Genomic DNA, 130,623 nt, shown 5'->3' with positions numbered 1-130,623 from the left:
TTTTATGTGTGTAGGTGTTTTGCCTGAATCTAGGCATGTGCACTGTGCCCACAGAGGCCAGAAGAGGAGGTTGGATTTCCTGAGACTTGCGTTACATATAGATGGTTTTGAGTTGCCACATGGGTGCTAGGAATCGAACCCAGGTCCTTGGGAAGGGCAGCAAGCCCTCTTAACTTCGGAGCCATCTCTCCCGCCCCCTGTCTTAGTTTCCTAAGGAGCCTCCATGTTGATTTCCATAGTGAGCACAAGGGTTACACTTCTACCCAAAGTGCAGAACAGTTTTTCTTTCTCCATAGCCCCACCAGCGTTTATTGTTATTTCCTCTCCCTCTCTCTCTTTTTCTTTTTTAAAACTTTATTTTTTATTTTATACATATAAGTGTTCTGCTTACATGAATATATGCACGCCACACGGGTACAGTGTTGAAGAAGGTCAGAGAGGGATTTAGATTCCGGGGAAACTGGAAATATAGAAGGTAATTAAGTAGGCCCCATGTGATGCTGGGAATCCAACCCAGGTCCTCTAAAGGTGCAATAAATAAGTGCCCTTAACCACTGAGCTATCTCTTCAGACCCCATTGCTATTTTCTTTTTATTTATTTATTTAATATGTGTGAGTACACGGTCAGAGCCCGTTACAGATGGTGGTTGTGAGCCACCATGTGGTTGCTGGGAATTGAACTCAGGACCTCTGCAAGAGCAGTCAGTGCTCTTAACCACCGAGCCATCTCTCCATCCCCACTCCTCCCAATTGCTATTTTTTGATGGTAGCCATTCTAGGTGAGATGGAATCTCAGGGTATTGTGTGGCTGTGTGAGGACGTCACCCTCAATGATTCACACCGCTTTATGTAGACCATAGACCTCCCAGGATTAGGAGACTGTAATACTCAAGCCAGAGCCTGAGACAGAAGGCATCCCACCTTTCCTTTTGAAGCAGGGTCTCAGTGAACTTGAAGATCAGTAACTTGACTGGCTGAAGGGTTTGGCCTGTCTCTCCAGGCCCTGTAGTGCTGTGTTTACCTGATCTGGGATCTGAACTCAGGGGCCATACTTGGTAATTGCCTCTACTCACCGAGCCTCCTCTAAGTTTTCATCCCCAGCCCCCACTCGGTGGATCACGAACCCTCAGAACTCCAGTCCCAACAGATGAGAGGCCCCTCTGTGGACAGCAGGCACACATGAAGTGCACAGACACACATTTAGGCAAAATACTCATACCTGTTCGATCTAAAAAAGAATATATTAAAAGTAAGTGCACGGGTGAATGGTTGAACGAGCCCTCTAGCAAATCAGTTGAGTTTCCTATTGTTTGCAGTTGCCAATTGAAGCAGATCTCTTGCTGGACTCGAACCCGGTGAGCACAGGGTTCTTGTGGGTCCCTCTATCAAAACCATGACCCCGTTGCATTGTGCGGGCAACTAACATTTAATGAAAAGGAATGGGGTCAAAGGGCTGGAGTTCCTCAAGTCTGGACGCAGCAGAACTGGCCTGAGGATGTTGCCCAGGGGCAGGACTTCCAGCTGTGTGTGCGTGTGGGGGGAGGGCCCCTAGCGACGTAGCTGTTTGCTTTTTAAGGTGGACCGAGGGGTTTCCCCGACGCCAGCTTCAGATGTGTGGAGAAAGAAGGCAGCTAAGTAAACCCACCCACACTTTCCAGCCCACCCACTAGGGCACAGGGGAACAAATGGTTATTTTTCTTTCTTTTTATGTCATCGAGGGGGGCCAGGACCCCAAAACTTTAAAAAAATTCAGAACCTCCAGAGACCCAGCACAGAGGTAACTTTAGGCAAGACCGTCACCACCCTTTCACTGATCATGAAACTTAGACCTTATTATAATGGACTCGTGCTTAGAAAACCTGAGAACCTGGGACGAGGAGAAAATGTCTATGGAACTGTGCGGTCTCTTCCAGAAGGGCCTCGGTCCTGTCTCCAGCTGTCCTGCCTATCCTTAACCAGAGTTCTGTGGGGCTGGGTCTCAGGGTTACGCTAGTGAAATGGAGTTCCAGGAGCTGATCTGCCCACAGCTCAGCCCAAGCCAAACTCTAAGGTACGTGGCACCACCTGCTGCAGTCCCCAGGTCCCGCAGTCGAATTCGAATCAGTGGCTGCCATTGTTGCTGGTGTTGACTCTTTCCAGCGAGAAACGGTGGCACGCCCCAAATTGAGACCCGGGAGAAGTCCGGGTGAAGGGACTGCGCGGTCGGAGATGACGCCCTCCTACACAGTCGGATGTGTGCGGCTCGATCAGTCCATCTGCGGTATCTCAGGTGACTCGGGCACCACCACTCCACGCTGTAAGAAGCCGGGCACCCAGAAGTGGAAGACTTGCTGGGTCTCCGGTTGTATCCGGGCGTCCAGAGGGCGCTCTTGAGCCGCGGATGCTAGCCCATGTGTATTTAAGGCAGGGTATTTGCTGCTGTTGTTTGGTTGATTTTTTGTTTGGTTTTTTAATAAAAGGGATATTGTGGAAAGTGCTCTCTGTGTACATAGTATGGTTCTAGGGCATAACCAAGAAGGAAGGCTTGGGGGTTGGTGCTTGAGATTCACGGAGTAGCAGGAACGGAGAAGAGAGGGTGACAGAGACCATAGCGAGTCTATCCTCAGGCGCTGTCCTTGGAATCAGCCACTATTTCTATTCTTCTAAGGTCCCAAAAGCTTGAGATCCGACACTTCTACGCGCCACGCTGGAAAGCTGCGACAAGGGAGAGAAGCTCGCTAGGTGGGAGTGGTCTTAGGGGCCTCTCAGGAGGGAGCTCAGAAGAACAGAAATACATACATACGAAGTCTGATCCCTCCGTACGGTTCGTACCCCTAGACCTGGCTTTTGCCTCTCAGAATGCATTTCGACACAGCCGGTTAAATATATCGGTGTGGCTCTCGTGTTACAGATACCCGAGCTCTTCCCAGGCGGCTTCCGAGCCCTCAGACACCACCAAACTCCCAGCACACCGCTCACCAGTCTCGGGTCCCTAGACATTTATTATTGGCCCATTTTAACCACTGCCTGGACACTTCCTGCCTGATCATGACCCCGCCCCATCTCTGGTTCTAGGTGTCCCATTCCTCCGTCCACCTACCACCACCCACCCCCATCACCACCCCCACTTGAAATTTTGTCCCTTTGTGAACCCAGGGCAGATACACAGTCTACTCTCGTCGTCCTTTTCCATTCCCACCACAACCCTCCCATACTCATACCCTTCCTGTCCGTGCCTGCTGGCTTTTCTTTTTTATTTTTATTTTTTTACTGAACCCTGGGCCTTGCGGTTGCTAGGCAAGCGCTCTACCACTGAGCTAAATCTCCAACCCCATTCTTTTCTCTTTCTTTTTATTCCTTTTCTTTTTCTTTTCTTTTTGGAGACAGGGTTTCATCCTGTAGTCCTGGCTGTCCTGGAACTCATTCTGTAGACCAGGCTGGCCTTGAATTCGGAGGTCTACCTGCCTCTGCCTCCCAAGTGCTGGGATTAAAAGTGCACCACCTCCTAACGCTCGACTGAAACTGACCTCCTGTCTCACGCCCTCTCTGGTTGTGAGGCCTGCACAGATGTGTGCTTGTTCCCTGCCTTCAGGTCATGTTAGTGCCAAGAAAAAGTCCCGAGGGAGTTTGTGTCCTTTGGAGAGAGAAGACTGCTTCCCTGTAAGCACACAGAACTCTCATTATTTGCTTATTTATCTGCCATGGAGCACAGAAGCTGCCCTGTGGACAGCCCAGTATGACAGAGGCTGAGGAGGTGAAGCACAAGGCGCCTCCTTGTAGTCAGCCAAGGGTTTCTCGGAATGGATGGTTTCTGTTTGTTTGCTTGTTTGTTGGTTTATTGAGGAGGGTGGTTGTGAGGAGGGGGAGGGTAGCTCCGAGACAAAGTTTCTCTGTATAGTAAGTAACCCTGGCTGGAAATGTCTGTGTAGACCAGGCTGGCCACCCACCTGGCCTGCCTCTGCCTCCTGATCGCTGGGATTAAAAGCTTGTGCCACCACACCTCTCTGAGAATGGGGTGATTTCTAAGGACCCCTCCCGCTCCCCCGTGAAGGAAAAGGAGATAGATAGAAGGAGGGTGAAGCATGTCATCAGGGGGAACAGCCAGGGCCCTGGTCTTCTGTCCTGTTTGTAGATTTGTATATGGTTCTGGGTAGCGGGGGCGAGGTGGGGCTGTTGCAGTAAAATTAAATAGGAGGTTTCTTTTACCCAAACTGGTGCTGGAACCGTGGGGCCTCATGACATCTGTTGGATATTTTCATCTCAGTCAGCAAAGCCTCTCACCAGCTTAGTTCCATCCCATATCACACTGCCGATGGCTACTCTCTGAGCCTGGCAACAATCTCTCTAGTTCCCAAGGCAGGTTGTCACCATGCCAAACATACACATCCCAATTCCGTGGCAGCCCAGTGTGTCCGTCTTGAATTCAATTAAATTGCCACATGAAAGAACATACAACACAATAACCTCTGATCCAATTGATAAGATATAATTTGCTCATCCAGACATACAAAATCCTCTACACATCCATCCCTTAAGAATATTCATGGGGGGGGGGTGTTGGGGATTTAGCTCAGTGGTAGAGCGCTTGCCTAGCAAGCGCAAGACCCTGGGTTCGGTCCCCAGCTCCGGAAAAAAAAAAAAAAAAAAAAAAAAAAAAAAAAAACAAAAAAAACCCCAAAAAAACAAAAACAAAAACAAACAAAAAAAGGCTGGAGAGTTGGCTCAGCGGTTAAGAGCACCGGCTGCTCTTCCAGAGGTCCTGAGTTCAATTCCCAGCAACCACATGGTGGCTCACAACCATCTGTAATGGGATTCCATGCCCCTCTTCTGGTGTGTCTGAAGACAGCTACTATGTATCCTATGCCTAAAATAAATAAATAATTCTTTAAAAAAAAAAAAAGAACATTCATAACAACCTGTAAATGTGCAGAGAGGAATCTTAACATCTGCCTCTATATTCTCTCCACTCCTCTCCCCTCCTCTTGCTCCAGTCTCCTCCTCCTCTAAAACTTTTCTCCCACCCATCCTTCCTTCTCGTCCAATGACAGGCCTCGTTCTATCCTGTACCTGCCTTCATCTGCATAATGACATCATCCTACAGGGGCCATGAGGTTAAAGGGAGGGTGAGGACAGAGCGAAGGTGTTGAAAGATGTTCACTGTAAGCTTAAGATTTTTCCTAGACAGGCTGAGGTCACTGAGGGTGTCAAAAAGGCTTGAAAAAAAATCTCTCTTAAAGGACCTGGGAGGAAGTCACTGGTGATCTTGAGTGGAGCAGTTCCTGGAAGGTAGGAACAAATACAGATACAAAGATTATTGTTGGGGTTCGGGATTTGGCTCAGTGGTAGAGCACTTGCCTAGCGAGCGCAAGGCCCTGGGTTCGGTCCCCAGCTCCGGAAAAAAAAAAAAAAAAAAAAAAAGATTATTGTTTCTCTTATGAGATGGGGAGGGGGTTATAGGGCATTCCATATCCTGTGAGAGCAATGTACCCCTTTCTAACAAGGCAGATCACCCCAAGGTCTGTAGGTGTTCCTCATTAGAATAGGAGGAGTTCTCAAGGAAATAGAATCTTCCGTGATGCGGTGGTTTGAATAGGTTTGGCCCCTGAATGCTTGGCCCATAGGCAGTTGCACGATTAGGGCGTGTGGCCTTGTTGGAGGAAGTGTGTCACTGTGGGGGGCAGGCTTTAAGGTCTCCTATGCTCAAGCCATGCCCAGTGTGGCTCACAGCCTCTGTCTGCTGCCTGCGGATCAGCATGTGTAACTCTTGGCTCTTCCAGCACCATGTCTGCCTGCACAATGCTGTGCTTCCTGCCGTGATGATCATGGACTGAATCTCTGAAAGTGTAAGCCAGCTCCAATTAAATGTTGCCCTTTATAAGAGTTGCCTTGGTCATGGTGTCTGTTCATGGCACTAGAACCTAAGTAAGACAAGTGGGTTCCATGTTCAATAGATTGGGATCCCCAAAGGGTGCTTTTTTCTTTCTTTCTTTCTTTCTTTTTTTAATCACATGGGCTTCTGGGAAGGTCGTGTCTCCCTCCTCAGGATGGAATTCCTGCTCTGCTCACAGGCTGGGCTCACCAAGAACCTGAGCCGGGTAAGAGGAGGCCGTTAGTTCTCATTTGACTAGGAGAGCTTTGTATGCTGTGGAGGCCAGATTAGCACACAGAGTTGTCTTCTTTGACTAGAATGCGTGTAGGAGGCACGGTGTGCCATCTGCCTGGCAGCCCAGGGTAGAGATTAAATTCCTACCTCATGAGACTGAGGTTGGGCATAGCTTTCAACCCTGGCACAAAACTATGACTCAGTACAAAACACACAGAGATTATTTATTTATAAATGCATAATCTAGAACCTGGTGTATTTTATTTTTGACCTGGTCACCCAGGCAGAGAAGACTCCAGTGGCCACTGTTGATAAGCCCTGGACCCACAGGGGAGGAGCCTGTATCCTAGGAAACAAAGCCGAAGGTACAGACAGCATCCTGCTTGTGATTGTGCTGTCTGAACTCATCCTGGGCCCTAGGAACCAGATTATGACTGGGTTCTAAGAATTGGGAGGGTGAGAGGATCCAGGTCAGTGGTCAACCTATTCCTTCTATCCAGAAACCCTGCTTCCTGGTGCCCACTCCTTCTCCCTGGCCCCAGATTTGACAACCCTTCCAGTTGTATTATCCTTCTTGGCTTCCTCCTGTGCCTGTCCCAACATGAGGCAACCGGCTTCCTCCTTTTCCCGCACTGCAGGAGGCAGTTAGGTTACTACTTCCTGAGGTTGGTACAGTTTAGGGAGGGGCTGCTGTTGGCCCTGCTGGGACATACCTTCCTTGGCACTTCCTTCTGCAAGAGTGAAGAGAGGTCAGCCTGCAGAAGGGGGACCAGGGCATGTAGAAAATGGCAGATGCCTGTTGTGTCAGCAGCTCACTTGTCCTTCAAATTTCTCTTTTAGGAAAAATGAGCGCCCTTCCCTCAGGAATTGCACTTCTCTTTAACTTCTGCAAACCCAGGAAGATGGTCCAGGATACACTGTACTCACAGCCAAGAACAAGTCCACTCCTGCTTCAGTAGTGATGGGTACGGAGATGGAGCTGTGGTGGTTTGAATCAGAATGGCCCCCATAGGCTCACAGATTTCACAAGGAACTGACACTACCTAAAAGGACTAAGAGGTGTAGCCTTGTTAGAGGAAGTGTGTTGCAGGATATATGATCATACTGTGAAACCCAAGATTTTATTGTTTACTGAAAAGACCTGTTTCTAGGTATGGTGTGGCCCAGCCTTAGCACACACCTTTTACCCGTCTGGTTGGAAAAGAGACTCCCTTAAATCCCAAACAATGAAGGTAAACTTTGTAGAAGGAAACACCATGTTTGAAAGTGACGTCTAATTGAATGGCAGACAAAGTGACAAACCAAAGATTTGGCAGAAGAGGATATGCCCGACTCTCAAGAAAAGAGAAGAGGAAAAAGGCTACTTAGGAGAGAGGGAACAGTTTTACTGGGACAGTCGTACAGAGTCAGGCCTCAGAGAGAGAACAAGGTAAGCCCGAGAATGAGGAACCAGAAGATTGGAACAGATTGTCAAAGTCAGTTTGAGGCCCAGGAGAGCATCAGTTAGAAGCCAGTTTGTGTCCACTTGGAGAGGAGATTCAGCCAGAACAGCTTTGTTGAACCGGCCAGCCATACTTCCGAGTAAGAAAGGGTGAGCTTATTCAGCATCAAGTCTCAGAGGCTGAAAATACCCTAGGCCTAGGTTACATTGTACAGAGGCTTAGAGGCTTCCAGGGCGAGGCCTAGGTCATCAGACAGAGGCAGTAAGATGGAGATGACAATACATGAGAAATCAGTAACATTTACAGAATTGTCGCTGTGGGTGGGCTTTGAACTTTCAAAAAGCCTCCTCCAAGCCCAGTGGCTCTTTTCCTGCTGCCTGTTTCAACTACTTCTGTCTTTGTGCCACCATCATGCTGACAATGGACTGAATCTCTGAAACCGTAAGCCCCAATCAGACGCTGCATCTGTTCATGGTGAATCGCTGTGTTCATGGTGTCTCTTTACAGCAGTGGGACACTAAGAGGTAGAGGACTGGCTTGGCACACACGAGACTCAGGCTCAATCCCTCGTACCACAGTAAAATCATTTTTAGCCACGTTGCCATGCACACTCCTCCCACTTAGGACACGGAGGCAGGCAGAGCGTAGTGAGTTCTAGGACAGCAAGAGCTACCTAGAGACACTGTCTCAAAACAAACACCCACCACCCAAAGAAATACATTTAGGGGCTGTGGAGTCCAGTGGTTGGGTACTTATTGTTCTTGCAGAAGACCTGGGTCTGGTTTCCATCACCCACGTGGCAGCCCACGACTGTGTGTAACTCCTTCCAGGGGACATCCTCTTCTGGCCTTCATGGGCACCAGGCAAAAATATAACACATATGACACAGCGTGTTGCATGTGTATTATGTATGTGCTATGATACACAGGGGGGGTCAGGTAGACAGCTTTCAAGTGTTGACTCTCTTTCAACATTTGGACCGGAGGGTTAAACCAGGTTACCAGGCTTGTGGGGTTACAGGCCGTTGTGAGCTGCCCAACATAGGTGCTGGGAATGGAAACCAAGAGCCACCCACTCTACACCCTGGATTCCTTGGCCATGGCTTTCTGTGGAGCCCCAGAACCTGTGTCTTCAGTGAGGTAATCCCCAGTTCCCCTAGAGATTTCCCTCCCTGCTGGGTTTCCTCACCTCTCTTCCTCCTCAGGCCCTTTCCTGTGCTGGTCAGGCCCAGCTGAGCCATCAATTAGGGATAAGAGGGTAGGGGGAAGGTTCTTAGCCCACAGCCTGGCTTCTTGTGGTGCAGTGGTTCTAAGCCTCTTGGGTAAAGGTGTCTACCACACAGGTGAGCCCGGAGCATGCAGAGTCTGGGTGCGAGAGAAGACTCCAATAATAAAAGTATTCCTTATGATCAGCCACTCGAGGCTCAGTGAAGAGGGAAAAATGGTCAGGCTGCACAAAACGTCTGACAAGGAACTATTTTTAACAAACTAATTTATTCTTCAGAGTCTAAAACCTTCTGTGAGCAGCTTCCCTGTTGTGGAGAGAGATCCAGCCCCTCAGGCCTCAAACTCGAACTCGAAGTACTGAGGGTCAAAGTAGTGGATGCGGACATAGCCGTCTTCGCCACCGCTGCTGTAGCTGGAAAGAGACGGACAGGGACGGTCAGCTGCTGCTGTGGGAGGGGAAGCCTGCGCAGCCACAGAGCGAATGGGCAGACCCCCGGCCACTGGGCAGCTTCTTCAGTGGGGCCATACCTCTTGCCATCAGGATGGAAGGCGACGCTGTTGATAGGTCCAAAGTGGCCCTTGACTCTTCCAAACTCTTCCTCAAAAGCCAAATGGAAGAACCTGGGGGGGTGGGGGTAGAGGAGACCCAGTTATTCCAAAATGCACCTGAGGCAGCATTCTACAAAATGAAGACTGAGGTAGTACTTTATGTAACAAAATTAATAAAGTAGAGGAATTAGGATAAAGGAGACATAAGACGAAGCAAACTACGAAGGAAAACTACGCAAACATCTGCCTCAATACACAGCTGGCAGTGCTCTAAAGCTCTCATAATATTAATTCATTTACTTAACATGCACAAATTTCTGAGGTGAGTAATGTCCCACTAAACAGTCGAGAATCCTGGATATAGAGACAGACAATGTCATCTAGGCCCCCAGGGTTCACGATCCCTGCTGTTGTTTACAAACAGGGTCCCCTGTAGCCCAGCTGAGCAAGGAGCTGAGCTAAAGCCAAGGATGACCTTGAAGCTGGTGTGAGGCGAGCGCCTTAGCCAGCTGTATGTGCCGCTGATTTCATGACCCCACTGCTGCACTGGACATCTGTCACGTTCCCTTTGATCCTCAGTGGTCAGGAGTCTGCTTCCTTCCCCTTACCTGGCCTCAAACTTGCCAATCCTGGTGGAGGTTGTGGTCACATCCATGGCTTCCTGACCACCTCCCAGCACCACCTAAAGGGAAGAAAGATCAGGGCAGCCAGGACTTAGGTACAGGCCTGTCCTCTGCTTTTCTGCTTATAACTTCTCTCCACACAGTGGGAGGACCCTCAGGGAGGGGGTGAACGGCCACTTCAAGGACCTTCTGCCCCAAATCAGTCAGCACTGTAACCATGGTAGGAGTCCCTTTCTACCTGACACCATTTTCCCCATCTCTTACAGCCTAATTGTTGGGCAAACATCCAGACCCTGGACGCTTTAGCAGGAGGCCTGGACAGGGTCTTCTTACATGGTCATAGTTGGGAGAGAGAGCAGCCGAGTTGACGGGACGTTCTGTTCGGAAAGTCTTCTGATGTTCAAGACTTGTGGAATCGAAGAGCTGGAGGGAGGAGGGAGGGGAGAACCTGTGATGGGCACCTTTCCGGGCAGGTCGAACCGGTTGAATATGCATCAGGAGGGCAAGTGACTAGACCCCTACCCAGCTCACCTTAGCTGTGTTGTCCTTGGATGCGGTGACAAACATGGTCATGTCTCTAGACAACTGGATGTCATTGATCTGCCGGGAGTGCTCCTTAACGTTCACCAACACCTCTCCAGACTGGAGGGGGAGGACCAGTTAGACTCACGTGCCCGAGTCCAAGCCGCCATTCCCCAGAAGCCCAAGGCCAGCTGAACTTGACTTGACACCTTCCTTACCCTCAACCTAATCTCTGACCCCTAGTCCCTCCCCCAAGCCTTACTTTTGGTACTGAGCTTGACTGACTCCACGTACTCTGTCACTGAGCTCAACCCCCGGCTCTTTTTAATTAAAACAATTCTGTGGATGGGTGTGTGCCTGCATGTGTATATACATGTGTCTGTGCCCACAGCTGAGAGGAGAGCCTTGAATCCCCTGGAACTGGAGTCACAGATAGCTGTGAACTGCCGGATGGGTGCTGGGAACAGAACTCAGGTCCTCTGCCAGAGCAGCAAGGATTCTTAACCATCAAGTCACCTCTCCAGGCCCAGATCGCTTGCATTTTTTCAATGTGAGGCACAGCCCCACCAAGCTGTCTAAGGTCGGTCCACGCGCAGCTGCAATTTCCTTTCTTTTTTTTTTTTTTTGTTTTGGAGCAGAGGACTGAACCCAGGGCCTTGCTGCAAGGCTCTGCTAACCCTCTCCTTTCTTTTTTTTTTTGAGACAAGGGCTCTACCCTGGCTGGCCTGGAACTGGCTCTGTAGCCCAGGCTGATCTCAACCTCAGATCTACCTGCCATGGCCTCCCAACTGCTGGGATTAAAGGTGTCAGGGCCTTAGCTGGGTAAGTGTTCTTCCACTGGGCTACGTCCCCAAATCTTTGCTTCTATTTCTGTTGCCTATGGAAGATCTTCCTGCTGGAAGCTAAAGATTTATTCACTTTTATTTTATGTATTATATGTATTGTGCCTTTGTGTGTGTGCACATGGGCACAGGTACACATACAATGTGTCTTCCACATGCACGCCTGGTGCTAAGGGGCCAGAGGGTTTGAGAACCCCTGAACTGGATTAAGGACGGATTGGGCTGCCCTGGGGGTGCTGGAATCTCTGTGAGAGTGGCCAATGCTACTCTGACTCAGCTGAAATCTCTATTGTGATGTCAACTTATCCTGACTTGTGTCCATACTGTTTTTAAGCTGGCGTCTAATTCTGTTTCCTAGAGCCTCCCATAGGACATAGCACTCTCCAGAGGCAGGAAGATGCTTGTCTGTGCTCACTATTATATGTCCTCAGTGTCCAGTGACACACTCCCAATACCTAATGTCTGATAACACCCGGCCTTACCTTGGCGCTGTACTGGTTGAGCTCTCCGCTCTCGTGGCCTGCGATGATGCACTCCCCCAGGGGACCCCAAACAGCACTGGTGATCTTGGAATCATTACAGGGGATCTTCATGTAGGGCTCGTTGCTGTCTGTGCAGAGCAGCAGGGGTGAGGCCCGGGGATCTGAAACCACACCCCCACCTCAGCCCTCCAATCCTATCCTCACCAATCTGGCTTGGATCCCGCAGATCAAAGAAGCTCACAAAACACTGATACCCCATCTGCTTGTCTGTGGAGAACATGATGATGTTGCCCCCAAAGTCAAAGCCACAGGTCCGCACGGCTGAGTTGGTCTTGAGTAGGGCCAGCTGCTTCCCTGGAGAGGCACAGTCTGTGTCACTCTGGTCTAATGCACAGGGTGGACCTGCCACTCCGCCACCAGTCTCAGCATCCTTCCCTGACAACTGCAGGTCATCGCTCCTGCCCGCTGCTGCTCTTTACCTTCCTTCTATCCTCTCAGTAGTGCTTCCCATGAATCCTGCTAATGTGGCTCTAGGCACAGTGGGTTCCATGCTAAGTCTCCCCCTCAGACTCCACTCCTCCCCAGCATCCCCACAGAAGCAGACACACAGCAGTCCCTCAGCAGCCAGAATGATACAGCGCCATGCCGTGCACGCCCATGCGAGCCCCTCCCCTCCTTTAGCCTCCTCTACCCTCCTGTCTGCTCTTCTGCTTGCTCAAACCCACCATCGCGCTGCTTTTCCCTGCTCATCAAACTCCTCACTGTACCAAGTTTAACTAAACAAGTTCTTTCTTAATAACCGAATCCTAGATGGGCAGTGGTGGCCCACACCTTTAATCCTAGCACTCTGGAGGGAGAGGCAGGTAGATCTCTGAGTTTAAGGCTAGCCTGGTCTACAGAGTGAGTTCTAGGACAGCCAGGGCTTCATAAAGAAATCCTATTTCTAAAAAGTCAATCATTCAATCAATCAATCAATCAACCAACCAATCAGTAATTTAAAAACAAAGCAAAAAAACTCTTAAGCCTTGACTAGAGAGATGGTTCAGTGATTAGGAGCACAGCCTGTTCTTACAGAGGCTGCGGGTTTAATTCTCTGCACCCACAGGTGGCTCACAGCTTTCTCTAACTCCAGTCAGATCTGATGCCTTCCTTTGGATGCCATGGGTACTGTACATACACAGTACACAAGATCTACATGTAGGCTAAACACACACATACATGTAAAGCTAAAAATAGAGAAGTTGTGCTGGAAAGACGGTGTAGCAGTTCAAAGTGCTGGCTGCTCTTCCAGAGGTCCTGCACTCGATTCCCAGCACCCACGTGGCAGCTCGCAGCTGTCTGTAACTGTGGTCCTATGGGATGCAAAGCCATCTCCTGGTGTGCTAATGTACACGCAGACAAAACATCCATAAACATAAAATACATAAATCTTCAATTAATTCTACTTAATAAAACATTCCTGCTCATGAAGGCTCCAGCTCAGTGAACAGTGACCCTGAGGAGCCCATCAGGGTCACTCATCTCCACCCTAGGAGGCGCGCTGTCCCTTTCTGGCCTTCCGTGAACATGGCTTTTTATCTTGATGTAAGCCTCTTTTCCCAGCTACGTTCCTTGCTGTTCTGTCTGTTGTCTCTTACTCTCTAGACTAGAAACCACCTATGAACTTGTCTCTAGTTTTCCTGAACATATTGTATTTGCTTAGACAGGTACACTGTCGTTGGCCACTTTTGCTAAAAAGTGAATAACCCAGGTTTACCTGTTTCACAGTCCCAGAGACGACAGCTGTTGTCAGCTGAGCCAGTAAGGACATGCTTGGTGTCCCCTGAGGAAGATGTTAAGAAACATGACTTGGGCTGGAGAGATGCTGAGTGGTTAGAGCACTGGCTGCTCTTCCAGAGGGTCCAGGTTAGAATCCCAGAAGCTACACGGTGGCTCCCAACTCCAGTTCCAGGGGGATCTAATGCCTGAGTGTGGCTTTCAAGGGCACCAGGCACACATACATACAAACACCAGGCAAATCACTTCTAGACACAGAAAAAAAGAATGACTAGGGCTGGGAGACATTCAACAGGTAAAATGCTCTGTGCAAACCTGAGAACCTCAGTTCAGATCCCCAGCACCCACAGAGAGACTTTGGTGTGGCTGCAATTCCAGTGTTGAGACGAAGACAGGAAGTTCAGTGCAGTCAAGCACTAGCTAATCAGGGAGCTATAGACTCAATGAAAAGTTGTTTTTGTCTCAAAACACAAGTTGGAGTCAGACAGTGGTGGCACATGTCTTTAATCCTTCCTTGAGAAGCAGGTACAGGTGGATCTCTGAGGCCAGCCTGGTCTACAGGGATTTCTAGGACAGTCAACACTATCATAGTGAGACCCTGTCTTGAAAACAGACCAACCAAAACCAAAACAAACAAACAAAAAAACAAAAACCAACCCAACAAACAAAGCTGGGATAGGTGGCTCATTGATTAGAGCATTGGCTGCTCTTCCGGAAGACCCAGGTTAGGTTTCCAGCACCCACACGGTGGCTCCCAACCATCTGTAACTCTTGTTCTAAGGGATCTGATGCCCTCTGTCATTTTAAAGAAAATGGCTGGCACTGCACACACATGGTGCACAGACACATATGCAGGCAAAACTCACGTAGATAAAACTAATCTTTAGGGAAAAGAAAAAAAGGTAAAAAAGGTTGCAGAATGACTTAAGACAAGACCGGATGCTGACTTCTGGCCTTCATTTGTCCCTGCACTTGTGCACACAGATTCACCACACACACACATATACATACATACAAAAGAAAATGACAACAGTTCACCTAGCCCCCATCTCTTGGAAGCCAAAAAGCATCTCCCAGTTCCGTCCCAAAGAGCCTTTCTCACTTTTACCCCAGAGCGACTTGACCTTTGAATTCCAAAACCTGAACGTGTCCTAGTTTCCCACAGGATGAAGCACCCCGGAGTAGGGAGTGTTATTCTCTAGACCACCATAGCATGCCAAAGCCACAACCTCAAAGCCAGCATCTCCAATGCTGGCTGATCCATGGCAGGCAAAAAGGATACAGTCAGCATCCACACACCACACAGCTCCAGTGTGGCCCATGTAGGTGCCTAGCCTCTCGCCATTGACAGAGTACCACACATTGACGATCTGGAAAGAGTAAAATGACAGGACGGGTCACATCCCGGAAAGATCAATAGCTTACCTTGCACTCAAACCTTCTATAGGCTCGAGCCAAGCCAGCCTTCTACTCATTTATTAGAGAGCTGATAAAAGACCAGCTCCTGGGTTCTCCTCCGTCCTAACATAAGCGGCAGAAGAGCCAGGCCTACCACAGCACCCTCATACGCTTTTGTCTGGATTCAGAGGAGTCCAAGACAAGATTGAGTCCCAGCCTAAAAAAATCTTTCAGGTCCTGTTCAGCTGACTACAGATGACAGTAAGGATGCATGGGCTCTGGTGCTTTGTCACTAGCTCACCCTGTCATCTTAAATACAGGGTTTCTTTCCTTTAAATGGCTATGAGAGCTGGAGAGCTGGCTCAGAGCTTAAAGAATACTGGCTGCTCTTCCAGACGACATGGGTTCGATTCCCAACACCCACACGATACCAACAATCTGTAGCTGCAGTTTCAGGGGATCTGATACCCTCTTCTGGCCTTCTCAGGTACCAGACGCACACATGCAGGAAAGCACCCATACACATAAAATAAAATCATTACACACACACACACACAATATATATATATATATAATTTTTTTAGAGCACTGGGAGGAGCTGTATGTGGTAGCACACATTTGTATTCCTAAGACCAGGAGGCTGAGGCAGGAGGATGGAGAGGTTCAGGCCAGCGTGGATAGATACCCCACCCCTGTTAACAGCTTTCTTCAAAGGGCAGCTGTGACGCTCCAATAAAACCATGTCTATGAACCTTAAAATATAAGCAACTAACATACATGAGGTGCGGTGCAAAACTATTTACAAGAATGACCTCACTTTGCTGAGGGAGCTACTAAAAGCCTCCATGTTTTACTAAAAGGGAAAACTAGTTTAGAAAGGTTAAATGTCAATCTCTTAATTTTCTTCTTCCTGGGTACTCTTTCCTTTCATCCACCAACTTCTTCCAGATTTTCCTGGCGGAATGCTGTCGCTACCCTACTCCGGTTATGGGTGGTTTTCCCTGCTTTTCAGAGAAATTTCCCTCCAGCAGCAAACCTTGTTCACCCCCTGTCCCGGCGGCGCGAACTCGCTCCCCCCGGTGCCCCGCCCGGCCCTCCCGCCCTCGCGCAGTCGCTCACAGGGTCTTTGGCCACAGTGAAGAGGAGGTCTCCTTCGCGGTTGTACTTGATTTGCGTGATGGACCGCTCATGGCCCTGAAGCAGGATGGGCTTCTGTGAGGACAGAACCGGAGTGTCAGTGCCTGGAACCCTGTCCCAAGTCTACTGAGACCCCCCGACAGCAGCACAGCGTGCCTGGAACTCACCATCCTGGCGGTGACGCGAGGAGAGAGGCAATGTGAGTAGGACCGGAAGAAGACTGGGGCGACTTCCGGATGTGGGGACTCCGCCCTCTCGCTCCCGGAAGTAGAAGGGCCCAGCGTTTCCATGGCGGCATCCTTGGGTGGGTAGCTGGCCCCGCCCCTCTCCGGGCTCCGACTCTAACTCGGAGAATCTCTTCTCACTCCCCTGGCATCCCTGAATCGCAGGAATGCTAAACCACGCACCCTGGTCTCCCGGACTCACTTCCGCCGTTTTGCCGGCCCGTCCTCCCGACCTATCGCTGCCCGGCGCGGAGAGCGCGGGAGGGAGATGGAGCCGGTCAGCCGGGCTGGAGGAAGCAGGAGAGGGCCGGGGTGACTTTCTGACCCTTTGCTTTCAGGGCAGGTGCTTGCTCTGGTGCTGGTGGCTGCACTATGGGGTGGCACGCAGCCACTGCTGAAGCGGGCCTCCTCCGGCTTGCAGCAGGTGCATGAGCGGACGTGGGCCCGGCAGCTGGTGGGGGAGATGAAGGCTCTCTTCTTGAATACTGAGGTGCGTACGCTCGGGAGGAGCCGCTGAGTGTTTGGTCGCTGGTCGGCCAGATTCTCAGCCCACCTCCTACTCACTAGAAGCTCCTGGAAGCTCATTTATCCCCTGTGAGTCTCAGTTTCATCATCCGTAAAATGGAAATTTTAATGATAACCCATGTATAGGGCAGATAGAAGAATTGAGGTAAGACGCAAAACACTTAGCATTGGGTCTAGTACAGCGTACATGTTCAATCTATGACTTTTTTTTTTTTTTTTTGAGACTGTGTTTCTCAGTGTAGCCCTGACTGTCCTGAACAGTCTAGCCTCGAACTCAGGGATCAGCCTATCTCTGACTCCCGAGTGCTGGGATTAAAGGCGCTGCCACGACCAGGCTCTTAATGTCATTGTCACCCTATCAATTATATAATGATTTGGAGCATTTCCAGGAGCTTTCTTTGCCCTGGAGTTGTACGAAAGGAAGGCTATAATGAACTGTCTACAAGCCATAGCTGCCGATGTAAGCTAGCTAGATATGCAGTACTCTGAGGGGTACAGATAAAGTACTGTGTGAACTCTGAGAGAGATGGAGCTGGAGGACGGGGTGTGGACTTCCTGGAAGGGGTGACACTGTCACTCAAGGGAAGATGGGAACTGGCCAGGACGAGGGAGAGAGTATTTAAGGCAATAGAGTACATTGACTGTGTTTCTCTCTTTGCTCTAAAGAGTCCTCAAACACATGAGTGTGGGGTTAGGGATTTAGCTCAGTGGTAGAGCGCTTGCTTAGCAAGCGCAAGGCCCTGGGTTCGGTCCCCAGCTCCGAAAAAAAAAGAAAAAAGAAGAAAACAAACAAACAAAAACAACACATGAGTGTTCCCTGAGCATTTGTAGCCATCCCTCCCCCTGGGGGAATGGCATAAGCTAGAACCTGGGTTCTCAAACTGGGTAGTAACTGGAAAGGGGCCTAATATCAGATATCCCACATGTCAGATATTTATATCGCCGTTCATAAGTGTAGCAAAGTTACAGTTGTGAAATAACAATGAAAACAATTTTATGGTTTGGGGTCACCACAACATGAGGAACTGAGTTAAAGGGTTGCAGCATTAGGAAGGTTGAGAACCGCTGCTCTGGAGAACCGAGAAGACTGTTGCCCATGCAGGCAATCACTGACAGGTTTCTCCTCTTCCTAGTACCTGATGCCCTTTCTCCTCAATCAGAGTGGTTCCCTTCTCTACTACTTGACGTTGGCATCAACAGGTGGGTCTCTAGCTTGGGTCTTCTCTGGGGTGGAGGCCATATTTTTACAGGGAAACCTGAAACCCCTTGCACCTATCAGTGAGGGAGAGCACCTGTTTCTAGTCCTTCTGTGAATCACAGGGGCAGTGAGGGGGATCAGTGAGAGACAGTCACTAAAGCTGGCCTGACAGTCTTGTGTAGCAGCAGAAGGGAAGTTCATTGTGGTCTCATAAGTGCTGACCTCTTGTTTGGGAGGAGGGGGTTTTCTTGATACTTTTTCTGCTTGTTTGATGATTGTTTTAATTTTTTTTAAATATTTTATTTATTTATTATATATGAGTACACTGTAGCTGTCTTCAGACACACCAGAAGAGGGCATCAGATCTCATTACAGATGGTTGCGAGCCACCATGTGGTTGCTGGGATTTGAACTCAGGACTTCTGGAAGGGCAGTCAGTGCTCTTAACCACTGAGCCATCTCTCCAGTCCCTGTTTTAATTTTTTTAATTAGATTTATTTTGTGTGTGTATGTGTGTGTGCACATGTGTTATAATGTGTGTTTGGTCAGAGGACAAGTTTTAGGAGTAGGTTCTCCTTTTATCTTGGAGATTCTAGTAATGAGCTGGGCTCATCAGTCTTGATGGCAAGAACCTTTACCACTGAGTGACCACACCGGCCCCTTCCAAATCGTGATCTTTGTGCCTGTCTTCTAAATGCTGGGATTATAGGTGTTTACCAAACGCCCATGTAAGTGATACTCTGACTGCCCTCTACACTACCTGCCTGGCCTACAGTAAGTCCTTTATTTGAATCTTGGCTTTATATAGTGGGGTTCAGAGCACTGTGACGCCTCTAACCAACTCTGGCAATCTGTTCTAATCTTCTGCTACTTCTCATTCTCTGGCTTGTTCTGTCTTCACCTGTCACCTGTCTCTGTAAAACTGTCCCAGTAAAGGGGCTGGAGAGATGGCTCAGCGGTTAAGAGCACTGACTGCTCTTCCAGAGGTCCTGAGTTCAATTCCCAGCAACCACATGGTGGCTGACAACCATCTGTAATGGGATCTGATGTGCTATCCTGTTATGAAGACAGAATGCTCATACATAAATAAGTTTAAAAAAAACCTCACCCCCTCCCATGCTCTCCCCTGCCCTGTCTGTTCTTGTGAGAGTTGGACATATCCTGTCTCTGACTCATTCTGTCATATTTTTCTCTGGTTAGTCACTTTGCCTGTCAATTAGACATCACTTTCATGGCTTTTGTCTACAAACTAACCTTACCTACATTGGTCAAAGGTGCGTACTAAGGGCGTCTGCATTTCAGCCGGATCATTCTTTGAAGGTCTTAGGTTGTGATCCCTTAACAAAGCAGCCATGTTGCTGGATTAAAATTTCTCTGCATACCTTAAGCCCAACAGCATGCTAGTGCAAAGGGATTTAAAGCTGCATATTAACAGTTATAAACTGGCCTGGTGCCTCACGCCCGTAAGCCCAGCACTCAGAGGCTAAGGCAGGAAGAGAGCCACAAGTTCATGGACATTCTGGAATACGTAGCATGTCCTGGGATGCTTAGTGAGTTCTAGGCCACGCTGTCTCAAAAAACTAACAAGAAACTCTACCCACCCCTTAGATTTTTGCTCTTGAAAAACAAAAAGAGTCTCCTTGCGGTGTTTTTGCCTACCCTAGAGACAAGAGCCTCAGGAGGAGGAAAAAACCTGGTAAGGCGGCCTCTAGAGCGGATACTTGAGATTCAGCTGGAGAGAGTCAGTATCCATCAGACTTTCATTGCTAGGCTGGGATGCAGCTCATGTGACAGAGTGCTCACCCAGCATGCACAAAGATCTGGGTGCCATCCCAACGCCCAGAAAACCCTCATGGTGGTTAACAGCTGTCATCCTAGTCCTTAGGAGGCAGAGGCTGGAGGGTCAGAATTTAGGGCCACCCTCAGCTAATAACAAGTTTATAGGAACATCCTGGGATACTTGAGCCTGTCTTACAAAAGCAAAGGCAGGGGCTCCACAGGTAACCACACCCACCAGCAAGCCTGATGGCCAGACTTTGATCCCTAGAACCTACAGGGTCAAGAGAGAAGCTCTTCTCGATAGTCGTCCTCTGTCCTCCACATATTGTTGGTTTTCTGAGTTTCAAGCCTCTGCCCTAATGCAGTTCCTGCTGAGGAAGACTGTGGAACTTACTAATAAGCAAGTGGTAGCATTGCTATTTATAAAGTTGTCCTGTAGAGGTTGGGGATTTAGCTCAGTGGTAGAGCGCTTGCCTAGCAAGCACAAGGCCCTGGGTTCGGTCCCCAGCTCCAAAAAAAAAGAAAAGAAAAAAAAAAAAAAAACAAGCAAATAAAGTTGTCCTGTTTTAAACTTATTTATTGATTGATTGGTTGTATTTTGAGGCAGTTCCTCTGCGTAACCCTGGCTGCCCTGGAACTCATTTTATAGACCAGGCTGACCTCGAACTTAGAGATCCGCCTGCCTCTGCTTCCCAAGATCTGGGACCCAAAGCTCGGGCCACCACTGCCCAGCTTGTTATGAAGCTTTTTTTTTTAAGATTTATTTATTTATTATGTATAAGTACACTGTAGCTGTCTTCAGACACACTAGAAGAGGGCATCAGATCTCTTTACAGATGGTTGTGAGCCACCATGTGGTTGCTGGGAATTGAACTCATGACCTCTGGAAGAGCAGTTGGGTGCTCTTTTTTTTTTTCTTTTTCTTTTTCTTTTTCTTTTTTTCGCTCTACCACTGAGCTAAATCCCCAACCCCCAGTCAGGTGCTCTTTTTTTTTTTTTTTTTTTTTTTTTCCGGTGCTCTTAACCGCTGATCCATCTCTCCAGCCCGTTTATGAAGCTTTTGTCTCAGTGTTAGGGATCAAATTTAGGGTGTTGATTAAAATTGGAGCCCCAGGCATTGTGGTGCACGCCTGCAATCCCAGGGCACAGGAAGTGAAAACGTGAGGCCCTGGAGCTCAGGGTCGGCCTCAGCCACACAGAGTTTGAAGTTACCTTGGGCTACCTCAAGAGAAGAAGAGGTTTGAGCAAATTGCATTTTAACAACCTTTTTAGATTATTTTGTGTGTGAGTACTTTGCCTACATGTGCACCAGGTACGTGTTTGGTTCCCACAGAGGTGAGAAAAGGGTTTCAGATCTCAGAGAGAGTTATGAGAGTTGTGGCTCGACATGTGGGTGTGAGAAACAAACTCAGCAAGGGCTGTTACTCTCTGCGCCATCGCTCTGGATCCTTACGATGTTTAAATATTTCTTACGTGTGTACGTGTGTGCGTGCAGTAGTATACCTGTGCACATGTTGAGGTCATAAACAACTTTTGTCATTTGGCCCTTCGTGAGGCTCCCATAGATTAAAGTCAGGTTGGCAGAAGGTATTCTTACCTGCTGAGCCATCTTACCGTCCCTTGACCAGCCTCTCTCAAAACAGAAAGAAACCCTAAGCTTTTGAGCTATGACTTTTTTTTTTTTTTCTTTCTTTTTTTCAGAGCTGGGGACCGAACCCAGGGCCTTGCGCTTGCTAGGCAAGCACTCTACCACTGAGCTAAATCCCCAACCCCGTTGAGCTATGACTTTAAAGAGTCTCTGTTTCCCTTATGGTAATGGTGAGTGCTGTGGAAATGTATCGCAGTGCACAGAGCACCCAGTGAGTGCAACAGTGGGAGCTGAGCATTAGCTCCTGTGCTCCTTCTGCCATACCCTGTAGTGACCTTGAAATCCCCATTCTCTTTGAGGGGGAAGACCTCATTCTTGTATAGGTTTGTTTGTTTTGTTTTGTTTTGTTTAGAGGTGAGTTCTCTCTATGCAGTCTTGGCTGTCCTGGAACTGGTATATAGATCAGGCTGGTCTCAAAATCACAAAGATAGGGGTTGGGGATTTAGCTCAGTGGTAGAGCGCTTGCCTAGGAAGCGCAAGGCCCTGGGTTCGGTCCCCAGCTCCAAAAAAAAGAACCAAAAAAAAAAAAAAATCACAAAGATGTGCATTCTCTGCCTCCTGAGTTCTTGGACTATAGCTGTGTGCCAGCATGCCTGACAGTTGTTTTTGAAATGATCTGTAGCCTAGGCTAGAATTCAGAAATAGCCCAGGATGGCCTTGAACTCCTGGCTGTCTTCCTCTCTTAGCCTCCTAAGTGCTGGGAATACAAGTGTGAACCACCAAACTTCTCAAGAACTTATTTTATTATCTAACCAGGATGGGGAGGTGCCTCAGTGGTTAAGAGAACTTATTCTTATAGAGGACCCCAGTTCAATTCCCAGCACCACATGATGGCTCATACTGTTCCAGAAGGTTCTGACACTCTCTTCTGACCTCCATATGTACAACACATGCAGAAAAGCAACATACTCATATACACATAAATCTTTAAAGAAAGAAAGGAAGGGGCCCCTCAACAATGGGAGTGGGGGCTGGGGGGGCACTGTCCCTAAAGCTCTTGCCTGGCTGTGGATCCCATTCCTCTAACTGGGCTGCCTTGTCTGGCCTCAGTGGGAGAGGATGCACCCAGCCCTATAGAGACTTGATGTGTCGGCAGGGAGGGATACCCAGGGGGGCCTCCTCCCTCTTAAAGGAGAAGGGAAAGGGGGAGGGGGCAGCAATAGGGATGTAAAGTGAATAAAAAACTAGTGGGGAAAAATAGAAAGGAGGAAAACAGCTAAGCTGGTCTTAGACCTTGGACATCAGGTGTTCATGCTAGAGTCCAGATAACCTGGACCCAGCCCTGAGCCTCCAATCACTTCTGTGGAAGGAAATGAGCTCATTCTCTGTGTGGCTCAGCCATGCCCACTGGAAGCTGCAAAAGTCATGAAGCCAGCACAGCTGGCCCAAACGCTGAGCCCAACACTGCCATCGCTGTCCTTCTGTCTCTCATTTTTGGGTTTTGGTATCTGTGTGTTGCCTTCTTAGGGACTTTCTGCATTAGAATTCATTTTATGTCTGAGCCTTTCTAGGAAATCATATTCCCCACCCCACCCCACCCCCTACCCCCCCGGAGCTGGGGACCGAACCCAGGGCCTTGCGATTCCTAGGCAAGTGCTCTACCACTGAGCTAAATCCCCAACCCCCTTTCTAGGAAATCTTATAAACTTCTGCTTTTAACTTTATCTGGCCCTATTTGGAAGTCTTCCGTAACCCTGGAGATTGTTAAGCACGAAGATGAGATTCCCAAACAAGCTGGGAATCCCAGGTGAGGCCACCGCTCCAGGAGTCTGCTTGGGTGTCCGCCCCTGAGCTAGCTCATCCGTGTGATTGGTGTGGGGTAAACAGACACAACAGACTGACTGGAGAGGAGAACAGATTACAGATCAAGGCCTCCCTTTGCAGTATGCTTAGAGCTCTCTGAAAATGTAGTTTAAAAATAGGGAGTCACACAGGTCTCCCCCCCAGAGGAATAGAATTCTGTAAATAAGATAAATAAGAGTGGGGGTTGGGGATTTAGCTCAGTGGTAGAGCGCTTGCCTAGCAAGCGCAAGGCCCTGGGTTCGGTCCCCAGCTCCGAAAAAAAGAAAAGAAAAAAAAAAGATAAATAAGAGTGACTAAAATAAACATTTTCTACTTTATATTGTAGATGATGAAATGATACAATAAAGGAAATTAGGTATTAGAATTTGCTATTCGTAAAAAGACCGGTTCAGACATTTTCTGTTTGGCTGGAGTGCTTTCAGACAGCAAACACTTCCAGCCTAAAGCAGGCTGTCGTATAAGAAACATGTTTGCTTTGAGGAGACAGTCTTTAGATTCTTTACATTGGAGTTATAGGGCTAAGAATAAAAATCAAATCTGTTCTATTTATATTTTCTAATTGTGGCTGAACTTGTTACTCTGGGCATGTAATGAAACATCAAACACATAATCTGCACTCCTTGGATAGTCAGTGGTGGATCTCTGTTCTGTGAGACCTGTGTAAGTAAAGACCTCACTCAGCTGCACGATTCCCAAGCACCTTCTCCACCTGACTCACTCTCTCCTCTGCAGGCCACCGTGCGGCCTTTCCCAACTTTCACACAAGTGCTGAGGTGACCCGGACTCAGATCTCTATGCTTCCATAGCAGGCACTCTACTGACCGAGTATGTCCCCAGTATCTGTTCCCTCCTTTTTTAATAGTCTTGCTATGTAGCCCAGGCTGACCTCAAACTTGAGATCTTCCTGCCTCAGCCTCCTGATGGCTGGGATTGCAGCTATGTTCCCCAACATCTGCTTCATGATTATTTTTTCCAAGACAAAATGTTACTATGTAGCCCCAGCTGTCCTGGAACTCCTGAGGTAGACCAGGCTAGCCCTGAACTCAGAGTTCTGCCTGTTTCTGCTTCCAGAGTGACTGAGTTAGAAATGTGTGTCACTGTGACTATCTTGTGTGTGTCAGTGTGACTGTCTTGTGCTACTTTTGTACAGGTGGTGACAGTGATGAAGGGAAGAGGGAAGGGGACAGGTTGCAAATGTTTTATCCTGAGAAAGGCATTCTTTGCATCCAGGGGTTTTTTTTGTTGTTGTTGTTCTGATTGCTCAGATCTGACTTTAGCTGTGCCTATCTGTAACTCTCTGGCCATCGTCTTCACACACTGATTGTTGGGAAGGTCCTTGGAGAAGACGTTGGTGGAAAAGGTAAGTTGAGCTGCTGCAGGTCAGGGGAGGGTGCTTGGGCCTTGGCATGTGTGAGCATTTCCTGCGATTCTGTCTCCCATGGGCGGGAGAGGGAAGGTCTTCCCTTATCTTGCCCTTCATTCTCCAACAGCTCTCTGGCTTGCTTGTGGCCATGTTTCCTTCCCCTGGGCAATCTGGGGGCAGAGGCTGGGATGTAACCAGGACCTGGGGTCACCATCTGGTCTTCTTCCTCGGCCCCGCTGACCTGGCCCCTTGACGTTGTCTTTACCTCAGGAGCCGTGGCTGGCATGGTGCTCACCATCACGGGGATCACACTATGCGTCTCAAGCTCGGTGATCAAGACCCAGGGCCAGCCCTGACCTTCAGCTCCACTGCGCTCAGCCGACGATGCTAGACACTGAGGTGCAGGCCGAGCGATAGGCCAGCTTGCCTCTCTCACCTCAGATCACATCTACCTCGGGTGACAATAAGAAATGCACTGTCCAGAGTGCCTTTCCAGAATAGCCAAGGCGCCACAGAAACCGTGTCTCAAAAAGCCAAAAGGACAGCACTGGGGCCAGGCATGGTGGAGCACTCCTTTAATCCCCGCACTCAGGAGGCAGAGGCAGGTGGGCTAGCCTGTTCACAGAGTGAGTTCCAGGACAGCTAGGGTTACGCAGAGAAACCCTGTCTTGAAAACCAAAAAGAAAAAAACATTCAAAGTATTTAGCACTGGAGACTTTACAGCTGCCTCTGCCCCAGCAGCCATCTTGTCTTCCTGCTGCCACCTCAGGCAGCTGTTACCCAGCCTGCATTACCTGACCTGCTCTAGACTGTCCGCATCCACACAGCGCCTCCTACATGGGAAGGGCTGCTGCAGTCTCAACCAGGAATGTCTGGGAGCCTCCAAGCTCCCTTACAGTGCTTTGGCTGACTGAAGGTGGGATTCGGGGAGAGGGGCTACGTCAGAATGTCAGCTGGAAGAAAACCAAGCTGGCCCTGGGTCAAATGCTCAACTGCCAGCCCCTCAAGGAAGTAGACCGCTGTGGCCAAGCAGCACTTAGCTGCAGCAAACATCTGGCCAGTAGCAGCTCTCAATAAACCTACAGCAAACAAAGCTTAGCAAATATTTTATTGTAATGAGCCTGCTCCTGAGCAGGGGTCACATAAGGAAGTAGCCTCCATAGAACTTGCTCGCCTGTGACTGAGGCGGGGTGAGGAGGCCACACCTACTGTGAGCTCAGGAGGTATGGCTTCTCCAGAACACACTGCTGAGGGCTGGGGACTAGAGGTGACTGGGAATGGTTGTCCGCAGTTTCTGTCTGAAGCTCCCAGCACTTAAGATGGTGGAGTATGGGCGGAGGTTGGGGCTACAGCTTCAGGCCCAGGCTGGTGTCGCGCAGACAAAGCCTCGTCTACTGTCTCTGCTGCCCTCTGGTGGATGTGTGGAGACATTCAGAGCTATGTGTATGCCCAGTTTTCATCAACTGCCAGAGGTTCCCAACCCACGAAAGGAGCCTACTGGGAATTAGGACGTCCCACAAGGGAAACAGGGAGCCAAGCCGGGCTTTCAGATTTAGATCCCAGTCATCAGGAAGATGTGCCCTGGAGCCTAGACGTTAGCTCAGACCTCTGCCCATCTGAAGACTTTCTGGTGACAATGTGATGGGCTTACCTGATCCACAGGCTCCTCTCTGCAGGTGTTTTCATCCTCATCCACTTCCTGAGCCCCAGCTGTCTCCTTCCTCGGGTACGGAGCCCCATAGACTCCCTTAACTCCTACAAAGAGGCAGCACTGGCTGATGCCCAGGCTGTAGGGCCCTCAGCCTTCTGTGCCTTCCCCTGCTACACCAGTTGGTTCCCCTGAGCCATGTCCACATTCTCCAGTGCCTCAGAGGAGGACAGAACTGACTCCACAGAGTCGTCCTCTGACCTCTACTGGGCCATGGCCTGCATATGCCCATGCGCACACAACAGTGAATACGGGACATCAGTAAAAGAAGCAAGGGACATTCAGGTAGAGGGGTGGCACATAACTGCTGAAGCACCCCGCTGCAGACAACCCCCAGCAGCAGCAAGGGCCACCATCCTGTCACATCAGAGGGGACTGATCTGGGTGCTTCCTAGCATGTGTAAGCACAGGTGTAGTGCGGCAAAGGGCCAGCCCCAGAGCCCCCTAACCTGATGCAAATGAGAGAGGCGGGAGCTTGCTCCATGGCTGAAGGGACTGCTGGGATCTGGCATAGAAAACCGATGGCTTAGTTTCTCTCGACTCCTTTGGAGAAGGCTGGGCTGCCTGGGCCTTGTGGCCCTGGACCTACAGATGGGACAAGGTTAGAGCTTCATATGCTGACGGTTCTCCCCTTTCTCGCTCCCCAGTCAATGCTTGAGTGTGCCCCGCTGCTGTGCAAGCTTGGGAGAGGCCATGTGCTTTCTCTACATCCTGCCTGCCTGCCTGCCTGCATTCCTGCATTCCTGCATTCCTGCCTGCCTGTCTGCCTGCATTCCTGCACTCCTCCCAGGCTGCCTCTCCAGGGACAGCTCAGTCCACACTGGCATTCAGAGATGCCCAGTGAAACCAGGCCGCTTTCCGCTCTTGGGCCAAGGCTCACTGGCTCATCTGGAAGAACAGAGGCCTGGAATAGGAGGGTAGCAGAAGGTTGAGCCCTGCTATGCCAAGTAGCCAGTTCCAACATCTAACCTAGTGAGAGGCATGTGTCACTCTGTAACTGTCCCCCTGAATGAGTCTTTTTTGCTTATGCTTGAGAACCTCAGTTCCCACCCCTGAGAAAGTCAGGGGAGGGAGGAAGAATCAGACTCAGGGCTTGCTGAGCAGATGCATGGGGTGAGGTTGGTGTCCTCAACCAGCCACTCCCCTTCACGCCTTGACACCTACCCTCTGCCTGTGGGCTTTGTACTTAAGGCCTGGAGGACACCTGCAGGGAAAGGAAGGTTAGGGGTGAGTAGAGGGGAACACAGCCAGAGGGCACTTCCTGTGACCTGTGACCCTTCACCTCAAACAAACCTACCAGCAGCCCCTGGACAGAGAGGGGCTGGGCACCAGCAGCTCCATATATGGGAGGGCTTTGAACTCTTCTTCTCCAACGGCCACATAGTAGTGGCCATTCACCAGGGCAGTCCCTGTGGACAGCGGGAGCCCCTCGAGGGTGCAGAGTCTGGGAGAAGAGGTAAAAGAGATGGTGGGTAAGAGGCTGCTTCCTATCCCTTGAGTAGGCACTAAGCTCCATCAGAGGACCTTCTGACTCTGGTCCTCTGGGCAACAGTTAACTTAGGTTCTGCCCTGACTGGAGGGCTGGTTAGGGAACCCCTCCTCTAGGGCACAGGAGGAAGTCCTGTGGAGAGAACACACCTTCCCATGGCTGTTTCATCCTGAGAAGCAGCTAAAACAGTGTTGCGCCTTGGAGGGGGTGCATTCTCCCTTGTCTCCGTACTCACTTGTGTACAGTCCCACTCTGTACCGTAGCCTTCTCATTCAGAAGCTTCAAGACCACTTCCCAGTCCTGGATGGCAGTCTGGGACAGCTTCAGACTGAAGGGGGGACTTAGCAGGTCCCCGTTCCTGAACACACTGAGACAAAGAACAATAAGGGCAAGGATCTCCAAGAGTCCCTCTGTGAAAGGGAGTCCAAGAACCAAGTGGTCCAAGAACCACCTACATGTTAGGTTTTTAATCCTCTCACTTGTGATAGGAGAAACAAAACCCCACTCCTGTCTTCTTGGCCTCAGGGAGTCACAAATCCGTATTCCCCACTCCCGAGGTTGGCACTCACTGGATATAGCAGAGGGTGTCTGCTGGCAACCACTGTCCAAAGGCCCCGTCACATGGGTGCTGAGACATGGGAGACTCCTGAAACCAAGGCAGGTCTTCAAGTCAGAAGTTCAGGACTTTGGCTGGGACTGGTTGGTTCTAACCATAGGGTGAGCAGGCAGGACCCAAACTTGTGAAGGCAATCGAGAGAGCAGGGTGAATCTGGTCACACCTTCCTCAAAGGAGCATCTGTGTTTCCTGGGCCACATAACTCCTGTCCTTTGCCCTTGGATGTCACCATTTACTTATTCCTTTGGGGACCCTGGCCTGGAGATTAGGTCAAAGGCTGGGACTGAGCCAGGGGTAATGTCCTCAAGTCCCATGTCCCAGGATAGCAGCAGGGTCTAGAGCAAGCATGATGTGCTCCCTGAAACCAACAACTCTTGCTGCTTCCAGGACCTTTCTCAAAAGTGGAGCAGTTCCAGGAGGGATGGGACAAGAGAGGCTACAGACAGTCCCCACCCCCAGGACTTACATGTTGTTGCCTGTTCTTCCCACCTGGGTATTTCCTTCCAGGAGGCAAATAGCTAAAAGGACAGATAGGCCCCAGGTCACCTTAAGGAAGTGTGAACCTTGACCAGGTAGGTTTATGCCCATCACAGCTGAGACTCTTATGACCATGGCAGGTCTGAGGAGACAATTCTGTGTAGGCCCTTTCCCTTGACTACTTTGAGATGGGTATGGTGGTACATGCCTTTAATTCAAGCACTTCTCTGGCTGGGCATTGGTGGCACACACCTTTAATCCCAGATCTTGGGAGGCAGAGGCAGGTGGATCTCTATGTTCAAGGCCAGCATGGTCCACAGCGTGAGATTCAGGACAGCCAGGGTTATACAGATAAAGCCTGTCTCAGAACAATTCTAGCACTCCAGAGGCAGTGGCAGTGGGATCTTGAGTTTGAGATCAGCCTGATCTACCTAGTGAGATCCAGGCTAGGCAGAAAGTGAGACTGAGATGGGAGGATGGAGTTTCCCCAGGCTAGCCCCTGCAGAGTATAATGAAAGATGATCTTCAGCTTCGGACCCTCCCACCTCTGTGTTCTATGTGCCAGGATTATGGGCCTACAGTAGTTACTAGCCTGGCTCCAAATTCTTTCATTTGTTCTCCTACCCCTCCCACACCAATCATCTGTTCACACTTCCTTCCTGATGCAGCCAAGCATCTCAAAGCCTCCCTTAGACGAGGACCATCCTCTGCAGCATGAGGCAATCTTCCAGTAGCTGCCCAGTACCCTAAACATCCCTCCTCACTGAAGCACTCTCTTTTTGAGCTAGGAATGTGGATGACTTAGGATCCCTGAGTACTGAGTAAGGCTATAAATCCAGGTAGATATTAGGTACACCATTGTTGAAGGCCCAAGGCAAGCATGAAGTATCTTACTATAGCCCAAAAATTCCCCGGTCATGATTTTATTTTCACTTTGTATGATAGTCAAAGCGATGACTTGTACAGGTTTACACAGAAGGTGACTAAGTCCAGACACGTTGTTCCTTCCCTCTAGTAAACTACTCCACTGAGCTCTCGGAGCAGGTATGGAAGTTAGGGCTGGGTTGGGAGCTCTCATCTCACTGCTCTTCCACTTTGGAAGACAGTGTCATCTCGCAGGGATGGACCAATCTAACAGGAGCTTTGGACACTGAGTAGTGAGCTCATTAGTGATGGTGGGATTGCAGCAGCTCTCAGGGTTGGAGAGACCAAGCCACTTACTGCCAAGCCTGACCTCCGAGCCTACATGGAGAAAGAAAAGAACTAACTCTGGCGAGGTATCCCGACCCGACACACGCCCACCCCGACACCAACACACACACACACACACACACACACACACACACACACACTCACTGCTCGCTCTTCCTGAGGATGAGTTGATTCAGCACTGGGGAGGCAGAGGCAGGGAGTTGGAGGTTGGAGGCCAGCCTGGTCTATAGAGTGAGTTCCGAGCCAACAGATGCCATATGGTGAGACCCTGTCTTAAAACAAATTTGGGGGAGAGGGGTTTGAGAGACAGGATTTCTTTGTCTATCCCTGACTGTCTTGGAATGCACTCTGTAGACCAGGCTGGCCTCCAACACAGAGATCCAACTGCCTCTGCCTCCTGAGTGCTGGTATAAAAGGTGTGTGCCTCCCACTGCCTGGCTTTAAAAACTAAATTACTGGGGCTGGGGATTTAGCTCAGCGGTGGGCGCTTACCTAGGAAGCGCAAGGCCCTGGGTTCGGTCCCCAGCTCCGAAAAAAAAAAAAAAAAAAAAAAAAACTAAATTACTAAACACAAACAGCTTTCAGGAAGACATCCAATTTACAGAATTCTGCCCGTAGGCTTGTCCTGGTTGTGATGGACATACACCTTGGTAACAGAACTTAACTCTGAGTTACAGCTCAATCTGTTTGCTTACATAGCCTCTGGCCAGTTTCTCAGTGTGCTCCTGCACTCTGGTAGTGTACAGTCTCTCCCCAGGCTTTGGAAAAATATTAGCCTGTTGACCTGAAGTACTAGATGCACTGTTAATCCCACTGCCCTCCCCAGGCGCTCAAGCCAGCCCCCACCCACTCACTGGATCTTGTGGAATCGTTCAAAGCCAGCAGCCACATACTGCCCTCCGTTCTGTAAGTCAGCCAGGTTGGTGACAGGGTGGCCATCACTAAGTGTGTAGAGGGCACGTACAGCCAGTGGGGCTTGCACAGCTGATGTCACCTCATAAAGGAAAGCCTCCATGGTGGGGTAGCGGCGTTGGGTCACCACCAGCTGGTGGCCTGGAAAGAAGGGGTCCCCATTTCGATACACCAGTATCCTCTTGGCTGCCATAGTGTATCCTCACTCTCAGACACAGAGCTGTTGCCAAGCAACTAAGCCAGGGCTGGGAGATGTGCCAAAGGTGGAGTCCTGCCCTCTTATCCAGGAAGGCTGCAAGCACCTTGGATGGGAGCGTTTCCCTGAATTCAGGGTCTCAGACGGGCCTCATAGCAGGATAGGTGTGGTCACTTTTTCACTGACTTTGCAGTGAAAAACTCTAGCCCTTGTTCAGCGTGGTCTGATGACATTATGAAAGGAAGAGCTCGGGCTCAGTGAGAGAGAGATGTCCATCTTGTCCAAGGTTTGGGCTCCTTTAAACAACTGAGACCAAGAGCAACCAGCCTGGAGCCTGTTACCCAAGGAGGATGGCTAGTTCCCTTGGCATTGATGCTAGCTGGTTCTGGGGATGACACTCCCATGTCAGTGGGAGGTGAATCAGATGGCCCAGAATCTGTCCTGGTCAGAGGCAGGAGATAAAAGGAGACAGGCTCGGAACTTTCCCAAAGCCTGTTCTGACATCCAGGTAACTAAGGAAAGCATCAAGGTATGGTATGTGGACTGGGGTCAGTTAATAGCAGCCAACGGAAGCCTCACTGAGTGGTGGGCAATTTACAGACTCAGCACCACTGATGGAACAAAATTTATCTGGGGTAGGCAAGAATGCCCAGCGAGAAGCTCTGAACTCTTTTTTTCTTCAAAATATTATATATATATATATACATATATGTACGTACAAATGTAGCTGTCTTCAGACACACCAGAAGAGGGCATCCGATCTTTCAGATGGTTGTGAGCCACCATGTGGTTGCTGGGAATTGAACTCAGGACTTCTAGAAAAACAGTTAGTGATCTTAAATCACTGAGCCATCTCTCCAGACCCTCAAGAAAAACTTTTATTCTCCATGGTCCTCTCACCCTACCATCCCCAAGAGAAGGTGAAATTTTGTAGCAGGTAATAAAAAAAGGAACATTATCTCAGGCCGGCACCAGCACGGAAGGCCATATGGCACGGCAGCCATCTTGGTCTGCCAGACTTGACAGACCCTCTGGCCCAGAGCTCTTGAACTGTCTCCACCCAACTCGCTAAGTTCCCTTGGCAGGTCACTGTCAGGCTAGTCCCATGCCCCTGTGGTTATAGTCACAATTCCCAGTAACCCAGCAAAATCAAAACTCTAGAGGCTTGTAATTTATCAATCAGATTTATATCAGTAAATTCTCACCCCACAAAACGTCCACACAATAAACTCAGGGCTAACTGATATTGACAAACTGCCCACCTAGATAAGACAAATTGTCCTGTAATTACCCATCCTGTATAAGGTTCATAGCCACCTGTAGCTATTTAAAGCCACCGGATCTGGGTCATCCTTCTCTCCTCCTCCTTACTCTGTCCCGCCTCTCAAATTCTCAGCCCGCTTGCCTTTTTCACTGCCATATTTTGTGCCTGCAAATAGACATCAATCCACAAAATTTGGTTTAAGTCACAGGCAGAAGAGAAAAGGGCGTGTCTTCCTTCTCTCCTACTGTACCAGCTCAGCCCTGCAGCTGCTCTTAGCCAGACAGCTACCAAAGGCAGAGGTGGGGCCAGGGAGGCAGGACAAGGGCCTGCTTCCACGTCACTTTTCATAGCACCCCCTTCCTTTCCTGGGTCCCCAGGGTTGCCTGCTGGTCCTGCTTTCCGTTTTCTGCCCTTCCCCCAGGCCTGTCTTGCGGAAGCCAAGTTCTCCAGTGCTTTTCATTTCCACTGCAGAATCCGTGCCCTCCCACCCTTCTAGACTAAGCTCACTGCAGACCCATGGCTGGAAGCCCTAGCACTAGGGGCTGGCTCTTGGGTGGTTTGGTCTCTGTGAGATCCAGGCTACCATGTTCCTGCCCTGCCAAGATCTCATCCCAAATCCTGCGGCCTTCTGAGATACTCAGATCATAGGGCCCGGCGCTCTGGCCAGTCAGCCTCTTTGTAGCTTGGCTTTCTGGAATATCTGTCCTCAATGTTTAGATTTTCACTGAGAGTGGGCAGCTGGGTTTCAATCTTTCCAGAATAAGAACTCCTCAACTTGAGGTCCCTAGGAGTCTGATCTTCTAGGAGTTTCAGCTGCTGTTGGGAGGTTTCATTAAAGGGCTGTCCTCCACGGTCTGGGCCTTTGGTGACCCTGACCCCTCCAGCCTGGCTCTCTAATGCTGTAGGCAGCTGTGAACCAGAGTTCCGATAGAGTTCCCCGCCTTTAGCCCCAGCAGTGGCTTTGCTTGTACTGGTCATACTGTCTGGGGGTTTCTGCGGCTGCAATGTGCCCTTGTGGCAGGAATCCTCTGCATGATGTGGCTCTCCTATGACCCCGTCTCTATAGGATTGGTTGTCCAGAACGCAGCTTGATTGCAACCAGGCCTTCTCATAGGCCTGTCCCCTGTGCTTCAGGCACATCTTAGTGGGCTTGTCTCTGATCTGGCTTGCTTCTGGGGATCGCAGTGTTTGCTTGAGAATCAGGTACTGTTAGGGAAGATCAGAGGCAGGCTTGCTCAGGCTCAGCAAAAGGCCCCTCCCCACCCTTGAGTTCAGAGAGGGCTCTCAGTCAGTCCTACCTCCTTCCGACTGTTAATGGCCTGCTGTAGCCACAGCAGCTCCATGGCCAAATGGTTGCGCTGCTCCTGGAGTTCCTGTTGTGTCTGGGACAATCCTAGATCTGTGACTTCAATGAGGAAGAGACATCCTTAGACACTGGGAACTGGGCTAGCCCTAGATACCCTTCACACTCTCAGACAGAGAAGAGGTGGGGAGGGTTGCGACTCAATCCTTTCGTGGTTCGTGGGAGGCTGGGACCCAGAGGAGGTCAGGGGCTTGCCCTGATCTAGCTGGATCCATACCTGCACTTTGCACCTTGGAGATGGAGGGGTCTCTGCTGTTCCCCTGGCTGGCTTTCCTGCCCTGCTCAGCCTGCGGCCAGGCGCTGTCACCTCTGCAAAGACTTCCTGGCTCTGCTGGGTTCCTGTCTGTCTTCCTCGGTACCATCTCCTCCCAGAGGAGCTCTTTTTCAGAGTCTTTATGTGGGGAATGGCTCGATAGTTTCTGCTCTGGGTTTGGTATTTTCTCTGCTTTCCAGGATCGATGAGATTTTGCCTTATGAGAATTTAGAGAAGTATGAGAATCGCAGGGCTAACCCCACCACCACCACCACCACCACCATCACCGGTGTCTGGAAACCATAGTCTAATGGGCAAGTGGGTAGGATCAGGGATTGGAGTGTGAGGAAGTCAACCTGCTTTCTCTTCCAATGGCTGATGTGTTTATAAAGAGAGGGGCGATATGTCCTACAGAGGTGTAGTCAGGAGTGGGGGAAGGGGGTGCCTCAGTGTAGGTCTGTGCTGAGTCATCCCTTCCTCCTGAGGGTCCAGCCACATGTTGGTATAGTATAGAATAGAGTTTATTCAGGGTATAGGGAGGGGAGCTAAGAGGGTCATCAAGCAGAGAAAGGGGAGTGAGTAGAGAAGCAGAGGCCAGCCATGAGCACCTGGGGAGAGAGGGGGAGCAAGGAGGGGGAAGAGGAAGAGAGTGGGGGGGCGGACTGGGGAGATGGGTCAGTGGTTAGAGCACTGACTGCTCTTCCAGAGGTCCTGAGTTCAATTCCCAGCAACCACATGGTGGCTCACAACCATCTGTAATGGGATCTGATGCCCTCTTCTGATGTGTCTGAAGACAGCAACAGTGTACTCATATAACTAATCTTAAAAAAAAAAAAAAAAAAAAAAAGCTGCCCTGTGCATAGGCATGGAAAAGCAGCATTCAAATATAGGGTTGTCAGATTTTTTTTTTTTTCATGTCTTTTTTTTTTTTTATTAAAGGTTTATTTATTTATTTTATGCATTCATACTGTAGCTGTGTTCAGACACACCAGAAGAGGGCATCAGATCCCATTACAGATGGTTGTGAGCTACCATGTGGTTGCTGGGAATTGAACTCAGGGCCTCTGGAAGAGCAGTCAGTGCTCTTAACCACTGAGCCACCTCTCCAGCCCCCCCGCCCCCTTTTTTTTTTTTTTTTTTTCTTTTTTTCGGACCTGGGTTGTCAGATTTCTAAGCACACGCTTTTCACAAAACACACACACACACACAGATACGAGAGTGAGGAGGGGGCAAGCAGCCCCTTTTATAGTGAGTGTGGCTGTGTGTGTGTGTGGGGGAGCACATACCTGGCTGTTGGCCAGGCAGCTGTGGGGGGAAGCTTGGACAGAATGCTAACAGTGACTACTGAGGCTTTTGGCAGAAAAAAATGAGTTTCTGTCTGGGTAGCAGCACACACATCTTTAATACAAGCACCTGGGAAGGCTGAGGCAGGAAAACTCATTGAGTTCAAGGCCAGTCAGGGCTACCTAGTAAGGCTCTGTGTCTGCAGACTTTTGGAGCTTGCTGGAGAGATGGCTCAGCAGTTAAAACTCGTTCTTTCAGGGGACCCAGTTTCAGTCCCTAGCACCCATATGGTGGTTCACAGTTATAACTCCAGTTCCAGAGGGTCTAATGTCCTCTTCTGACCTCTGGAAGTGCCAGGCATACATACAGTGTGCAAACAACAGGCACGACACCCTCACATAAAAAAAAAAAACCAACCAAAAACCTTCAAAGTGGGGAGTCCCACCATCCCCCGGAACCCTACAGCAGGTTCTCCTTTCCTTTCCCGCTGCGGAGTGTAGTACCTCTGGGAGAAATATGGGCTTGGGAATCCAGCCCCCAGTCCACCGAAGTGTGCTGACGTCACCCTCAATCTCCTCTACAATTGCCTCATACTCAGCTCGAAGGCTCTGGAATTGACGTCGGACCAAGAAGCCCCGGAAGCCGGCCTAATGTAGAGAACGAGTGGAAAGATACCTCTTAACATTTTTAGAATGGGTGATCTTGGCTAGTACTGTCGTTTTGTGGTTGTTGGCAGGTGGAGAATCAAGCCCAGGGCCTTGCACGTACTGGGCAAACACTCGGCCTCTTGAGCCCAAAGGGAGAGAGATCTTTGCATCCTGAGGGCTGCCAGAGAGAACACGGAGATGGGGAAGGGTTAGGCGACTATGTTTTGGAGCTCTGGGAAGTGAAGAGAAGATGCTGAGCTGGACCCTCATTCTCGATTTAAGGTCCTCTTATCTTCCCTAGCCCCGCCACAGCTTCGCATTCTACAGTGCAGTGCAGAGGGCGTGCGGGTAAGGGACGACGTGTGACAGCTGCATCTCGCCGGGAGGTCCAGCCCCTGACCCCAGGACCACTCGCAACTCCATCCCGACCTGCAATGTAGACACCTTTCGAAGGAAGAGATCGGGATCCATCTTGTCGCTAACCGCCCAGCGCTGTGCGGCACACGCACGCGTGCGCTTGCGCGGTGAGTCTTCAGGCAGCGCCGATCCTGGGCATGCGCAACAGGGCCCCACACGCCGTCTCTAGCGTCACAGGCGGATTCGCGCACACATCCGGGTCCCGTTCGAGCCGCCCCTCCCCATCCCAGCGTCTGGCACATTGAGAGCAAGGAGAACACCGAGGAGTAGCTTTTCCGTTTGTTTAATTCCAACCAGTGCCCCCGACCTCATAGCACCTAGGGAGCTCCCGAATCCGTAAAAAGTCACAGTTTGAAGAGAAGAGAGAAGCAGAAGAGTCCAGGCAGCACCTATGCGGCTGGCTGCTCCTCAGGCTCAGCATTCTCTGCCAAGTGCAGCTTCTGTCTGTGCTAGTCAAGGACTGTGACGCTTTGGACCTGTGTATCCATGTGCCTTTCCACCCTGTACAGACTCTGTGTGTGTGCGTGCGCGCGTGCGTGCATGTGTGTGTTTGTGTGTTCAGGGCCACCACACCAGGGCACAATTTAAGGATTAAGAGCTGAAAGGAGCCAGATGTGGTGGCATATGCCTTAAATCCCAGCACTTGGGAGGCAGAGGCAGGGTGGATTTCTGGATCTCTGAATTCTTAGGCCAACCTGCTTTTTTTCAGGACAGCTAGGGCTACACAGAGAAACCCTGTCTCGAACCCCCAAAGTCCCCCTCTCCACCCCAGAAAAGGCTGAAAGGGCAGGAGAACATCAGACAAGCTTTGCTATGTATCCTAGGTATCCGTGTCGGTTTCAAAGATTTTCATCGTGTCAGGGTTTACACCTTGAGACAAAAAAAAAAAAAAAAAAAAAAAAATCAAAAAATCAGTGTTTAAACCATACTCCCTACATGTATTTTCCTCTCCTCTCCTGCCCCGGTTTGTTTGTTTCTTTAATCTTGGCTGTCCTAGAAGTCACTATGTAGATCTGGATGACCTCAAATTCAAAAGCTCTATTTGCCTGCCTCTGCCTTCCGAGTGCTGGGATGGGATTAACCACACCTGATGCATTTTTCCCTTAGAATTTGGGAAATTCCACATTCCTCCTTATGTGGGAGCAGTTTGTGGCTAATTCTGAGTCAGCAGGACGGCAGGGGATGGGAATATTTGTCATGTGTGACTATACCTAGAGGCAGTGAAGGAGAAACTGATTACCCGCCCCTCATGTCTCCCTCACCTGAGAGGCACACCAACCTCATTAAGCCTCTTGAAAAGGATACATGGAATTGCTAAGGTCTTCCAGCTGTCAACAGAGGGAAAAGGAGGTTTATGTCAGGGGACCCGGAACAAACCTGGCTGCTCTGGGGAAGTCCTACTAGTGAAGCTTGAGGAGCCCACAGCTCTTGAGTTCACGTACCCTCAACTTTTCACTGGGAGACTTGGGAGCTCTGTGCCCTCTCCACCCTTGGTGTCCCCAGGATCCAAACCAGACAGCTCTATGACCCACATTGCTAAGCAGCTGGTCCAGGTTGCGGTCAGCCATTGTCTTCTTCTGCTCCTCAGGCAAGCCTTCTGTGACCCCATCCTCTTCCTCTTCCTCGTCCTCTTCTTCCCCACACACATCTAGGCTGAAGTGCAGTCTGGCCAACTTCTCCTGCATCTCCCGAACGTGCTCCAGCTGCTCGAAGGAACATTCTTTCCCTGGACAACTCTTGAGTTTAGGAACCAGCCTGCGACCCTAGCCCTAGCCTGCCCCCACACCAAGACCCCCAGCAGCACCCACAGAACTACCCTGTCCCTGGACTTACCAAAGGCCTGCAGGCGGCCTGAATGGAAATCATTGAGCAAGTTCAGTAGCCCTCCCTCCATCTCATAGACGTCTGTCACTTCAGTCAGGAAGGAGTGTTGCAGGGGTGTGCCCGCAGCGCCGCCTCCACCTCCAGCCAGCACGGGGCGGCATTTCTCCTTGCCTACTCTGAGTGAGGTAGACATGACCATGGTCATGGGTGTGCCACATCTCTCTGCACTACCGCATCTGTCCCACCCACTCATCAACACAAACAGATGTTTGCTCAGGTCCTGCCCTGAGCAGCGGGATAGGTTAAGGGAAGGAGCTAATGAGGGAAGAAAGGAAGAGGGCAGAAAGAAATCTGTTTCCACAGATGCTGTAGCCGGAGGCCTACCTGCAAGGAGACTGGCCGGGAGCCCAGGAAGCCCCTAGGACTCTGGATAGGTCACTTGTCCTTGGCCTTTAGGGAGTCTCTTCCTTTACTGCCAATGAAGCACCTCCCACCAAAAATCTTCCTGCTTTTCTTGTTCTGTTCCAGAAACTGTTCTGAATTTTCCATCTCCTTGCAGGCATGGCTCTGGCTACAGCAGGGTAACACACTCTTGTTTCCCCAGAGTAACCGTGAACACGCCAGCCAGTTGGGCCTTCCTTCCTCTTTGACCGCATTTCCTACTATTCTCAAACAGCCCTGAACTTAGGATGAAACCTACTACAGCCATGCCAGGACGGCTGGCCAGGCAGATGGTATGGAGTCCCACAGAGGACACTGTTTTGTTTAGAACAATAGGGAAAAGAACACATTGTATTTATGGAAACAAAAGTGGACACAGGGTAGGATCCAAATTATTTTTTGTTTTGTTGTCTTGAGACGAGGTCTAACTATTCAGCCTTGAGTGGCTCAGAACTCACTGTGTAGTCTAAGTGCTGTCCTAATAGAGATCTACCAGCCTCTGCCACCCAACCCTAGGATTAAAGGCATTTGCCTCCATACTTAAATACCAAAATTCTTTTTTTCTTTTCTTTTCTTTTCTTTTTTTTTCCAGAGCTGGGGACCAAACCCAGGGCCTTGCACTTGCTAGGCAAGCGCTCTACCACTGAGCTAAATCCCCAACCCGAACACCAAAATTCTTAACATTGACTTTTTTTTTTTTTTTTTTTTTTTTTTTTTTTTGAGGCAAGGTCTCTTGTAACCCAGGCTAACTTCAAACTCTCTACATAGCCAATGATCTTTGACTTCCTGATCCTCTACCACCCAAGGGCTGGGATTGTGGCCCTACACTGCCACTTCCAGCCAGACTCCAATTGTTTAAAAAGAACTGAGGAGAGAACTTAAACGGGCTAGGGAGAAAGTTCAGTGGGAGAGCACTTGCTGAGCGTGTGGGGTATCTTGAGTTCAATGCCCCAGCATTACTAAAATAAAATGAAATTAAAAGGAAGAAATTGGGGGCTGGAGAGATGGCTCAGTGGTTAAGAGCACTGACTGCTCTTCCACAGGTCCTGAGTTCAATTCCCAGCAACCACATGGTGGCTCACAACCATCTATAATGAGATCCTGTGTGCCTGAAGACAGCGGCAGGGTACTCACATGCATAAAAGAGGAGGAAATCGTTCCTCAGGTAGGGAATAATCCCTACACTCCTACAGCTGTTCTCGCCAGTGTCTTTGCTTTTGTGGCTCGCAACCTTTTCAGTCTTGAATAACCTCCCCTCTTCAGTGTCCAGCAGCCTCCTCTCATGCTCACACTCACTTCTTCTCCTCAGAGATACAGCCTCACTCTGCGAGGTTCCAGGGAGTCCCCGGCTTTTCTCTCCGTGTACTTGACACGCACTGAGTCTACATCACCAGTGCATGGGGAAGGCATCATTTGCTGCTCATCGGTGATGTCTGAAGACCCCCCCCCTTTCCACAGTGCTTAGCCCATAGCGAGAGTCTCCATGCTTGCCAAGCACCCCCTCCTTACTCACCTCTTGAACTTGGCTCGCTGCTTGGGTGACAGCAAATGAGGGAGTCCCAGGGCCAAGGAGCCACTATGGCTGGTGGGCACAGGGACTCTGCGCAGTGTGCCTGGGGCCTGGGCTGGTTGGGTCAGACAGGGCTTAGGACTCCGTTTCTTCTTTTTGTCTTCCATTGGGTGTTGTCGGACCTCAGGTCTGGGAAGGAAGATAATGAGGGGCAAAATCATCCCTTCACTGAGCACTCCCTTTGATCTGAGAAGGGATTTCACATGTCCTAGTCCAGCAGTCGGGAGCTCTGTACTCTTGTCTGTCCCATGCCAGCCTGCTGCTGTCCTGTGGCCAAGGCCAGCAAAGCCCCTTCTTCCTGAAAGCCTCGTCTGCCTGCCTGAGGGGGCTGTGTTGGACCAGGGTCATCGTGCTGTTTTCCTGTCACTGCAGCCCAGAGCCTGGGGCTGTACAAGATGCTCAGGAGGTGACTAGGGGAGCCAGCTCAGGATCAGGAGGGTCATCACTGTACAACAGTCTGTGTATGACAGACACTAACACTGCAGGAGGTAAAGTAGCGGCACCTGTGAACACCCTACCGTCAACCACATCAACCAGGAACGGCCAGCTCATCATTTCCCTACTGGCCTTTCTCTTGTGCTTCACTTCATCTACACATGCCAAGGATGCCCACAAGTTCCTGGGACAGCTTCTAGTCTCTTCTTTTTCCAGTTACAAAGTCTTTGGAGCTAGACCTCCAACAATGTCTCTAACTGTGACTGGATTGGCTTAGCCTGACTCCCATGCAGCCCCATCACCGTGTCATCTGGTCTGCTGGGGTCCTCTGCAGGGGGGCTCTCAGCCCAGACTGTTATCAACCAGCTCGATCACTTTACTTCCGAGATGGTGACGGTGATGGTGGAATAGGTACATAAGCGGTTAAGCCCACAAGGAACAGCTGGGTGGCATCAGTGGGGCTGGGGGTGGGGTGGTGGTGGGAGACAGGGAACTGTCTCTCCGTGTAGCAGCAGGGTGACCCAGTAAGTGACCTGATGGAAGTGGCAGCCAGAGTGACTGTGATCAGCCTGGAAGATGTGTCTAAGGAATCACTCCGTTCTCCATTCCGGCTTCAAAAACGAGCATCAGGTGCGTTACTCCCCCCTACCCCCCTTCTCACACACCTTGGGGTTCTACTGACCTGGAGGTCTGGGGTCTGGAGTGTAGAACAGTGCTTCTTTGCAATCTCCCTCCACCCTGTTTCCTCTCCTCTGTGGAACCAGAGCTGGTGGGAGCTAATCGGGCTGGAGGTGATTTGCATTTAAAGAGAAAGTAGCCCTCTTTGGAGTCGCCGGGAGCTCAGTGGGAGGAGCGTCCTCATATTGATTTAACAGTTCCTCTTACCTACCTCCCACATGAACTAAGGGAACTCTGTTAGTTGCGGGATATGGATTTAAAATTACTTCCTTCTCTTGTCACGCTTGGAGGGAATCCCTTACAAGATGGTGGTGGCTTTGTTTGTAGGCGGGGAATGATGGGAGTAGATCAATGTGTGGGCATAGGCGACGCAGAAATATATAAGATAAGGAGCAGGCGCCAGAAGAAACAAAGACAATCAGTATCCAAGCGCCCTGTTAAGCCCTTTATGTACATTTAATCCTTATAATCCTGAGACATAATTGTTATCCCGATTTCACTGAAAATAACCAGTCGTCATTCCAGGGCAATGTCACTGTCCCGTAACATCCAGACACTCCTAGCCTGTAAGTGCTTTTGAATTGACTAGACCTCTTCCCACCACCTACATAGGGAGGACCAGAGCAAACAGGAGACCTGGAAACCTGGCGGGAGGTGGGACGTGTGAGCGCCTGAGGAGGCTGACCCAGAACTGTTGCTTGTAGTGCTGCTGGCCAGGAGGGAGGTCCGATCAACGAGGCAGCTATTTAAAGATCTGGCAGAAGATCCTGGTTCAGATCTCCAGAGCAGCATCTGATACCACAGGCGAGTAGCGCCCTTAGCCAGGCTGCCCAGTAGGCTCAAATTAAACGGACCTAGGCAACAAAGCATCCATCTTCCCTTTCTTGGACCTGGGCCCCTGGCTGTGGGGCCCCAGAGGTGTTGCTTCTGCAGACCCCAACGCTGGAATCTTTTCTAGGCGCTTTAACATGCAAATGGCTCTAGGAAGCAATATTAATTCAAGACTTCTGAATAGCTGGGAACCAGGGGGAGGGGAAGAGCTGTTGGAGTGGTGCCAGCTTCCTCCAACACAGGGGCAAAGGATCCAGAAGCACCTCTGGGGTTCCCACCGTCAGCCACTTCCCCAAGGAACCAGGTTTTGTAGCACTACTTTGCTTGGAAGCTCCTGAAGGAATCCTCTCCCGCCCTACTGGAGGACTTGGAACCAATGTGGTGTCCGTTGTACAGTTTATTAGTCTACCACAGCTTCCATAAGGCTTTATCGTTGAGCTTTTACCGCTTTTCTGCCTAACCAACCCAGAGAGAACTGGTGCTGGATGAGGCTACCTGGTTTCTCCTAGAGGAAGCCAGCTGAAGTAAGGAACCCCAAGTCCTCATGCATTCCCTAAGGAGGACCAACTGCACAGACCCAGTAGCTTACTCCTTACCCAGCTCTCTGATCACCTTCCTTCGATGGGTCCTTCCTGCCCTCTAGGTCTGTTCAAAACTCCTAATACCTAAATGGAACACAGACCTGATCTCTTCCCTTACTCTCCTGAGCACCTTGCAGAACTTGTAAGCAATCTTTTTTTCCTTTTTCTAAAGGTTTCGTTAGCCTGCTTCTGCCTTTGGGATTAAAGGCTTGTTCTGCCATGCCGGCTCAACTGCTTCTTAAATGAGGCCGTGAATGCCGTCTGTCCCTTTCAGGACCTCTTCTGCTTTAAAAGTAGAAGCTTTCCTCTAAGTAGTTACTTTCTTTAAAAATTGCATGTATTATGAACCTGTGTGGCGGTGTCAAGATGTACTTAGGGAGAGCAAAAGGGCAACTTGAAGTAGCACATTCTCTCCACCATGTAGACCAGGCTGACCTCAGACTAAAGATCCTTCTGCCTTTTCCTTCAGTGCTGGGATTAAGGGCTGGAGGCCCTCAACCCCACCCTCTTGAGTCAGGGTTCCTGTTCATAAATCTAGCTGATGTTGCCCCAGTCTTGAACTCACAGCAACCATGCCTTAGCCTTTCTGTGCTGGGATTATAGCTGTGTACACCTTATCGAAACTTCCAAAGAATCTGTCAGGGTCCTGAACTTGTGGCAGGTAGGATGCAGGACAATACCAGGCCACTTTGCAGATCCAGAAACATCAAATAATTTGATTAGCTGAGATACAAGTAAGGCAATAGACTATTTAATGTGGTGTAAAATACATCAATATCAAGTCCCTGGCTGTTGTGAATACCAAAAGTAGACTGGGAAGGGGAGAGAGGGGGAAAAAAGCTGTCAGCACAACTTCAAACAAGGGTGGGAGGCAAAGGAAAGCAGTTATGGGGACAGAGGCAGCCCTCCTGCCTCAGGCTGCTCAAGAAGGGCAGCGGGATGCCTGGTGACCCACCCATGCCACTAAGGTGGGAGGGGCTGCAGCCCCGCTGCGACACCCGGGCAGCCCTCAGTAGGACTGACATGACTGGGACTAGGAAGCATTGAACAACCATCTTTACAGAAACAACAGTCTTACAGAAAGTGCCTAAGCTCTGCCCATGGTCCAAAAGCCTCACGGAAAACAACAAGAGTGCGGCTGACGTGGCGAACATGAAGCTCTCACCCGGACAAGGACCTAAACATTGTAGAGCCAAGGGTCCTCGGCTCTAAGGCGTACCCACTGTGGTCCTCTAGAGAAAAAGCTAACAATCTAAGAAACCAACACAGCTCTTGGTCCTAAAATGAGGTCATGAGCAAGGGGCTTGCCCAAGTGAGGAAGGGCCTGGCCCTCTCCCACAGGCGACCTCCCTGCAGTGGCCCAGACTCCTGGGCTGACTTTGGAAAGCAGAGCAGCTGTAGTGACTTCAGATTTGGTCAGTGGAGGGAAAGGAAGAGGTTGCCATCTATGTATTGCCCTGGGTGCCTACAAGTGGATGGAGCAAACGGCCAAGGTTCTATTGACACTGTGGCCTCCCAGCCTGCCTCACTGACACCCAACTGTAACCCTGCACGCGCTGTAAGAGGTAGCTGAAGTGAGGCAGCCAATGTACACGGACCACAGAGGCAGAAAGACGCCTTATCCTACGTCTCTGCAGCCTAAGGAGCCCCATGGGTTAAAGGGCCAGATCTCAGCCTGGATGCGGGCTGTGAGGCCTTACTGGAACGGGAAGAATACTATGATTCCCAAGAGAGAAGACCTTGGGAGAAATTCCACAGGACAACAGATCCCAGCTAGAGATGGCAAAGCAGCCTCAATAAATATCCCAGGGTAGCAAATATTTGAACCGGTAGAGCCCGTGGCATGGGGAAGGGCCATTGCTTTGTCATTTCTGGACTTAAATACATGATCATTAGCACATGATGTCTCCTACTGGCCTGTAACATCTTGGTTTTCTGACGAGGGGTCCTGCTTCCGAGCCCTGCTGAGTTCTGGGATTACAGGGATATACCATCCCAGCTCAGTTTTCAATGTGAGCATGTGGGGCTTAGAAGATAGTTATGGAAGATGAGGAAACTTGCAGGACAATGCAAGAGGTGAATACAGTAAGAAGCAAAACTTCATCCAATCTTGGTGTATGGCCTACTTAGCTTATGGAAAGAGAGCATCGTTTCCGAGACACTGTTACCCCAGAAAGCTGCTGTGAAACTGCTAATGCCCTGACAGTGTGCAACAAGAACTTCAGAGCTGCGCAGAGAACACAGTAACGTTGTGAGAGGAATGGGGAGGGAAGGCAAACCCAACACCCTGTGGCCATTTTGGTTCCTGGGATGTCTGTTCTCGCCCTACCTTAGGGCTTAGGCAGGAAGAAGTGACATCCCAAGGTCTCATTTTTTTGGCCAAGAGGCTGCCAGGAAATGGCACGAGAGCAGTTTTCAAAAACTGCTCCTCTGAGTTGGAGGTAAGGGGGGAGGGACAAAACAATGGCCATAAGCCAAGTGGCATGTGGACCCGTGGAGGCAGTGGTGGGAAACTAGTGGTCGCCTCCTAGGCTGAAGCCCATAGGCAAGCTTGTGGCAAAGCCATTAGAAGCCTCCTCCCTTCGCTTGAATATCTCACCTTCCCAGGCAGGATACCTTGGCACCGACATGGCAAAGGACCCTGACAGGGTGGTTCCAAGTGGGGCACTGGAGGCCAGGCACCTGGGGACCACTGCTATAGTATCCCTATTCCTTCCTTCGAAGATTTTTAATACAAACTCTTAAGCAAAACAAACAAAAACCCTCCCAAAAGAATCCTTTGGGTAGCATCTGTCAGTCCTTGTGCAGGCTAGAGGCACCTGTGAAAGCTAAGGCTACTGAGAGCTGAGAAGCAGCACTGGCCTGGACCCGGCATCACCGGGGGAAGTGGGCGAGGGCATTCCTTCCCTCGAGGGCACACCCTCCACTTCTGTTCCCACAAAGGCTCTGCCAGGGACACCATTCCCAGGTTGAGAGAAGCAGTGAAACCTCCAGGGAGTGACAAGAGCCCAAACTGCCCAAATTCTGTTTACAAAAAAGAAGAGCCAGGCCTGGGTGTCTTCACTTGTCACGAGCTCTGAAAAGGGCCAAGAGGGGTCTGAGCCTCAGAGCTGGGTAGGAAAATGTTGGCGTCATCTGACCTGCCAGCTTACTGTGATGACAGTTAGAGATGACATCGAAGACTCTTTACAGAGTCACCAACTTCACCCACACACCCATCCTCAGTGAAAGCCCACAGTACACCTACAGGTGTTAACTATGTGACTGCACGAGGTTCTGCACACCTGCCCCAGCCATGTAAGACTAACCCACAAAATTCAAAATTGTCAAGTGTCCTATGCCCTCCAGGTCAGAACACCCTGGCCTTAGCACTGGGCTGCTCAGTGTGGAAGCCTTGCACGGACCAGGCCTGACTGGGCTGCTGCTCCCTTCCCAGCATGCCCAAGCACCATGACCTCTAGGCCGTAGCAGAGGTGGGCTCTCCGGGCCCTGTTTGGCCTGCTGTTTCTGTGCTCGGTGCTCCAGGGCAGCCAGGAGCATCTGTGGCCTTTGGAGAGCTGGAAGGTTGAGCCCCAGGACTCTCAACCCCTTGTTCCTTGGAGGCAGTGGCAGCCTCCGGCCTCCGCTCGGAGCCAGTGTCAGTGAGGGAGCCCTGGCCCCCAGCAGTCAGGTCCTGTACCCTCTTGTTCAGGTCATTGCGCTCTGTCTGCAGTGCCCGGCAGAGCTTCTCCAGCCGCTGGGTTTTCACCTGCAGGCCTTCCAGCTCTTTGTCCCGGAGGGTTTTCTAGGGAGAGAAACCAAGCACTCAGTGACATTCGGTTCCTTTGGGCAGCTTACACCCAAAAGCCGGCCCATTTAGTAGACAGCCCTAGCTTAGGGTCTGACTTTGGTGTTAGACGATGTGGGCTTCTACTTATTTACCAGACGACCTTGACATACTATGTTCATCTTGAAACTGTCAGCTATTAAACGGGACTCCTGACCAATCTCAGGTCTCAAAAAATATGCAGGGATTTAAAAAAGGTGCACTGGATAAGTGCCCCTGGAGATGCAGCCACACTTGTGTGCTCAGTGTCAGTGACTGAGAGAAAGAAAGAGGAAAGAAAAGGCCACAGCAGACCCACAGCTGTCCACTCACCTCCTCAGCCATCTCCAGCAGAGCCTTGTTGCTGCTCTCCCACCGGGACCGATACACGGTGGTCTCTTTCTCCAGCTTCTTGATCTTCTTTGTCATCTGTTACAGCGCAGATGGACAGAAAGGTCAGGGTTGGACTGGCTTTACCTCTGTGCCACCTGGGAGCCTCGAGTTAATCTGAGCACTGAGGGTCGACAAGACTGCTTAGGAAATAAAGAAGGCACTCGATGCCTGCCCAGCCTAATGAGCCCCATGCCCCAAACCGGCAGAGTCCGCTCCTGTAATTGTCCTCGGGCCTCCATATGCATTCTGTGGCGTCTGCATACCCTATACACACCAGCCCCACTTTATCCCAGCACTCGAGGTAGAGGCAGGGTGGATATTTCAGAGTTCAAGACCAGTCTGGTCTACACCAAGAGTTCCAGGGAAAAAACCCACCATCGAAGCCTAGTAGCAAAATGCATATTCTCTATTTTAATTCCAGCATAAATAAAGAAATCAAACCAAATAATAACAGAAAAACAGACACTGTCCCCTGTGGGAGGAGAGGGAGCCCCTTTCTAACCACCTCTCCTGATACACGAAGAGGTTGTCAAGGGCAGCTCAGCTCTAAAGAAGTGGCCAGAGCCCCCTCTTGGCCGGGCTGAGGGAACCCATGGTTTACCTTTTCCATCTCCTGTTTGAACGTGGTGAACACTTCACTGCTTTTGGAAAGTGTGTTCTGGAATTCCTCGAACTTCTCTGTATACAGGGCGAGCTGGGAGAGAGGCACAGAAGCAAAGATGAGACAGCGCCCCCAGTCGGACAGAACCCACTCCACCGACACCATTTCCCAATACCACACACGCAAAGCTGTGCACAGCAGGGTGTGTCCCACAGGAGAATCCTGCACAGTGAGCCTTGGGAAGACGTCAGCATGTGGAGACACTGGTCTCATACAAAAGGAAAACAAAACAACTAAACATACATTGATGGGGCTGAAGGGATGGCCAGCAGCTAAGATCACTGGCTGTGGACCTGGGTTCAATTCTCTTACATGGAGGCCACAAATGTCTGTAACTCTTCTGACCTCTGAAGGAACCAGGAACACAAATGGGGCACAGATATACATCCATGCAAAATACTCAAATGCATAATAGTAAAGAAAAAGAAAAATAAACAGAAATCGAGCTAGACATGGTAGCTAAGGCCTCATGCATCTGGGAGTCAGAGGACTGTCACAAGTTCAAGGTCAACCTGAGCCTGGTGTACAAGCTACATTCTGGGTTAGTTATAGCCAGAGCTAAACTCAGAGACCTTTTCAAACAAAACAACAATAAAAATGCCCAGCATGGTGGCACACACTTTTAATCCCATTACTTAGGAGGCGGAGGCAGGCAAATCTTTGAGTTCAAGGTCAACCTGGTCTACAAAGCAAGTTTCAGGACAGCCAGAGCTGTCTTGGGGAAAACAAAACAAAACACACCAACATGCCAACTGGTGCAAAGCCAGCCTAAGACGAGAGTCGTGTGTCTTCCCTCCCCTGAAGATGGGCCCCTGTGAAAGGTCTTGGAAACTGTAGGTCAGGCCCCTGTCTCACCTGCTGCTTTAAGTGGGTCTCCTGCTGCTTCATCAGCTCGCACATCCTCTGGGACTCCACCGCCTCTTTCAAGAGCTATTTCCAAGACAGGACCCAGAACCTGTCAGAAGCCCCTGCGGCATGCTTGGCCTTCCTCAACCACAAGCCCTGAACCCACTGGGGCTACTTGTTCTCAGACTTCTGTCTGGACAGGCGAGTACCGGACTGGGCAGGCAAAACCTCTCCCATCCTGAAGAACTAGACTGAGCTAAGTCAGAACCCAGCCCTCTTCCTTCTAGCCCCCACGGCAGCCCCCAGGCCTGAGCCTCACAAACTCCTTCTCCCGCTGGTGCCGCTCCTCTGCCTCCTTCAGCATCTCCTGGGCCTGCTGGAGTTTGGCGTCCACTAGCTGCTGCTGCAGGTCCTTATGTTTGAAGACTTTGTCGATATGCTGTAGAAAGGTATTAATGCCCTTAATGCTTGTCAGGAGCTCCCTTTCAAGAAAGCCCCACCTCTAGGAAACAAGGCACTTCGTCCAGTCTCATTCTCATCCCCATGGCCTTGGGAAGCCTCCTGCTAACCTCAACAGGTCAGATGTCGGGCTAGGACAGGACATTCCTCCACTCTAGAACTGAATATTCTAGATGCTGGTTCAGACACCATCTTTTGAAGTAAGAGCAAGAAAAAGCCTGCAGCTGCTGCCCCAGTCCCCAGCACACACTACAGCCTCCCAGTCTGCTGGCCACGACCACCTTCCCCTCACCTCCTCACGAAGCTCGTACTGCTCAATCAACTTCTTGAGCCTCTCGGCCAGCTCCACATTCTCTAGTCGCAGCTTGGCGTTCCGCTCGTTATGCTGTTCCATCTGCAGCTGAATGTCATTCAGTGTCACCTGGAAGTGTGAAGTCACCTCTTTGCGCTTCTCCTCCTCCTCTCGGGCTCGCTGCACACCTTCCTCCTGCAGAGAGAAGCAAGCCCTGGAACCACTGTCCACAGCTCCCAGCTCCGCACAAAGCTCCCTAACTACTTACACAGTCCAGTCTTCGCCAACAGCGTCCTGGCCCCTGGGGAGCACCCTAGGCTGAAGGATGTCACACAACTGGGTCTTCTGATGTGCCCCTCTGTAAATCACGGGCTATCAAGTGACAACCCAAGAAGTACTCGGCAGTCACAGGAAGTGCCATTCTGGAACATCTGGGACCCCCTGAACTCTCGTTCCCTGCTTGTTTCAATTTTGTGTTCCTGTTTTAATGTCGTCCTAGTCTCTCCTGTTTCCCACACAGAACAAGATAATAAAATGTAAATATTCAGGACTGGCAGAACGGTGAACAATTAGGCAACCAAACATTTTAATGGAAGGCAACCTAGAAAATTCTACCAATGCTAAGTGCTGTGTACACTGACTCAGCCATTTCAATTCTGAATTTAGTCTATGACAAAATTCCACACCACACAATTGGCCCAGGACACAGACACATATATTCCTACATAACAAGAATATTTTTGGTTTTTAAATTTTTTAAAGTTTTATTTGAGTATTTTGGCCTTATGTATGCCTATGCACTGCATAATGTATGCAGAGGTTTTTTTAAAGATGTATTCATTTTATGTATGTATGTTTATTTTATGTATGTGGGTACCCCGTCTTCGAGCACACGAGAAGAGCCCCCATGTGGTTGCTGGGAATTGAACTCAGGACCTCTGGAAGAGCGCTGAGACCATCTCTCCAGCTGAGCACTACTGTGACTACTGCGCACACGGGCACATAGAGGCTAAAGGTCAACTGCCATTATCATTCTTTCTTTACCGTATGCATTTGTTACTTTTTGAAGGGAGTAGTGATCTGCGACTGGAGCTAGACAGCCGTGAGCTGCCATGTATGGTGGGAAGTGAAGCGGTTCCTCGGGAAAAGCAGCTATGCTTTAACCACTGGGCTACCTGTCCACCACTCCTTGTTTATGTTTTTTTTTATTTCTGTATATTTATGTATCTTTGTGAACGTATGTCACATGTATGTGGGTCCCTAGAAATCAGATGCGGGTGTCAGTCTCCTCAAGATGGCTTGTGGACAGCCAAATGGGGGTGCAGGAACAGAAGATGGGTCCTCTGGAAAACTTCTAAGTACTACTGTTAACCACTCAGCCATCTTATCCTCCACACTTTACCAAGTCACACTACCCAGCCCAGCCGTGTACACGGGCGACAGGGACCCAGTCTCCAGTTCTAATGCTGGTAATGGTAAGCACTGTCTTGGTCCATCTCCCCAGGTTGCAGCCTAAGGTTCCACAGGGCTTATTCTGTAGGGCACTCTGAACCTTCTGTGATGCCACTGGGAGGGGAACCTCAAGAGATGAGGCCTGTAAGATGGCTTCAGGTTGCTGGAAGTGCTCTCTTGAGCAGCTTTGCTATGCCATATATTCCTGCCACACTCTGCTGCTGTCTTCCTCGTCGCAGATCTAAAAAGCCATTAGGTCTCCCAATTCATGGACTAGAGCTTCTAAAGTGGGAGTCAGGACACACCTGTGTTTTCTTAAAAGCTCACTGTTTGTACAGAGGGTAAGTACACGTGGGCAGTAGGAGACTGCTATCACAGGTAGTCACAGTTCTCTGGTGGAACTGGACTGAGCTATACCGTACCTAAGCTGCTGCTGCTGCTGCTGCTTCTTCTTTTTTTTTTTTAAGATTTATTCATTTATTATATATATGAGTACACTGTAGCTGTCCTCAGACACACCAGAAGAGGGCATCGGATGTCTTTACAGATGGTTGTGAGCCACCATGTGGTTGCTGGGAATTGAACTCAGGACCTCTGGAAGAGCAGTCAGTGCTCTTAACCTCTGAGCCATCTCTCCAGCCCCAGCTGCTTCTTTTTTTACATGAATCTTCCTATGTAATCCAAGCCGGCCTAGAACTCACTGTACAACATAGTGGCAGTCGCTCTAAGGAGAAAGCCCACAAGGTCCAGTGAATACTACCTGGCCTACCTTTAGGGATCGGTTGTGCCGTTGCAGCTCCCGGCACAGGCTCTCAAGCTTACTTCGGGCCAGGACAGCCTTGCTGTGCTCACCACGCAGATGGTCCTTCTCCTGCACGAGCTGGGTCTGCTTCCTCTGCAGCAGCTTTGTCTGCTTCTGGGCATTGCGGTGCTCTTCCAGCTGACAGGAATTGAGGAGGTGGGAGTGTCAGCAGGGCACGATTACATGGCTCTGGAGACTGCTAAGCTAGTCACCACTCACTCCTCCCACTGCAGTCACCACAGCTCACATAAGCAGGCGCTCACACCAAAAGCATCGGAGCTCCACATGCTCCTCCCGGTACCTGTACAGACTGACCAAAGGTTTCTTGGGGGAAGTAATTATGAATAATCACGGGGACCAATGAAGTCAGCCATCAGATCCCAGCCTCTATCCCAGCTGACTCCAGTGGACGAGCCCACGGTCCAGACTGTTGGGTACCACATCCGACCAAACGACTAGTCTACATGCAACCAACTCACAGAGCTCGTCAGCACCAGCCTCCTTCTCAACACACTGCATTTCCCCACAACTGCTACTCTTTTATTTGGGGGGTAGGAGGCGGGGTTGAAGACAAGGTTTCTTTGTGTTGCCCTCGCTATCCCTGAACTCATGGGGATCCCGTGTATCTGCCCCAAGAGCTGGGATTAAGGCACGTGTCACCACTGCTTGGCTACAACTACTATTCGTATTTGTGGCAATCTCACCACCACCACCACCACCACCCACCACCACCACCACCACCACCACCACCACCACCACCACCACCACCACCACCGTTGTTATTGTTATTATTACTGTTGTTGTTGTTATTGTTTGAGACAGGGTTTCTCCTGAAGCCTTGGCTATCCTGGAACTTACTCTGAAGGTCAGGCTGGCCTCAAATGGCTATTACTGACAAAAAGTCCTTCTAATTCTCTTGACTACACAGTCCTGAGCCCTTCCATAGACCTACTCCTTTCTAGCTTAGCTCCTCTCCCTTGATTATATCCAGCCTTGGATAACAGAAAGGCAACCTGTGTAAATGATTACAATCTTCTTGTGGCCACGCCAAAAAGTGAAAGGTAAAAAATTAAAAACTTTGTTTTTTTAAGACAAGGTAATGCTTCGCGACCCATATGTCCTTAAACTAAAGAAAATTACGACCGCTCTCAAATTCATTATGATTCTCCAGCCTCAGCCTGGAGATTACAAGTACATGTGCCACCACGCCCCAACTCTGAAATCTGACTTTATTCTGGAAGATATTGAATAATTTATCCAGACTAGCCTAGCACTCTATACCAATAAGCTACAACCACTAGCTTAAAATATTATAATTTCAACAGGAAAGTAATTAATTTCAGATATTTTACATTTTTATCTTAGATCTTTTACCTTCTAACCTGGCTTATCCCTTTACCCTAGTCAAGCCCCTTCCTCCTCTGCTGCACCAGCACTGAAGCCTCGGGGTCGGAAGAGTCTTCCTTTAAATCAGATACCAAGCCTGGAAGACTCCTACTGCCCAGAAAGGCCACCACCTCCTCCTATGATCTACACCCCTTTCCGAGACAACGGTTCAGCTCCTTTTTCTATCTTCCCCGCCAGACACTGTCCTCACTCTCATTTCCCTGGAAACCCCGAAGGCACCAGGGGGACTTTCAGCACAAGCTTCCCACCCAGCGTCTGACTGTGCTTGTCCTCGTCACTTACAGACAGGGACCATCGTCTCCATCCCTGGTGGAGGCCCCCTCCTTGTGCGTCAGGCCTTAGCTCCCTCCTCTATTCAAAACGTTACCCCAGGAGCTCAGTTCCTCCTCCCTTGCAACATCAGTATTTTCCTAGTTGAAGCCTTCTAAAATGGACTTTATCTTTTCTGTTTTTCTTTCTGGAACTCACTATGTCAACTCACTCTGTAGACCGGGCTGGCCTTCAACTCAAGAGCTCCACCTGCCCGTGCCTCCCGAGTGCTGGCACTGAAAGTGTGCACCACCATACTAGACTCTGTATTTGTTTTAACTTTATTTAAAGTCTCTTGGTGTCTTGCTTGCATCTATGTCTATGCTACACTTGTGTGCCTGGAACTCTCAGAGTCTAGAAGAGAGTTTCAGATTGCCTGGAACTATACATAGTTAAAGACGGTTGTGAGACACTACGTGGGTGCTTAGAATCAAGCCCAGGCCCTCGGGAGGAGCAGCCACTGTTTTCAAACACTGAGCGACCTCACCAGCCCCTCCTCTATACTCCCCCCTCTCTGTATCTCTTGACCCCCAATCTACTCCAGACTTTTACAATGAGAGAAGTAGCAAGACCACACTTAGCATTTCTCTTTCAAGACAAGGTCACGTAGTCCAGGCTGGCCTTGAATCCCTGATCCTCCAGGATGGATGTATGCACCACCATGTCTTGGTATTTCTCATGATCCAATATGGAGGTTATCACCTTGTCTCAAGAACCGAACCTAAATTGGATCAAGCTCCTGGAACTGCCTTTCCCTTCACTTAGGACTCACGCTAAGGAAGTAATAGGACAAATGCCCACAAAGATGACAAATCGAGAGGCGGACCATTTTGGGAAGATGCATGTAGAAACATATAAAGACATGACTACACAGTATCTGGGACTGACGCCAGCATTCTATTACCTGAAAATCATTGGGAAATTTACTTATAAAGTTTCTCCTCTTACTGACTGGAAAGTAAATTCTCATTTAACAGATAGGGGTGGGAGAATCTTTTAAAAAGTCAACAGAAATTAAGCCAATGTGTGTTCCTGTACCCCCACCTACCCCAAGTAGCCCGCTGACTTTCCAAAGGCAGAGAGGGTAAGAGAGGAAAGAGAGGGGAGGGACTGACCAGCTCGGCGTACTTCTTGCACAGTGCAGCCAGCTTCTCCTCTGGGGTACTCAGCGTGTTCAGTGTCTGCATCAGCAAAGTGATCTCTTTCCCTGAAAAGCACAGGGAGTGAAGGCACGCCCCCTTCTTGAGGGTCCCCCCCTCTAGGCCCCAGCCTATACTTCCGAGGGCTAAGGTAGTTTTCCTGTTACACCAGTGCTTCATGAAGAATTGCAGTCAGCTCAACCCTGAAGCTTCAGTGCCCAGTGCCACCACAACCTGAGTAGTGTCTGTCCGCAATGCTACTAACAAATGCTCGTCACAACAGGCCAATCTCTTTGGGAAGCACTGCCAGGGAGACAAAAACCTATCTGAAGACAATATCAACAGGAGAAAGACAAATCTATTGATAAACCTAGGGATACTGTCTGATGTCCCTGGAGGAATTAGCTAAACTCCTGTCAACAGACATAACTACAGTTATATTTAAGATGCATGTCTCGGGCTGGAGAGATGAGACAGCGGTTAAGAGCACTGACTGCTCTTCCAGAGGTTCTGAGTTCAAATCCCAGCAACCACATGGTGTCTTACAACCATCTGTAATGGGATCCAATGCCCTCTTCTGGTGTGTCCAAAGACAGTGACAGTGCACTCACATACATGGAATAAATAAATAAAAGCTTAAAAAAAAAATGCTTGTCTCTTTCATATGTGACCCTGTGTCTTAGGGGGAAAAAAAGCAAGAAGTCTGTCTTTAAGACACAACAAAATGAGGGAGGAGGGCCAATGACATGGTTACAGTAACACACACACACACACACACACACACACACAAACATACACACACGAGAGAGAGGGGGTATTGCTATGTAGCCCACGCTGGCTTTGAACTCAGCATCTTCCTGCTTCTGTTCCTCCTAGTTCCCCATTAGAGGCATACACTACCACATTCGGTTTACAATAGGTTCTAAGTTTGTATTTTCACATTGTCCCATCACTCCTGTCCTTTATTTGTTTGTGATAAGGTTTCATTATGCAGCTGGCTGGTCTGGTACTCAGGAGATCCACTTGCTCCTGCTTCTCAGGTACTGGGATTAAAGGTGCACGCCACGGTGCCTGGCTGCCACTGCCTTCCTTTACCTCAGCCAGGAAACCTTACAGTTGTCTCCCTTGGGTTCCACTGTACTCAGCACAGACCAGGTTCTGAGCTGTCAGCCCTGGGAGGCCCAAAAGGTAACATGGAGATGGCAAATCCAACCAATGGAGGCCTCTGCTTACTTTCTATTATTTTGGTTACCAATTATTCATCTGGTCAGAGGCGACTGGGGGACTAACCAGGTAGGAGTCAGGTTTTCAGATCAAGAAGGCCCTTTCTTGATTCTGAAGAGGTCTGTGGCTTACCTGGTCCATGTTGATATTTCAACCTTGGTGTAACCCAATTCTATTGCTGTACAAACAGGGAAACTAAGACCCTCTCCAGGAGTGGAGAATAAACACGCCCAAAGTCAAACAGCAGGTTGAAAGTGGTGTTAGCGAGCACTTAGGTCCCCCTCCGGCTCTCCATATTCCCAGTGAGAAAGCTAGTTGGATTCCTGCCTCCACTTGGCTCCCAAGGGCAGGAGGCCTTGCACAAGTGAGTGATCTGAACAGCTCAATGGGATGACCCTATCTTTGACTAAACTGGGGGATGTACTGTCTTGAGAAGCAGATTCTCTTGTGTCCTGACAGAGCAGGCTAGCCCAGGAGATGGAAGTGTTCACTCCCTCCCCTCAGCAGGAGTCCCCTCACCTAGACCCTTGGCTTTCTTCTTTTCCTGTGGCCTTCGAAGGTCTCGGTCTCCAACCTCATCACTTGCTCGGATCTCTTCCGTGCCAGGCTCCCCCTTAGAGGTCTCTTTCTCGCCATTGACTACTGGGATGCCCGGTTCAGGCTCCCCATTCCTGGCTGCATAGGTTCGGGACTTCTCTGTGTCTTCAGGCTCAGTGGACTCCCCCTGAGCTCCCTCCTCACCTGGGCCTCCCTGATTGTTGTCCACACAGTATGTACTCAGAATGTCTTCCAACTGTCGGCTCAGCTCCTCAGAGACATCACAGAGGGCCCCAGACTGAGATGCTTTAGCTCGAGCGCCTACAAGATGAAGACAGTGAAAGTTAGGTGGTTACACCGCCCCCTTGGGTTTTCTTCTTTAAGCCCAGACAAACACTTGTGTGGGTTAAACGTTCCATTTATTTATTCAGTTGAGACAGGCTCTCTCTACAGGGCCGTGGCTGTCTGGGAACTCACTATGAGGATGAGGATGAGCTCAAACTCAGAGATCTGCCTGCCTCTGACTCCTGGGTTCTGAGAACAAAGGTGAGGGCCACTATGCCTGGCCTCAATTTAATTTTTTTTAAACTCTAAGTCGTATAAAACGTTTTATAAGACGAAACAATTATTTCTAACACCCAAACATACTTGTTATGACCATCAAAGACAACTGTGTAAAGCACCCCTACAAGAGGGACGACTGACGTGTAGCAGACGCTGTCTTATGAAGGACAATTAATCACCGGGCACTGGCAAGTGGGAATATGACTTTGCCTATGGGGCGCCTCATTTGATTGTCATTTGGTTTAAACCAGTCAGAGCATGCCCCCAAGGTTCCGTTCCAGGGCTAAGAGTGGAAAGCTTCATCACCTCCCTAGGAAACATGAGGATCACACAGAATGGGCATTGTTTCATTCTATAGTTCCTCCTTCCTGGGTAAATACTGGCCTCAGATGCAAGTACCAGAAACTCCTCCCTCTGCCCACTGGAAAAGCAGAGCTGGCACACACCCTCGGTCTTCCCAGGAGCCTGGCTTGTGGAACCTTCAGCTTCCGCACCAGGAGCTGTCTGTCTGGGCCGTCCATGAGCTCCCTCCGGTCCTGCTTCCCGTTGCCCGGGGCTGCTCTTCGGGTTGGAGTGTTTGGCAGGCCCATTCTTTTTGTCTTGGTTCTTCATTGTGATCTGCAAGGCCAGAAAAGGGGTAGATCCTTTAAGGACACCGCTGCTATTTTCTAGACTTCAAAATCCTTCACAACCTAGATGAGAAATCTCCAAATCTGAAGCTCTAATCTTCAAACAAACTGGTCGGCCTTCGCCTGAGACTTCACGGTCCCGGGCACGGTTTCCGAGAAGGGGCACCAGAACAGAGTGAAGGAAGGAAGAGGCCTCCCTTCTCCTGAATGCCACTTCTCAGCACCACAGGGCTCCCTCTCGGCAGCGGGAGCGCGGGATTGGCTCAGAGCCGCAGACTGACGTGGCGGGATGCTCCAGTCCCGACCAGCCCCCCGCCCCACCAGGTCCCACGTGGGACTCCTGCGCGCGCGCGCGCGCGTACACAGAAGACACCCACACCCCACGCGCCCTCTAGACCCGAAGTACGCATGCGCAGCACGGCAGCACACAACTCTCCCCACCCCCTCCACAGAATTAGTTGTTCCTCCGCGGCTAACGCGTCCTGGGTCATGGACCCTCTGAAGAGCTCGTCCCGTGTACAGCCCAAAGACATACTTCACCGCGGACGTCCGACCGCGTCCCCGACTCTGGCCGAGCACCGGAAACCTGGGTAACTGCTGCCAGCTGGACCACCCTCTCCTGCGGCAGCCAATCAACAGCAAAGGCTGGCGCGGAGCTTGCTGGGAAAAGAGGCCAAGGCGGCTTTGGAGGCGGGAGTGGGAAAAACTACGAGTCCCTTCATGCCTTGCGGCAGACCACAACTCCCGAGATGCAACCGAAAAGCTTAGGAGCCAAATACCCTGAGGGTCCGAAATTATGTCATTCGGTCTAGAGATTCGTGTCAGCCTCCTTCCTAGTACAGAAACTATGATTGGCCCTTAAACTTTGGCAGTCTGGATATTTTTTTCATACACTCCCTTATGAACATGTATGACTTTTTAGGACCTCTGAGGACTTGCGAGTGGAAGAGGGAAAGAAGGGTAAACTGTGAATTAGGAGATATTTATCTCACGCCCAAACCACTAATTTGTTATGTGCCTGGTATTCCTCCCCTCTCCATTCCAGTAGAAGGTTTATAATAATCCAAACAATGTGTTCTTCCCTCGTATGTAATAGCTTGGTCCTCATAATTACTCAGAGAAAGAACATTTACTCAGAGATCTGGGAAATATAGGGCAGTACGGAAAAGGCTAATTAAAAGAAAAAAAGTATGTACTATTGTTTGTTAGAGACAATGTCTCATGTGTGGCTTTGGCAGGCCCCGAATTCCCTAGGTATATCAAATTGGCCTTGAATTCAAGAGTTCTGCCTGTCTTTGTTTCTCCAAGACTGGGACTAATGGCACGGGCCACCATGCCCAGGTAAAGGGTAAATAATCTATGGCTCCATCCATCAATACTGTGTGCTTATTGCGGATTCAAACCTGGAAGCCTGACACCAGCACCCATCCTTTTCTTAATCTTCTCCCCCATGCCCCATTCCATTCCACCCAGCCCAAGTCAGGGTTTCTCCGTGTAGCCCTAGCTGTTAGTCTTTGACTATGCTGGCTTCTACCTCAGATCCAACTAAAACCCATCTTAACCATTCTCCGCCATCACAGCTTTGAGACCAAGTATGCCCCGCCTTCTGACATCACCAGCTTGAATCCTCAAGGAGGGGATTGTAGCAAGGAGGTTTGGCTTTAGGCGGATTGGTAAACTCCCACTCAGCCCTGCCCCACTTTCTGCAAAGTACCACGTGCTCCTACATGGGTTAATGCTTTAGAAAGTTAGATTTTCTTGTCTTTGTTCATTAGGATTTTCGATGCTTAGATCATTCAAAAACAAACACAATTGTGATTTCAATTATTTACTTGTGTGGAGTTTGTTATGTTTGATAAGGTCTTGCTTTCTAGTGCTGCCTGACTTGGAACTCTCGATATAGATCAAGTTGTCCTAGAAACTCACAAAGTTCTGCCTGCTGTGCTCCCTGAGTGCTAGGATTAGCACCACACCTAGAGACAAAGCATTTTAAGTCCCTGCTCACAGGTCACTTTAAGAGCCTACATTTTATACTAGTTCTCTTAGGTCTGGCTAGGCTTCTGTTATAACATTAGCCATGAAGTGTTGAAATTACTGTTGGCTAAATGCTGCAGTCTCAGAGGCTTGAGTCAGGCTGTGGGGTAGAGCATGTTGCAAATTGTGCTAATTGGACTTTGTTTTAGGGTCCTTAAATGTGTCCATTTTTCTGTAATAGGTCTGTCAAACGGACTCAGAATAGTGTTGTCTGTTCAGATGTAACTTTGAGAGGCAATATTATATAATAAACTCAGTGGCAGAGCACTTACCCAGAGTGATCAAAGCTCAAAGTATTAAAAAAATTTACATTTACTGAGGGAACTGTATCTCAAAAAGGTTTGGATTAAAGGTATCTGGAAACCAATGCCCTGCTTGCTTCCCAATAAACATACTGGAAATCTCTAAAGAGGTAGCATCTACATCCGGTCTTCACAAAATTCCATACAAAGAGGATACTCTGGAATAGTGGTTTTAAACCTTCTCATTGCTGCAATCCTTTAATATAGTTCCTCATATCGTGACCTCCAACCATAAAATTATTTCCATTGCTACTTCATAACTATAATTTTTGCTAGTGTTTTGAATCATAATAAAAATACCTGTTTTCTGATGGTCTTGGGCAAGCCCTGTAAACAACACCAAGGTTACAAAAAAGGCAGGTTGCATCGGGGTGAGACTGTAACCCCAGCACTGGACAGGGTTGAGTTTTGCCTCTAAAAGGCTCACTGCCTCTGGCCTCCAAATGCAAGTACACGCACGTTGGCTGTTAGGTTGGGTTGCCCAACTGGCCTTTAAACTCCTAGTCTCAAGCAGTTCTGCCTCAACCCCAGCTGGGAAATAAGACACACCCTCTCCTCGAGCACCTTGATGTAACTGTCATTCCCACTGCTAGGTACACATAATTTGTTCCTCCCTCCACCCCCTTTATGGCAAGGTCTATACAGCTCTGGCTGTCCAGGGACTATGTAGACCAGGCAGACCTTGAACTCAGAGATCTGACTTTGCCTCCTGTGTGCTGATTAAAGCCCCACCTGTTGCTTCGAGCCCCCCCCCCCCTTGAACTAAGAACTCCTGAGGCCTAAGTTGGTCTTGAACTCACTAGGCAGCCAATAATCTTGAGCTCCTGGCCTTCCTGGCTCTGCCTCCCCCAGCACACGTTACCACGTTGGCCAAAACTCAGTTTCATACAGCCAGACCTTAAGTGTTTGACAGCAGCACTGACGCTGGCTTCAACACTGAGTAGATGACTGTGGCTGGGTGGTTTTCTTTACGGGAGCGCTGGATCTCAACATCTCAGCAAAAGTTGATGTGAGAATGCTTGTTGGTGACTGGTTGTGATCCAGTGCTTTATGATTTCCTAGAGTTTTGGTGATTAATCAAGGAGAAACTTTAAACTACATATAAAATTACATTTAATTAACATTTAGTTTACATTTAAACTTTTTACTACATATAAAGAAATGACTAACCCCCAATAGCGTGTACAACTGTCACCCTACTGAAATGCTAATGCCTTGATCTGCTGAGACACCCACTTTGTTTTTCAGATAGGGTTTCATATAGACAGGCTGATCTTGAACTTCTGGACCCTCTTCCTCTACAAGTCTGGCTTATGTGATACCTAGATCCAGGGCTTCAGGCATGCTACCAAGTTCTCTACCATCTATCGCCCAGGTCTCATGTTTACTTCTCAGTCGGGGTCATTCCAAACCAAAGAAGACAATTCAGAACTTTGCAACAGGTTTTTATTTTTGCTTGTATCTATTACAGTGTTTGAAACCTAAAGAAATACATTTTCTCTTCAAATTTGGATGGTATATAAATATCATTTGTCTGGACTGAGCACACTCAGTGCCATGGTCTCTTGGCCTATTTCTGCTCTGAGATCAAGCTTGGTTTGTCTACCCAGGGGCCCTGAGAACATGAAAAAATAGAGTTTACAGTTCTTAGAAAAATAAAAGCAAATGAATTTGGAAAGCAAAACCTGTGAGGATTCGAATCATCTTCCTAGGGTTCTTACCTGGAAACCCAGGCTGTCTGTGGGCGACGTTCCACATGCTGGTCACTGAGGCCTCAGGCCCACTTCATTATGTAATAGGTCAAAAGAAGATTCCCCAAAAAGCTGGCTAACAAAGCCAATGCCCACGTGCAGCTTCTGAGGGTTCATGGTGGGAACCCCTGACAGGTTTCCAGGCAATCTCAGTCTTCCTTCACAGCTCCCTGCACATGCTATATTGTTTCTCTGAACTGAAACCTTAAAATCAGTGCCACAGGAGCGCAGGGCTAATGGGCGTCACCAGCATGTGCTAGTGTGAGCATCAGAAGTCAGGCTGGCCTAGAAGCAGGGAGGTAAGCCCGGGCCCTTGAAAACATATCACGAGAGCATCTGCCCTCTGGGAATTGGGCTCCCCAGTTTCTGGCTGCTTTTCTCACAGCCAGCTTTGGTCCTGCACATAGTTCAGGCTTCAAACAAGATGCTCTCTCAAAAGGAAAGTAAGTTTCATTCAGATTTGTTTGGAGTTGACCTTTGATTCTTCCCTTGCCATACATGTCTTATTCTGGGGTGGGACTGGAGGACAGACTGGGAGATTCAATCAGCTATGAAGGCCTTTGGCCAAAGAGCAGCTAGTATCCACCACATGGATCCTGAGGGGGGCAAATTCTCAGTTTGTTGGCTTAACAACAGAATACAAAAGGTAAAACAGAAAAAAAAAAAAAATACTGGTTGAGGTTGGTCTAGAATGTGCCAGAAGTCGTCCCTTACTACCTCTCAGGAAGCGCCACTGCTCAGACTCTCCTATGGTTTGGAGCACTTGGCCTTGCACACTTCCCCAATCTGCGAGGGAAGCTTGCCACCATCCTAGCTCGCTCCTGGGTCTGCAGGGACCTGGAGAAGCTCATTTCTTGCCTTTAAGAAGTTAGAATCTAAGCCTGAAGAATACCCAAGAGGATGGATACCAAAAATGAGTGAGCCTTGAAGAGAACAGCTGAGGTCTGCACAGAAAGAACAGAGGCCTCCAGGACAGGCAGAGCTGTGAGAGTGAGCAGCTAGGTTTGCAGGCAGACAGTAGTAGAAACACACTTCCTCCATGTGGGAAGTGTGTCTTTTTATTGGCTTGGTTTTAGAGAAAGAAACGCCATGCAGAAGAACCTTTTCCTCTCCCTCAGCTAAATACAACAGCAGCTTCAGGACACAGGCTCCTGGGGATGATTCCCAGGTGCAGAGGGAAGCAGCAGGAGATACAAGGTCCCAGGTAAAGGTCTCCAAAAACAGGCTATCAATACCTGTGTCCCAGAAGCACTCGTGTCCACAGACCCAAGTAAGCATGGTGCCAGGCAGGGTGGAACTCATATGGTTACACCAAAAGGCTGCAACCAACATCATGGGCTGTAGTCACGGGGAGAGCTGGAAACTGAAGCCAGTCTGTGCCAGGAGCAGACTGTCAGTCAGTAAAGATGATCTGGGTGTGGAACACCTAGGGCAGCCTCTTCCATGGGAAGCCAGAGATACTGGAGAAAGGGCAAAGGAAAGCAAGAGCAGGCCATTTGTGTCTCATGCTGAGAATCTGGCTCCAGAGCCAGGGTCCTAACTGTCACTTGAGATGTTCAGTGTCTACTCTTCAGATAAGGGCGATGATGGCGTCATAGAGGACTTTTCTTTGAACAAGGAGCAGTTTCAGCCAGGTGAAAAAAGGCCCAGTTCCTTGCCTTCCCAGAAGGCACTCGCCAATGTCCAATGTTAGTTGCATTTTTCAGTATCAACTGCCAGCCCCAAACTAGTTTTCTTAGAGGGCTCTGGAGCAGGAATGCAGAACTAAAGGAGAGATGGTGGATGGCAAGGCTGAGGCCAGCAGCAAGAACCTGAACTTTGGATCTCCAAGTGCAGGGCACAGAGAGATAGATCTGTGGGAACAGGAGTACGAACAACGCTTTTCTAGAGAAAGAAAGAAGTAAGGGGAGGTGGGGGTCACCACAGTGGGGCACTGTGCTGCCACCTCTGCAGGTGCTCACAACACACCCCCTCCCAGCTCAGAGCTCCGTCTTAGTGTACTGTGTAACCCCTTAAGACACAGGCAGCAGCCTCTGAGGCACTGAACTGCCTTTACCCAGAGAGAGGGTGGTGGTGGTGGTGGGGCATCTGTATAACAAGAGGAAATGCAAGCCAGGTACAAGGATCCTCAGAAGGGAGATGCTGACAGGGTTCTCTGGTACAGAGGCAGCAGTCAGGACTTACTGTGGGTAACGGTGCTGACACTGAGTCAGAGAAGGCAGGCTGCTTTCTGCTTGGGAGCAAGGAACAGAGCAGCTGACTTCAATGGGCCTTGAGGCCCTCCCAGTTCCCTTCAGGTTTGGACAATCAGACCCAGCTGATTTACTTCATAAAGGTTCCAGAAGTAAGAGTTGGTCCCAAGTGGTGGCCCAGAATATAAGAGAAAATAAGGACCGAGTTCAGTCCTCTGAGCAGAAAGTTCTACGTCTCTTTCTGGTCCTCCTCACAGTATCCCACTCACATCCAGTTTGTCCTTCTAAGACCAATGAAGACTGACCTACTTAAAAATACAGACTATTAAAAAAAATACAGAAGTTTTTGACATTCTCTCCTTTGGAAGTAAAATATACATGATCCAACTATGGCAGAAGGAAGAAGAAAGGCCAAAGGCAGGGATTCATGACTATCCCAATACACGACACTAACTCCAACCTCCTCTGCAACTTATGGGTCATCAGAGCAGGACTTTCTCCTCAGGAGAAGGAAGGACCACAGCCCCCCATCTCAAGCTCAGGAGAAAACACAGCCACCTCAGAGGTTCATTCAACTCTGAGGTGAATTTTCAAGTAAACAAATGAAGTTGGGTCGCACCATTCGGGAGGTGGGTAGGAAACAGGGTCAGGAGCTACACAGGAGAAGCCCTGTCTAAAGGCCGGCGCTCCTCCCTTCCACTCCACTGGTATACTTGCTCCAGGAGAGCGAGGGAGATCCTCCCAGACTAAAGAGGTCTTAGGCATCAGGTCAGAGCAGGGAGGGCCTTTGTCTCACAGGGCCTCCCTATTAGCCTCTATTTCCAGACAATGCTGGCAGCTGGATCCTCAAATCCAGCTTTTTGGGAAGAACAACCTTAATACAAGAAAAATGTGCAAAAGAAAAAATTAAATAATCCAAGCATACAAGATTAATATTCGGTCAGAGCAAGAACACTTTGTTTCGGACTTCTCCCCTCCCCTCCCACCTCCCACCTCTGGAATATTCCATCTGCTCAAGTACCCAAGAGTTACACACGTCAGGGCAGAGGACTGGGATGGATGAAGAAAGATAACTGGGAAGGAAGTCACCACTAAAGAAAATAAAAGAAAAAAATTTAAAGGTGCAAATTGATTACCTCAGTCCTCCTTTGTCTACCCCTGGGCTCCTGGGTTAAAGACATGTGTGCAGCCAAAATAAAGTGTAAGGAAGATAGACCCGCACGTCCCCTTCTTGTCACAAACCCACTGTGAGCCTCCGATGGTTCTGTCTGTCCCGAGGGCACTCCCTCCTCCAGGGAAGGGGTGAGCAGGTCACGAACACAGTGTCCAGGGCAGCAGGTGTGCGGGGCTGGTGGGGCCTGTTCTCCTGCCCACCAGAAGGCTGCTCCTCTGCTGGCTGCTGGTGCATGCCGTGCCCTGCCCCCTCCCCGGAGGCGGACATTATAGCTGGAAGCCCTCCATGGGGGCCTCGGGCTGCTGGAAGATGAACTGCTGCTGAGTCTCGTCCACCTGAGGGGCCAGGCTGCTGTCGTCATCCTCTACACCAAAGTAGTGCTCGATGAGGTCAAAGGCCTTCTGGTAGATCTCCTGGTTCTCATGGCTCTGGAGAAACTCAATCTTATCCAAGCCTATGTAAGAAGAAAACAGGCATGCACTTTTCCGTTCTTGAAGTACTCATTCCCAAACAAAAGCAGTGGGAACACCAGCCCTTGACTTGTGTAAAGTGCTTGCCCTGAATACATGAGAACACAAGGCTGGGCATGGTGGCAAGCACTCGTGACCCTGGCAGAGAAGGGGATACAGTTGGGACAAACATGCTGGGATTTGTTTACTGGTTGGCCTGTTAGCCAGGCTTACTCAGTGGACCCTCAGGTGAACAGCTCTTGAGGAACGATACTTCAGGTTGACCTCTGGTCTATATATACATGCACAATACGATTGATTAGAGGCTCTAGACTGGATTCTGTTGTGAGCGAACTCTGAGAAAAATCACGATTTGCCTCTTCTGAGACAGGCAGGTTAAGGCATCCGGTATGCCTATAGGACAGAGCAATGCAGTGCATGCTTTCCAGCTCCTGGGAGCACACTTTGTGCTGCTCCTTCTTGCTTACGCTTATCTACTTTTGAGGAAGGTGGCACCTATGAGAACAGCACTGACCAGGGCTCCTCAGAAGGAGAGGGGATGGTGGGACAAGGAAGCTTGGTAGGGACAGTAATTCCTTCTATCTGCCCAGCTACTCCCAGGGAGAGGTCTGAAACCCTGTGCTCAGGAGCCTGGCTAGAGCAGGAGCTCAGCACAGTTTTAGAAGCACAGACTGAGGGCTGTTGGGATGGCTGGGCAGGTAAAGGTGATTGTGCCAAATCTGACAACCTGAGTTCAATCCTAGGGATCCACATGTGAAGAGAGAGAAATGATTCCTTCAGGGTGTCCTCTGACCTTCATCCATGTGCCATATCATGTATGCCCACATTCATACATAACAAATGAATGGATAAATAATAAAAATAAAAAACCCCACAGACATGAGTTTATAAAACGTTGGATGTGCTCCAATATCTTCCTCACTAACAGACGTATGTGAGGTCAGGGAGAGAACCTACCATAGGCTTCCTCGATGAGGCCACAGTAGGGATTGACCCCTGAGCCACTGCGCTTGCCCTCTTGCTCTCCGAGCCGCAGAATGTTCTCTAGTCCATTGAGGGCCACTTGCACAATTTTTGAATCCATTACAGTCAGCAAGTCACACAGGGGTTTAATGCAGCCCAGTGATACCAAGTACCTGGGGACCGGAGAGGACATATGCCCCACATTAATGCAGAACACAGAAATTGCACCAGGTGCTCTGACCTGTGGGTCTCCCTCATGCACACCGATACTCCCAACAAGGCACTCTTCCCGAGTGTGGATAGCCACCTAGCCTTTTTATCCTCAGCCCTCTCTGTCACTGATCTTTTCCCTAATGAACAGAGCCCTATTGTCACCTTGGCTACAATGTTATCACCAAGGTTGCTCAGGTTCCTTATTCCCCTGAGTACAGCTTCTATGGTATGTTAGTACAGATTGTCTGCAATCTGGCCCCTACCTTTTTAGCTCTAGTCAGAATATTCCATTCTGAGGGTATTCAACTGTGGTCATATTTGAGAAGATCTCCAGATTTCTGATGTATATAGTTATTTTATCTAAAGTCCTTCTATATAATGCTATGATCCTCCTTCCTACCCCCAGCACCCTTTTAAACATGACTTCTTTATGCAGCCCTGGCTCACCTGGGATACACTACATAGACCGGCTGACTTCGAATTCAAAGATCTGACGTCTATCCCTGCCTCAGACTTAGGTTGTACAGCATCAGGTGCACCTTACAGTTTCCTTTTAATGTTTTAACTCAATGGCTCTTCCTTTCTCCTGAGACGTTAATGTGGACAGGTTAGTAGGTTGTAATTAGGGGAAAGACAAATCTAGCGCTCACGGTTCTCATGTTCAGATGACAAACACTACAGTAAAGGAGCAGAGGTGAAAACCGAGGCTGAGGCATGTCCCTGCGACCCCAGCCCGAGAGGCAAGAGGGCCACAATCTCAAGGAGAGCTCAGCATACACAGAGAGCCCTAATCGCAACAAAACTAAACAAACAAACACCCCAAGACTTAGCTGGGTATAGATGTGTGTGCACATAATCCCAGCACTTGGGAGACTGAGGCAGGCTAGGTTAGCTTGTCTCAAGACTCTGTCTCAAGTAAAACCACCACAGAAAACAACCTGGCAATCTAGTCCAGAGTCCAGGATCACTAGCAGCTCACTAGTTAACCTCAGACAGTTAGACTGGGGCAGGCTCCCCAGAAGACACTGGAGTCATGTGAATACCACCAACAGGAGAGCTCGGATGATTTAGGCTCTAAGGAAAGGAGTCAGACCTGATCTGCTCAGGGGTTCCTCCTGAGGTTGCATTGGTGATGGCCCATGCTGCTTCTTTCCTCGTACGGAACTCTGCTTTCTGAAGGATTTCGATCAATACAGGGAAGATATTTGCATCTATGACAGCCTGAAAGAGAGGTGAGGAAGGAGGACAGAAGCAGACAGTTTAAAAAGCAGAAGGATCAGGCATGGTGACATATGCTTCTGTAATTACCAATACTTGGAAGGTGGAGGCAGAAAGACCATGAAGTCAAGGTCATTTGAGGCTAGCCTGGGCTACATAAGACATTGTCTCAAAGGAAAAGATGAAGAGCAAACCAGAATCAAACCTCAGGCTTTTTTCCATTAACCCACCTGCAAACACTTTCTTCTTACTAGAGAAGGGACACGGTGTGGGGCACCTAGCTGCCAATGTAACCAACTGGTTATGCTGTCCCAATTGTTTTGGTGGTCTTGGGCACTGAATCCTGGTGATTCAATTAGGCCGACTCCTACTAGGGAGCTACACTGCTTGCAGCTTTTCCTTGGCTCCCATTATAACGGGAAACAAATGCTTCTTCTGGAAGCAAGTTTACCTGTATTTGAGCCCTGTTGCCAGCAGTGATGTTTGAAATGGTCCAGCAAGCTTCCTTCCGGATTGATTCCTTAGAGCTGCTCAGCAGGTGGAGGAGGCAAGGGAGGGCTGAACAGTTAAGAATGACCTAAAACACAACAGCATACGAAATGTATCAAAATTCAATATTTAGTCAATCCAATTAAGAATAGATATGCATCAAGACACCATCAACAGTGCAAAGTCAACCTGCGGAATATTAGAAAATACTTGTAAAACAAGTATTGATTGATCCAGAGTATATGAAGTTATTTTTTAAAGTTATTCTTTAAAAAGACTTTATGAGTACACTGTAGCTGTCTTCAGACACACCAGAAGAGGGCATCAGATCCCATTACAGGTGGTTGTGAGCCACCATGTGGTTGCTGGGAATTGAACTCAGGACCTCGGGAAGAGCAGTCAGAACTGATCCATCCATAACCACTGAGCCATCTCTCCAGCCCCATGAAGAACTCTACCCTAAGCAATCAAACTAAAATGAGCAAAGGGCTTGAAAAGACATTTCTCCAAAAAGAGATACATGGATGATCTATTAGCAATAGGCTCACGATCACTTATCGATAGAGAAACAGAAGTCAAACCAGGACAGCACTTTACAGTCATTAGGATGGCTGACAGAGACATAACAGAAGTGCGATGTCTTGGAGAGGGAGAAGCTGGAGCACGGAAGAACAGCGCTGGTAGAGACAGAAGACGATACGGCTGCTAACCTTACAGAATAGCATAAATCACCATGCTATCCAATCTCTTTTGCATACATGTGACCAAAAAAAAAGGGAAACAGAGACTGCACACCAGGGCACACAGCAGCATCATTCACAACAGCTAGGGAGCAGAACAACATACACGCTTACAAGACGATGAAGGCTTTAAAACAGAATGCACAGACACTGGAACACCGTTCAGCCTTACTAAAGAATTCAAATTCAACACACAAAGATGTGAAGGACTAATATGTTGTGACTTCACTTACAAGGAAGTGTCTATAGCAATCAGTGGAATAAAGCCACATATAACCGGCAAGAGGAGTGAGAGCACACCTAACTCATGGAGACACCTGCTGAGGACGGCAGACAGGAAGTCAGCGGGTTCTAACTTTGGAACAGGGAGCCACGCAGTGCCCTTGGCTGTGGGGTCATTCCAGCTTTATCTTACACCTCCATGTCCATGTGTGTGCAGGGCCACACTGCTTTACTCTTCTGACACAGGACCTTGTACCGCACAGGCAGGTCTCAAAGTCCTGGGCTGCTTCTTCCTTCCTACGTCAGCCTCCCCAGCAGTTGCACCCCCACCCTGCTACTGGTTTGAAGGAATTATTATTCGTATTTTTGTTTTTTTGAGATAGGGTTTCATGCAACTGAAGATGGCCCTGGACTAGCTGAGCCTTCTGCCTCTCACTCATAATAGCTAGGATTACAGCCCAAAGGTTAGCATGAGTTCAGCATGAGGTGATGAGCACAGATACTGAAGCTGAGTATTGGTGATCCCGCAGCTTCCAGTGTCTCAAAAGGACCAGGGCCCAGCCTTCATTTCCTTACACTATTCCAGTAAGTCAGTCATTCCATTTAGCTTTTGCTTTGCACAAGCAACAACTGGATGATTTGTTTCTAACTGTTCAAAAGAAGGAACCGTGGGGTTGGGGATTTGGCTCAGTGGCCCTGGGTTCAGGCCCCAGCTCCAAAAAAAAAAAAAAAGAAGGAACCGTGATAATATAGAAACTGCCAGTGCTAAAACCACTTAAAGCCATGCTTTCTCTGCTAGACCATGTAGTTACATAGGAAGACCTTTTCCCACAAGCAGCTCTCTCTCTTATGTTCTCCCACGGCTGACCTGAGTTAAGATCCCATCCCTCTTCTTCCTCACCTGGGTCTGGATGTCATCCCCAGTGACAATATTACCCACAGCTCTCAAGGCAGGAGACGCCACTTTGTAATCGTTGTGCCTACGGAGGAAGAACAGCGATCAGTGGAAAGGCAGCGCATCCCTTCAGCCCTGCTGAAAACCAACACTGGCTGTACGCATGCCTCCAGCTGCAGACCTTTGGTGGGTCAGCAATCTGCTGATGGTAGCTTTTCTGCTTTGTTCTGTGAGACAGTTTTTATACTGCAGCCCACCCTATCCCTGAATTTGGTATTCTCCTGTCTCAGTCTCCCAAATGCTGGGATTACAGTCCCACCACCATGCCTCACTTTGGTTAGAGCTCTTTGACCTTGGAAACCCTCTTGAATTGAAACCACTCACATCAGAAGCTCTACCAATCTCCGGCAGACTCCAGAGTCTATGACTGCCTGGATCTTCTCATTAGGACCATCAGACAGGTAAGAGAGGGCCCAGCAAGCATCTGCCAGCAAGTCTGAGTCGCTGCTGAAGAGTAGGCGAGACAATACAGGCAAACAAGGAGAGACCTGTTGGAAGCAGAGTAAGGAGGACTGCATCAGCTCTGTCACTAAGCCTATCATGGCTCCCCCTTCCCAACATGGAATTCTACACCCTGGGAATGTCACCAAACCTGTAGGACCACCTTTTCACTTTCCTACACAAAATAGCCCTCTACACTGACAACTGCCTTTTACTTGCACATGAGTTGAGACTCTCATGGGTCTGCCCAAAACTTAAAAGAAATTCTAGTTAGCTCTCACCTTTGCGAACTCTGGAGGAGGGTTCTTCCCTCGGCAGAGGTTTGACAGGGCCCAGACTGCATTCCGTGTCATCGTCAGTCGTGTGGACTTAGTAAGGAGTCTGTAAACAGTGAAGCCATAATCTGAGCACTGATGCCCTAGAACAGGGCTGTTAGCAACAAACCCTAGAGGATAACCCAGACCCCTATGACTATTGTGTTCAGTCTGGCTGGTCTGAAACTTGCTATGTAGCCTGGGCTGGCTTCCCAAGGGCTAGGATTATCTGTGCAACTCTGGTCATCCTCAAACTCATTCTGTAGACTCAGAAATCTGACTGCCTCTGCCTCCTGTGCTGGGACTACGGTGTGCCCCACCACTGCCTGACCTAGGGCTTTATTATCTTAAGGGATCAAGTAAACTCCCCCAAAATGCACCGCCACTTAGCCACCTACAGACCCTGCCCCCGGGTGCTAATGCTATTGATACTCACGTTAACAGAGGATTAAGGATGGAACAATTCAAGACATAGTCTCTGCAGACTGAACTGTCTCCAGCTATGTTTCCAAGAGCCCAGACTGCCTGGAAAGGAGTGAAAGGACTGTCATGAGAGCCTGGTAGCTTCTGTGACTACTTATAATCAATGCTACAAAGTGGTCCATCAGGATGAGGACAGTGTTAGGGCCCGACCCACTGAAGTGCTCTCCCTAGCTTCTAGGGTCTAGAATTATGCTTGCTGAGCGCATGTTCTGTAAGAGCTCTTCCCCAGGAGGCCCTGGCTCAGTGGGACAGACAGGCTGCCATAAGACCTGAAGCCAGAGAGGCTGAACTACAGCCCCATCGTCCCTCCAGCAGGAAGGGAAAGCTCTGACTCTCTCCCCACCTTGGACCTGATCCACATCAGGTAAAGGAAACCTGTTTCTGTGTATCACAGGCTAACCAATTCATATGTGCAGCACCAAGCCTTGTTCACTTCTCCATGTTCCTCCAAATACGCATTACTATGTTTTTTTATTATACTGTTAGTACCGCTGAAACAGTAACCAAAGCTCGAGTATTACCTGTTCTTGTACATCTTCAAAGTCTGAGTTAAGCAGCTCTATAAAAATGGGGACAGCTCCTGCTTCAATGACAATTTTGGTCTGCTGAGAGGTTCCAGAGGCAATGTTTGTTAGAGCCCAGGCAGCTTCAAACTGAAAGTGAGATTACGACACAACTGAGAGGTCACTCCAGACTGAGCAGCCCTGCCTACCACCTGCCTCACAACAGCCAACCTCTAGCACATAAAGAAGCCGAACCAGACACGTCTTTGCCCACCATCCTGTAGTTGGCAGCAGGCAGCGATGTGCATGCTGCACATGTGAAGGTCGACCGACTGGGCTTTACTGACCCAGAAGTTCTTTCGTCTCTGAAAGGGGAAGAGTGAGGATAGTAAACCCCTCCTCCCCAGTTTTCCTCTCTAAGGTCTTACCCTGTGGCCAAGGCTGGCCTTGAGCTTTTACCTCTGTTCCCTACATGCTGGCATATACTATAGGCATGAGCCAGCATACCTATATCACACCTACATCTCACCTACATCACACCAACACCACACCTGCATCTCACCCACATCTTACCTGCATCTCACCTACATCACACCTGCATCTCACCTACATCACAACTGCATCTCACCTACATCTCTCCTATATCACACCTGCATCTCTCCTACATCTCCCCTGCATCTCACCTGTATCTCACCTACATCACACCTACATCTCACCTACATCACACCTGCATCTCTCCTGCATCTCTCCTACATCTCACCTACATCTCACCTGCATCTCACCTACATCACACCTACATCTCACCTACATCTCACCCGCATCTCACCTACATCACACCTACATCTCCCCTACATCTCACCTACATCACACCTGCATCTCACCTACATCTCCCCTACATCACACCTGCATCTCCCCTACATCACACCAACATCACACCTACGAACTCGGTTGTGTTTCAAGCAAGTTCTGATGGATCTGTTCATTAACTGTCTCTGGACACAGTGACAATTTGTATCAGGGTAAGTTAGAGGTGCACTAAACTCTGATTTATAATGAAACAATGTGTCACATTCTCAGATCTCTGAAATGAAAAACCCTCTCCTACCCCACACTCTTCTAGGTCTTGCTATGTAGCCCAGGCTGGTAACAACTCTGTGGCAATCCTCGTGCCCAGCCTATTGCATGCTGAAAGTATTAGTGTGGCTTAAAGCTGCACCTGCCCCATCTTTGCATATATACACTGTGGAAACTCAGCCAGGTTCACATAATTACTAAGATCCAAAATCTTTTTTTGTCTGTATGTCCATGTATGCGCCATACCATGTTTGTAATCAGAGGACAACCTGCAGGAGTCATTTCTCTCCAATCATGTGTCCTGGGTTGAGGGGTGTGTGTGTGTGTGTGTGTGTGTGTGTGTGTGTGTGTGTGTGTGTGTGTGTGTCTGTGTGTGTGTGTGTCTGTCTGTCTGTCTCATTTAAAAAGACACTGTGTTGAACAGGCTGGCCTCAAGCTCAGAGGTTTGTTCCCTTTGCTAGCTGCACAAGCTGTACTAGCCTGTTTTTAAGGAAGGTACTTTAATTGGTAACTTCCCCATATTACTTTCCCATTTCCTTAAGCTATACCACAGAGACAGCCCACTGTCATGTGAGAATGCTCATCTGGCCATTCCACCTGAGAGCTTTTACCTGTAATGTACAATTCTCACTCCTCTTCAGAAACTCCACAAACCGATCAACTACTCCTGGAGTGTTAATAACTTCATCTATTGGAGGACTTGGCTCTAAAGGAAAACAGGAAAGATAGGAAAAGTCAGGAGAAGCTTGGACTGATCCATTCACAATTCTAGACGCTCTGACCACTTTTGGAAACACTGCAAAGCTGTCCTTTACTCATCTACAGCTGCAGAATACTTGTGGCATGTTACAAGTACAAACACAACCTAATTAGGAATGCTCACCTGTGCATTTCCTAAGGCAAGCACATCGGGAAAGGAGAGAAAAGGCCAAGGAATGAGAACCCTAGCCTGTGTATTTCCCATCCAACAGAGGCCACCACTGCTCTTGCTGAGTGGGGGTGGCACACACCATAATCCCAGCACTTGGGAGGCATAAGTTCAAAGCCAGCCTGGTCTATAGAGAGAATTCCAGGACAGTCAGGGCTATACAGAGAAACCTTGTCTTGAAAAACACACACACACACACACACACACACACACACACACAGAGTAGCTGAAGGAGGCGCTGAGGATTTTTGGAGAAAGGATTCTTGGAAGAGAGAATATCAAGTGTAAAAGTGGGAATATACCTGACTCATTCAGAAAGGTAGGATGAGGAATGGGTAATAGTTAAATGAAAGAGACAAGAGTCTAAAGTCTCTGACAAGGACCCGGCTCTATACCTTTGGAAAGGAGTTTCCGGAATTTCTGTGTGGTTGCTAACTGTAAGTCAGAATCGTCAGAAAAGAGCATCTCCACCATTTCCCTTGTGATCACACTCTCCTAGAATAGAAAACAGGTTTATGACCTTTTAGGTCAATAAAAAAAAAAACCAGAAAGGAGCACATAATCTTACACAGTGTTGTGCTTTTTAAGATCCTCAAATAAGAGGAGGGCATAAGAGATCCAGGAGGAGGGTTTATCCAATCCATGTCTGCTTCAAGAGACAATATTTAAAAGGGATTCCTGATCTGGGGTGCAGCTTCCCTAAATGTTTCTTCAGGGATCTGCACCAGAGTTGACTCCTTGCTGAATGTCCACATCTGATTTCTGTCCTGACAGCAGCTGTGACCATGCCTTGCAGGGCTTACCCCAGTTGTGGAGCTCACGTAGGAATCCATCAGCAGACTGTCAAACATGGCAGCTTCTTCATTAATCAGCTCCACATTTCTCCGTTTAAAAAGCTGACAAGTGAAGAGAGGAGACAGAGGGTAACATCACTCACAGACTGAAGGCTGATCATGACATAATGATAAGAAAATATGAGCGTGAGGAAAATGAGGTCAACCTTTAGGCAGACATGAAACATAGTCAACAGCTTTGTTTTCTGTAATACATCTACTCACGGTCTTTAAATAAAATTCATTAAAAAAAAAAAAAAAACAACATCTTTGCACTTTGTGTAATGGTGAGGGATGAAAAAACATTAAAAAGAAGAAGAAATAAGGGTGGTGGGGGACTGGAGAGATGGCTCAGCGGTTAAGAGCACCCGACTGCTCTTCCAGAGGTCCTGAGTTCAACTCCCAGCAACCACATGGTGGCTCACAACCATCTGTAATGAGATCCGATGTCCTCTTCTGGTGTATCTGAGGACAGCTACAGTGTACTTATATATAAAAATAAACAAATCTTTAAGAAAAAAAAAAGAAATAAGGGTGGTAGTGGCAGAGTCAGGCAGATCGCTGAGGGAGTTCCAAGAAGACAAAGAAAATGTGACAAAAGCAGGTAAGACACCAGTCTCTGGACTGGGCATTTTTCCTTTTTGAGACAAGGTTTCTCTGTGTAGCCCTGGCTATCCTCAAACTCAGAGATCTACCTGCTTCTGTCACCTGAGTGCTGGGATTCAGAGTGTGTGACCCCATCGCCAGACTTGTCCTAAGTACATCTAACACAGAAGACTTTTTTTCTTTTCTTTTCTTTTTTTTTGGAGCTGGGGACCGAACCCAGGGCCCAAGCGCTCTACCACTGAGCTAAATCCCCAACCCCAGAAGACTCTTAAAGATGGTTCCCAGCCCGAAACTTATCCAGTTCCAGGGGATCCAGTCTCTGCTTCTGCCCTCTGCTGACATCAGGTGCATATACATACACAACATACACATACACACAAAATTAAAGTATTTCTTTGTTTTGCTTTGGAAACGGGGTCTTTCTACATTGCTCTGGTTGTTCTGAAACTCTAGTTCTAAAGAACAGAAAGTAAGCCCAGAATGACTAAGTCTCTATGGCCAGGCCAAGCACAGACTATATTGTGTACAGTATGAAGATAAAAGGCGGGCTGGAGAGATGGCTCAGCAGTTAAGAGCACTGACTGCTCTTCCAGAGGTCCTGAGTTCAATTCCCAGCAACCACATGGTGGCTCACAACCATCTGTAACGGTATCGGATGCCCTCTTCTGGTGTGTCTGAGGACAACGAACGTGTAAATAAATAAATAAATCTTTAAAAAAAAAAAAAAAAAAAAAGACAAGAGGCACAAGGAAGCTGGCAGAGGAAGTGTCATTTTCTTCTGTTGTATAGCCACTGGTAAACTGTCTAGTTGTCATTAACTAACCCTCATTAGACTCAGTAGGGCACAATGGAATGAGATGCATGGAAGTAGGAGTTACTGGGAAGGGATTCAGCAGGAGGAGGAGAAGAGAAGGTTTACACACTGATGGAATTATCAGAATGATTTTATTTATTTACTTATTTGGTTTTATGAGACGGGGTTTCTCTTGGCTGTCCTGATTACTCACTCTGTAGAGTGCTCTGGCCTTGAACTCATGGAGATCCTCCAGCCACTGCTTCCTAAGTGCTGGGCTTAAAGGCATGAGCTACCACTGCCTGATCAATATAATTTCTTCCAAGTTTTTAAATTAAAAAAAAAAAAAAAATAGGGGTTGGGGATTTAGCTCAGTGGTAGAGCGCTTGCCTAGCAAGCGCAAGGCCCTGGGTTCGGTCCCCAGCTTGAGTGAGTTCAGGTACAGCACACGCACACAGGAGCCCCTGGAGGCCAGAACAGTGCATCTCTTAGCACTAGAGTGACGCACGGCTGTAAACCACTCTGTAGGTGCTAAAACCCAAACCTGGGTCCTCTCCAAGAGCAGTAAGCACCATGAACAGCTCAGTCATCTCTCCAGCCCCAAATTTAAGTTAAAGGATGAACAAAAACTCAGTGGCTAAGGCACCTGCTGAGCCACCAAGGGAAGCGGAGTCTGAGTCCCCAGTACGTATACCACCGTCCCAGTGCTACGGTGGGCAGATTGGAGGGACACACAGGAGACCCAGGCCCAGCCACGGTTCACAGGGAGGACTGACACTCAGAGGCCGTCCTCTGACTTCCACGTGCATGCCATGCCATGCACAAGCACATATGTGTCTCAAACAACCAAGCAAGGAAAGCCATAGGGAACAGAAAGTTACAACCCCATATGAATAAAAATGACACTTGGTTTAATTTTTAGAAAAGAATTAAGAAATTGTTTTTCCTTTCTCAAAGTTTCCAACATTTCTTTAGAAGCAGAACCCGGAAGGCTGGGGACATGGATTAATGAGTAAAATGCTTGTGAAGCAAGCATGAAGACCAGAGTCCAGATCCCCAGTATGGAAGTTAGGTGTAGCAGTGCAGTTATAAGCCCAGCATTAGGAGGCAGAATTCTAGAGCACACTGGCCAGTCAAGCCAGTCAGTGCGTTCCAGGTTCAGTGATGGAAGCAACTGGGAAAGACTGTAGTATCAATGTCTGGACAGACATACACACATATACAGTTTGCACACATGTGTACCCATTTACAAAACAAACAAGGAAGCAAATTAGATGACTAGCCTGCTACCTAGATAAACTATATTTCCTTATGCCGGCATTTTTTTTTTTTTTTTTTTTTTTTTTTTTTTTAAAGATTTTATTTATTTATTATATATGAGTACACTGTAGCTGTCTTCAGACACACCAGAAGAGAGCATTAGACCCCATTACAGATGGTTTGTGAGCCACCATGTGGTTGCTGGGAATTGAACTCAGGACCTCTGGAAGAGCAGTCAGTGCTCTTAACCGCTGAGCCATCTCTCCAGCCCCTATGCCGGCATTTCTTAACCTATGGGTTGAGATCCCTCTGTGGGTAGGGGTTGCCTAAGACCATCAGAAAATACAGATATTTACAGTATGATTCATAAGTTACGAAGTAGCAATGAAATACTTTTACGGTTGGGGTCACCACAACATGAACTGTATTACAGGGTCACAGCATCAGGAAGGGTGAGAGCCACACTGCCCCAGGCAGAAGGATGAAGGGTAAGGGTCACCCCTGAAGCTGGCCAGTGCCCCCGTGCGTCCCCCTGAGAACACTCAGGTAACTTACTTGCTGCTCCCGCTTCTGTTTCCGAAGCTGAATGCCCTCTTCCTCCCTTCTTCGTCTCATTTCCTCAGGGTTTAAGGCATTGTTCTTATAGCTCTTCATTCGATAATTGTCTTTCCCTGGGCTTGCCATGGTCTCTAGAAGGGAAGAGATTGTCAAGAGTTGTGAGCGCAGCAGTTCCTTCCCACACAGGATCAAAATGAGAATAGAGATAAAGAGAAAGCGTAGGAAGATGGCAAACACCTTCTGGGCCGGAAAAGGAATGGGATGAAGAAGGAGAGAAGAGTCTCTGGTTAGTCTCTCTAGAAGCTTTGGAAGTTCACTTAGCGAAGTCCATGAAGATTATTATCCTGAGAGGGGGGAGGGGCTGCCGAGGAGATGGCTCAGTGGTTAAAAGCATTTGCTGCTCTTGCAAAGAACCCAGGTTCAATTCCCAGAACCCATATGGTGGCTGACAACTATCTGTAAACTCTAGCTCCATGGCATGGGATCCAATGCCACTTTCTAACCTCTGAATGTACCAGGCACATCAGTACACTTCATAAAGTAAAACTAAATAAATCTTAAAAAAACAAAACAAGAGAAGTTGGAGAAATGATTAGTGGTTAAGAGCACTGGCTGCACTTGGGGAGGACCCAGGCTCAGTTTCCATCACCCACATGATGGCTTACAACCATGTAGTTTAGTTCGGTTCCCATCACCCACATGATGGCTTACAACCATCTGTAGTTCTAGTTCAGTCCCCATCACCCACATGATGGCTTACAACCATCTGTAGTTCTAGTTCCAGGGCATCTGATGCCTCTTCTGCCGCTCCAGGTTTCTGCACACTCATGGGACATCAGGTATATAGAAACACAAGCACATGCACATTAAAAATAAAAATAGGGGCTGGAGAGATGGATCAGCCCCTATTAAGAGCACTGACTGATCTTCCAGAGGTTCTGAGTTCAATTCCCAGCAACCACATGGTGGCTGACACCATCTGTAATGGGATCCAGTGCCCTCTTCTGGTGTGTCTGAAGACAGCTACAGTGTACTGTTTTAACTATATTTAAGAACAAAAAATAAACAGTAAGCAAGAAAGCAAGCCATCAAATGAAAACGGTTCAGTAGTAAGCAATGGTTTTGCTGCCAAGCCTCAGGACCACGCTCTATTACCAGGATCCACACAGTTGAAGGAGAGAATCGTTGACTTCCACATGCACAGTATGTGCGAACACACACACACACACACACACACACACACACACACACACACACACACACAAGGATCTACAGTGACCTCTCCTATGGGTCACAACACAGGTGGAGGAGAGACTACTAAAGGCAAGCCCCTGTGGAATGCTGCCCTTTAGTACCTGATACATAGTTTTTCATGATTGAGCCTGTGCTGTCCCAGAGGCTGTCCTCTCCTTTGAGCACAGTTGACAGTTAAACTGAAATAGGAACCACATTGCTCCTTTAGTTACCATGGTGATAAGTAACTATCACACAATATCTACTTATGACTTCACTGGAGAAGCAGGCAACAAAGAATGGAAGGACGGACATCTGCAGAAGCACATGAGAAAACCGTTACTACAGACCCTCCCACCTCAGAGACGGCGATGCTTTGCTCCCTCTGACTTAAGAGCGCCCCACTTCAGTCAAACTTGATTCTGAGGAACTCATTTTCTCAATACATAATTTCTTTTATAGTAAATTCTCTTTATAGACCATAGTCCAAACAAGAACAAACCTAAAGTTAATAGGTGAGCCGACACCTCCAACATTAGAATAATCAAATAAAAAACCTCCAGAGTACAAAGTCAGCTGTAATGTTGAGACTTATGGTACGACAATAGCACACGAATAAAGCCAAACACTCAGAGATGTTCTTCTAAAACGTACTTCGCCTACTCTTACCAAAGACCAAACCAGACTGGCCTAAACTTTATGTATACCTACTTATTACTATGAACAAATACACAGTTCTTAGCAAAAATTTGCTATTATAGCCAGGCAGATCTCTGTGACGCCCTGTCTTAAAAATAAAAATAACTAAAATTGTCATGCACTGTATTGTGCAAGCCTTCAACTTCAGCACATAGGAGTCAGAGGCAGGTGGATCTCGGAGTTTCAGGACAGCCTAGGCTACACAGAGAAGCCCCATTTAAAAAAACTGCACACACACACACACACACACACACACAGTTCATTAAAATATTAGCCATTTATGGCTCATGCTCCCTCTAACTCCAGCATTTAGGAACGAGGCAATAGCAATACCAAAGTTGGCCAGCTTAGGCTATACATTGAATGTCAGAGACTGAGCTACGGTTTAGAACGTCTGAAGAAGAAAATAACTGAAGAGCAAACAAAATTAATGAACAAAAACATCCATGTTTGTGGATCAGAAGAATTATTAGTTAGAATGTCCCTACTACACACTCAATGTAATTGCCATGAAATCTTCCTGCCCACCTGATCTTTACACGTGTTCTAGGATCTGAACTCAAGTTCTCACACCCATTCAGCAAGCACTTCACTTACTGGGCTATCTCCAACCTCCCTCTCATTCTCTTCATGTGTTCCTTGAAATATGGAAGCTTACATTTTAATTAAGTCTAACTTATAAGTGTGTATTTTTGTGGTTGCTATTGTTTGTTTCATATGTTGATTTAGGCTGGTAAAGCGTTACTACCATTTTGTTTCCTTGATTTGAGACACACAACATCTCACACGCAGCTTATGCAAGCTTCAAACTCACCACCTAGCACTCAGGAGACGGAGATAGGTGAATCTCTGTGAATTTGAGGCCAACCTGGTCTACACATCAAGTTCCAGGACAGCCAGAGCTACATTAGACGTTATCTCAAGGAACTAAAAAAAAGCAAAACAAACTTGCTACTCTCCTGCCTCAGCCTCCCAAGAGCTGATATTAAGGTATATACCACCAAGCTGGCCACACCAGTTCTTTTTTAACAAATTATCTTTACCAGGATGCCTTCAAGGTTGGTGATTCTATAATTACTAGACCAATTAGCCTCCAGTACAGAACAAGTTCCTTTCCTGGTGTCTTAGGGTTTCATTGCTGTGAAGAGACACCATGACCAAGAACTCTCTAAAGACAACATTTAATTGGAGCTGGCTTACAGGTTCAAAGATTCAGTCCATATCAAGACAGGAGCATGGCAGTATCCAGGCGGGGATGGTGAAGGCAGAACTGAGAGTTCTACATCTTCATCTGAAGGCTGCTATTGGAAGACTTATTTCCAGGCAGATAGGGTGAGGGTCTTAAGCCCAAGCCCACAGTGACACACCTACTCCAACAGGGCCACACCTAATAGTGCCACTCCCTGAATCAAGCATATACAAACCATTACATTCCACTCACTGGCCCCCATAAGCCTGTTCAAACATGTGAGTCTATGGTGGCCATATCTAAACATAGCATAACGCAAAATGCATTTAGTTCATTAGTCTGTAGCAGTCTCAACGTTAGAAGTCCAAAGGTTCAAGGTCTCTTCTGAGATCCATCCAATCACTTAACTGTAATCCCCAGAGCAAGACAGGAAACCAGCTGGGCAAACTCCAAATTCTGCATCTCCATGTCTGATGTCAAAGAGGTCTTCAGATCTCCAACTTCTTTTTCATCTTTGTTGACTGTAACAAACTTCTTTTTTCTGGGCTGGTTCTACTCTGTTAGCAGCTTTCGTTAGCAGACAGCCCATGGCTCTGGTATCTCAAACATCTTGGGGTCTCCAAGGCAGTTACAGCTTCTTGTTTCAATGTCTGGGCTCCACACACAATCTTCTGGGCTCCTCCAGCTCTGCCCTCTGTAGCACTCTAAACTCAGGTTGAACTACTTCACTGATGCTGTTGTTCTTGGTGTTGATCCCATGGTACTGGCATCTTCAATACACTGGGGTCTTATACTACAACTAGGCTTCACCAATACCGTTTCATAGGCTCTCTTCATGGTGCCAAGCCTCAAATCCTTTGCACGACCCCTTCGGTCCTGGACCATCAACTGCAACTGAGGCTGCACCTTCACCAATGGCCTTCCACAGCCTCTCACAGTGCCAAGCCTCAGCTGCTCTTCATGAACAAATACTTCATGCCTTCAAAATCAGTATCACCTGGGTGACTCTTACACATTACCAAGTACAGCTGCAGCATGAGGTACAACCTTGGCCATCTCTGGAACACAGCTTCTTTGTGCTCTCAGAAAACACTTACCACTGGAGAGATGACTCAGTGGTTGAGAGCACTGATTGCTCTTCCAGAGGTCCTGAGTTCAAATCCCAGCAACCACATGGTGGCTCACAACCATCTGTAATGGGATCTGATGCCCTCTCCTGGTGTGTCTGAAGACAGTTACAGTGTACTCACATATATTAAATAAATAAATCTTAAGAAACAAAGAAAACACTTCCCAGAAGATTTCACCTTGGTGATGCTGGTCTTTTCTTAATCACCACTAATTTCTTAGCCCTAGCTAACTAGCATCAATTGTTCCAGTAATGCTTTCTATTCTGGACTCTAAAGCCAGAAGAACATGGCCAAAGCTGCCGAGTTCTGCTGCTTGCAGGAGCTGAACATGGCCCCCTTGTCCTATTACATTATCACTAGCTTTGTCTTTCCCGACTCCCTCACAGCCTAAGCTTGGCTGTCCTGGATCTTGCTCTGTAGATTGACCTTGAACTCAGAGATCTGCATGCCAGTCTCCTGGGATTAAAGGTGTGTACCACCAAGCCTGGATCTAAATTTAGCTGGGTAGGATCTTGCCCCAAAATTCCTTAATCTGTTATCTCCTAGAACATAGGATTCACTTCACGCCCACAGTAACACATTTACTCCAACAAGGTCACACCTCTTCACAGTGCCACTCCCTGGGCCGAGCATATACACACCATCACACTTGTGCTGAGTCATTTTTCAAGTCAGTTCAAGAACTTTCAAAGTTTCAATTTTGTTTAAAAAGTATTTTTTATATGACTACACTGTCGCTATCTTCAGTCACACCAGAAGAGGGCACTGGATCCCATTATACATGACTGTGAGTCACCATGTGGCTGGGAAATGAACTCAGGACCTCTGAAAGAGCGGTCATTAACTGCTGAGTCATCAGCTCTCCAGCCTCTTGCAAGTGACTTTAAGCGATGAGCCATCTCTCCGGCCCTCAAAGTTCAATCTTATAGTCAAATTTTATTCTTTAGAACTGTTTGTCTTGAAAAAAAATTTTTTGATGAGGATTGTGTCTGTTTATGCATGCAAGTGCGCCAAGCACGCATGTGGAGGTCAGGTTCAGGCCCACCAGGCTTTTGATGCAAGTGGATTTACCGACAGAGTTATCTTGAGCCTTTAACAGTTCAAGAGCAGGACTGCTACTGGCACACGCATGTACGTGCGCATGCACAAAAGTATATCACAAAACTATGTGACTAGATGGTTGTGATTAGAGGTTTCTCTTGAGTGCTAGATCTCAAAGTCAAATCGTAAAAGTTGATGTGAGAATTCCTGTTGGCTGCCTTGTCTGTCATTCACTATCTATTTATTTATTTACTTACTTACTTACTTAGTTTTTGAGACAGGGTCTCTGAGTAGCCCTGCCTGGCCTCAGACTTAGAGCTCCCCTGTCTCCCCAGTGCTAGGACTGCGCCTCCACCACCAGGCTCTGCCATTCAAATTTCAACTTCAGTTCTTCAGATTTCTTGTGTTTTGGTAATTATTAGTAACAAGGAAGTCTTTAAAAAGGGTGGGGGTCACTCACACACACACTAAATGCCATTAAAAAACTCAGGGGTTCAGTGAACTAGACTGTTGGGGGAGGGTGGGGAGGGGAACACCCATAAGGAAGGGAGGGGGGAGGGGATGTTTGCCCGAAAACCGGAAAGGAATAACACTCGAAATGTATATAAGAAATATTCAAGTTAATAATAAAAAAAAACAAAAAAAAAAAAAAAAAAAAAAACTCAGGGGTTGAGAGATGGCTTAGTGGTTAAGAGCACTGGCTACTCTAACATAGGACCCAGGTTCTAATCCCAGTACTGCCCACATGGCGGCTCACAGAGGTGTGCTCCAGTCACAGGGGATTTGACACACTCTTCTGATCTCCATAGGCACCTGGCATAATGCATAGACATACATGCAAGCAAAACACATGGCTGCTCTTGCAGAGGTCCTGAGTTCAATTCCCAGCAACCACATGGTGGCTCACAACCATCTGTAATGGGATCTGATGCCCTCTTCTGGTGTGTCTGAAGATAGCGACAGTGTACTCATATACATTAAATAAATAAATCTTTAAAAAACAAAAACAAAAAACCCAAAAAAACTTAAAAAAAAAAAAACAAAAACCAAAAACAAAAAACAAACTACTTGCCAGGTATGGCAACAGACACCCTTACTTCCAGAACTGATGTGTCAGAGCAGATCTCTGTGAGTTCCAGGCCAGTCAGGGCCATGTAGTGAGCATTTGATGGGCATACTGCTTCATAACTTTAATCCCAACCACTGGGGAGACAAAGGAGGCAGGCGGAGATCCACCAGTTGCCTCCCAATTGCAGAACCAAAGGCGTGCGTGCTCCCACCGCTGCCTGACTCCACTACCTGGATGGAAAGACTGCCCTGCCCTCTCACCGCCCATTCTTTTTTTTTTTTTTTTTTAAGATTTATTTATTTATTATATATAAGTACACTGTAGCTATCTTCAGATACACCAGAAGAGGGCATCAGATAATATCTGCAGCCCCATTCTTTTTAGACCAGACCCCGTGCTTTTTGTTGAGTCTATGGTTTCGAGCTTTATAGAGACAAACACACAGATAAGGAAACCTCGCTCCCAGACCCCACCCTCTTCACTTCTATATTCACTTGTCTTTTGCATGCCTTCCCTTGGACATCAGAGGTCTTCTAGATCGCCTACATTTAGACACATTTCACTATTACTTACTATCCACTTGGCTGCTTAAGTCAACAGACACAGGAGGCATACGTGATCCTCACCCGATCAACTTAGCCACCGCACGAAATCAACACCCACCCTGGGGACTCTACTCCCTGCGACTGGACCTCAGTCACTGCCAGCACCATGGTCTCTTTCCAGGACTACCACACCACTTAAGGGCTCTCCTCGTGGTGGCCACTGAGATAGCACAGCAGATTAGGATGCTTACCTCCAAGACTGACAACTTCAGGCTCAAGCCTGAAGACTACACAGTGGAAGGGACACTTCTGACCTCCACATGTGTGTCATGGTAAACCCACACTCACGCCCAATAAGTGTAAGAATTTCTAGAATTTATTACACTCCACTAGAAATGCTCACCTGCAAAGAAGGAAATGAGTGGATTGCAGGGTAGGCAAAAAATGTCATAAAACTAGAAAAACCAACAGGAAATCCTTGCGTACTGACCTGCAGATTCGGATTTTAGAAGTAGATTGAGTCCCTGAGATAAAGAGGACTGACAGCACCAGGTATGTGTTTTACAAGACTGACAAACATGCCTAACAAAGGGCAGGCCATAGAGCTAAGGCTCTCAACCTGCGGGGTGCAACCATCGGAAAACACACACTTCTGATGATCTTAGGAACCCCCAGTCACGAGTGTATTTTTCTTGCTATTTCATAACTGTAATTTTGCTGTAGAGCAGTGTCTCAGTTCCTAAGAACACTGTAAGCACATGTTTTCTGATGGCCTCAGCCCACAGGCTGAGGAGCACTGCCATAGAGGATGTGCAGTTTGAGAGCTTCCCTAGTACTAACACCCTATGTTTCACAAGTGGTTCGTTTTGTCTTGTTTGTTTCGAGACAGAGTATCCAGAGATGGTCTAGGCTGGCCTCCAACTCATGATCCTTCTCTGTCCAGTCTCTTGGGGGCAGGACTTCAGGTATGCTTAACCATACCCTGCCCACAAAGTATTTTTTGCAATCCAGTATTTCACTGAATCTTCACTAATAACTTTAAAAACAGTACTACAGACTGCAGACGGTGGAACATGCTTTTAATTCCAGCACTGAGGAGGCAGAGGCAGTTGGATCTATTGAGTTTGAGGCTTGTTAGGGCTACATAGTGAAACTCTATCTCAGAAATGAAATTGCTCTACCAAAGGACCTGAGTTTAATTCCCAACACATGGCAGCTCACAATTGTCTGTAACTCCGGTTCCAAGGGATCTGACACCCTCACACCAATACACATAAAATAAGGAGATAGATAGATAGATAGATAGATAGACAGACAGACAGACAAGACAGATATAAAAATAAAATACTCTTTGCACATCATTTTAAGGAGTTTGAGGTTTCACAAGGCTAACCCAGCTGATGCCAGACAATACCCTTTATGAAACTGTGCTTTAAGAAAAACCTACACAGGGCTGGAGAGATGGCTCAGTGGTTAAGAGCACCGACTGTACTTCCAGAGGTCCTGAGTTCAATTCCCAGCAACCACATGGTGGCTCACAACTATCTGTAATGGGATGTGATGCCCTCTTTGGGGTGTCTGAAGACAGCGACAGTTTATACATATACATAAATAAATCTTTAAAAAAAAAGAAAAAAGAAAAAAAGAAAAACCTACACAGAGAGAGACTGAAGTGACAGTATCACAGTGTTCAACTACAAAGAAAAAAAGAGGTGTTCGGGCTTCCTGATTAGAAGTATTATCAGTTTAAAAGATTCCATTATTTGCAGCCAGAAACAAATCGGAAAACTTCATTATCCTATCTTAGCACCAGTATAAGACATTTGGGGACTGGAAAAATGAATGACGGACGCAGTAGTTAAATGCACTCGCTGTATTCCCAAAGGCACTGGACTCAACCCCCAGCACCTACCTAATCGCTCACAACCACCTGTAATCCCAGTCCCAGAGAATCTGATGTCATCTTCTAGCCTCTGCGGATATCAAGGGCACAAGTGATTTTTTTTGAGACAGGGTTTCTCTGTGTAGCCCTGACTGTCCTAAAACTCACTTTGCTGGCCTCAAACTCAGAGATCTGTGAGAGATGCCTCTATCCCCTGAGTGCTGGGATTAAAGGCGTACCTGTTTACTCAAAATGTTTTTAAAAGCTATTTTGGCAGCTCAAAGCAGGGAGAGAGCTTCTCTGCATTTGTCTTCTATAGCTAACTCCTGGTCTTATTTAGCCTAGGCTAGCCCTGAACTTGCTTGTAGATGAGGATGGCCTTGAGGTTCTGATCTTCCTGCCTCTACCTATGCGGTGCTGGAATTATAGGTATTTGCCAGTGTGCATGGTTTATGAAGTTCTGGGGATCACCTCAGCTCTTTGTACATTCAAGACAACAATTCTGCCGACTGAGCTACAATCCTAGCTCAGGAAAAAAATACTGTATCTATTTTACATGTATGCTGGCTAGGGTGCAACACAACTTCTAGGACTTTGCCTTCTCCATCCTCCACGTGTGATTTTAGGCTTGGTGGCAAGCACCATCTTGCTGGATCAACCCACACTTTAAAACTACTGATTATTTACAAACTATGCCTCATAATCTTGGCATTGCTGGTGGCAATTTCAGAGTCAGAAAAGAGCTTTCTGCAGAGGCAGAACACTGCCCTTAATAGCCCATATTCTGGTAACAACTATACCAAAGCTATTTATAGTCTATTAACAGTCATAGCATGGGATCTGTTCTGAGAAGTTCATCCTTAGCAGATGTCATCACCGTGTGCACAGTCTACTTACATGGTCCTACTGAGATGGTGCATTTTACCACACACCTAGATTACATAGTAAGTCTACTGCTCATAAGCTAAAAACGCATGTTATGGTACTGAATATTACAGGAAAGACAAAAGGGTAAGTATTTATGCATCTAAAAATAAAAACAATACGAAAAATAATAATGCATTAAAGAAAAGGTGCACAGTATGGGACACCTAGTCTGGCTGGAGTGCAGTGCTAAGTCACTTCAGGAGAATTAACAGTCAGCAGTGTACCAAAGTGTGAAGGCCTCCCTCCTCAGGCAACCAACACGGCTCGGAGCACTCACTGCTCTTGTGGAAGACCCATGTCTGTTCCCTGGACCTGCACATACTTGGCGGCTCACGAATGCCTGTAACTCCAGTTCCAGGGGATCTGATGCACTTCTCTGCTCTCACAGGCATCCATACCCACACAGAAACATATCTACGTACACATAAGAAAAATTATTTATTTATTTTTTTAAGAATTCTTCATTTCATATATATATCAGTACACTGTAGCTGTCTTCAGACACACCAGAAGAGGGCACCAGATCTCATTACAGATGGTTGTGAGCCACCATGTGGGTGCTGGGAATTGAACTCAGGACCTCTGGAAGAGCAGTCAGTGCTCTTAATCACAGAGCCATCTCTCCAGCCCAGAAAAATAATTAAAAAAAAATTTCTTTTATTTTCATGTGTATGAATATTTTGCCTATGTAAGGGAGCTACATGTATGCCTGGTGCCCTCAGAGGTCAGAAGGCGTTGGATCCCCTGGAACTGAAGTTATAAATGGCTGTGAGCTGCCATGTGGGTGCTGGGAATTGAACATGGGTCCTGTGCAGAAACAAGTGATCTAAACCAGAGCCACCTCTTCAGACTGAAAATAAATTAAAAAAAAAAAAAAAAAATCAATGACCTTTTCCTTCATTTTCACGTTTAAACTTTGAAAATCTTAACAACTTTTTGACCGTTTTATACAGTATACAACTGTATAAAAGTGTCTTCTTTCTTTCTAACCTCACTTTTTGTTTTTGAAATATGGTCTCACTGCATAATCCAAGCCAGCTCTGAACTCCTGACAATCCTTCCTCAGCCTTTCAGTACTGGGACTGTGAAAACCAACCATATAGCACCATGGCCCACTTCATTTTCTTAAACAAACAAAACAAAACCTCTAAATTTTTTTTTTATTTTTATGTGTCTGTACCTATATGTACATGTATGTGGGTGATTGCGGATGCCTACAGATGTAATGCAGTTATAGACTACTGTGAGCTGCTTGATGTGGATGCTGGGAACTGAACTTGGATCCTGTACAATAAATGCTCTTAACTCCTGAGCCTTCTCTTTAGCCCCAAAAATGTTTTTGTTTTTCAGCCAAATACGGTGGAGCGTGCCTGTAATTCTAGCATAGGGGAAGCTGAGGTAGAAAGTTCCAGGCCAGGGTAAGGTCCTGTTTCAAAAAAGCCCAAGATACCTAAGGAAAAAAGAAAAGAAAACGACAGAAACAAAAAGGAAAGAAAAGGTCTATTTTCTCACCTTTTTCAGCCGGAGAGACAGCTCAGTGCTTAGAGCATTTGCACAGGAGGCAGTTCAGTTCCCAACAACTACCTCATCTCCAGCTCCAGAGCATCTGACACCTTCCTCTGGCCTCCACGGACAGCAAGCACACATGTGGTACACAGCCATGTATACAGGCACTCCCATATAAACAGAACATGAGTAAACCTGGGCTGGAGAGATGGCTCAGCGGTTAAGAGCACTGACTGCTCTTCCAGAGGTCCTGAGTTCAATTCCCAGTAATGAGATCTGATGCCCTCTGCTGGTGTGTCTGAAGACAGCTACAGTGTACTTATGTATAATGAATAAATCTTTTTTAAAAAATGAACAAACCTTCTAGTTGTTGTAGAGATGGCTTAGTGGTTTAGAATAATTTGAGGAGGTTTGCTTCTAAATACATACACAGCTGCTCAGAACGACCAATAACTTCAGGTCTAGGGGAGGAGCTGGTGTCCCCTTCTGGCCTCTGCTGGCATTGGTCACACGCACTGCACACACATACACATGTACACACAGGCAAAGCACTCATTTTTTTAAAAAAGGATTTTTGTTTCTTTCTTTTTCAAGACAGGGGTTTCTCTTTGTAGTCTTGGTAGTTCTGAATGAAACTTACTGTGTAGACCAGGAGGTCCTGGAACTCAGAGATCCACCTGCCTCTGCCTCTGAGTACTGGTATTAAAGGTGTCAGACACCCTAGGTCTGCAGTTACAGAAAATTGTGAATCAAACCCCAGTTTAAAGAGCAGCTGGTGGTCTTAATGCTGAGCCATATCTCCAGTTCAATATATATTCTATGTTCTCAAGGAGGTGCATGCATAGTAGTAAGAGACAATTTGTGGCTTCCAGGGATTAAACTCAAGACATCAGGCTTGGCAGCAATCACCTTTGACCTCTGAGCCATTTCAGCCGCCCAGCTCAAACTTCTTTGAGACAGGGTCTTATCATGATGCCTAGGCTCTTTCAACTACTGGGCTCAAAATGTCCCTGCTTCAGCTTTCTTAGTAGTTGGGACAAACGGTGCAAGCCAGCGTGCGGGGCTAATAATCTCAGGCTCTTAAAGAACTCACTAAGACTGACGAGAGGTTTTTCAGTTCTACGTTCTCTAGACAAGTAGAAGGCGTTAGCATTATAACCATATGGATTTTAATTATAACTGCAACGTGCTCTTCACATAAAAGCTGTGTAGTGCATGACTGTTCACAACCATTCTGACTTTGCCTGGGTTCAATACCCAGACTACTGAAAAACAGGAAGAAAACAAAAACCAAACCAACCATCTCCCCACCAGAAAATAAACAAAACCCAGAAGGCATAGATGCAGAGCACAGTAGAAGAGTTCCTATGCTTCAGTTTTTTCAACTAAAGCACAGGAACCTGAGAATTAAATGAATTAATCTGTAATGTGTCTGAAAGGCTGCGGACCGCTTAGCAAGCTCCATCTACGCATGCACCAGCTGTCAGTGATATGCACCAGCACAGCTTCCAGGTAAATGTCATTTCTACAACAGTTTAAAATACAAACTGGCAAACAATAATCTTCTTTTAAAAAGCCAGAAAGTAGAGGCTCAGTGGTTAAGAGCACTGGCTGCTCTTCCAGAGGTCCTGAGTTCAATTCCCAGCAACCACATGGTGGTTCACAACTGGATGGAATCTGATGCCCTTTTCTGATGTGTCTGAAGACAGCTACAGGGTACTCATATAACTAAAATAAAAAGAAAGCCACGCAGTCAGCTCTAAAGAAAAGTTATTCCAGAAGCTCCAAAACCTTCAGATCCTAAGTAGCCTAAAATCAACTATTGCCTAGGACAGCACAATCACAGCAAGGACTGGTTTGGAGCTTACACTAATCAAGCCTCCCTGGATTTGGGGAGAGGATGTCAAACGACCAGTCAGTAAGATAGTGGAAATGGTGATAAAATAGCCAGCACCCACTAGAACTCATCAGGTTGGGGTCTTTGCTAGGGATGGGCAAGGATAGTTGCATTACCAACACAGGCAAACAGCATAAAGACAGGCCCTGGGAGGGTGCACGTAGGAGACAGTGTGATACACCAGCCTCTGGGTGAAGGCTGGCTGTCTTATAACCAGTACCCAGCGGGCCTGGATTGCTAGCCCTGCACTAGTTACCTATCTTCTCAAGGCATCAATTTACTGTGGCTAAAGGGAATACCGAGGACTGCATATTGTGATTAAATATATCCTTATAGATCACTGAAGTTGAGCTGGAAGTCACCTCACTCTACATACTAAAAATTCCTTCTGGGACTTTAGTCAAGTCTCATTCTTGCACTGAAAAACTTTTACATTCTAACGGAAAAAAAAAGGTAACTTTTTTTTTTTTTTTTTTTTTTTTGAGACAAGGCTTCTGTGTGTAGCCCTGGCTATCCTGGAGCTCTGTCTATAGACCAGGCTGGCCTGGAACTCAGATATCTGCCTGCCTCTGCCTCCTGAGTGCTAGGATTAAAGGTATGTGACACCACCCAACTAATACCTTAAATCTTAGAGGTTGATATGAAGTAAAATGTGGAAGAATCTCATTCGTGGCTAATGCTTACTAGCTATACTAGTTTCTTTGAGACTGTGACTCTATAAAACGAGTCTCACAGATTACTCCTTTCCCTCCAGGGCACCAGTTAAGCAAAGTCAATTTTATACTCTCTGGAAACTATAAGAGTGATAGGGGAAAGAACTGCTGTACTGAAGGTGGGAAGAATGCTATGTTGTTTGTAGATCTCTTACCAGGTTACACGTACTCCCTTCCTAGAGATGTGAAAGCTCAGAAACAGAGGAACATAGGGTTTCTCTGCTAGACATCTTCTCTATGCACAATTTTGTTTGAAAATTAAGTAACTGGATGAGAGGTAGGAAGTAGCCAGCCAGATTTGATTCTGAAATCACTGGCAGAGAAAGTAATTTATGTTCCCTCAAAATCAGAGATTTATACCAAACTCCAGAAATGCTTTATAACTCCAGAAACTCTTACAATAGGTGGAGGTCAGCAATTCACTCTGAACTTTTTTCAGTTTCATTCAGACTAAAGATTTCAAACTAGACCCACAACAAAACAAAACTTCACAACTTTATGCAGGGTTAAAACTGTCACCTCTTTCTTTTATCCCACCACTAGAGGGCCAGGCCATAAAAGGCACCAGTCAATTCCTAGGGCTCAGGAGTGATCACCCTGGTTTAATCACTGTGTGACCTTGGATAAGTTACTTTACAACTCTAAGCCTCAGTTTCCCCATCTGTAAAACAGGAATAACAGCAGCACCTATCCCACTAGGTTGCAATTAGGCTAAACATGACACGTTAAGCACTGACAACGATGCCTGCACGTACAGAGTAGCAAATTTAAAAGTTTTTAACTTTACTGATGCCAGTAAATTATCAATGTTGGTTTTGTTTCTGAATTCGAAGACCACCATCATATTCTTTTGGGCAACGGCCTTCGTATCCGGAATCCTCTTTTAAAAAGATCAACAGGTCTCTCTTTTTTCTCCTAACCAGAATTGGCCCAGAAACCTTAAGTCTCTGACCTGTCTATGACAAGAAGTCTTGGCTTTGGTCTTTCCAACACTGTGAGGGCTGTCACTGAGTCTAGCCGAACCACCCCATTTCTGCGCCGACTGGGGCATTTTCCTGGCCTTCAAAGGCCCAAGCTCTGCTGGACCCGGCCTGCCCTAGGTTACTGGTCCGGAGCTGGCCTGTCCTGCATCTCCTCCCCACAGGACTCTACCCTTTACGTAGGCAGGTAGGACTTCACCTCGTTTGGAAGCGCGACGGCCAAATGCCCACGGAAGCAGGCTCTCGGCGGCGGCGTCCAGGCCTGCCGCCCGGAGCCCGGCCCCCAGTTCCACAGCAGGCACAGGTCGAGAGGGCAGGGCTCTGCTGCTTACCCCGGGAAGCGCGAGCTCCGACCCAAGGCCACCACGTGGGGAGACCCGAGGCGCTAGCTGTCCGGAACCAGCCCCGGAGACTGCTCCCCGTGCGGCCCTACGCCGGCCCTAAACTGGCCTGAGGGGCACTCCCGATCAGCTTTCTCCTCCCATACCTATCTGGATGCTTCAGACATCTGCTTCAGACTAGAGACAGGCCCTCGCCAGACCCCGCTCCCCAACACCTCAGCCCGAACACCCATCGGCTGAGCCGCCTCACTCACCCATCGCGGCTCCGCTCGCTCAGACTTGGCGGCGGCCGCAGCGGTAGCTTCAGCGGCAGCTTCGGCAGACAATATGGCGGACCTGCAGGACGGCGGCCTGACGGGGACAAACGTTTCAAACCGTGCTAAACGCGTTCTTAACCCTCACGCCCCCTTCCCTCCAAGAGATGATAGGATAGGCATGGTTTAAAGAGAACGCATCCACTAAAGATGGCAATTCGGGACGGAATAGACAGACAAGGCTGGAGGGAGATTAGAAGGGATATGTACTGAACAAAGTGTACCTAGCTCTCAACTGTTTCTCTTTATTTGTTCTTTACGGTGAGGCCCCCTTTCCCAAAAATTCTTTATAATTAAGCCTGAATAGACCCTTAACTAAAAAAAGAATTATTTAGAGCGAGGAAGTGATTCGTTCAAGGCTGTAGAGATAAGGAAAATAAGTGAAGGTTATTCTTGTTTTTTTGTTCATTTGAGACAAGATCTTAACTATGTATCTGTGGCTGGCCTGGACCTCTAGAAATCAGGCAGACTTCAAACTCACAGAGATTCACCTCTCAAGCGCTGGAATAAAAGGCTCCCAAACCTGTTGTTTGTTTATAGGAGCAGGGTTTCAGCTATCCCAAACTTGAACTCTAGATTCTCCTGCTGAGATTACAGGTGTGTGCTATCACACCAAGCAGAGTTTGTAATGATTCTCCAGCAAAAGGGTGTGTCGGGGTAGGGGCAGAGTATGATAACCTTTTAATGACAGGGGTCAGTTCTATATTGCTGAACAGTATGACTACAACCTTCCAGTGTCTGAATTATAGCTATTGAATACACAAACAAACAAATAACAGGTTAGTGATTTGGACCTTTTTCAGTGATGAGGACCTTGAAGCATGTGCCTTTTGAATCAAGGAATTTGGGGCTGATGCTTATTATAGCTCCTTTTCCCCCCCCATGATAGTACTCCAGTCTTCCATATCAATACACAGAGCTGAGGTTCTTTCCAATCTTGCCAACTCCACCCAAATGTCTGGCCGATAAAGGGAAGCAACTCAGAAGTCAAATTCTATGACTTGAGGAAAAGGAATACTGTTTAAATTCCTCAGCTATCACAGTAATCTACCTCCTTATCTCACAGGCCCAATTGTTCTGCCCCACCTGCCTTTAAAACCACAGACTGTAAGGACCAGAGGCTCAGCAGGTAAAAGTGCTTGGAGCACTTTTGGATCTGTGGAATCTCTGGTGTCCAGAGATTTCCAGCTCGTGCTGTTAACCCGATATACAGATGTTCTCTCTCTCTCTCTCTCTCTCTCTCTCTCTCTCTCTCTCTCTCACACACACACACACACACACACACACACACACACACACACACACACAAAAATAAAATAGTGTTTGGGTTGGGGTTTAGCTCAGTGGTAGAGTACTTGCCTAGCAAACACAGACCCTGGAAGAAGAAAAAAAAACATGAAAAAGACCAATACAAAAAGATAAAAAACGGGGTTGGGGATTTAGCTCAGTGGTAGAGCGCTTGCCTAGCAAGCACAAGGCCCTGGGTTCAGTCCCCAGCTCTGAAAAAAAGAAAAAAAAAAAGATAAAAAACAAAACAGAAAGGTAACTAAATACATTGTGTCCCTCTTTTCTTAGCAATTTCCCACTGGCTGCTCCTAGGAATCCGAAAACTTTTCAGTCTTTCCCACACACTGGTAGTTGGGCCACTCAGCGACAGGAAATTCAGACTTCAACCCTGCCTGAGGAACCCTTTCCCAAGCAGACCTGTCTTCTCTGTATCTGCATAAGAATTCCCTCTCCTCAGAATGAATGCAGTTCCATCCCTTGTCTTGTTTGACCATGTGGTAAACCTTTCTTTCAAAATCCAGTTCAATTATTAGCTCTTCCGAGAAACTGTCTTCCCTGACAGGGTCTTCATCCTGCTCCGTGAGTTTTGTTTTGGTTTTGAGACAGGGTTTCTCTGTGTGGCCCTGGCTGTGTTCTTTCTTTAGCATTTCCCACTGGTTTGGTTCCAAGGTGTGTTCTTATCTTCCCATCATCTAAGAGAAGGAAGAGAGAGATCTTCCCCATCTTTGTTACCCCAATGTGCTGCACAGTACCTGCTTAACAGAGACACCAAATGGTCAAGCCTGCAGCCCATCCTCGACAACTCATCTCCATAGCGGGAGCAGAAAGGCTCAGGTGTGTACGCCTTCTCCTCAGAACGCTCTAACGATGCTTGGAAGAGCCAGCTGACCCTTTCCACAACTCTTTTTTTACCCCTCTTCTAGGACACAGCCTGCCTGTAATCATATCTCCCCTCCATCCAGCCCTCCAGAGACCTTCCATTTTCTTCACTGTCACGTGTTGGAACCACATTCTGTTAGCTGGCTCCTGACGCACTGGAGTCAAGCATCCCTTAGATACTTCATTCTCACTGAGGTGGCTTTCTTCCTTTTGACCCCAGCAACCATAACTATCACCTCAGAAGCACTGAGAGCTCCAACGGGCTCCCCATGGGGCTGCCTCTTTTTTTTTTTTCAAGAAATACAAATTTAAAAATTACCTTTTGGATGGGGTTGGGGATTTGGCTCAGTGGTAGAGCGCTTGCCTAGCAAGCGCAAGGCCCTGGGTTCGGTTCCCAGCTCCGAAAAAAAGAAAAGAAAAAAAAATTACCTTTTGGGGGCTGGAGAGCTGGCTCAGCGATTCAGAGCACCTGCTGCTCTTTCAGAGAACCAGGGTTTGTTTCCCAATAGATGGGAATCGCAAACCACCTGCAATCCCAGCGGGTTCAATACACTCTTCTAACCCCCAAGGGCACCAGACACACATACGGAGCATATACATATATAGGCAAAGCACTCATATACATAAAATAATAAATCTGAAGGTATGTAAAAGTTACATTTATTTAATGTGTGTGTGTGTTGAGCGAGGCTAAAGGACAACTTACAGGAGTCAGTTCTCCCCTTCCACCATATTGGTCCCAGGGTTGGTACAAGGTGCCTTGACCTTCTGACTCATCTTTCTAGCATTCCCACCCCAGTGCAGCAGTATCCTGACCTGGCACCATCATCCGGTACAGGGCAGGGTGGCAGTGACTACATGCTGGGAGAATCAAGTCATATCTAGGACAAGAGTGTCACCACCTTTCGGAGGATTTTTTTTTAATGTTGGCTCTGCCACCATGCTACCATGAGCAATCAGTAGAGCTTGGACTTTCAGTTCACCTGTAGGAGAGAACACAACAGCACACATCTTCTCAACCGGCAAGAGCTGAGGTAGAGCACACAGCAGCATCTGTCCACAACCTGCATTCAGTTAGCAGCAGCCACCATGGCCTCTGGGGTCTCCCAGCCACTGGAGCAGGGGAGTCACAGAAGCCACTGACTCACATGCCCATACTTCTGACTGACAGGCAGGAACAAGAGAAAGAATCACAGGACACAGGCTTGTTCAGAGTATAAAAATAAGACATTTTTCTTATCACATCAATTATCAAAGAAAGAAACAGTACGTAACAAAAATACAAAGCTCTGGTGGGTTTTTTTGTTTTTTGTTTTTTGTTTTGTTTTTTGCACCCCTCCCCCCAATCCCAAGAGCCCTTGGCCAGGAAGCCCCTGGGTGATGCCCGGATGTTGTCTCCTCTGGAGGATCACCCTGGGACTCAGGAGAACCGGTGGTCCAGGTCCCTCTGGGGGCTGGCTGAGTAAGAGTAGGCTTTGCCCAATACCAGGCGGTCCCGGAGCAGCTTGAAGAAGGCATAGTAGTTGCTGAAGAGAATGAGGGCCAGGGAGATGGTCTGGTGCCACTTCTCTGAGGACATTAAGGAGTACAGCTGGTAGACAATGACAGCGCCCTCTAGCAGCAAAAGGATGTTGAGGATCCTCAGAGGGTTGCTGAAAAAGAACTACCCAAGAGAGGGTAGGCAGAGGCCAGAGGACATGCTCCAGAAACCTGTTCTCTTAGATGAAGAGGTCTTGAAGTATGGTGAAGAGGACAAGCTCTTGGGGCCCCGTGTGTATGTGAGTGGGGGACGACCTCTGTCTTTGCTACACCGCTGTACTCACAGAGATGAGCACACCTCTGCCTCCTGAATGCTGGGATTAAAATCACGTACCACCAAACACAACCCAGTGTTTTTTTTAAAATGTCAGAGTATTGTTGGGCCTGAACAAATCTTTTTCTTTTCTTTCCTTTTTTTTTTTTTTTTGGATGCTAGGGATTGAACCTAGGTGTTCTCTGTGCAGCAGACTTTAGCTCAGCAAATCTTCCATCAGCAACATGGAAAGCCATTTATTTACTTCTAGTTGCCAGGCATCAAAAGCATGGAGAGATTATATTCTATAGCCTGGGTACCCAGTGCCTCCTCCCTCCTCTGAGCATCGCTTCCTCCACTGGAAGCCTGGGGGACAGGGCAACACTTCAGTCTTGTAAGGTGTTTCTAAGGAAAACAGGATGCAGAACTTTTTTCTCCCGCTGGCAGTGGCAATGAACACCTTTAATCCCAGCACTTGGGAAACAGGCAGGTGGATCCCTATGAGTTCAAGGCCAGCCTGGTATACAGAGTGAGTCCTAGGATAGCCAGAGCTATACTGAGAAACTCCGTCTTGAAAAGCAAAAAAAGGGGGTTGGGGATTTAGCTCAGTGGTAGGCCCTGGGTTCGGTCCCCAGCTCCGGAAAAAAAAAAGAAAAAAGAAAAAAGGAAAAGCAAAAAAAGGACAAAAGAAAACACTGTTTCTGCTAAGTTCAGGAGCACTCCATGTCTAGGGATCAGTTCACAAGAAAAGCAACTTCAGCTTAAGAACTGCTTACAGGGTGGGGAAGAAGCAACAGGAGTGGAGCGAACGACCAGGATGCTGGCCTTAGGCCTGTGCTGAAAGGCTGTGAGTATGGGAGCAAATCTCCTCACTTGCTGAGAAATGAAGGTACCTGCCCTGGTAACAGCTCCCAGACTGTGGCCCTAAGTACCCCGCTCCACACAGACCGCAGCTTCAGCGGAGGCTACTAGGAAGTAAGAGAATTTGAGCTCTTCAGAGTAGTGCCATGAGGTCTCTGTTCCAAAAGGGGACTGGAGGCCAGCAGCCTTGTGATTCAGAGCAACCCCTTCCCCTGTGCTGACTCGGGCCATCTGCAGGAGCTCCCAAGTTTCTCAGTATGGCACATTGAATACGTTAAAAATGCTGGGGGTTGGGGATTTAGCAGTATGGCACCCAGCACTGAATCATGCCTACTTCTACTGCTAAGATCTGTGTGTCTGTGTGTCTGTCTGTGTCTCCGAGTGCTAGGTTTAATGGTGTGAGCCATCAGAACCCATTTTTTTATTGTAAGATCACCTCTCCCTCTATCCCGTACTCTGAAAGATCTGCGACCAGAGGGAGCTGCAGCTGTGCTCATCCGTGCGGACATCCTTGGGCTGCACGCATGCACCTGCACCGTCTTCCTGAGTTTTGGCAGTGTAGTGAAAAGAGCTATAATTGTCCTCCCGGCTAAGGCCACCCACTCCCTGCCTTGAAGATCAGACCCCGCCCTCCTGCCCAGAACAGAACTCACGTGGAACCGAAAGTGGGAGACGTCAGAGGGGATGGCCACGTTGTAGTGGCCCACCGCTTTGTAGACATTCTTGCTGTGCTTCACCAGCACACCCTGTGGCCACATGCACTCTTCCGTCCACCTGGAAGCACAGTCCAAGAGGACATTTGTCCCCAGCCCACCCATCAAAACCCGTACTAACGGACTGGGCGCAGGGCAGTCACTGGCTTTACTTCTATTTCCAGTACACGGACAGTGCGACTCCTTTTCTGGGTCTCAGCTGCCTCCTCTATAAAATCATAAGCAATTCGCTGCCCTGGGACATCTACAGGTGAGGGACTATGAAGAAAAACCTTTTCCCTGCCTATGTGCCTCACTTGTAACTTCTTATAGGTTCACCATGCCGCTCCCTAGGTGGACCAGGGCTGACTGTGCTGATGAATGCTGAGATGCACAGAAGCCTATGCCATATCTTTGTGCAGTCTGACATGGCCTCTTGAGATCCTACAGGGCACCCCTTGACCTCCACTGCACTGCTCATATCCCTGCATGAGACACACCCTCCAAACAGACTGATCTTCCTGATGTCTTATCCTGGCAGACTCTTTCTTACCACTCAAAACCTAAGAACCTCCAGAAAGCCTTTCTCAAATTCTTTACAGAACTGAGCATTTTTTGTCCCCTGAAGCTCTTGCCTCTTACTGGTCTACATTCCCCAGTGTTTACCACTTGTTTGGTCCTTATCTGTATCCATTCCTTGAGGAACCAGTGGACAGTATCTACTTCGTGCCTGTGCCCTCAGAGTAGGCCACAAAGCCTGGCATTGAGAATGAAGCCAGGAGGGGGAGGCGCATGCCTTTAACTGTCCCACTTGGGAGGCAGGGGCAGGGGGAGCTCTGAGTCTGAGGCCTGCCTGGTCTATAATAGCGAGTTCCAAGACAGCCAGGATTACCCTGTCTTGGAAAAAATAAAAAAGCAAACAACAACAAGAACAAAGTCGGGGAGGGGCAAATAAGCAGAGTTTCCTTCCAAAGCCCAGTGAGATTCCAGGGTCCTCAAGGTCTTTACTGGTTCATTCACTTAAAAACATACAAACCACAGGATAAGAGATATAAGAGCGAATGAAAGAAGCTGGGCACACGAGTGTCTATTTATGATTTCATTTATATCAAGTTCTAGAAAAGGAAAAACTAAGCTATGGTGAAATAAAGAGTGTGTGTGTGTGTGTGTGTGTGTGTGTGTGTGTGTGTGTGTGTGTGCATGCATGTGTCTGGAGAGTGGCTGAGGGAGGCTGACCTAGCTGGGCAGAAGGAGGGCGAGGCTAGCAGGAGCTGCCAGCTGCCTGTGAGAGCCCTGAGTCAGTAGATGGGGCTGCACAGCAACCACAGCTGAGGAGAGAAGTGGGGGTGTGCAGAAAGCCAAAACCTCTATCGGGGAGTGATCCCCGGCTGAGGCCCTCAGAACCTGTAATGTTTGCTCAGAACCGGCAATCCCTAAAGGACAAAGTTTAGAAGTGTAAAGTACTGAGGTAAATATAAGTTGGGAAGAGATAAAAGAGAAATAGGTAGAAATATTTTGTAAGCGTGCACAGACACTGAAGAAAGGAGAGAGACTGAGTATAAACAGTCATAGAAATATTAAGGGCTGGAGAGAGGTCCTGAGTTCAAATCCCAGCAACCACACGGTGGCTCACAACCATCTGTAATGAGACCTGATGCCCTCTTCTGGTGTGTCTGAAGACAGTACAGTGTACTCATCATATATAAAATATATATATATATATCTAAAAAAAAAAGGAAAACACCATGGCAGAGGGCATTGGGCCCCTGTATAGTTTTGTTTAATTATCAGCATGGAAACAACTGTAATAGATTCGGAAATGGTTATAGTTTTTCTAAGTAGAATAGACTCAGATAAGGACAGGACTGAGAGATGGAATGCTAAATTGCAAACAACACAACAAAACTTAGAGAAACTTTTAAATCAGAATTCTACCATTTATACAGGTGCTAATAAACTAGGAATGGCAGGATATAAGTCAGGAGATAGAAGTAATTCAAAGCCTATATGCTTCAGTTTTAAATCAGAACTATAGGGATTAGAGAGATGGCTCAGTGGTTAAGAGCACTGACTGCTCTTTCAGAGGACCCGTGTTCAATTCCGAGGACCCAGGTTCAATTCCGAGCACCCACATGACAGTTCACACCTCTCTGTAACTCCAAGACCCGAGACCCTCACACAGATATAATACATGTAGACAAAACACCAACGCACATTAAAAAAAAAATCAGAGCTTTTTTCTATTCTCATGTGTTAATACAGAAATGTCCCTATAATGTCACCTTCTAAAGTTTGTTTAAAGGGAAAAAGACCAGACACCAATGAGGATAAAGCAGGTAGCCTCATATGGTCTGGCCTCACAGACTGCTTCAGGCAGGACTACAGTTAAGCCCTGCATTTTTGTAGCCTCAGGTGACCCCACAGAGCCTGGACAGCCAGCTGTCCAAGGCCTTGGCAATTTTCAAATTTTCTTAGGGTCCCCAAAAGATGCCTTTAGCAGGAAGCAATTTAAAGAACACAACGCCCTCATCGCAAGAGGTGGGTGGGTGACTTTGGTCCTTCCACGGGTTATGGATGTTTGATGTCATTTTAGGGGGTTGGCTGCAAGTTGTTATAGGAAGCTGCTTGCTTGGTATTTCCTATTTCCTTGGGCGACATTTATCCTTCTCATGTCTCTGATGGAGTTGAGGACTAGACAGTTAATAGTTTTACAGTTTTGTTGTTAAAGATTAAAGACATAAAAGCTTAAGTTATTTAGGATCTAAGATGTTTTGAGGTTGGTAAATGCAAGTTATAAAGGTTAGAGGGTATGAAAGCTTAAGTGGTGAAGGGAAAGTGATTTAGGTACAGACTCTGGACTCACCAAGAGAAGCTAGATAGGGAAACACTGTCTCTAAGGTTGTCAGATACAAATGGACTAGATGCTGCGAATGTCCATCTCACTGGAGAGGTCCCATGATTGGTCTTATTGAATATAGTTTATTGGTGTTAGAGATGAAGCTATTTCTTGAACTAGAAGGGGGAGATGTTGGGGTGACCTTCCTCAATTCTATTAAGGTGTATCTCTGTATTTCAGTTGTTAATTCTGTACTAGCAGAGAGCAAGGCATGGCAGGAACTGTATTGTTTTCTATTTTGTATTTTTTATTTTGTGTTTTCTATCTGGTAAATGTTTGTCCTTCCTCATCTGCCTAGAGGTACTAAGAGATGCATCAGCTGTTGTCTCAATGCTGATTGCTTATAATAAAAAGCCGATGGCACAGCGACACAGAGGATGCAAGCAGAGGGGAGAATGAAAAGTGGACGGGGGTGAGGGGTGGGGGGTGTACTGGAGAGATGGCCCAGTGGTTAAGAACACCGACTGCTCTTCCAGAGGTCTTGAGTTCAAATCCCAGCAACCACATGGTGGCTCACAACCATCTGTAATGGGATCTGATGCCCTCTTCTGGTGTGTCTGAAGACAGCCACAGTGTATTCATATATAATAAAATAAATAAATCTTAAAAAAAAACAAAACAATTAAAAAACAATGTCCACAAAACCCAACCAGGCACTCTGATGGAAGAGGTGAGAGAGCTGAGTGCTACAGGGGCAAACGCCATGGTTTCCAGAGGCCGTTAGTCCTGGAGGAGCAGCAGGAGACAAAGCGACAGAAGGTAGCTAGGGAAGAGAATGTCGTGTGGCGGGCACTGAATGGAAAGGTCTGTTACCGCGGAGGGCACCTGGCTCTTCCGGGTGGTCAGGAAATTAGAGAGGCTAGAAAGAACATTCCAGTGCATCGTGGAGGAACGCCAGAGGTCGAGTGCATAAGGTATATGAGAACCCAGAGACTCACTCTGGCTAGAGGCAATGTGTTAGGGTGCATGGCCCCCAGTCAGTCTGGACGCTCGGCAAAAGGCCGTGATCTTAGTCAAGGGCCTGGGTGAGGTAAAGACAGGCGGCATCCCTTCTTTTTGTATGTGTGTTTGTGAGACAGGATTTCTCTGTGTAGTCATGGCTGTCTTAGAACTCACTCTGTAGACCAGGCTGGCCTTGAACTCAGAGACCCACCTTCCTCTGCCTCCCACGTTAGGATTAAAGGTGTGTCCTACCTCATCCAGCTAAATTCTATCTTTGTACTCCTCCCCCTCTCCAGGGCCTGAGGCTGAGCAGAGCCAATCCAGTCAGGTCAGTTGTTTCTCCCTGAATCTCCCCAAGAGCATGGGAAGGACCGGGACTGACAGTAGCATCAACCCAAGGGCTCGCACCTGGGCTCAGAGGGCTGCACTCTAGTTGGCCTCCCTCTACAAGGCTCTCTGCCAGAGAGGCCTCCTCTTGGCTGGCTTCTGACTCAGATATGATGAGAACTTTCAATGAGGGATAATTAGCATAATCAGGAAAAGGATTCTGCTGAAGAGTTGGACAAGTGTTAGGCACTGACCAGCAAAGAATGAGGAGGCTAAAGGAGGCTCAGCCCAGCACCTCAGGGCTCCTGTGCAGGGGAGGTGTGAACTTCTGCTCTGGCCACAGTGTTAGCCTGTAGCTAGGCCTTCTGCCTCACTCGTCTGAACTAACTTTTACGTGGCTATCTTCTCTGATCACTATGAGAACCTGTTAAAGAGTTTACATCTGTAGCTCTCCCTCCCTGGACAGGGTCTACCATGAGCCAACAGAGAACCACTCTTGCTTTGACTGAGGTCTTGAGAGGCATACACTGGAAGGTTCTTTCTACTGTTTCAGGTCCTCTATAGTTTATAGGTCAAAGAGCAAGTTCTGCTGCCTGACACAGCCCCAGGCTGAGCAGAATGGCTCCTGAAGGCGTGGGAAATGTAAAGGTTGAGGAACTCTGTGAGCACCTGACCGGACTGAGGGATGACTGCATGCATGAACAGTCAGTCAGTCAGACAGTGGACGACAGAGAGCTAACGAGTCGGGAGCATCGCTGGGCACAATCACTGGATCCTCTCCCACAGCCGGTACCCAGGCAAGCTCCCCAAGGACAAGCACAGATCTACCTAGAGCTCCAGCATACACTGGACATGTGTCTGACTATGCGGGACAAGTTTGCTGGCCAACTGAATGAGGTAAGGAGCAAGAGGGCAAGTGACGCCATACGCTGCCCTGCCCAGGGTTGGTTAGGCAGAGCAGGTGGGGAACTCACGGGTGTTGCAGCACATTGGAGCACAGAGCTGGGTCCACCTTCTGCCAGCAGCCCAGGTGAGCAGCGGCCTTGTGCAGCAGGTCACAGTAGCTGGCAGGAAGCAGGTGCTGCATGAGGATCACCGAGGTACTGATGGACACCAGGAGGAAGAGCTCACAGGACCAGCGCTTGTCATAATAATGTGTATTCTGGGGAGAGCAGAAGTGGGTCAGACTCAGGACAGCCACCATGGCCTACTCCCGCTCCCCTCCTTGGTTCTACCTGGAAGCTGGGATTGTTCTGTGAGGATTTCAAGACCACCTGAAACCGACAATTGCACACGGCAAAGTACAGCTTGGACTCGTGCCCTCCGGTCAATTTCCTACGGTGGAATCCGCTCTACTGTCTGCTATTCCGGCCAGAGCATGTGTGAGCAGACAGAGGAGTGGCTCAGTCTTGCGTCTGCTGCACATTAACCATGAACTATGTGACTTCTGGCAAATCATTTAACTTGTCTGTCCTTTCCGCATCAGTTAGATGAGGGTGAGAGGAACCACACACAACCTAAGCATAAAGACATCTGAATACATATCAAAGCTCTCTGCACAGAGTCCTCTCAACATCCAATTTTTTTTTTTTTAAAAAAAATTATTTTTGTGGGGCTAGAGATGTGGCTCAAGGGTTAGGAGCACTGGTGGTTGCTCTTCCAGAGGCCCTGGGTTCAAGTCTCGGCACTGATATGGTGACCTACACCTAACTATAAGTTCAGCTCTGAGGAATGTAATACCCTTTTCTGGCCTCCCAGGGCACTAGGCACAGATATGGTGCACAGACCAATAAATGTAGCCAAAAACACCCACATTAAACAAAAAACATTTTGTGTGATGTGAATGAGTGTTTGCCTACATGTATGTCTGTGTACCATGTGCATACATGTGCATACAGAGACCAGAAGACATGGCCCCTTGGAACTAGAGTGATGGACACTTGTGAGTTGCCGTGTGGGTGCTGGAAACTGGGCCTCTGAACTGAAACTGAGCCATCTCTCCAGCCTCTAACCCCCCATCTTTAAAGTTTATCCTGAGGCCAGAGATGGTTCAGGCGGTAAAGGCACCTGCTTCCACCTGACAACATGGCTTCAAGCTCCAGGACCCAAACTGTGGAAGGGGCAAAGCATCTCCCACAAGGGGTCCACTGATTTCCACATACACACCACAGCATATACATGCCTATCTACGCACACGCGCGCGCGCACAGACACACAGACACAGACACACACACACACACACACCATACACACACAGGAGGGGGCGGAGCTGGCAGACAGAGTAGTGTATCCCGGAGCAAGGTTTCAAGTTTATTGCAGCTAAAGAAAGTTAAAGGAGAGAATAGTTTCTCTCTCAGAAATGACTTCTGGCTTCTTTCTTTCAAGATTTCTTTCACATATGACTATTCTGCCTGCATGTGTGTATATATGTATGTGTATGTGTGTGTTTCTGTACCACATGCAGCAGAATCTACAGAGGCCAGAAGAGGGCGGCAGAACCTCTGGAAGTTCCACACCATGTGGGTGCTGGGACCCTGCTCCAGGAACAGCCAATGCTCTTAACTCTGAGCCATCTCTCCTGCCCCAGCTACCGGTTTCTTTATTCAGTGGCAAAATAGGACACTCCTGGACCTGTGCCAAAGTAGCCACTGACATACAGAGTCGCCTCCTTGGATAGGTCACTGGTCCTCTGCATTCCCGATCTCCAGGAGATCGCCAGGAGAACTCCTATGCCAACCGGCACATGAGGCGGCGGAGATGATGCAGATGGTAGAGTGCTTGATGCACAAGCACGAGGACCTGAGCTCTGCTGCTCAGAGCATGCGGAACAGAGCGGGGTTGGGGGGGAGGGCCTCAGCACCTGCGTGTGCAGCACTGGGAAGGCAGACGGGGAGATCTGGGTCTGTCCAAGTCAGCAAGATCAGGACTCAGTGACAGAAGTAAGGTGGAGAGCAGCTGAGGAAGACACTCAATGGCAATCTCTGGCTTCCATATATATGTACACACACACACACACACACACACACACACACACACACACACACACACACAGACACACACACACACACACACACACCACACACACACACACACACACACACACACATTCACAGACACACACAGACACACAGATACACACATACCACACACACACACACACACAGACACACACCACAAACTCAGAGACACATCACATACACACACACACTCAGACACACAGACACACACTCACAGACACACACACACAGACACACACACACACACAAACTCAGACACACACACACATCACAGACACACACACACACAAACACACACACTCACACACATACACACACACACACACACATACTCACAGACACATTCACACACACTCAGACACTCACAGATAAACACACACAGACACACATACACACACATACACACACTCACAGACACACACACTAGAAAACAAAGAAATAACAGTACTAAAGAACCAAAACCCCAGGAAAGTTACTTATACAAGCAGGAGGGCTGGAGGCCAGGGGGAGCAGCCAGACGCTTGGCTGGCGTTGGCTATGTACCTTCACAAACCAAACAGGTACAAAGGCCACATAATAGGCACTCAGCATGGAGCTGACAAGGACTTCCTTCATGCGCCAGTTGAAGTCCATTTTGAGGAACTCCACTTCATTGCGAATGAGGCTGGGTGACAAGCAGCAGGCGTGGGTGGGCATGGCCTCTGGGCCATAGAGCTGTCGTGTGTGCTGCTTCCAAGTCTCCCGCAGGGTCAGGAAGTAGTCCCGACTCCTTGCCAGGCCGCTGACTGCCTCTCGGGGTCCCATGGAAGCCATGTGGCTGAAGAGGTTCGTCTTGCGAAGATCATAGTTCAGCTGCAGGAACGGAATGTACATCCCAAACCTGCTGTGGAAAGCAGAGGTGAGAGGCCAGGCCTGTCCTTGGGTCAGAATCCGACCCCCAACCCAGGGGGCGGGGGACAAGTATGATTTCCTTTCTGGGCTTCGACCCTCCCTTCCTACCTTTCTGTCCTTTCACCTCCCATCCAAGTCAATGGTTCAAAACCCGACTTAGTATCGAGAGCATGCTGGGACTGAGGATGGATACAGTAGGAAGCAAGAGGTAAGGTCTTTCCTGCATGCTGACGGCTAACAATCACCATGGCAACCCACACTCATCCGGCACAGTCTATAGTCCAGGCCAAGTCTTCTACAGGCAACCTCCTCAGAGCATAGCAGGTGCTATGCTTTACCCTTTTCTCAAGGAAGCTGTAGGTCGGAGCAGTGTAGTTCATTCTCAAGGGCTACACAATTAGTCACAGAAGAAACAGAGCCTAGGTTTAGACTTAGAGCTGTCTGGGACCAAATAAATTAAGAAAAGCAGAAAAAACACAACAAAACACAAAACACCTCCAATCACTTAAAAGCAGAAGATGGGAGCAGGCATGGTGGTGCTCACTTTTAACCCCAGGACACGGAAGGCAGGGCAGGCAGGTCTCTGAGTTCGAGGCAGGCCTGGTCTACATAGTGAGTCCCAGGACAGCCAGGACTACACAGAGAGAGCCTGTCTCAGCAAACAAACACAAACAAACAAAAGGTGAAGGCAGACACGGCAGCATGTGCCAGTGACTTCAAAACCTGGGAGGCCGAGGCAGGACGATCAGGGGTTCGAGGCCATCCAGAGCCATATATTGAGACCTTGTCTCAAACCAAGTATAACACAATGTCACAAAAACAGATGTAGGTTGTATAACTGGGTGCATATGTAGGACAATGTTTTTTACCTCACAGGGGAGCGCATGTAAAACATGTGTCTGTACGTGTCGGGTGCTGAAATAGATCCTTGCACAGTACACACATGTCCCCTATGCAGCGCCCAAGTAGGCTTAGGAGGACTTAGTCAGGGGAGTGTGTGGCTGGAAGTCTGAGGACAAGCTAAAAGAGAATGTAGCAATCTGTACATGTAAGTGGCACGGGCTAACATTGCTTTGGAGACAGGGTCTTACTATGTAACCCAGGCTTGTCTTCATCCTTAACTTGCTATGTGGACCAGGCGGTTCTCGAAGATCTTCCTGCCTCTGCCTCCTAAGTGCTTCGATTACAGGCATGTGCTACTGGGCACGGGAATGATGCTACATTCCTGACGGTGTGCACTCAATACATAAGCCTATAACGATTGTTGGCTGTGTCTGCACTGAACATGCGCAGTTTTCCCATTGGCAAGTGTCTCTAGACCACAGTTAGCAGCTTAGTTGAGGTAACAACTTTTTACACAGCACTGACACTGTATTAGGTATTAAAGGTCTCTACGTAATGTGGTACACAGGGAAATGTACCTAACTGCTTATCATTGTTACCTCATCATACATACAGGATCTTAGATTGTGGCACCTGTAGGATGTCCTGGACATAATCCTTCAGAGATGAGAGACAAGATATCAAAAAAGTGGGTCAAAGCCAGAGGCGTGGCTAAGTGAGTAAAGGTACTTGCCACCAAGCCTGACAACCTGACTTTGATTCCTAGAACTCATACATAATTAAATAAACCTTTAAAAAAAGTAGAAAAGAAATCTAAATCACCAAGAAGGAAAACTGTAAAAGCTCAGTGGTACACAGAAGGTCCTGACCGAGTTGGAAGGCAGAGACTTGGTGATGCGTGGAGCAGCCACAGACTACAGCCGAGCCTTCCAGCAGCAAAGGTTACATAGGGCATTGATGTTTTAAAGTAGCCACACTGAGAGAAAATGGTTTGAATATTCCATTTTTTCTATTCCAGTGCACAGAAAACACAGTTGTTTCAGCACCTGAGGGCTTAGGTTTCTGTCTAAGGAGAAGTCTGTCTGTCAGTCTGTCTGTCTTTGCTTGAAGGCCGTCTTCAGAATCTCCTATGTATTTTATACTCTGAGCACAACACACTTCAGAGGAGCCCACCTCGAGGCTCTTTAACCAGGGTAGCTGGTGGCTACTCAACTGTACGGCATACGATTATATTATGGGATGGCGCCCTGCAGCCAGCGGCTTATCTTCCCACAGTGACCCGGGGGAGAATCTGACTTGAAACACAAGAAGCAAGACTGAAGCGGATTAAAGAAGGATGGTAAAAACTCTACAAGTCAGATCCTTCTTCCCACTCACTTCTTCCAGCCCAGTGCTCCAGATTGTGAGGTCCAGCTGAATGCAGCCTGAGAACTGAAGCCTGACGGGTGGCCCCTGATGGTAGACCATCGCCTTTTTGGCCTATGGAAGCACAACCTGAAAACCAGCACCTACCTCACTGCTCAGTAGTGACCGGGCACTGCCAGGCACTGATGGCTCACGCCTGTAATGCCCGCACTCAGGAGGCAGAGGCAGGTGGATCTCTAAGTTCAAGGCCATCCCCAGAACAGCTGGGGCTATGCAGGGAAACTCTGGGGCAGGTGGGATGTGTGTGTGTGTGTGTGTGTGTGTGTGTGTGTGTGTGTGTGTGTGTGTGTGTGTGTGTGTGTGTGTGTGGTGTGATACAGACGCTGCAAGGCAAGCATGAGTATTTTTGCCTGTATAAAGGGCTCGAGGGGTAGGAAGAGGGCGACAGAGCCCTTGGGATTGGAGTTAAGACAGTTCTGAGCTGCCATCTAGAAACTAAACCCTCATCCTCTGAGAAGAGCAGTGAGTGTTCCTAACCACTGAGCCATCACCCCAGACCTCGAGAGAGAAGTTTTCTATACAGTAGCCTGGACTGAATCTGACAGGCAGCCAAGACTGAGCTCGAAGCTGTCCCCCCAGCCTCCATCTCACGAGGCTCCTCTCCTCAGTGCTGAAGTGCAGGTTTTTGCCATCAGCACCAGAGCCTCCTGCATGCTGGGCAAACACTCTATCTCTTCTGGATTTTAATCACATGACTGATACTCCTTATAAAAACATTCAACTCTGTAAAAGCTATTTTGTTGTCTTCCTTGTTTTGGGGAACTGGCAGTAAGCCTAAGAGTGTGTGCATCTCACACAAGCCCACTGCACCTGAGAGACGTCCCCAGCCCTGTTGATTCGCTTTGGCTTGGGTTTTTCGGGACAGAATTATATGTAGCTTACGCTGGCTCCAACTCACTGTGGAGCTGAGGGTGACCTTGAACTCTTGATGCTCTTCCGTCCACCTCCTGAGCGCTAGCGTTACTAGTGTGTGCCGCCATGCCCATCACTACACTTTTTGAATAACATACTCATTATACTGCACGTTCATATAACATACTGGGATTTTCCTTTTTTAAAAAAAAGGTTTAGGGGTTGGGGATTTGGCTCAGTGGTAGAGTGCTTGCCTAGCAAGCTTAAGGCCTGGGTTCGGGTCCCCCAGATCCGGAAAAAGAAAAAAAAAAAAAAAAGGAAACAAAGCAAGCAAGCGTGAGAGCCCTGAACCAGCTTGCTCTTAGTCCTGCAGGGTAGGGAAGCAGGGGCCCAGCTCTGAAGCTTTCCAAGAGCCAGAACTGGTCCATCCTGAGGAAGTTGGGGAACCAAAAGGACAAGGGTGGGAAGTAACTTAATATGCAGGCAGCCAGGGGAGGAGCCTGCTTGATTCTGGACCAGAAAGGGGCCATTCTGAGCTCTCCATGTTACACAGTTGGGTCTCTGGTGAGGCAGGTTTGCAAGCTAAGCAGACAGGGAGATAAGCGCATATGCAGACATGTATACAGGTGTGCCTCACAAACACACACACACACAAATATACACTCACACTCATAGAGACATGTACACAAAGACGTGAAAAGCCTCCAAGAGATTCCATAAACACTGAGGGGAAAGGGACAGGAGGAGGAAGGGGAGGAGGGGAGAGAACAGGAAATCAAACAAACAAACAAACAAACAACAAAAACAGAAAGAAAAAAAAAAAAAGATAGGCAAAACAAGCCCATGCATTCCCACTTGCAAATGTCTCCCTGGGTATCCAGTCAGATCTGAATGCTATCCCATCCTTCCAGAAGTAGAGACGGAGTATCTTATACCACTTCAATTTCCTCTACAAAAAAGGCCGAATCATCCTGATCTCAGGAGACATCAGACATTGTGAGAAGTTAGTGCTGCTGCCTGTCTGCCTGTGAGTCGTCCAGACACAGAGGCCTGATAACCCAGCCCCAAAGTGGTAAGAATCACGTGTCAGGTGTTGGGGTGAGGTGAGGGTACTCACGGGGTGAGGTGAGGTGAGGGTACTCACGGATAGCAGAGGAACAGGAGGTTCAGGAAGGAGTAGGTCCTGAAGAGGTGGATGAGGGACCGGCACAGACTCCAGCCTGTGGCCGTGAGAACGGTGAAGCGGGTGAGGAACAGCAGGATGGAGCGGAAGAGGGAGACCTTCCCCCTCTGAGAAGCCTGGGTTGGAGTAAGATACGACAGGATGGGGCCTTGGATGGAGGCCACAGGAACTGTGCCCAAATCCCACCAAACACGGCCTAAAATCCCACCCAGGGAAGGGTGCACAACAGTCTGGGAAGAGCTGGTAAGGCCCATCTTTCTGATGTCCAGTGGATTGGGAAAGAGAATGGGACACCAGAAATGTTTGTGAAACGAGTCCACAAGGAGCTCAGAGGAAATGCCTTAGGGCTAAGGGCTAAGTGTGTCTCTTTGGCTTCCCGGGGGAAGGGGAATCCCGAAGCCCCTGGCCAGCCTCTAGACCCAGTCACCTCCTTCACGATGGACCCAATGAAGCGCCGGCCCAGAACAATGGTGGTCACCATCAGCAAGTTGAAGTCGATCAGATGGAAGTTCTGTCAGGGGCAGAGGCCGGGGTCACACGGGCCCCTTCTTGATACAGAGGCTTTTCTTGTACCCACTGTCTCCCCCTGCCCAGTCCTTTCCACAGAGACTGTCCCCATTCTCTGACCTTCATTGGCCTCCAGCTGACTCAGGCCAGGAAATTACCTAGAGGAGTAGAACAGGACCCAGAGAAGGGAAGTGGGACAGTCCCTGGGGATAAGAGAGTGGTGTGTGAGCACTCTTGCTCTGACACCATGTCCCTGTCCCTGAACCTTCTCCTCTGTCCACCCCTGAAACACTCATACATTTCCATGACTCATCTCTCAGACAAGACTTAGGATCCATCCTGTCAGAATCAACTCTGCTGCCTCTACCATGCCCAGTGTAGGCCTAAGCTCGCTGGAAATAGTTAAGAGCCGTCAGTTTCCTGTTTCCTCTACATCCGTTATGCCCAATATGGAGCTGGGTATACAGTGGGTATACAGTGGTACTTGATAAGCTATGCCACACGCGTGCACACACACGCACGCATGCACATGCACATGCACACGCACACGCGCACACACACACACACACACACACACACACACACACACACACACACACACAGCAGACACTGGCTGAGCACCTACCAGGGAGGTGTGGGAGGGTGGGTGTGAGGGTGGATACCACCAGACTGTCTTATAGATGTTGATGTAGTGCACGAACAGGGCTATGAGCTGACAGAAGAAGAGCTGGAGCTCAAACAGAATGCTGGCCTGGACTGGCAGCTCGGGGATCTTGCAGTGCTGCAGAGGCACGACGGTCTGGGCGGCCAAGGGAGGGCTGGAGAGGCCCGTCCCAGAAGTGGTCCTGGAGATGAAAGCGGTAACATCAGGAGCTAACCTGAGAGCCTGGCCAGGAAAAGCATCTGGAGCACACCACAGTGCACTGCATCAGAAAAGCAACTCAAAAGGATGAAGTCTTCCTCATCTTGCCTGGTGCAGAAGGGGCCAAAGAGAAGAGCCTTCCTCTCCTGATGTTACCCAGCTCTTCCCTTACTTGCCAGGAGGGAACTGGAAGGCTTGCTTTACAAATACGGAAGAGGAGGGCCGGAAGCACATGGCAACCTGCCATCATGCGATTGGGAGTAGAACCCCAACTGGAACTAGGGCTGTGGTTTCTCCTATAGACTCTCATGGCTTCTCTCCAAGTGACCAATCTCAGAGCTCACTCTGGTCCCCTCCAGCCCCACCAGGCATGTAAGGGACAGCTTGATCCACACCACCACAGGAAGGGTGAGACACAGAGGTGGCTTACCTGCTTCGAGAACGGACACTGCTCACGGATGCACTAGAAGAGTGGCCTCCACCAGAGGCCCCTGACGATCCCGGTTCACAGAGTGGGTTTCGATAGTAAGATGTCCTGTTGGGACCTCTTCGTCCTCCTGTAGGCCATATATCAAGGATGACAGCAGTGCTCTCTTGGTTAACTGGTATTTCCTTTTCTTCCTTCCTTCCTTCTTCTGTTTGTGTTTTGAGACAGGGTCTCTTTACGTAAGCCTGGCTGTCCTGGAACTTGCTATGTTGGCAGGGCTAGCCTTGAGCTCATGGACTTCATTTTCTTATTTAAACCTCCTAGGAGCCTATGAAGCAGCTCCTGCCTGCTTCTTTGTCACCTGCTATTCTCTCCCTGGGTCCCACCCTAACTCAGTGCTCCAGGTATCCATGGCCCCTCTCTTTCCAGCAAGCACATGTGTCGCCTCTTGTGTGCACTACTGCACACATGTATGTGGAGTTGGGCTCCAGGGACTGATCTCAGGTCAGCAGGTCTGCACAATTCTCTCTAGCTTGTCCTTGTCCCTGTCACTTTCAAACAGGACCTCTCATTGGCCTGGGACTTGCCAACCAATTAGGTTAGGCTGGCTGGCTAGTGAGCCCCAGGGATCCCCAGATCTCGGTCTCCACAGTGCTGGGATTACACTTAGGTTACCACATCCGCCTTTTTTACATAGGTTCTGAGGATCAAAGTCAGGTTCTCACGCTGGTGTTGGGCAAGCACATTCAGAACTAAGGTATCTTCCCAACACTTTCTTTTAGGTTTATTTATTTTATGTATGAGAATACACCATCGCTGTCTTCGTACACACTAGAGAGGACAAGAGATCCCACTACAGATGGCTGTGAGCCACCATGTAGTTGCTGGAAATTGAACTCAGGACCTCTGGAAGAGCAGCCAGTTCTCTTAACCGCTGAGTCATCAATCTAGCCTCCCAATCCTTCTTTTTTAGGTTTTTGAGACAAGAGTTTCTCTGTGTAACCCTAGCTCATCTGAATTTCACTCTGTAGACCAGGCTGGCCTCCTACTCAGAGATCTGCCTGCCTCTGCCTCCCAAGTGCTAAGACTGAAGGTGTGAGGGAACACACATACACCCCTCCCCTGGCACAGCCAACTTCTTTTTCCTTTGTGCTCCAGTTTACCAAGGCAGGGGTTCTTTGTAAATTCAGAGCTCGCCATTTCACTAATGGCTTGCCTCAGTGTGCTGGGACTGATTACAGGTGCCACACCTGCCCAGCCAGCTTCCGGACAGGTGAGGAACTCAACTCTGGCCCTCAGGGCTTCAAGCGCTTCATTCCCTGGGCCTTTTCCCAGCCCCCTTACTGCCATTTTAGAAGGAGTTGCCCCTCCCCCCCCATTCTATTCTTTCCACATTTCATTCTCTGAAATTCTTTTTTTTTTCTTTTTTTTCTTTTTTTTCTTTTTTTCGGAGCTGGGGACCGAACCCAGGGCCTTGCATTTGCTAAGCAAGCAGTCTACCACTGAGCTAAATCCCCAACCCCCTGAAATTATCTTTTTAAAAAGCAATCTTTAAGGCTCTCTTGCCCTTTTGCTCTAGCTCTCCTCTCACTCCTTCCCCTGCCTCTCTCCATGTGCTTATAGCCACCCTCTACTTCTCTACTCCTTTTCTCTGCCTTTCTCTGTCTCTACTACACTGTTAGCTCCCCTCCCCATGCTCTGAATAAACTCTATTTTACACTCATGAAAGAATTTTTTTAATTCATTTTGTGCATGAACGTTTTGCATGTGTGCACGTATGTGCACTACATATGTATGCCCAATGCATGCAGAAGCCAGAAGAGGGCTTCAGGTCCCTGGAGCTAGAGCTAGGGATGGCTGTGAGTCACAGTGGCTGCTAGGCTTTGAAGCTAGGCCCTCTACAGAAATAAAAACACTCAACAGTTGAGCAATCTGTCCAGTACCTCTGCAATTACCTTATACCCTAACACGTTTGCTGGCTCACCCTCTAAAATGGAAGGTCAGTAAATTCACTTTTTTAAGCGACTCTCTATGTAAGCACAGGGTAGCCTCAAACTCACAATTCACCTGCCTCAGTCTCCCAAATGCTAGGATGACAGGCATGTGCTACCAGTGTTATTTTCACTGCTTTTCCCTTATTCCAGTTCACAGGAGCAGTGAGGTAAGATTTTCAGACCCCAAGTTCTGAGCTGCTCTGCTCTGGTATTTGCTGCACTTCATCTGGATTTGAGTCTCCAGAAGCTTGCAATCTGGCCAGGTTTCAGATGAGTTTTTCCTCCAGGGCTCTGGGATCTAACTCAATGACCCAGGGCCTGAGCTCAACGTCAGGATGGCCTTGGAAAGAGTCCCGAGGTTGTGAATCCGAAATCTAAGATTTTACAAAACTATATCCTTAAGTTTAGTAGTCTAGTCTACGATCCCAGGCAGGCAGCATCCTGCACATAGCTCCCAAACCCTGAATCGAAGTTATAACTTAATTAAACTTCCTCACAGCAAAACAGTAGCCTCCATTCATAAACATTGTGCACAAGCTTTCCTATCTCTGAAGGTTTTCTGACAGCTCTTCAAAATATGCATGTTCAAAGAGCTGACTTCAAGCCCCCAGACCGGAAGCTTTGTTCACGCATTGTTATCTTTGGTTTGGAAACATCCCCCATCCTACACACACCCCCTCAGCCCAGGAACTCTGCCCACACCCACTATCTTTTAGAAGCTCTGCACCCACATAAAGCCCCTAGCCCAGAAACCCCGCCCACACACAACTGTCAACCCAAAGACCCCGCCCACAAGTCAGGCAAAGCTCACTAAGACTATATAAGCTTCGATCAGAATGGACTCCCTTGGTGGGCTAGGTATCCCTCCGGTCCCACTGCTTTCAGTGCAAACTCCTATAGTCCAGAAGATTGGCTCCCACACCGGCGACCACAAGCCTAAAACCGCACCCTTAGCTCACAAACCCTCCCACCAGGGTGCCCGGCTCCCATTTCCAGCTAGGAGAATTGTGTGCCTCAAAGAAAGCCCGAGCCCCTCGGGGCCCTTTCCCTTTTGGAAGCTCCGCCTACCACGCAGTGACCCGCCCCCTCAGGACCGGAGGGGCGGGGTCCCGTCTGAGCCGCGTCCCTTCCCCTCCCCCTCCCCGCGACTCCGGTCCGCGTGGGGCGGCAGTTAGCAGCCAGGTTCCCCCATCCCGCGACCCCGGAGGAGCCCAGCTAGCTCTGCTCACCCATCTCCTTCCCCCGGCGCTCTCCGCTCGCCGCCGCAGCTCCTGCGGGCAATATGTCGGAGGCGACGGCGGCCGAGAGAGGACTAACCGCCGCAGCCCGACCGGGTATCAGCCGCACGCTCCCTCCGGCTGCTCAATTTGCATGCTAGGCGGGCTAGGAGTCGGGAGCGCGCTTCTTAAAGGGGCCGTTTGGACAAAAGCTGTGCTAGCGCTCTTTGTCTTGGCTTTCCCGACGCCTTTCCTGCAGCTGCTGCTTAAGAGATTCTGAAGAGGGGCGAACCCACCTCTTGTGTTTCTTCACCCTGTTCTGGATGAAGGAGGACACCAGAGCGGCCTTCTACCTCTAGTGAAATCATGTTCTTGTGCAACACAGTCACCTCATACTCAGCGCGTCCCAAACCGGGCTTTCAGTGCTCTCTGGTTTTATTGTACTTTGGCCCACCCGAGTCAAAATCTAGGAGTCACTAACCTTTTCCTCCAAAACTCTATATCCAATCTTTGACCTAATCTTGATGACCTAAGCTCTATGCATTTCTCATCTTTATTCCGCTGTTCATTTCACTGCTGCGACCTTAGATTAGTGCCTGCGCCTGCCATTTTCAAATTCTGAAATATTCTTGGGTATTAATAATAATCACCTATTAGGGTTCTTTATTAACATTTTAGAACTTGGTGTGTGGGGAAGGAGGAGGAGGGATGCACATAGTACTGGACATGGGAGGGCAACCTGTAGGAGTACGGATTCTTCTTCCATGTGGGATGTCGGGCTCGTATACAAGAACCTTTACTTGCTGAGCCATCTCAGCAGCCCTTTGAGCTTGGTTTTTGAGTCAGGGCCTCTGGTAGTCCCGGTTGTCCTTGAATTTGCTACAGACTAGAGGATGGCCTTGAATTTCTGACCCTGCTTCAGAGTGTCGGAATTACTCCCATGACAGATTTATGCAAGGGTGGAAATAAAACCTAATGCAAGCACAAATTATCTTGTAGGCATGGAAGATTAAATGAGACAATCCTTGTAGTACCTGTTTTAATCAGTGTAAGCCATCATTGTGTTTGGCAAGCATGTAAGAGAGGGAGCAAATAGCTACTGTTACTGTTAGTGTAATTTCTTCCCTTACAAGACTGATAAGTAATTTATGGGGGGAGGGGAGGGGTGGGGTTAAAATTAGGGCCAAACGCAAGCTAGGCAAGTGTCCTACCACTCAGCTATGTTCCCAGCCTCATAAGCAATCTTTATATTATTGTTTTGTTAGACAAAGGTTTCTCTGGGTATCCCTGACTGTCCTGGAACTCACTTTGTAGCAGGCTGACCTCGAGTTGAGACCCACCTGCCTCTACCTCCTAAGTGCTAGGATAAAGGCAAGCACCACGACCATGATACCCGGCTCCTCATAAGCAATTTTAGTCCTCTTGTGACTTCATTGATTATCATGTTTGGCACACATTAATCAAATGAATTACAAAATACTAATAAATTTCTACAGCCTAAATTATAAGGGCAGACAGACATAATTAATTGGTAAATTCTGTAAAATATTAGAAGAGAATGTTGGGGCTGGAGAGATGGCTCAACGGTTAGGAGCACTGACTGCTCTTCCTGAGGTCCTGAGTTCAATTCCCAGCAACCACATGGTGGCTCACAACCATCTATAACGGGATCCGATGCCCTCTCCTGGTGTGTCTGAAGACAGCTACATATGAGTATGTGAATAAAATAAGTCTTTAAAAAAAAAAAAAAAACACTGACTGCTCTTCCAGAGGACCTGAGTTCAATTCCCAGCAACCACATGGTGGCTCACAACCATCTGTAATGGGATCCGATGCCCTCTTCTGATGTGTCTGAAGACAGCTAAAGTGTACTCATCACATAAAATAATTAAAAAAAAAATGTTGGATGAGCAGTAAAACAGGGAAGGGTGTCCAGATGCCTTTAAATAGGACGGGGAAGGAAGGCAGGCTTTACTGAAATGAGTTAGAGGAAGTGTCTGGGGAGAGGGAAGATTCTAGACAGAACAGCAAGGGCACTCAGCCTGACGTGTTTAAGGAGGGGGATGGAAGTGGGTAGGAGTGCGTTTGCAGACCTGTAGCTCCAGCATCCCAGTGTGTTGATACAATCCAGGCTCACCTATCATGTGGGAAAGACAGTTGCATCCACCTATCTATCTGATTGGCCTGTAGGCAAGCATGTAGGCATTTTCTTGATTAATGATTGATGTGAGAGGGCTCAGCCCACTGTGGGTGATGCCACCTCTCAGCAGGTGGTCCCGGGATGTACAAGAAAACAAGCTGAGGAAGCCATTGGGAAACAAACGAGTTGTTGCTTTCTATAGCCTCTGCTTTAGTTCCTGACTCTAGGTTTTGCGGACTTCTCTTCATGATGGACCAGAACTATAAAATGAAAGGAATCTTCTCTTTACCATGCTTCTTTTGGCCCTGGTGTTTATCACAGCTATAGAAACCTAACTAGGATACAGGAGATCCTGCCTCTAGTCTCAGAAGGCACTAGCTTTCTGTGTATATATTCACCCCCCACACACACACACCCCTTAACTAAGGAGAGGGGCCAGAGAGATGGCTCAATACTTAGCACAACTTAGCTGAATCTAGAGGACCCAAACTCGCAACACCCATATATAGCAGCTGCCAACTGTCTATACAGCCAGTTTCCGGGTCTAATGCTCTCTTCTGGTATCTGTGAGCACCATACACACACCAAAAGCCGGGTCATTCCTAGGAATGTGTGTGTTTAACACCTAGCCCTATTTTTAGTTACTGCTATATCCTGGCATTTGCTACACCTTAATGAAGAAACAGAAGGATGTATTGAACTATACCAAATTTAGAGGTAGGCAGAGCATAGTATGAAAACTTCCTAGGAGGGGTCAGATCTGATTTTAGAGTAGTTCAGGGATTTTGTTCAGTGGTCCAGTGTCTGTCATAAGGCCCTGAGATTAATCTCTAGCATGATCTTTTGTTTGCTAAGTGTGCTTGTACCATATGGGGATGAAAACATCTCTTGAATTAGGTAACTGCCTGTGACGTTTGTAGGGAAATCTATGAATCATCAATGTAGAATATGCAAACCTCGGACATAGTGAAGTCCCAGGCAGTATTTACTGAATCAACTTGGCATACGCACAACTCAGTGTAAGACAGCAAGGGCACCCATGGTTCCAACTCCCTTTTATGACTACTTGCTCTATATCTATTACTTCCAAAAGAAAGCCAATTCTCCCTTGGGAAATTTCTCTTCCTCAGTCCATTTGTGGTTGAATCTTCTTGCAGTTCCAGTGGGCAAATGATTGGCAAGTCAAAACATTCTAACAGTCCTGCTACTCCAGACTAGTGGCTAGTTTGAGTTGAAGGGATAGAGAAATTAGTGATTGAATGCAGGTGAAATATTTTCATAGTATATAGGCTACAATGATCAAGAAAGTAATCTTGAGATCTACTTGTGATGACTGATGAAAGCAAAGGCTTTAAAGAAATGTCACCTGAAGCCACCCCAGCTGATTTATTTCTCCCAGACACTTCAGATCTGATCTTTTTAAAAAAGATTTAATCCATGAATATACAGTAGCCATCTTCAGACACACCAGAAGAGGGCACCAGATCTCATTACACATGATTGTGAGCCACCATGTGGTTGCTGGGAATTGAACTCAGGACCTTGGAAGAGCACTCAGTGTTCACCACTGAGCCATCTCTCTATTCCCCCAGATTTGATTAATACAAGAACCTCCCAAGGTGTCCATATTTAATCTCTTGGACAATTTTCATTCCTTGTTTGATTTGCCCTTCCAAACATCAGCTCTCATACCTATGCTTTGTCAAACTCTTCACATTTTTATATTCTACAGATAATCAAGCACTAAGTCACTGGGAAACTTAGAGATTGGGTTTCAGTGTTTGGCTGGCCTCCAAACTCGGAAATCTACTCTGCCTCTGCTGGGATTAAAAGCTTCTGCCACAATGCCCAGCCTGAATGTTGAGTCAAAATAAGCAAAGGCTTCATATTGTTTTGATAGGTCTGTAGTCTGAAGGGAAAGTAGAAAGCACAAAGGTTCAAGGTAGGCTGTTCCAGAAGTCTAGTAGGCTTGAGCATAACTGAGATTAGCTTTGTCAACCTGACACACAACCTGGAATAACCGGGGAAGAATTTCAGTGAGCTATTTTCCAGATCAGGTTGGCCTATACTATCTTAATTTTGTCAACAGAGGGAGGACTCATCCATTCATGCCCTGAGGTTTAGGTCCTAGACTGAAGAGAAAATGAGTGTAAGCTCCCGTCCTGTCTGCTCTTGACTGTGCATGTGACTAGCGGTTTTAAGTTACTGCTGTCTTGATTTTCCTATGGTCTGCAATCAGAACTGTGAGATAAAATAAACTCTCTCCCCAATCTGCTTTTGTTGGGGCATTTTATATTAATGGAAAATAAAACCAAGACAATAATTGAGGTTAGAAAGAGATTGGTAAGATCATTTGAGGAGTCTAAATGTTGCCAGAAATTTGCTTCCAGGTCTTCAAGCTCCTAGGATCTGAAAATTAGAATTATTTCCTATTCCTTATTCTGAGGACTGATGGAGAGTGGACAGCAGATATATATGAGAATTTGGATGGCTGTCATTAGGAGTTGGAGAGTTGCCTCACTTTGTTTCTCCCAATGGTCTTAGATCTTACTTCCTTACCATCACCCCGCTAGAGGGAGCCACAAACAAAGAAAGGAGTTCTGAAGCAAAGTCAGTGCCTGGAGCCAAACTAAGGTGGAGAGTCCTGCATAAGATAGATGAACAAACAGGTGTATGGTCTAAACTCGATGTGTATATATGTGTGTATGTTTTTGTACCTTAGGCCCCAACACCCGTGAACTGCACCCCCTTTCTAAATTACTAGGTAGGCCCAACTGGAATTCCCTGTGCTATCCAGATAGTCTAGCTAGACCTGAGAACCTAAGAACCTTAGAAAATGGCATCTGGAACAGCCACACTGGTGCTCACCTTTGATTCTAGCACTTGAGAGGTAGAGGCAGTTTCTGTGAAGGAGATCCAGGCAGGGAATAAGAGCTGGAGCCTTCATGAAGCAGGATTCAAGGCCAGCCTGAACTACAGTGGGACACTATGTGTACACACACACACACACACACACACACACACACACACACACACACCTTTATAAAGGAAAGAAGAGAGAAAATGTCATCACATGGAGCAGTATCCGTGTGGCATTAGGATTCCAGCTCATTTATCAGAGGACAGTCAGGTAGTGTATGTCTGCAGTTCTAGCATTCAGGAAGCAGGGGCAAGTAACTAGAGGCTGTGTCTTCCAAAAGAAGCAACAGGGTCTATTTTCTCTAATCAGGATTTACTAGTAAAACACAGCATCACAAATATAGAATACTTTTTACCTTCTTTATTTTTCACTTACCTGCAGCAAGACAGATTCCTCCAACACTAAGAGATGTTAAAACAAAGGCCCAGAAAAATTCAACTTACCTAAGACCATACAGCACCAGGACCAGAGATAGGCCTGGAAGCAACTTAACAGCTGAAGAACTCAAGAAAAGGCATGCGGGCAGAGCCACCACAGCCTTCCGAGCTTAGTCCTCCTGGCTGGTGGCCAGCCTCATACCCACCCTTCTATAGCCAGTCCTGCCTCCACACTCCCACTCGTCCCCTGAGAGTCCATCACCCTGGCAACAGCTAGAGAAAGGCCCTTTTTAAATATTTATGTCTCAGAGCAGTCTAGAGGCTTGGGGAAAGCTGATGTCATCCTTCTCAGCTTACAGGTGACTGACAAGCAAGGCAGCTGGGTGGGTAGGCTAACACCCAAGTCAGACCTCTCAAGATAAAGATCCCTAGGGGGCTAAGCAGTAATGGAGGTGGACACTGTGACAGAACTTCTAAAAATAAGCCTGAAGGAAGGAACTTGAATGTTGGGCAGTATTCTGTCCAGCCCGTTTTTCAGATTTAAAGTGTTTCTCAGATTCCTGTTCGGTCGGGAGAAATTATTATTAAACATGCCTCGATAAACACATAAGGAATGAACTGAAATTTAAATTGAGATGTTTGATTTCAATTCTGGGCTGTCCTGTAAAATTCTGTGACTCTCGAGAAGCTATCTTGTACCTGGAGTTTATAGATAACTGACCTACCTCTGAAGAGAAACACTGAGGATGTAACACTGGCCCAGTGCAACTAGTAATGGGATCTTGGCTCTCTCCCAGAGCTAATAGAAGCTATTAGAGTAGAACCATTTGCTGTTCATCACGTGACCAAACCTTTATTGAACTCTTCATGCAGAAGCAGATACTTGGGAATAGTACAGAGGTGACGCAGAGCAGCTCCACTCTTCAAGAACATGTGGACGAGTGCTAACTACAAAGAGGAGCACAGGCCCAGAGTTTAAAATGTCTTACCCTAAGTAGACGATTCTCAATTTCCCTTCATGTATTACAGAGAGGGTAACTATCTTTTCTGGGAGTCCTCTGGCCAAGGGCTCCCAGAGTAAAGCTTCCAATAAAAGTGTGGCAGTTTGGGTTCCGTCCCCAGCTCCGAAAAAAAAAACCAAAAAAAAAAAAAAAAAAAAAAGTGTGGCAGTGGGGCATAGACAGTAGTAGGTTCCAGCACATTCTATGGAAGCTAAGCGGAAACAAGACTGGGAATAGCCCAGGAGTGGAGTGTGTTCTGACCTGGAGAGCCACACCAGGCATTTAGACCCTGGTCTTTGGCTTTTCAAGACCAGCTTCTCTGTGTAGACCTGGTTGTCCTAGAACTTGCTCAGGTTGGCTTTGAACTCCAGGACACATCAGTCTCTGCCTCCTAAGAGACGAGATTTAATGGTGTGTGCCACCATGCCTGTTGCCTTTCAATTCTTTAAAGGCTATTTATTTACTTTCTTATATTTATTCATTTATTGTAAGGTAGAATGAACCCAGGTCCTCTACACGTGCAAGTGAAGTGTTCACCGAGTTAAAACCCCAGCCCCTCCAATGTCTTGAGTAGTTAGAACTGTTAGCAATGAGTTCCCTGAAGCACTGAGGACTCCATATGGGCCTAAAGATCCTGGCTGGCTTTCTGTGGGAAACTCAGATCAAGAGGTAGGGTGAAACACAACTGTTGAGCTCCTCTCCTGGGTTTCTATGTCCCAGGAAGTGCCCGAGGCCAGCCTCTATACAGCAGGTAGCTCCTGGTATCCAGGCTCCTTTGACAGCTGCAACGACACAAAGTGGAAAATTAAGGAACTTGAAGCTCATGGGGACCTCTCAGCCTTCATCTGGTCAGGTTTTATACCTTATAACCTTCCCTGTCCGTAGCTAAACTCCTTGCTGCATTCAGTAGGAAGGTTCCTAGTACACAGATGAGCAGGAGATATAAGCTCAGAGCTTCCTGAGTGAGCTCTTGGCAGTGAGATTCTATCTCAAACCCTCTGTGGCTCTCCCATCCATGAATGACTGAGCAGAGGGATCTGAGGCCTTACTTGGTTTTCAGGTGCAGCTGGTGTCTGCTACTTTGTGGGATGCTTCCCACCCCTTAGCTCACCCACCTCTTCTCATCTTTTTACTAGATAGGAGAGAAAGAGGCAGAGGAAAGAGAGATCTCTGAATCGCGTTCTTTGCTTCTTTGAACACAACTAAGAAATGGCAACCACACTCCTGAACAACCACCAACCCCACCTCTCTGGGCCCTAACATTTATATGCCCTCTGAAAAGTTCCCAGAATTCCAAATGGTACACAATCACAGAAACTGTGGCTGGCAAAACGGCACCTCTGCTAGAGCACAAATCAAATCATAGTCAGCTGCCATGGACAGTGTGAAGCAGCGTCATACCCCCCTCCCACACACACACTTGAGATTAAAGCAGTAACACATTCTTACATTTGTGTTTTTAAAGAAACCAAAATCCCAGAATTGTCACAACACTCAGGTTTTTGTTAATTTAACTTTATTTTACGTACATTGATGCTGTGTCTACATCGGTATCTGGGTGAAGGTATGGAACCCCCTGGATCTGTACTTACAGACAGCTGTAAGGGGCCAGGTGAATGCCAGGAATTGACTCTGAATCCTCTGGAAGAGCAGCCAGTGCTCTTAACTGCTGAGACTCAGCCCCTTGCTGTTTTCAGACAAGAGTCTTACTATAGCCCACCTGGGAACACACTATGTAGACCAAGCTTGGCCTTGAACTCACGTCTGTCTGTCTCTACCTTCAAAGTGCATGCTCCGCCACACTCCAACATTCCCAGCTTTCAAAATGCAATGCTTTGGTTATCCCAAACCAAAAAGACTAAGTTTAAAAAGGAGTAAGAAAGGGGTTGGGGATTTAGCTCAGTGATAGAGCGATTGCCTAGAAAGCGCAAGGCCCAGGGTGTGGTCCCTAGCTCAAAAAAAAAAAAAAAAAAAAAGAGTAAGAAAGTTCCATCTAGGGGTTGGGGATTTAGCTCAGTGGTAGAGCGCTTGCCTAGCAAGCGCAAGGCCCTGGGTTCGGTCCCCAGCTCCAAAAAAAAAAGGAAAAAAAAAAAAAAGGGAGAAAGTTCCATCTAAAGTTCAAGGGTCCACCTCATCTGAGCTTATAAAGGAGTCCAGCCCTGCCCCCAAAGCCCAGGGTTATCCATAGAGGATACATCTTATCCTGAGACGCCGGGCTGGGGCCTGATATGTAAAAACCCACACCAGTGATTCTACTTTTGAAATGATCTTTAAAATTATGTATGCACGAGACTGTGTATCTGCTCCTGAATGAAGAAGCAGGTGCTTCCGGATGCCAGAGGTATTGGATCCCCTAGACCTGAGAGACATGAGTGCCAGGAACCAAGGCTGAGCCAACTGGCCCAGCTTCTTCTAAAGGACACTGCTTACTACACCTACCATCATTTCAGCCCAGGTCTCACTACACTGAAGCTTTGTTAGAGACCAAATGCACAGATTCTCCTACCTCAGAGGCTTGTTCTAACTACCATGTCCAGCTTCAGCCTATAATCTTAATATAGCTCTCTTCTCCCACATCTAGTCACTAAATTACGTTCTAGGAGTTGTTGAATACCTAGTTCTCTACATGCTCACTTTTTATATGTGTATGTGTACTTTTCTGTGCCAGGATACAAGCAGACCAAAAGGGCAGCAAATCCTGGAACTCAGGTGACAACTTGTTGTGAGTTGCCAATCTGGGTGCTGGGAACCAAACTCTGTCCTCTGAAAAAGTAGCAATCACTCTTAATTCTGTTAAACACTGAGCAGTCTTTCCAGCTGTACTTTTCATTTCCAATCATATCCCTCTATCACAGGCTGGGGGATGCATGTCACTGTGGAATCAATCTTAGAGTTTCATGCGTGCGATAGACAAATGTCCCACCTTGTTCCAAGAGACCATGTTACCTCATGAGACCTGAGCAGAGGCTAGATTGGCTGGCTAGCAACTCTCAAGGATGTGAGTTTAAAGCCAGCACAATCTAGGAAACAAATTCCAGGACAGCTAGGGCTACACAGTGAGACACTCTTCACAAATAAAAATAAAATAGGTTGGGGAAGCAAGATAGCTCAGAACTTGCTGCTTAACAAGAGCCCACATAATGATGGACTCTGACCTCCACATGCATGCAGTAACATGTCTACCTATATAAACACAGTATGGGGACTAGACCTGGGGTGTTACTGAGTTAGATCCCTGTTCAGCTAACTCACTTTTGGTCTGGACTAACAAGGCTTCCAAACAGGTTATTCATGTATTAACAAGTTTTAACATCAGAAACATGAGTAGGGGTGAGGCTCAGTTGTACAGGGTTTGCATAACATGCCCAAGACCCTAGGAACAGTGTGACTTCTGCCTGTCTCACCTTGATTTGCCTCACACTGCTGTCTGCTCAGTTCAGTGTTACATATCCTTTCTCCAAACCATTTCCCAAGCCCCCGGGGCGCAAGTCAGTCTTCCTTTAGGAGGCAGCTGCCCTTTTTTGTGAAACTTTCAACAAACTTGTTCCCCTTTTGAAACTTATTACAATATAAATTACTAACTCAGACACATTGAAGAAAGCATGAAAGAACTCCAGAGTGGGAAGAATTCCAAGGGAGGATAACTCACAATGGAAGTGACCTGGGTTAATGAATTTTCTGAGCAGTATCTACTTCTCAAAATAGACTGTGAGTTCCATGAAGGGAGGAACCCAGTCCCAGGTGACCAACACACAGTAGGTGCTCTAATCTATAACAATCTATATATTTTCTTAAAAAATTAAAAAGACTATACCAATTTCTAGGAAGAAGCTTATTAAAATCCTATGAGGGGCTAGAGATGTGGCTGTTGACAGAGCACTTTCATAACACATACAAAGCCTTAGTTTCAAAGTGGTGAAGACAGGAGGACCAAAACCTTAGAGTCAGCATCACTACACAACAAGTTCAAGGCCAGCCTACGCTGTATAAGACTATTTTAAAAAAACTAAAAAAGGTCTTATCAGAGTACAGGGTATTTTCCTTCTATTTCCTCACACACCCTACCCAGCACCACTGAGCACTATTTCCTCAAAGTGGGCTGCTTCCCTCATTCTTTTCAAAGAGCTGGGCGATAGAGAATGCTCAGCTTACATCTAAACTGCTGGAGTAGATGATCCTAGAAAACGTGTCTGTATCTAACCCCAAACTTGTCCACCTCAAGTGTCACATAAATCATAGAATCAGGGAGGAGATGGGGATACCGTGATATACAAAAAGGCTGACAAAGGGGCAGCCAACAGACATCTTAATACAGTATTAAATCTAAACTAATTTCTGGTTACATTTACTGACTCATTGTTGCCGAATGGCCTGTGGTTCACTGCCCAGAAACACCTCAAATGGTCTGATTTTTCCGCAGACCCACAACTTGCATAGGGCCTCCTCCAATCTAGGCGGGTCGCCTGTGTCACATCTGAGAGCTACGCAGCCCAAGGCAATCCCTGTAGCACAGGCTGGCAAAGGCAAGGATCGATGCCATATCCATGGTCACGAAAAGCCAAGACTGGGCTGGAGAGGTGGTGAGGTGGTTAAGAGCACTGCCTGCTTTTAGAGAGCCAGGGTTTGATTGCCAACACTCACCTAGTAGAGCACAACCGTCTTGTTTACTTCAGCCTTACCAGTCCCAAGATGCTCAACACCCTCTTCTCGCCTCCACAGACACCAGACCATCACATACGGTTCACAAATCTATCTGCACTCAAAACACCCAAATACAGAAAACAAGCCTTTCAGATAGATAGATAGATAGATAGATAGATAGATAGATAGATAGATAGATAGATATAGATAGAAAGAAAGAAAGACAGACAGACAGACCGACCGACTGACCGACCGACCCAGTCATGGTAGCACATGCCTTTAAACCCAGCACTTGGGAAGCAGAGGCAGGTGAATCTTTGTCAAGTTTGAGGCCAGGCAGTGATATAGTCACAACCCTATCACAACAAACAACCCAGAAATTTTGGAGAAAATTTTGTTTAAAACAGGTTTCTTCGTGCTGTCTAAGCTGACCTTTAGCTAGCTATATAATGAAGGCTACCCTTGGAGTGCTAGGATTACAGGTGCACCACCATGCATGGCTGTTTATTTAGCATCCACGTATATGCTCTTCCTACCTATTAAGTCCAAGTCCCTGCTAGATACAAGTCTGTCTGTAAGCCAGTACAGCTGGCCTCTCATCTCCTGCTTCTGTCTGCTGAGTGCTAGGGATTATAGCTGTGAGAAAACACAGCCTTTCTTCTGTAGGAGATGCAGTTAGCAGAGTACTAGAAAATGTGTACTTTGCTAGCCCAGGGTGTGGAAAATTGCTTAACTGGACCCACCTGGTCCAGGGGGCAGTGCTTATACCATAGAAATTGTCTGCTAAAGGACCTAGAAAAAACCAGTCCTCCTTCTCTAGGTCTGAAAACAAGAGAAGGGTAATTAGGCAGTGTAATGCACTTCCTCCCCTCCCCCCCAGCAGCTGCTGTCCCACACAGCTGTTTCCAGCCTATCTATTCCATGTTATTAAATATTCATCAGATGTGTGCTAACTCTAAGCATGCAATGACTATTAATCTGGAATCCAAGAGTACATGTGAGTCTACAGAGGCTGTAAATTCGTAAGAATTCAAATCTTTTAACTACAGAAATCTAGAGCAAAGTCAGAAGCATGAATTCTAAACACTATAGGTGGGAACACCTTTCAGTAAATTTATCTTATGGCAAACCAAACAAACTACAAGAATCCAGAAGGCAACAGTTAAGTATGAGTCTAAGACTCAAGCCTGGATTTTAGCTCTGCAATGCTGTGATCCTCTAAATCACTGCACATTAGAAGAATGCTCAACTAGCATAGTGTGGGGAGCTATAAACCAGCAATATCCTAGCTTCACATGGGAAACTGAGACTAAATGGGATGCTGGTATGGTATGCCCAGGAAAAAGCATATAACTGAGAATTTAAGATGGACAAATCGGCCAGGCACAGTGGCACATGCCTTTAATCCCAGCACTCTGGAGCCAGAAGCAGGTGGATCTCTTTTTTTTTCGGAGCTGGGGACCGAACCCAGGGCCTTGCGTTTGCTAGGCAAGCGCTCTACCACTGAGCTAAATCCCCAACCCGCAGGTGGATCTCTTTTGAGTTCAAGGCCAGCCTGGTCACAGTGAGTTCCAGGACAGCCAAAGCTACATAGAGACCATGTCCTGGGGGGGAAAAAATCCCTTGAGAGTTTCTCTTAGATAAAACTCCAGAGTGTTAGAGGTAAGTGCCAGATGTGGGAAGTCCCTGTGCCTGTTGAAGTACAGCACAGGAGACAAGGGGCAGGCAATTCTCTATAAATGGGGCTAGCCTGGTCTACTTAATAAGTTTAATGTCAAAGCTAAATGATAAGACCCAAATTAAGTTCAAATAATAAAAAAGAGATGGTCACCTCAACCAACAGTTGAGCTTTGGATGGGAAGTGCGGATGAAGCTCAGAAGTTCAAGGTCACCCGGAGAAACACAGAATAGTTTGGGCTTCGTAAAGCATAGGTTACTAAGAGACACACAAGGGGAAATGCAAACTTCCCATCCTTACAACACAGCCCACATCAATGTATGAGAGCAACGATTCTCCTTCCTGTAATACAGGAGGCAGGCAGCAAGAAGTACAGATGTGGGGAGAGGATCTACCCACCCCTTCATTCTCCAGCACGGAAGTGGTACCACTTTAAGACCATTCTTTCCCCTACTTTGCTAGCACAATTGTCAAACAGGCATGGCTCTAAAAACTCTCAGTCCGGGGTTGGGGATTTAGCTCAGCGGTAGAGCGCTTGCCTAGCAAGCACAAGGCCCTGGGTTCGGTCCCCAGCTCCAAAAAAAAACTCTCAGTCCTCCACCTAAAATTTTTCTTAAATTTCAACATTTTGAAACCAGCACTAAGTTATTCTTATATTACAGCTACATATTATCACTATGCCCAATTTATGTGGTGCTAAGAACCAAAGGTTTCGTGTACATAGTCAAGCACTCTGTAACTGAGCGACACCCCTACCCCATTCAGTTACAACAATGCTGTGATGTATGTGACAATCAGCAAAGTGGAGACTTGAACAAGTAACTCACCTAGAGTTCTACATGTAAACTTGCTTTGAGGGGCTGGAGAGCTCACCTTTGCTACATTAACAACTTCGTGACTTTGGCTGCCACTAATATTTCCTGGTGCTAAGGTTCTGTCATATATATAAATGAAGACGCTGGCAACACCTCGGTGGGTAAAGGTAGACGTCTGCAGGCAAGCATGGTGACTTGAGCTCAATCCCATGAACCCAGGGGTGAGAGAACCAACTGCACAAAGTTGCTTAAAGGCTTCCACATACACAGTAGTGATCAAGGCCCCACTGCATGAGCGCTACATCTGATGTAAGAGGAACGACTCTGCTATGACAGCAGGCTTTGTTTTATTTTTCCCTGAGACAGGGTTTCTGTGTAGCTCAGCTGTCCTGGAACTTGCTCTGTAGAATAGCCTGGCCTTGAACTCAGAGATCCTCCTGCCTCTGCCTCCCAAGTACTGCTACTACCATCCAGCTTACGATCTTTACTGTACATCTATACATAAACAGACTCCGAGAGAATACTGAGTATGATTATTGTCTTAAAGAAGCAGTTGTTCCAGAGAATGGATGCTTGACCTGGAGAAGTGTTGGTATGTTATACTCTCGACTTGCTATAGAAGCAATATAAATTATCTTACCATTCCCACTACCAGTTGTAAATGTAAGCAGACACAGTAGGCATTCAATTTGAGTTCTCTTCTTCCTTAGCCTACTTTTGTTCTTGGGACAAAGCCTTGTGGGCTACAGAACGCCAAAACACGTAAGCCAAGCATTTATTACTATGCCAATCTCCTACCAACTCCATTTGCTAGGCTCAGATCTATGCTCCACTCCCAT

General features: G+C 48.0%; 8 protein-coding genes across 8 annotated transcripts; 1 reads left to right on the top strand and 7 right to left on the bottom strand.

Moving 5' to 3' along the window:
* Positions 1-8,998: 8,998 nt before the first annotated feature.
* On the bottom strand, positions 8,999-16,384 carry Eif3i (eukaryotic translation initiation factor 3 subunit I). The gene is made up of 11 exons (XM_032897070.1): positions 16,247-16,384; positions 16,062-16,154; positions 14,827-14,914; positions 13,525-13,590; positions 11,973-12,122; positions 11,769-11,896; positions 10,454-10,564; positions 10,256-10,345; positions 9,908-9,981; positions 9,279-9,371; positions 8,999-9,162 (listed from the first exon to the last, which is right to left on the bottom strand). Exons 1-11 carry the CDS (start codon positions 16,367-16,369, stop codon positions 9,081-9,083), a joined length of 1,098 nt encoding a protein of 365 aa, XP_032752961.1. The 5' UTR covers positions 16,370-16,384; the 3' UTR covers positions 8,999-9,080.
* Tmem234 (transmembrane protein 234) lies at positions 16,303-25,133 on the top strand. The gene is given in 6 exon segments (XM_032897072.1): positions 16,303-16,383; positions 16,642-16,793; positions 17,962-18,028; positions 24,522-24,568; positions 24,571-24,616; positions 24,890-25,133. Coding segments are annotated over 6 exon segments (414 nt in total). The 5' UTR covers positions 16,303-16,367; the 3' UTR covers positions 24,976-25,133.
* A 576-nt stretch (positions 25,134-25,709) lies between these two features.
* Dcdc2b (doublecortin domain containing 2B) lies at positions 25,710-31,226 on the bottom strand. Its single transcript, XM_032897066.1, has 9 exons — positions 30,976-31,226; positions 28,899-28,950; positions 28,386-28,459; positions 28,052-28,183; positions 27,625-27,771; positions 27,492-27,531; positions 26,777-26,912; positions 26,271-26,374; positions 25,710-26,029 (listed from the first exon to the last, which is right to left on the bottom strand). Exons 1-9 carry the CDS (start codon positions 31,224-31,226, stop codon positions 25,934-25,936), a joined length of 1,032 nt encoding a protein of 343 aa, XP_032752957.1. The 3' UTR covers positions 25,710-25,933.
* Positions 31,227-32,394: 1,168 nt separating this feature from the next.
* Iqcc (IQ motif containing C) lies at positions 32,395-36,635 on the bottom strand. Its single transcript, XM_032897055.1, is given in 7 exon segments — positions 32,395-33,035; positions 33,038-33,173; positions 33,175-33,699; positions 33,792-33,898; positions 34,074-34,326; positions 35,897-36,040; positions 36,470-36,635. Coding segments are annotated over 7 exon segments (1,293 nt in total). The 5' UTR covers positions 36,512-36,635; the 3' UTR covers positions 32,395-32,949.
* Positions 36,636-36,724: 89 nt separating this feature from the next.
* On the bottom strand, positions 36,725-41,487 carry Ccdc28b (coiled-coil domain containing 28B). Its single transcript, XM_032897060.1, has 5 exons — positions 41,410-41,487; positions 40,236-40,421; positions 38,291-38,457; positions 37,763-38,183; positions 36,725-36,901 (listed from the first exon to the last, which is right to left on the bottom strand). The coding sequence occupies exons 2-4, from the start codon at positions 40,397-40,399 to the stop codon at positions 37,858-37,860; spliced, it is 657 nt and encodes a 218-aa protein (XP_032752951.1). The 5' UTR covers positions 40,400-40,421; positions 41,410-41,487; the 3' UTR covers positions 36,725-36,901; positions 37,763-37,857.
* A 2,059-nt stretch (positions 41,488-43,546) lies between these two features.
* On the bottom strand, positions 43,547-57,970 carry Txlna (taxilin alpha). Its single transcript, XM_032897053.1, has 11 exons — positions 57,872-57,970; positions 57,154-57,325; positions 56,126-56,464; positions 54,359-54,450; positions 51,495-51,665; positions 49,274-49,468; positions 48,842-48,961; positions 48,532-48,606; positions 47,617-47,709; positions 46,956-47,051; positions 43,547-46,601 (listed from the first exon to the last, which is right to left on the bottom strand). The coding sequence occupies exons 2-11, from the start codon at positions 57,317-57,319 to the stop codon at positions 46,275-46,277; spliced, it is 1,674 nt and encodes a 557-aa protein (XP_032752944.1). The 5' UTR covers positions 57,320-57,325; positions 57,872-57,970; the 3' UTR covers positions 43,547-46,274.
* Positions 57,971-61,100: 3,130 nt separating this feature from the next.
* Kpna6 (karyopherin subunit alpha 6) lies at positions 61,101-93,345 on the bottom strand. Its single transcript, XM_032897046.1, has 14 exons — positions 93,259-93,345; positions 77,850-77,983; positions 74,606-74,698; positions 74,198-74,297; positions 73,486-73,580; positions 71,819-71,950; positions 71,251-71,339; positions 70,782-70,881; positions 70,384-70,547; positions 70,006-70,084; positions 68,105-68,230; positions 67,529-67,656; positions 66,217-66,395; positions 61,101-65,243 (listed from the first exon to the last, which is right to left on the bottom strand). The coding sequence occupies exons 1-14, from the start codon at positions 93,260-93,262 to the stop codon at positions 65,056-65,058; spliced, it is 1,611 nt and encodes a 536-aa protein (XP_032752937.1). The 5' UTR covers positions 93,263-93,345; the 3' UTR covers positions 61,101-65,055.
* Positions 93,346-96,692: 3,347 nt separating this feature from the next.
* Positions 96,693-116,366, bottom strand: Tmem39b (transmembrane protein 39B). The gene is made up of 9 exons (XM_032897042.1): positions 116,225-116,366; positions 113,005-113,131; positions 112,338-112,557; positions 111,633-111,716; positions 111,167-111,321; positions 106,555-106,891; positions 103,969-104,156; positions 98,791-98,911; positions 96,693-97,147 (listed from the first exon to the last, which is right to left on the bottom strand). The coding sequence occupies exons 1-9, from the start codon at positions 116,226-116,228 to the stop codon at positions 96,905-96,907; spliced, it is 1,479 nt and encodes a 492-aa protein (XP_032752933.1). The 5' UTR covers positions 116,229-116,366; the 3' UTR covers positions 96,693-96,904.
* Positions 116,367-130,623: the final 14,257 nt, after the last annotated feature.

Source organism: Rattus rattus, chromosome 1 (assembly GCF_011064425.1).
Source record: "Rattus rattus isolate New Zealand chromosome 1, Rrattus_CSIRO_v1, whole genome shotgun sequence".
Taxonomy (NCBI): Eukaryota; Metazoa; Chordata; class Mammalia; order Rodentia; family Muridae; genus Rattus; species Rattus rattus.
This window is presented reverse-complemented; position numbering and strand designations above follow the sequence as displayed.

What these genes read in the sequence shown, in the direction of transcription:
- Txlna (XM_032897053.1), bottom strand. Translation starts at nt 57,319, where the DNA reads ATGAAGAACCAAGACAAAAAGAATGGGCCTGCCAAACACTCCAACCCG. An exon ending in GGCTCCTGGGAAGACCGAGG is followed by an intron (nt 56,465 to 57,153) that starts GTGTGTGCCAGC and finishes TTCATCTTGTAG; the next exon opens with GCGCTCGAGCTAAAGCATCT. An exon ending in TGCTGGAGATGGCTGAGGAG is followed by an intron (nt 46,602 to 46,955) that starts GTGAGTGGACAG and finishes TTCTCTCCCTAG; the next exon opens with AAAACCCTCCGGGACAAAGA.
- Ccdc28b (XM_032897060.1), bottom strand. Translation starts at nt 40,399, where the DNA reads ATGGAAGACAAAAAGAAGAAACGGAGTCCTAAGCCCTGTCTGACCCAA. An exon ending in CAGCGAGCCAAGTTCAAGAG is followed by an intron (nt 38,458 to 40,235) that starts GTGAGTAAGGAG and finishes TACCTCACTCAG; the next exon opens with AGTAGGCAAGGAGAAATGCC. An exon ending in AGGCCGCCTGCAGGCCTTTG is followed by an intron (nt 38,184 to 38,290) that starts GTAAGTCCAGGG and finishes AGAGTTGTCCAG; the next exon opens with GGAAAGAATGTTCCTTCGAG.
- Dcdc2b (XM_032897066.1), bottom strand. Translation starts at nt 31,226, where the DNA reads ATGGCAGCCAAGAGGATACTGGTGTATCGAAATGGGGACCCCTTCTTT. An exon ending in GACACCCTCTGCTATATCCA is followed by an intron (nt 28,184 to 28,385) that starts GTGAGTGCCAAC and finishes TCTTTGTCTCAG; the next exon opens with TGTGTTCAGGAACGGGGACC. An exon ending in TCTCTGTCCAGGGGCTGCTG is followed by an intron (nt 27,532 to 27,624) that starts GTAGGTTTGTTT and finishes CTTTCCCTGCAG; the next exon opens with GTGTCCTCCAGGCCTTAAGT.
- Eif3i (XM_032897070.1), bottom strand. Translation starts at nt 16,369, where the DNA reads ATGGAAACGCTGGGCCCTTCTACTTCCGGGAGCGAGAGGGCGGAGTCC. An exon ending in TCACTGTGGCCAAAGACCCT is followed by an intron (nt 14,915 to 16,061) that starts GTGAGCGACTGC and finishes TACTCTTTCCAG; the next exon opens with ATCGTCAATGTGTGGTACTC. An exon ending in TCAACCAGTACAGCGCCAAG is followed by an intron (nt 10,565 to 11,768) that starts GTAAGGCCGGGT and finishes CTCCCCCTCCAG; the next exon opens with TCTGGAGAGGTGTTGGTGAA.
- Kpna6 (XM_032897046.1), bottom strand. An exon ending in GTGAGAATTGTACATTACAG is followed by an intron (nt 71,951 to 73,485) that starts GTAAAAGCTCTC and finishes TCTCACTTTCAG; the next exon opens with TTTGAAGCTGCCTGGGCTCT. An exon ending in CTCCTCCAGAGTTCGCAAAG is followed by an intron (nt 70,548 to 70,781) that starts GTGAGAGCTAAC and finishes TGCTTCCAACAG; the next exon opens with GTCTCTCCTTGTTTGCCTGT.
- Tmem39b (XM_032897042.1), bottom strand. An exon ending in TACCTGTTTGGTTTGTGAAG is followed by an intron (nt 104,157 to 106,554) that starts GTACATAGCCAA and finishes TGCTCTCCCCAG; the next exon opens with AATACACATTATTATGACAA. An exon ending in TCTCCCACTTTCGGTTCCAC is followed by an intron (nt 97,148 to 98,790) that starts GTGAGTTCTGTT and finishes TCTCTTGGGTAG; the next exon opens with TTCTTTTTCAGCAACCCTCT.